Raw genomic sequence first — 141,112 nt, 5'->3', positions numbered from 1 at the left:
CCTCATATTCAAAGCTATTCTCATGGAAGAAATAAAGCACAGTATAATTCTTTGCTTAACCTCTTAAGTCTCCAAAATCATCCATCATATAAAAAACTAAGTACAAAAGAAAAGAAGGGTAAAATAAGAATAAGCATTTTCATTTCATAGAATCAACACTAACATATATCCAAACAAGTTCCTAAGCAAAGATGATTCATCTTTTGTTTGCACTTGTGATGATTGAAATGGCATTCATATTGATTCTATCTTTTGCAAATCCAATAAGAAAATTAGTGATCAAAGGGCTTGATCTCTTGAAACAAGGAAGAGGTCCATTGGTCACAAAAACAGTGGCAACAACAATGTTTGTTGTTTTTGGATCCACCATTTATACCATAACCAAAATCCAAAAGCGTTCAAGTGAGAGTGGTGGATTAATTAATCCAACTGATGAAGTTCTAATGGCACATAGACTCCTTGAAGCATCTCTCATGGGTAAATTAATTTTCCTGAAAAATATTATTTCTTTAATTTAATTTTTTCTAATAATGTTTGTATATGTGTATTGATATCTGTTTAATTAGTTTCTTAAAGGTACACTTGGGAGGTTTAAATCAAATCTCATAAATTTCTCTCATTTTTTTAAAAGAAAATACTATGGTTAAATAGCTTTTTAGACCTTTAAAATTAATAATTTAATGATTTCTGTCCTTATAAAAAAGAAAATATTGGTCATGGATCAAAATGTTTCAAAAGTAGGTAAAAGTTTTATTAGAGATAGGTACTCATGTTTTAAACCGTAAATGTAAGTTATTTAATGGGTTAAGTACGATTTTGGTTCTTAAGATAGGGGTTAAAAATTTTTTTTGTTTATAAAATCGTCCCTAAGATTTAATTTAATTTTTGGTAAAAAAAAAAAGACGATTTTAAAACTAAGTTAAATTTTAAGGATGATTTTATAAGCAAAAAAATGTTAAAAACGAAAAAAATTTTCAACCCCTACCTTATGAACCAAAATCGTATTTAATCCTTATTTAATCTATACACATAATAATGAGATAAGTAGAGATTTAATTTATTTCACTTAATTGTGGAATTTTTTTTCCCTTTTTACCAAAACAGTAAAAAAAAAATACAGGGATCACAACCATATAAATCAATGATTTTATATGTATTAAAAAAAATTTTAACCTAAATTATGCCATAGACATGGTTCTTGGCAAGAAAAAGAATTTTGATATGCCACCAACAGAATAACATTGGATTGTTTGAAGAGGCTTCATATATATTTTATTAAACTTCTCCTTAATTGGTATATTATTATTACATGATAACATAATACATTATGAATATATCATGAAATCATATGTTAAAATGAGGATTATTATTGGCAGGATTCTCTCTATTCCTTGGATTGGTGATAGATAGGCAACACTACTATACAAGAGAGATTTTTTCACTAAGAAAGAATTTGGAAACAGCCAAGAAGCTTAAATAATTAGGAGAAGGGAGAGAAGGCCATAAATTATATATTAAAGTTTATTTGAAGATGTATCATGTGTCCTTGAATGAATGTTCAAAAATTTCATAATTGAATTTCAGTTTGATAAGTGTATATAATTATGTCCTATTGGTGTTTGTAGTTAATAATAATTTGATTTATTTTACTTTTAGAATCTAGTGTATATGAATAAGTTTCAAATTAGAAGATTTAGTTTAGTAATGTATGCGTTTCCATATTCATATTGCTTACTACTTTGAAGAGTCTCAATGTTAAGACACCATTAATAAGAATAAATTATTCTTTGTACCCATAAAAAATACAAACATTGACAAATATATCAATGTAAAAAATAAAATGATAATTATAATCATAGAAAATGGCTTCCGTGTGCCAAGAATAACTAACCGATCAATTACGTAACCTATGTCTGGGTACTCTTGGCACATAAAAGTTATCTTCCGTAGTTACAAATATCATTTTATTCTTATATAGGTACATTTGTTACTGTATGTATTTTTTATAGGTACAAATGTTAATTTATTCCCATTAATTAAGGGTGTTCGCAGTGCGGTTTGAATCGGTTTTGAGTCAAAAACTCATCCGATCCGAACACTAGTTTTGCTGACGGTGCGGTTTAGATTGGATGACTTTTAAAACAAATCCGATGCGATCTGATCCAATTTCAAGCGGTTTGGATTGGATTGGATTGGATTTGCGGTTTTGTAAATTAAACAAATAAATACATATAACAAGTCTTAACATCAAATTTTAAATAATCAGCAATAACATAACAAGTCTCAACAATATCTTTAAAAGCCAACGATAACATAACAATATAAATAAAATTATAGGTTAGTTAAAATAAATAAATAAATAACATTTTAAACTTAAAATATTTATTAAATAATAATAATACTGAATAATATAAAAATACATAACAAATTGAACATGTTATAAGTATAATTGTAAATATAATAATAAAATAATAATATTATTGTACATTGTGCGGTTTGGATTAGATTGGATCGGTTATGAAAAGTAGATCTGAAATCCCATCTAATCCAACGGTTTGTAAAAAATAGAATCCAATCAAATTCAAATTAGTGCGATTTTAATCGATTTTCGATTTGAATTATATTGGATGAACGGTTTAATTTATATTGGTTTGGATTTAAACACCCCTACCATTAATAATTATATATATTAAGTAAACTACATTATAGGCACCAAGATCAAGCTCATATACACTCAATAGTATAACAAATTCAATATTATTTTTCCACCAATATATATAAGCATACAATAGCCAATTAAAAACAATAATATGCTTCATCATGATTCTTGACCAACAAGATTCATAGCACAACACTTCATCAAATCTAAAAACAATAATAGGGAAAATAATTATAGATACCACCCTCATAATATTATTGTAGGTGGCCAAATGAGAATTTTAGGTAGATTTAATTTTTTTTTTTTTGGCTATGGAGAAAATATTGGTGGTTGTGATAGTGGTGAATTTTGCGCTGGAGGCAACACTGGCGGCGGCAATGGCGAAATTATTGGTGTCACCGGCGGCATCAATGGTGGAATACTTAGTGGTGGAGAAGGCAATATTGGTGTCACCGGCGCCGGCGGGAAAATAGGTGTGAGAGGTGTCCCGGGGACCGGTTGTTGAATAGTTGTACACAAACCATTAATGCAAAAAGTTCCAAAAGGACATATGTTACCACATCGACCACAATTAAATGGACTTATATTTGTGTTTAGACACAACCGGTTACAACATTGGTAGTTAAATCTACATCTTATGCCACATAAACCGCAGTTGTCTATGTCGGAACTCACGTCGACACAAGTATTTTGGCAACAAAGAAGTCTCGGAGGAAACTCACCGGCGCTACACACCCACGGCCGTTGTTGGCAGTTGGTGATGGGTGGCAATTGGTTTGGTGTTGATGACATTTTGGTAACTTGTTCATTGTTCACTTCTTTTGGTTTTGTGTTTGCCTCTATTTTGGTTAGTAATAGAAGCATCAATGTGAGAAGGGCTAAAGACTTTGATTTGGGATTCATGTTCAAGAATTTATTGGCATGGAGGTTAGGATTTGGAAGGTGTATTTATAGGTTTATTTCAAAGGTGATGACAACTTAGTTGCTTGTCTAAAAATGTGGGATCACATGTTTTTTCTTGCATGGAAGACTAGCATTGTCTCATGCATTGGGCGGTGGACGGTGTGTCTTGGAGTTACAATGTTACATCAATTGACTAACAAACATGATTTCATCATCAATTCATGTTTGGATTATATTATTACATTTCGGAAAAAAAAAATAAATGTTTAATTACTCTACCGTTCCTTATAGTTTTACCGAATTTTCAATGAGGTCTTTATACTTTTTTTTTTCTTTTCAATTGAATCCTTATAGTATATTAGATTTTGTAATCAAGTTCATACTGTGACAAAAACATTAAAATTAGCGTAATATTCCGTTAAACAAAATAGATATACCTAACACTCAACTGAATATTCTGTATAATTTAGTAGAATATTCCGTTAATTTCAACGTTTTTGTCACGATAGGAACTTAGTTACAAAATTTGATCGATATGATATAGGGACTCAATTGAAAAGATAAAAAAATATGAACTTAATTGAAAATTCGATGAAATTATAAAGACCGGCGGAGTAATTAAATTTAAAATAAATTATAATTGTATTATTTCATTTATTATAATATTCTGCCGTAATTTGATCTATATAACCGTTTTTATTGATCTTACATATTGACATAAAATTTTGTTGTCGAAAAAAATATATAGTACTAACTTTTAAGTAACCAATATTAGCTAATTTTTTTATTTATTGTAACATTATTTTCTTAACCCTCAGTTTTTAGAAATTTAAGATTTAAAAATTAAAATTTAAGGTTTATAATTTAAAATTTAAAAAAGTTAGTTGATGTTGATTGAAAAAATTGATTCATTAATTGAACTATGTTGATAAATAGCTGTTTGACAAAAATATAATACGTACACAAAAAATTAGCTAATATATATTTATACATAAATATGTGTTATTTAACTCATTTTTAATAGTATTTTATATTTTGATATATATTTTATATCGGCACAGTTGATTTTTTTTTTGTATATTTAGAGTATTTACCTCAAATAACACACAAAGGTGTAGAAAGAATGGGTGAAAGAATGAAAATCATGGAGAGGTTAGCTTTATGCAATTCATAACACATTAAGAAAATCGTTGTCCTAACACATCATTTTCATTCTTGTCATATTATTGTTGTATGCTTGGATTGCATTAATTAAAAGCGTGTATAGCAGCTTTAAGACTACTTTTGTGTTGATGGATCCTCAAAATAAGGCATCTTACAAGGGTAGTTAAGGCTTTTTGCATTGGCATGATGCTAAAGCTGTGTCATGAATGTAAATGCATGAACTATAAGCATGGGATGGTTATAGTAACACACATGAAATGGCAATGCATGCCTTAAGATAATGATTTCTAGAACATTCATTATAGTTAGTACCCTATTTGTCATTTGCACAACTATGTTGTCTCATGTGATATTGACTCTATATTTTTGTCCTATCTTACAGAAAGCAAAAGTATGGTTAATCCTGATTTGATTTTAGTGAATATTTTAGAATGAGACCTAAAAAGCTTGCACAAAAATTTTATGTGCAAATCATCTAGAAGTTCTCTTTTTATGTGTAATAGCCAATGAGATTGTGTAGTTGGAAAAAAGAAAAGGCGCTAGTAAATTAGTATTATAGAACTGGTGGATATAGAGCTGAATGACCGTAAATTTACGTGGTTTAGTGTAGTCGAATTGATAGAATGTTGGTGAGGTTAGTTTCCTTGTTATCATTTGGAGCACTTAGTTAAAAAAGAACGACAGAATCTTCAAGAATAAAAAAAAGGTATTGTAGGGTCGATTTATAATTACAAAAAGTGGAGTGATATTTGATCTTTTAGGTGTTGATGACTTTTTTCAAAGATGATTAGGAATTAGTTTATTTTATCTGTTTAGTACTTTTTCATTGATGCTCCACTTTGTTGTACTGAGCTTTTTGTTTAAAAAACAAAAAAGTCTTGCATATTTTAGGTGTAATAAAACGTTTTATACAGTCGTATAATCACATCTGTTAATTGAATGTATGTGTAAAACTACTTTATACTGACAGTACATTAAAATTAAATTCTATTTTATAAATTAAATTCTATTTTATAAAGATGCAAATTTGATTGTAAACCCTAAACTTGAATAATATCAGTGCTTGAGAATCCATAGTTGAAGCATTTTTGTGGATGGACTTCAAAGGATCAGAACTTAATTTACAGAGATCTCAAAAAGGGAAAAAAATCATAATAAATTAATAATATGGATAATTCTCAAAATGTGATCAAATTGATAACTTGATGATAGCACATAAACGGGTTAGAAGGATCATAACTTGATGTTAGAACTTAACAGTAATATCAAATGGCAATAATAGATCAAGAAAAATGAAAAACTGGCATCATCTCAAACCAGATTCTAAAGAAGAACAATCATTAATATGGTCCTAAAAATCCAGCACATACTCGATATATACAAGCTTTATAACTTAATGTGGCAGGTTTCTGGTAAAGAAATGAAGAATTAGGTATATTCATACATCATGTCAAGCAATTTCATTACTCGACGAGCACTTACAAATCAACATTCAGCTCATGAGAGCAGTTATTACAGAAACAACATCGCCTTATCCCACTAGGTAGCCAGAGTCGACTACATGGATCAAACAGCTACATGAGAGTAGTTATTACATATTACGAAGTCAAAAGACGGCGTAAAGCATAACAAAGCAACACAAAGCCACACAAAAGCAAGAACATGCATACATAGCATACTTGCTTATTTGGTTCATTAAGGCACAACATAATGAAACTTGAAAAGTAGCTTCTACCTAGAAGGTAGAAGAATAATTGTAGCAATGTTTGTTGTTGACATGAATAATGAAAACCTTGTTACTGAAGAACAAGGCATTCTTGTGTACCAGCTACCATGGCCTTGGCAGGACGAGCCTTTGATTTCGCTGCATTGACTTCCTCCTCGGTGGTTTCAGCCTTGACTTCCAACTCAAAAGAGGCAATGGCTTCAAAGATAAGAGCATTGACCTCTTCAAACCTCGCCTCAGAAAGCGAGACCTCTGCGAGAAGCCTCCAAGCATTGGCTTCGGATGCCTCTTCGTAATCCTTCTTCCTCTTCAGAACCATGTGGCCGCTAATCTCCCACACGGCAGGGTTCACTTGGGTGTCAAGAAGCTCAGCATCCACTTCTCCAAGAGCTTGTTTCTCTGCATAACACTGTTTGTCTAATCGCATCAATAATCTGAAAATTTTGGATCGGAGAAAAAAAGTATTTCGAAAGATGAGTGATTATTGAGAAAGATTTCTACCTGTGGCAACAGAAAGACTTGTTTTCCACAATCAGCAATGAGAACATTGTAAGGTATGTTGTTGTTCTGAAGGCAAATGCAAGCATCCGAAACAATGTTCGCCAAATCTTCCAGTGTATCACCACCCTCAAAGACGAGACCTCTAACAGGATACTTCAGGAGTTCAGAGATCTTCACGCCAGCGTTCGATTTGGCAATTGTCTTAGTTGGAGCCTTCTCAATTGGAAAGGGTGCAGCCAAGTAATAAGCCTGCACAATTCAAAATAAAAACCAAATTGCAATTCAATACGACAGAATATGTAATCTCCAGTAAATAAATCTACATAACTACTAAGGTGTCATGCTAATCTTACGACGATAAGTAACCGTTACCTGGAAATGAAGATGGTTAATAGTGGCGAAAGCGCCCAAGCTGTTGTAACCCAGACGGAAATATGGATTTCCAGCTTCTGCTGCCATGTGAAGTGCAAGCAAGAAGCTCTCGTGATCAATCCTTTGGGGCAAGCACTCGAAAATCCGGGGAATCAGTAGCACATGCCCATACTCAATAGGACTCACCTGTTAAGAAAGACCATCACATATATAAAGTGTCTATCATATATATATATATATATATATATATATATATATATATATATATATATATATATAGTTTAATTAACCATCAACAACATAAATTGAGCACAAGTTAAGAAAACATACATTGATAGCAACAAGGCTAGGAGAATTGTCAACATCAATTGGAGCATTTGGAAAGAACTGGACTTCCCCATCGTCGCTGGACTCGAATTGGAAGAGGAGCTCTTCCTGGCCAACTTTAGTGAAGTTGAACTTGTTCTGATCAAAAGGCTGCAGGACCTTGTCGACACGGAACTCAGTCGGCCTCTTCTTGAGGTGGCGTCCCTCGTTCAGCTGTGCAATGAAGCCATACTCGCCCGGAATCACCTATACCGAAAAATCACAGAACACATGAAAACCAATCCCATATACATATCTATGCATCTAAAATTCTAAATTCTCAAAGCTCAAAGAGACTAACAAGTAACATCAGATCCGAAAATAAGAGATAAATTAAGAGAAGGAAGGAACAATCTGGACCTTGGTTTCGCAGGCAGTAACATCATACCGGAAAAGCCCTCTCTGCATACGTTCTTCCCACTGCCATCAAATGACTTCCAAATTTCAATGAACAAAAACAAGCTGCTAAATGCTAAGACTTTAAAAATAGGAAAAATCTTAACAAAAACGAAACTTGAAGAACTAAATTACATAAAAAGACTTGTAATTGTAAATAGTTTTTCATGATCTGAAATTCAGAGTTCCACCATTACCTCCCCAAGAATAAGTGAATCCAAGAAGGCCACAGGAGGCTCCCCACATTCTTGGAGTGCCAAGTCCTTCCCTTTAGCTTTCTCAAGCCTTTTGAAGGCATACAAAGGAAGCTTTGCCTCTGCTCAAAACCAGAAAACACAAATCAATCACAAACACAAACATACCCCATAGAAAATTATAAGTTACTTTAAATAAATCACAAGCACTTTTTTTCCCCAAAATTATAAGTTTCTTCAAATACTATTAAGCTGATCCAAACACACAACATAAGTTATGTACTCTAACCAAGTAACCAGTAAATAATATATCATATATATGTACCACAAATCTAAAACAAACAAAAAAAGGCATGATAGAAGAATTCCAAGTTCCAAGTACCTTGAATGCAGCAGCTTTTGAGACAGTTACGACCGCATCCTCCAACAGGGCGAGTAGCCTCTCCACCCTCCTCTTTTTGATAATTAGAAACAACAGTAGGAACCCTCTTAATTCTCAACATCTTCTCTTCTTTCTTTTTTTTTTCTCTCACTCACAAAAAAACCCCAAACAAAGCAAACAAGAACAAGAAGAAGAAGAACACAAAGATCTCACTAAATTTGCAGCTGAAGTTAACTTAGCAGAGGCTTAAGAAAAGAAGAAAAAGTAGCAGAAAAAAAAGAAGCAACTACTCTAAGCTACTAAACTAGAAGAAGGAGGAAGAAGAAGAAGAAGAACCGCCACCAGCGAGGAAGAGGAGGTCGGAGGGGCTACCACCTTCAGAAGGCAGAGCACCACGCCCACCGTGCGGCGAAGGGTTGGATGTGACAACTACGCAACCCTTGCGTCGTACAGTTCGGACATGAAAGAGAACCCGAGATGCTCCGTGAATAGCCGTGATGTCAGCAACTCTTCTACCACAGGGTTAACACCCTCTCCGAGAAATTGTTATGCGAATGAATGAAAGCTGAGAATTTGAGAGATACCCAACATGCAGAGGGATGGAAAGTTTGGAGCTTTGGAGTTTGGTGGATGGAAAGTGTGGTGAGCGGAATCCGTGGTTATATAGAAGAGATAAGAAGGGGAAAGAAATTGTCCAGAATTTGGGGCTGTGAATCAATGAATCAATGGGTTTTGTTTTGTTATGTGTTTGTGTTTTTGTGTTTGCAACCAACTTACTTAACGTGGTGGCTTCAGTACTTCTCAAGGGACAATTGGCAACGACTATTGGTGTGTTTGGCAACCACGTTTGAAAAAAAAAAAAAACGTTACAATTTTATAAGAAGTAATAATTTTTAATTTTTTCGTTGCACTAAAAATTTTTAGTTAAAATCAATTCTATAAAATTATTTTTATTTAAACTCTAATTTGACAAACCACAATTTAAACACACACTATATTTTTAAGTATTTGACTAAATTATTATCTAATATTTTTTGAGTATTTATTGAATAATTATTGTGTTTCTGTTTCTTAGAATTTTTTTTAAATAAATAAAATAAATATCTTATCACACTAGATACGTATTTATTCTTATTTTAATATATTTGTAAAAAGTTGTTGTGATTTTTTATATAATTATGCAATTATATTAATTTTTTAAATAATTATTTATATTAATTAATGTAAAAGATAGTTATTTTTATTAATGTGTGTTACGTAATTAAATATACATATAAAATTAGCATCAAAATTACTTTTCGAACTAATTTGACTTTTGTATAAATACCAAATATATTTATATTTTTAAAAATATATATTTTAAACTAAAAATTTATTATTATTTATTTTTACATAAATATTTATTATTTTATATATTTTTAATATGTATTTTATATAAATAATTAATTTAATAGTTAATTTTAATATATACATAATATAATTAATATTTTTTTACTATCAAAATTGCAATTACTATATATTTAGTTTTTAAGTTGTAAATTTTATTTGGTAAAATTACTAATATAATGCCAGGTTGAAAGTAATTAATATTATTAACTAATTAAATATTTGTGCTTTAATATGTCTGTGCTTTTTATTTTAATTTGTGATTGATATAATGTTTTGTAACTTTCTTTTTATATATATTGGTAGCATAAAGAATTTTATATTATTGTTAATTTAAAAAGTTTATATTGACTTTAGTTTACAATTATTGCTACTACTTCAACAATTATACGAATTAGACAATAATATAAAAATTTTCAGATTTTAAATCTATCAAATTAAATCTTTAAAAATTTATAACTTAAAAATAGAAGAAAATAATTAAAAATGTGAATACAAAATCCCCACATTTATCATTCGTTATTGAAATTATTAACAATTTTGAACTAGTATACAATAATATAATGAGTTGTAGTTAACAATTATACTACATATATATAATCAACTATTAATAGTTGTCATCTATAGAAATATGTATTTAATATTTTATAAAAATATTATATTGTTATAATTTTGTAAATAAATTTGATTATTCTAATTATTACTTATTTAAAAATAATAGATTTTTAGTATATATAAATTGTTTTTCTATAACTAAATAGAGTGTGAAATTTAATTGTGTGATATAATATTTTAGAAAAAATGGAGGAACTGGTCTGGTTCGGTATGGGATGAACTTAGAATCATAGAATCGACTCGATTATCATATTCTAGATTCTAAGTTCATAACCTTAGTCCATTTTCATTTTTATTTCAGTTAGTAAAATAAGCGAAGTCGGATTTGAAAATTGAAGAAGAGTATCCTGAACAATTTCAATAATTGGGTTCATTAATATTTTTGGTATTATAGATGCTATCACACATACAATCATAAAATCATGTATAAATTCTGTTTCCATTCTTTATTAGTTAAAAATTAAAATTTAAAAATCATGCCCAAAAAATCATATACTCAAATAGTCAAATATATGTTAAAATACAAATTTAGTATTTTTTTTATATACATAATAATTTTATTAATTATTAACTTTAATAAATAAATAAATAAATAAATAAAAAGGAAAGTGCGTGGGTTGTTTGGTTTGACCGTATCTATAGCAATTACTTCGGAAAACTACATTTTTTTTCTTAACTCGTGGTTCACGTCTCTATCAATTCATGCTCTTTTTTTTTTTTAGTTTAGGTTTAAATTTCATAACAGAATGATTTTTTGTTTATAAAATTTAATAAAAAGGGATAACAACATGGAAATTTTAAAGTACTAATTATTAAGTTGAATTATTCTTTCTCTCTTTTTCAATTTATTTATTTAAAAAGAATTTTAATTAACATCGTGTCAAAAACTAGTTATTTTATACTCTTAGAAATTGGAAATAAATGTTTAAAAAAGAGCTAAAACTATAATTAAATATCAAACTCACTAATTAGTCTCTTTATTTTTCATTTAATAATAAGAGGTAATATATTTACACCATTTTATTTTTAGAAAATATCTTATAATTATTGAATATTCTAGAAGTATCGTGTTTACTACTTAATATAGAATTTTCTCTCAGCCACCACTGATTAGAGTCTATTAAACGTATTGATCTTACCACCACTAATCTTTTATATACTATTAAAATCGCGTGACATATTTTTTATTTATTTTATTTAATTGATTTAAATACGTTACTTAATTAATAATTTATTTAATTTGATAGAAATAACTATTAAATTATAATATTTTATTTGACTATATTAACTATTAACTAATTAATTACGTTAATTATTTAATTTAATTTAATTAAAATAAATAAATAAATTTTGTTTTATTTTATATGAATTTTTTGTCTTATGTATTTTAATTAATAATTTTTAAAAGAATTATAATTAATTATTTATTTTATTAGATTGAAATAAATATTGAATTATTTAATATTTTGTTCGACTATATTAACTATAATTAATTAATTATATTATTTATATATTTAATTTAACTAGAATGAATGTATTGATTTTGTTTTAATTTAGATTAATTGTTTTTTTATATATTTTGATTAATGATTTTATATGACATATTTTTTATTTATTTAACTTATTTTATTGAGTCAAACAATTATAATTAATTTAATATATCAATTATTTAATTTAATTAATTTAAATATATACTATTTAATTTATTTTATTGTCTTGTTAATGTTTAAGTTGTTATTTTACAAAATAATTTTCTTTTGTAAAAAAAAGTCTATATCAATAATTATTATTTTAGATATGGCCAATTCAAAATTTTAGATACAAATCTTTTACATCATTTCAGAAGAGTTAAGATAAAATATTATGCATTTATTTTATCTTTAGTAGTTTTGGTAGGTATTTTTATTAATAAAAAATATAAAATTATTTTTAGGTATAAAAACAACTATTTTAACTTAAAAACAGATATAATATATTAATAAATTTCAATAGATAACAACATTTGTCATATTATTTTGATATAAGTAATAAATATAATATTAGAATATAAAATAATTTTATGTAGATTTATTACAAAAATAATTTTTTATAATGTTTTTTTTTTTGCTATAATAATAAATAAAGCAATTCGAAAATAAATTTGACCTCATGTTAGATTGTATTTTCTTAAATTGATGTTAACATAAAAATAAGATGATTTAAAAATTTTATTCATGAATTATTAAAAAATATCAATAAATTCAATTGCTAATGTTATTTAAAGAAAAATCTTTAAAAAAATATGAATCTAATATAAATATTTTAATTTAATTATAAATTATATATAATTAATAATGAGTAATTATTATACTTTAAAATTAAGTAAAATTATTACTCATTAATTTTATTATTTTTAATATTAAAAATAATTAAAATTTAAATTTAATTAATTTTTATGAAATTTTTATAACAAAAATTATTGTGTGTGTTTTAATTTAAAAAATAAAAAAAATCTTATATGCTTTTGTATATTATTTCGTGCAGAACATAGGAACACATCTACATATATTAGTTAAATACTTAAATTAAATTTGTGGCTATTTTTGTCCTTCCGTGTTTGAGATAAAGGTGCCAATGATGAGAAAATAAGATGTTATGGGATTGATTTCACACCATAAATTTATAACTCCAAATAATATTACTAACCCATTTACTTAGCTTTCTCCCTTTAAATTACCCTATAATTAAACCGTTTGTACAGATTGATAAGTTACTTTTTTTATTTTTAACTTATAAAAAAAAGTATAGTATTAATGTTTGGTATAATTTTTTAAATTAAATTATAATTTTTTTAAAAATTATTTTAATATTTATAAAAAAATTAAAAAAATGATTTTTTTTAAATAAAAATTTTTTTATCACTTTTTTCTTAAAATAAACGTTTTTAGAACTAAAAATCCAAATACAAAATAACTTATTTATAAATTACTTCTAACATAAATATTTATTGTTTAAGTTATTTTTTTTAAAATAACTTAATTAACGTATTTATTCAAACTGAGGCTAATTGCTTTACTATGAATTTTTTTTTTCATTATTCATTATAATAAGCAATTCAACATCACCATCAAATTATTTTCTACAAGTCCCAAAAACACCCATGTAACTTGGACTTGGAGAAGAAGAAAAGAATAATGCGTTGTGAAAAATACACGTAAATATGTTCAAACTCGCTAATATTATTGTACTAGATAGAGCAATGGTTAATTATTGGTTATTATTCATATAATAAATTTATGTGGACCTAAAATAATGTCGTAGTGATGATAGTGTATGGCCATGTACATGAATTGTGATCACAAATGAGTGGCAACCTATAACTCACGGAAGTACCACCAAATATTAAATAAGAATTTAAATTTAAAATATTTTAGGCAATTTAGTTAACTATATATATTTTTTCTTTTGAATAAGTAAAAAATAAAAAAATTATTTTTATCAATATAATTATATATAATTGAATATACAATATGTGTAATTTTGTATCTATATGAAAATTAAGTCCTAACAATAAGATTAATAAGAAAAACTACAATTTAGTCTTACCCCCTCCCACGCTTTCGAAATTATAGAGATAAAAAATTTGCATACTTTTTACAATCATTTTTCTACCGTATAAATTTTATAATTTTATGCTAACTGAAATTTTTTTACCATTTTTGTCTATTTAAAAATTAAAGAAAGAATAAAAATACAAAAACCAAATTTTATTCTGATTTTTAATATTTTTTGAATAATTGTCCACGTATATTTCAAAAGACTAATTCATAATTATAGAAAAAGTAATACACTTTATCAAATAAAATTAATATTTAAAAAAACTCAATATCCTTGTATTTTTTATTAAATAAAAATACTGTAATTTTTATCAGCTAAATATTTTTTTATTTTCTATATTGCTCGTGAATTATTTAAAATATCAAAATTTATTCTTTTCGATTCAATCTGATCAAGTTAGAATAAACTTTAAAAATAGAATTTTAGAAGTGTATATATCACATATTTGATCTCATTTATATAAATTTGATCATTTTATCTTATTTTTTAATTAATTAGAATATAATTAATATTTAAATTTGAATATTTAACTAATAATTCGATCATTTGGTAGCCCCAAAAATCTTGGGACCGAGAGTGGTGATTCCATTCATCGACCGAATTATTGTGGGACAATTGGGCTGGACTTAAGCTCGCAATATATATTTTATATTAATAATTTATTATTTTTATAATAAAAAAATTAAATAACATAATTTTATCATATTCACTTAAAAATCGTAAATTTAAGTGTTTCTATCTTATAAAAAAAACCCCGGAAATGGAGGGCCTGAAACTTGGTGAAAAAAAATCTGATTAGAAATGGTGATGTGTTTGACCCCACACGAAGCAGAGAGTTGAGTGATCTATCGTCAACTCCACGTGATGTGTGCGTCGTACAATTTGCGTGCTATCAATATCATTGGGCCCAAAATAATAACCAAAAAAATAAGTAAAAAAAAAAGAAATAATTAACATGTGTTAGTTGAGAGATAAATTCATTCGATCCCTTAAGTAAAGATTAGAAGCTTAAATTTTATCTTATATATACAAAAATGAATTAACAATAGACTCTTAAATAAAATATAAATCTATGGTAAATAATATCGTAAACAAAAAAAAAAAAAGAAAAAACAGTAAAAAATATGATAGTAATTAATTTTTTTATTTTACTTTAACACAACACGAAAAAATTTAGTCATCGAACTATAGTTTAAATTGTATAATTTTTTATATTCATCTAAAAATTATTAATTCAAATTTCACTCCTAATTTAAAAAAAAATATGAAAAAATTTAAATTATAGCAGAATAATATCTATAGTTAATTCTTCTAAGTACATAAATACTTTTAATTAACGATATTTTGAGTTTAAATTTCGAAAATGTTAAAAATTTCATTTCTTAATTAATTTTATATAATTTCAATCAAGTCATATTAGTTTAATTAAATATTTTTTAATAATAATAATAATTCAATTGAGACAATAAAATATTTTCGTGAAATGTTAAATTATAATACATTATATTTTTATACATAATAGCTTATAGCTGATTAATATTTTATTTTTTATATACAAGTAACATTATTATATTTAAATATATTAAAAATAAATTGAATATAATTTTACTGTAAATAAATTTAATACTAGTTTATTCAAATTTTGAATGTTTTAAAAATAAATTATTTGATAAAAAAAATATATATATATATATTATCACGAATATTAATAATTAATTTAATGATTATTTTTAATGCATATAAAAAAATTTTATTTAAATATTGCGTTAGTTTATAAGTATATAAATTTGATTAGTCGTGTTTTTTTTTTTTTACTAAAGATAGAAATACTCAAATTCACGATTTTTAAATAAATATAAAAAAGTTATGGTATTTGAGTTATATTTTATTGGTCGATTAATTAATCCTGCTTTGAATAGAATGGGAATGAAAATGGCATGGTCGACAATGATTCATGATGTTTCATGGGGTGGAGAATGAGAAGGAAACAAGAACCATGGAAATTAATTAATTAATTAAATTAAATAAAAAGGATTCAGGATTCGGAATCAACAGAAGGATCATTCCTTTTGTAAGAAACCCACACCTTTGTCTGCTCTCTCACTGATTGCATCTTCTTTATGTCTATTTATTTATTTATTTGTTGCTATCAATCTAAATGCAAGTTGAACTATTTCTAGGATTGGCCAATCAATTCAAGAAAGCTCAAAAAGAAAAATATATAATGATTTAGTCAAAAAAGACGACCTTTCCTTGTATGTAGTGAATCCAAATTTGAATGGAATTACCCAATTAGAATATTAATTAGATGCTCAAGTTCCATCACCAAACTCCACTAAAATAAAATAAAGATTAAAATATATTTTTTACTTTTAAAGTTTATTACAAATTTTAAAAAAAAATTTAAATTATATTTTGTTTTAATTTTATTCTTAAAATTTTTTATTTGTATTAAATATATTTTTGACAGTTAAATTTTAATTTAAGACCAATTTAATAGTAATACGTGACAATTATATCTGATTTATTTATGTTAAATTTTTTTTTTATGAAATTATTGCTGAATTAGTGCTAAATATTTTGAAAAATTGGTAGTCATGGGTATATTTAATTCTATTAAAAAAAATTTAAACAAATTGAAATAAAATAAAATTTAGGAGTATTTTTTAATTTTCTAACAAATTTTAAAAACAAAAAATATATTTTACCTTAAAATAAATAATAGAGACTAGTTTTTAGTATATAAATATAAATATAAATAAATATTTAAGCATATGTTGTGATATAAAAAAAAACAATTTTCGCATTTACTATCTTAATATTTCCAATATAATTTGCTAAATAAAAGAGGAACGTTCATACATAGTAGAAAAATTAAGTGATTAGGTAGGAAATAATAAAAATTAATCAACAATCAGTTAAAAAATATACATTTAAAAACACTATAACATCTAAAATTTAAGCTAGTTAGTTATTAAAATTTTAAATTGTTTTCCTATATTAATCCAAAATTAAATTTTGATGAATATAATGCTTCGTCTAGTTTGTATATATATATATATATATATATATATAACGATAATGTTAGAAAGACAAAAAAATATTTTATTTAGTATTTATTAATTATTAGTTATAATAACTAATGAATACTAATTAAGTAAATTTTAATTATTTTTAGTTAATTTTTTTGTTACTAAATATTTTTATATAAACAATATGTACTATGATTTTTAAATATTTAAAGTTGGAAAAAATTGAGGATTTAATTAATTAATTGGGCCATCTACCATTGTCTAATCTGATTCAATATGCATGTAGCCGTAGTTAATGGGTCCATGCATTTTGATTTAATGGCCGGAAAATGGGAGAAGGAAGTTTAATTGAATTCAACTCCTATTAAAATTAATATTACAATTTTCAATATTTTAAATAAAATAATAACCAAATTATAGAATTGAACTTATTTACAAAATAATACAAAATTAATTTTATATTCCAAACACTCTCTATATTTTACTAATATTCTTCTCTAGCAGCCAAACTCCAACATTTTGCAAATGGCAGCCACCACTTTATATAATTTCCATAAAATTATAATATAGTAATTATTAATAAATAGATTAACCCGAGATGAATTTCTAATTCATATGTGAATTAATATTTAATAAATACCAGTAAGGTGCTACTGTACTCCATAATTAAGCTACTTTTTTAGAGCCAATGAGTTATAGCTCAAATGACATAATCTCTTCATACTCAATTAAAAAGTTGCGGATTCGAGTCTCCTATCTTTTAGTAAAAAAAAAAACTACTTTTTTAGGGATGGTTTATTTTGATATTTTCTAACTACCAAGAAAATGATATTCCACGGTAGAACACTAGAACTAATATTTATTTATTTATTTATTTATTTTTTGGAGAGTTTAAAATATGAAAACAGTTTGTGAAAAATGACAACAGCCAAAGAAGTTTCGTAGCAGTTTCATATATAAGGCCAAGTAATAGTTTCTATACACTAAAGTTAAGGGCAGTGATAATTCCACATTGACCAAAAATAGTTTCTACACTTTTTAGTATTAATAGTCAAAATGATTTTTTAAAAATGATTTATTTGTGAATTTGATTTTCAAAAGATTAAACACTTAATTTTAAGTTATTATAATAGTAAATTAAATTGGTCTTTTTGCTAATTAAATAATAATTTGTCAAAATAATTATATTTCGTACATCATTTAACTAATGAAAAGATTAATCTAATTCAGAGTTGTATCTTTCAAAAATTAATTTTAAATATTTGAGCTTTTAAAAACTAAATTAATTTTTATACATATTTGATATTCTTGATTCTCGATGCATGTAGTTATGAACATAGACTCTGAGTTGAGGTAGCGACATATAGAACCATAATCAGATATTGACTTCTTTGGAATATACCTTAAAGTTTTGAAGTTTAAAAGGTTGTGATAAGAAAATTCTTGGGATATGCAAATGAGAAGTCTAGTCCTTTAGATCATTCTTTACTTAATGACCTAAAACTGAAAAAAAAAAATACTGAAAAATATATTATTATTATTATTATTATTATTTATTTCTCACAGTATTTCCCATTCCAATTCTTGACAGATTTAAGACTAATTTGTCATTGTACTGAACTCTATTTAAGGATTTGTTGCTGACTCGCTGGTAATTAGTTGCTGCATACAGAAGGTGGAATTTAAACTTTCAACATTTGTTTAAACGGACTAGTGAGTTAACCACTAGACCAATCTAACTTGGTTTTATTATTATTATTATTATAATATTATTGTTATTATTATTATTATACACTTATGGGAAATACACTTCAATTTTTTTTGGTCATGACACTTTATTCAAGTTATGGGTTTATTATTATTATTATTATTATTATATTATTGTTATTATTATTATTATACACTTATGGGAAATACACTTCAATTTTTTTTGGTCATGACACTTTATTCAAGTTATGGGTTGGTTTCTTTTTTTTGGACTGGAGTTATGGGTTGGATAGAGCTCTTTGGGCCTTAGATGATTGGGCCTTATTAGGGTTCGGAAAACCCAAATTAAAGACTTAGAATATTAACAAAGATGTAAGTGGGCTGAAAAAGTGGATTGGTGGACTCATAATTGGGCTGGATAGATATTCAATGGGCCCAAAATCAAAAGATGTTAGTCCTACCTTGAACAAAGTTTGAGCAGCATTATACCAAAAACAAGGTTTTGACTTTTGAGCAATGAACCAAAAACCTTTTTCTTAAGAAATTTATTTTATTTATTAAAAAAATGGCATTAACATTTTTTAGGTAGATTAGTGTTCTTGTTACATACTACAATATAAGAGTGCTTATTATTTAATATTATATTTACCAAAAAAAGTATAACAATATTGAATCTTACATAAACTTTGAGAAGTCAATATTTCATCTTTACAAATAAAGGACATACAATTACTTTTTTTTTCTTAAAAAGAAAAAAGAGTTCAAATAGGGTTTACCTTCTTCCCTTTGGATTTTTTCATATGAAGGAGCACCAATAAAGTTAGAAGGCAATGGAGGAATATACATATACTTTCACCGACCTTATCATGCAAGCTCCAATCAATAATAAAATAATAAATATTTCTCATGCGTGTTCAATTGTCCCTTTCTTTTTATCTTATACACCAATAACCAATGTGGCTGATTTCAAAGTTCTTCATATTGCAAAACCTATGATAATGTTTATCTTTTTGTCACAATCTTTTGCCCTAACTTAATATTCCCTAGCTCCTTTCAATGTGGTCCTTATAATAAGATGCAATACTTAACCAGCTCCTAAGCAGAATAAAGTGAACAAAAACAAAATGCATGGCACATATAATGCTTGCGTGATGCATTTTTCTAACACTAAAAAAAACTCTGGTTAAAAAAATAATAGAGAAAACTAGGTTTAATTACCGGACTGTATTGAAAAAATTAGATTTAATTATTTTATTAGTTTTTATAGTTTTACTAAATTTTTAATTAATTTTTTATATTTTTTTCTTTTCAATTAAATTCCCTTTAATTTTGTAATTAGATTTTTTATAGTGTAAAAAATATTAAAATTAACTAAATATTTTTTTGTAAATTAAATATATCTATAATTAAGAACCTAATTAGATTTTTGATCATATATTTTTTTTAAAAAAATATTTTATTAATTTTGATATTTTTAATATAAAAATAACAATTATAAAATAAAAAATAATATAAAAATCTAATTAAAAAAATGCATGGCACATGTAATGCTTGCGTGATTCATTTTTCTAACATTCAAAAAACTTTGGTTAAAAAAATAATAGAGGAAACTAGGTTTAGTTACTGGCCTGTATTAAAATATTAAAAAATTAGGTGTAATTATTTTATTGGTGTTTATAATTTTATTAAATTTTTAATTAGATATTTATATTTTTTTTAATTGAGTCTCATACCGTCTTTAATTTTGTAATTATTCTAATATAAAAAAGTTAAAATTAACAAAATATTTTTTGTAAATTGAAGATATTTATAATTAAGAACTTAATTAAATCTTTAATCATATATTTTTAAAAAAAATATTTTATTAATTTTAATATTTTTAACATAAAAAGATTTATTTATAAAATTAAAAATAATATAAAAATTTAATTAAAAAATATACATAATACCTAATAAATTTGGTTAAATAACTAAACCGAAAACTATCACGTAACAAAAATATGAAAATCTTTCGCAACATAATTATTTAGAGAACAAAAACTTTATTTTGTAGCTTGCAACAATTAGTGATCATAGTGTTAAAGAAATTGCAGCCTTTGATTTTTTTTTCTATTCAAATAAATAATTAACCAGAGATATATTTCATTATTATATTCTCAAGTTCAATAACATGAAACTTGTAACACTGAACTACCTCGCTGCCTATTAATTAGGTTAGAACATGAAAATCAACTTTATTCCATGACCCATGTAAGTAGAAAATTTCTTATGTGCTCATAGAGCAAATAATTATGTTTAATTTGCGCCATTTATTTTGTCGAAATTTAAATTAAAAATAATAATAGTAAAAGACAATTAATTAATTAGAACACGAATATTAGTTTGTTCTCGAAATATTTAAAAATTTAAAAATTTTTAATTTCAATTAAAAGAATAAAGTATAATCTTTAATCCTTCAATATTTTCTCTCTTATATTTTATCTTAGTCTTACCTATCGTCTCAAAAATTACACTTTAATCTCTTTAAGTGAGAAAAAAATGAAGAGGAGTTGCACTGCTAATTAGATAAATAACAAAAATTTAATACGATTAAAAGAAAAAAGTAGCAAAAATTACTAAAACCAGTGGTAATTCACCATCCACATTTTTTTTTTTCAAATGATGTTGTTTGTTGTCAAAATGTCAATTACAAAAAAGATGTGTCAAGAGTTTTCTCAGAATATCCAAACACACCCACAAAGGTGTTTGTTATTTTGTCTCAGTGAACACATATACATATAAGGAATGCAAACGACAACTTCCACCATTTGTGTCTCTTCTTCCTTCCTCACATTCATTCCCACATTCATTCATATATAAATATATGTCCAAAACTCTTCAATTCAATGCTTTTTTCTACCACTTATTCCCTCTAGAACCTTTTATTCTCTGCCACTATTTTCTCACATTCACCAAAACAAATCAAACCATGATCAAAGAGTTTATGAAATCTCAAGTTATGGTTCTCATTGTTCTTGCTCTTCTTCTTGCAATCACACCCTTGTTACCTTCTTCTCTTAGACCTACCTTTTTGTACTTCATCTTCAATGTTCTCATCATTGCACTTGGAGCTGAAGCTGGTCTTCTTTCTGCTTTTTCTAAGCCTATAGAAGACAGAAAGCAGCCACCCCAAGAAGCAGCCATAGCTGAAAAAAGGGAAGCTTCAAGTATTGTTGTTATTAATGGAAGTGATGTCTCAGAACATGAGGAAAAGAAGCATAGTATGGTTGTTGATAAGTGTGTGATTAATAATAATAGTGAAGTAGATAAGGTTAAAGAGTACATAGGAGAAGCTGATGAAGAAGTCATGGTCATGGAGACTGAGGAGGAGGAATTTGAAATGGAAGAAGAGATTGCTGGTGTTAATGGCCAAGAGCTCTTTGCAAAAGCTGAGGCCTTCATTGGAAACTTCTATAAGCAGCTGAAGATGCAAAGAGAAGAATCTTTGGTTTATTAGGCTGTGTTTGGTTATTGTCTTAAAATGTAAATACAGAAGTAATGTCCTTAGTTTTTTTCGGACAAAAAATTGAACAAGTTTTTCGTTTAAGACGGACATATTTTACTTGTTTCTATACATGTTTCTTTCTCTAAATAGATTTGTATCTTTCGATATTTATATATTTCTATTCTAAAACAGTAAGACGATATAATTGTATTATCTTAATAGATTTAGATGATATCATTATCCATGCAACTTTAACTTCTAACCAAAATTATCCAACATTTTGAATCAAATCAACCACTTTTTAACACAAGTTATTCCCACAAAGTTTAAGCAATCAACTCAATCATATAAAGCTAGTTTATGTGTGTGTTAACTTCTTAATTAAACTTCAATATTAATATTAGTCTATTTAACATAAATTTGGTTAAATTTAAGAGTGATTTTGACATCACTAATTGTACTTTAGGACCCCCCTACCAAAATTACATAATATATTACAAAAAGCTTGTTGGAGAAAGCAAATGGATGCATATTATTCAGTGTTATCCAGAAGAATATCTAAAAAGTGTTACTTCAAGCCAAACAATAATGCTTTTATAGACTATAGAGGCAGCTGCATATAAAGTAAAAGAGATGATGGGTTAACTTTGACAGAGAGGTCATGCCTTATCTTGATTATACACCTGTCAAGGATCATTCAGTTCAAATCCATTTTTATCAGTATCAATATTATGATTATGAACACTGTTGTTGACTCAAATTGATGGCATTTCCATTTATGTTAACCTTAAACTAAGAATAATCTGTTGGGGATCCATGTTTTGTCTGAATTTAAGTAGTAAAAACATTAGTTCAAGACATTTTTTCTTGCTTGATTTTTTCCTTCTTTATGTATACATAGACAAGTGAGGATCAAATGACACTGATTAAATTTCAGTAAAGTTATATATTTCATAATTTTTCTTATAGAATATATATTTTATCAATTTAATTATTGAAGCACAATAATATATAATGAAAATTATCTATAACAAATTCAACAAATATAATTTCTCTTTTTCTTTTGGCAAAACTCATATTACACTACATAAAATTAGATTAGAACCACTTAGTAAATTCAGTGGAGATATTATGCACTCTTTTCCTTAAATTCACCTACCCTTTTCTAAGCTGATGTTAATATATAATCTCTTACAAGTAATAAGAATGCAGATTTCATTCTCTCTTAATTAAAATATATAAAGGTATTGCGTACACATCATATTTTGGTGGTGCTTGTTGAAAATTGAAAAATTATATATATGTTGGTGTTTTTTTAGGGATCAGTAGCCTAGAGTGCTCACTCAGAATTTCATTTTATAAGATAATTATTCTTAGTTTTTAAATATTTTTTCTTTCTCATAATTAAGGCTGATGTTGTCTCTTTTAGCTTTTGATTTGTGTGATGGCAAAGTCATCAATCAAAATCAAAATTAAGATATTATTTTGCATTTATTTTGGAACTATGAAATTCCATTATTGTTTTGATATGTGGCCTTCGTGTGAAGTGAGAGGAGAGGGGTCCATACATGAAGAGGATGCTTGTGAAGATCCTTGTGTTATTGTTTTATGGTTTATTCCCACCAATAATATTCAACACCCCCATATGCTAGAGGCTATCAAGGATCTTAGAAATTCAATTGAACTCTTAAAATATTTCGATCTTACGATTTTGAATGACTTAATCGATTTTTAAAAAGTTCTACTAGATCAGATAATTTTACAATTTTATGCTTTTTATGCTTTACATATTTAATTTCCTCTTTCAATTTTACGTAAAATCTAGATTTTCTTTACCTTACTTAGATTTCATAACCTACTCTGGCATGTTATTGTAAGAAGTATTTTCCACCATTCAACTATCCAAACAATATAAACCATTAAATTCCTTTGAGCTCCATTCCAAACCAATGAAAACCATACCATAAACAAGTGAAGGTAAAAGCTTTTATGCCCAAGATTGAAATTTTGATCCTTCCAATCAAACATGTATAACTGTGCAGTTCAAATACTCAATCTGTGTTTGCAGAGTAATCAGTAGTAGGAGTCTACAGACAGTGAGATAGAATGACAAAAATGAGTGTAGTGTGCAGGCAAAAAGAACAGGTACTTGCGTGTAAAGAGAGAATTCTTGTTTGCAAGCAAAGTTCACTGAGTAATCTTGTATTCTAGTAAGCACAATGAACAAAATTTCTGTCACAAAAATATGCATGGAATTGCTTATCATTAAACTAAGAAAACCTTCAGTTACGGTCAATTAGTTCTCATTTAGTTAAATGTACAAAATTGCTGTAACATAATGTGCATGAAGAGAAGGGCATCATACAACCCTTCAATTTATAATGAATTTTAGGTTAACACTTTACACATTTCATATTGTGATCTAGATTCAAAGATGATTACATTCTTGTAAGGCTTGAATCATTAGAGAAGCTGCAGAGTTTTCTGCGTCCCTCACTCGCGTCCTTCTCTCGCCTGTCATCTGGAATGTACCTTCTGTTGTTGTTACCTGAACGGAGCAGACAAATATCCTTTGATGTGGTTGACCTTCAGTGTTTGTGATGCTGTGAACCATTGCAGAGTATCAAGAAGTTAGTTTACAAGGAAGAAGCAAAGTTTGACATATACAACTCCATTGATAGAACAAAATAAAATTAACAAGACCGAAATCAGAAGAAAAGATAATGCATCCTTATGATCTTACATACCTAAAAACTGGTTTTGACCATTTTTTCTTCCCACAAAGTTCGTTTAACTCATGTTTTGCAAATTCAATCTCAAAGGAACCATCCACTCCAGCAGAAAATTCAAGCATACTAGTATTTGCCGGGAATGAATTTGCTATCTTATCCAAGGCAAGCTTGGCAGCATCAAGCTTTGCAATGTCCTTCTGATCGGATGAAGCCGATGTCACAAATTGTCCATCGACATAGACACTTGCAATGGTTTTGCCATCATTCCTCCAGTACTTGATGTCGACCTGTTTCCCGTTCTTTTGGCAGAGTTCATAGAGCATTGTAACTGGTTGGGGTTGTTGTGAGACGATGTCTGGTGTGACTAATGGCTCCAGAAGACCTCTAATTATCTTCAAACAATAACAATTAATTCTCCACAGAATAACCACAAAAACAATGATTATGTCAAATATACAAACAAATGTATCAGCCAAAACAAAGCAGTTCCTTAATATGGCTTCCTGACCTACATGAAAGATCGTAAATTCAAACAGCTTGTAGTAACTAACTTATAAATGTAACAATAAAATCCCGAAAACCAATGCAGCTACTCATCTGTCCAATGGAATGAAATAATAAGAGTAGACTCCCATTTTCGACCATGAAAGATTTGAGCACAGACAATTCTAACCATAGATGTAAATTAACTTGATATGCATCAAAGTTTGGATTAGTATGACAAAACTACTCAAAACATTCGACAAAACTCCCTAATAAACTACTAATTTTGGATAATTTTGTTGAACTAACCCAATCTTTGACAAGTATTAAGTTAGTTTAAATCTTTCATGGTTAGAAATGATAGTTTATTTAGTAATAGAAACTAAATTTCTTCCATTGTAAAGTGTAAATTAATCACACATTGATTGTAAATTAATGCAGATATTCAATGGTTAGATTGATGAAATGAATCAAATCATAAGAAGTTATTCAACAGTACAAGTCAGCAATGCGCAATTTGTTCCAAGATCTATATATAAACCATAAAACCAAGGTCAAAGGGGAATCCCTAGCAACATGTTTGTTCTATCCAAAAAGATCCAAGGTAGATTGAATAGGAACGTTTCTATTCTATTATATCCTATTCGAACCAAACAAAATGCGGAACAGAATTGCTACTGCAGAACAACTACATAGTAATTTGTGATTTAAACAGCTTGTACAGTGATTCATACCAGCCAAAATTTTTGAATGTCGAAATCAACGTCCACATACACCGCACCAGCCACAGACTCCAAAATATCAGCAAGAACCTTAGGAGCTTTCACTGATCCACCATGAGCAACCAAATCGCCTTCTTCAGCTACAGCTTCCGCAAACTCTTGAATCTACATTATACAAGAAACCACTAACCACATCAAAATCATTACAACACAGTAAGATATGTATATAACATGAAGCTAGTGCATGCAATGCGCTGGATCGGACCTTAGGAAGGAGAGTGGGAGAGCGGTGCCGGAGGAAGCTTTGGAGGCGGTGGCGGACGCAGAGGCGGGCGAGGCGGTCGGTGGAGACGTTGGCGGCGCGGAGGAGGGAGAGGTGGTAGGGTTGGAGGGAGGGGTAAGTGAGGAAGAGGTGGTTGGAGAGTGAGAGTGACAAAGCGATGTCGCCGAGGAACTCAAGGCGTTCGAAATTTTGGTATTGGTGGAATGAAGAGTGGGTTAGGGCGTCTTCTAGAAGCTTCTTGTTTCGGAAAGTGTGGCCTATTATGGTTTCTACTGCTTCCACGTTCACTTCCACATTCATCTTTAACAATTAACACACTCTTTGCTTCACTTGCCTCTCAGGGAGAAGAAGGAGAAGAAGAAGCAGAAACGGAAACGGAAACGGAAACTACGGATGATGAGTTATTAATCTCTCTGCCCCGTTTAAGAACCACGTGTCAGTTGGCGTTATTCTCAGATTGACGCCATTGTGTCATTTAAAATTGGTAAAAATTCAGGTGACGTTGACTTCAATCTTATATTCGATATAATTTGATTAATTTGACTAAATTTTTATTTAATAGTTCTCAAATATTAACTTTATGTGAAGTCGACTTCACCTGAGTTTTTATTTTTACACTATGTTTATTTGAAGAGAAAATAGAAGGAAAGAAAAGGGAGAAAAGAAAAGAGGAAGGAAAATGATTATTTTCCATTATTTGGTTATGAAAAAAATTGGAGAAGAAAGAAAAGGAGTGGAAAAAAACTGGTGGGACCCATTAATTTTTTTTCTTTCCAATGTTAGAAAGAAAAAGAAGAAAAAATTTCTCTCACAACTTTCAATATTACTCCTTCACTTTTTTTAATGTATTTTATAATATAAAGATAAAATTATCTTTTTATAACATTTCTTTCTTTCTTATTTTCTTTTCATCTAAACACATCTAAAAAAAATAAAAATTTACTCAATTTTTTTTCTTTCTTTTCTTTCTTTTCTATTTCTTTCTTTTCTATTTCTTTCCTTCCAACAGAATATAATTTCATATACATTAAAGATGTTATTAAAAGTTTCACAGATTTAGAGTTAAGACTCCCAAGTTGATAATAAAAATTATTAAATAATTTAAAAAATTTAATTAAATTTTTAATATTAATTTTCCCTGAAAACATTTCACCAAAATTTAATGTTGGGTTGACATTTATTGCTTATGAGCAGATCAAAGCCATCAACTATGACCCTTGTTACACCGAGGTAAGAAAAATAATTGCGAGTCTTGGATTAGTCTTAACTATTTTTAAAATTTTTTACTTAAAAAAATAATGACAAAGATAAATTTAAAATTATTTATTTGGTTATTAACTACAAAGCTCGTATATGAAATACATTGGCATGTTAATTTTAAATTTTTGTTAGATCTATAAATAAAGAATTTGAAGAAAAATTATAATAATATATTAATATTTATTGATAATTAATGATACATACTATTTTAAATTTCATTTTACAAATATATGTCAAGAATTCAAAAATAAAATTAGATATGGTGTTACTTGATCATATTTGGATATATCTAAATATATTGGAAGACACTTTAGACATAATGATATGCATGTTGAACAAATGTCATGTTCTAAATATGTTCGATGCATAGACAACAATTCAACGAAATATTATGGATTCATAGAATATAATGGTTCGCAAAAACAAAAAGAGACAGAAGAAACGTTTAAGAGTATATACCCAAATAGATTCCTAAATAATTTCGCATAAGATATTTTCGCCCCCATCTTTAATTTTATTAAGTTAAGGTCCCTAAATTTTATATAAGACATAAAAATCTTAGTTAAATCCCACAAATAGATTTTCAAAAGTGTGATAGAAAAGACTTATATATCTTAAGTTTATAAAGTTTAGGAACTCAAACGTAGTAAATTTTTTTGGAAACGAAAATATCCGACACAAAATTCCTTAGCAACCTATACTCAGTTTAAACTCTCCCTTCCTATCTTCCCTTCAAAAACCTCAAGTTGCAACCACACCAGCTCTTAAACTGGAAAAAAAAAATCATCTCCTTCAAGAATAATGCTCAATTTTTCAAAAAAAGCATCTGATATTTTATTGGAAAAAATCTTACTGGATAATAATGTCAGCAGGAAATCTCACAGGATGCTGAATTGTACAACTCAAAACAACTCTGTAAGAAATCATCATTGTGGAGTATAGAAAGAAACCACCACCTAAAAAAGTCTACTAAAATATTACCACTACTACAACCTTTCCAAACCAAAAGAACCACCATATGACTAGATACAAAATCATCACTGATTGCAAAACTTATCTCTCAAGTTTCATAAATGGGCCATAAAGGGTGATATCGAAGATCCGTGATGAAGCGAGAACTCGTCCTCACGCCACCATCATATTATGATCGAATCCTGCTCCGGCTTGTAGTGGAGGAACCCTATTCACTCCAACATTGTGAAGCAACTGCTGTAGCCACCTCCTAGTTGTTTGGTCTTCCTGAGTACATGAAACCAGGAACACATCATGAAAACATACTATAAGGTCCAATGAAAAAATCATTAGCTTTGGAACTGAGAATCCCATGAAGAGAGTTTTTTCGTACACCAAGTCAACTCACCCTCCCAAGCTACAACCAGTAGTGAAAGAGAGCGAGTCACGAGTCGGCGCAATGTACCTATGAGTGAGTACATGTACATAACTCTAACTTTTACTAGTTACTACTCTTTCTCTTCAAGGGTTCAATCTATGACTAAATTGATCAAGCAACCCAAACACATTTTACTAAATCATATGCATATTAATTCCATAAGTAGTACTTACGCGAAGGCAGGTATTAAAAGTAGCATCTCTTAACATCTCCGGAAGACAGCTTCTTAGTGCATCACAAGCCCTGCTTTAATGGAAAGCCAGTTTTGTTAGAAACTTTGAACGAATAAAACCAGCCACAACAGGGAAATTAGAGATAGGAAGGTTGAGAACAGCAACACTAAAAGATCATGGAAGTTGCAGTCTACTTATCCAACCTCCGATTATCGGAGAGACGAAGATAGCAACGAATGATGTGCTTCAAGAGGCGAGATGAGGGTTGCTCAGCCAGAGCTGCCACCATGTTCCCCAGAACTCGACCTACTGCAAAAAAGCGTTCCGCTGTGGTACAAACATAATCCAAACCCACATCATCCAAAAGAATTTTCTGAACTATAAAGGTTGCAACCTACAATACAAGAGCTTTTATTAGACAACCAAATATAAGATATTATATTATATTATAGTATTATTTTGCATCCTACAATACAAGGATGCAACATTAACTAGCATGTAATATTCATGTATATTCACATTGGTCTATTAGTTCCAAAGAGGGAAAAAAGGAACAAGACAATAAGGTTCTTGAGAGAAAAGCTTATTCAAGTATTATAAGTATTCATTTACCATTTTATATCATGCCAAGACCACTCTATCAATGGAAATCTCATAGAACACATAAGTTGCAAAGTATAGTGAAACACTTCTTGAATAGCATTCTATTGGAACAAGATAAAAAATGAAGCAGCAAATATCAACCAAATCAAAATTCATCCAAACAAAGTACTCTATTAAAACAAATTGGCTAAAAACCAAGAAACAAGTAAACTCAACTGTTTTTGACAATTCACTTCCCAGTTCCATAGTGCGAAGGCACAACGGAATTATTTCTGTTGAAAGAAGGAAACTTATAACTTCCGTATCATCAACCTGTGAATATCAACAGGAAAGTAATTATCACAATTGATAACAAAGAGGTACAATCTTATACATGTGACCGATGGCAGGAAAAAAATTCAACAATCATGCAAAGAGCTTAAAATAGTAGGGGAAATTTTATTCCCTAATTGATGAACTCATCCAAAGAAGTTGGATTTGTATGTCTCCATTAGGATATACCGAATTTTCAGATGCTGAACTTTGAAAATTAATAGATTTAATTGTAAATCTAACATAAGAAGCCACTGAAATAATCAACAAGTAGCTACTATTATTACTACCTTGTTCTGTGTCACTTGTTAACTTCCATATGATTATCTATGACAAAGTGTTTTGTGGCAATACTTTTAGTACTTTAAAATTGTTCTCTTGTCAACATGAATGTTCCAATAAAAAAATTATTATACTTGCAATCAAGTATATATGCGTCCAACAACATTATCAGAAAGAATGCAGTACCTTCACTAAAGCACCAATGACACCAAGGCTAGTAAGCCTCAAATATTCAAATGGTCTTGACTTGCTTGTTGTATTAAGGAAGGGATACAAATATAGAGGTATATGAGCTGCCCATGAGAAAACACAAGTTCAAAAAAATGAACAATTTTTTTTAGTTTGATCTGTTAGTGAGCCAAAAAATGCCAAGATGGATATGGGAATGTCAAAGCAAGCAAGAAATAATTTATTGAGGGTGTGTGAGTTGCATTTGAAATTTACTAACATGATTCTTTTGTATAGATAGAAACTGATTATTGGACCAAAGACTTTCCAAGCAAAGCATCTTAAACCATTTTCTTTTATGCATAAAAATGAATGAATTTTATTGGAGAGAACAAGAGGCAAAAGTACAACTCATTGAGGAGAAGATATCCTCCAAAACTAAACGTTTTATCTTATATTTGATTGAAAATAGACTAGTAATTACAACAAACACACTAAATAGTGAAAAATGATAAAATAATAAGAGACATTACCATTGAGGAATAGCATCCTTGTATCAGGGTGAGATGCCACACACTGCATCAAAAACACCAAAAAAAGGAAAAGAAAACCTTAACAACATGGCATGAAAACAAGAAACATGGCAGAGAAAATATCCATGATACAAAATTTCACAGTACATTATTATAATCTCATCTCACCTGAAGAAGAGCAAGAGCATTGCACACTCTATTTGATTGAGCTGGAGTAAGATTTGGGGGCGAAAGAACAGGGTATATAGAAACTATTTCCTGGAAGCAAAAATCAAAGAAATTAGAATTTTCAAATTCTAGTAAATCACCACTTATTGAGAAAAACAAATTGGAAAACCAGGCGCAAAGAACAAACATTACAATCTTGAATTCTTGATAGAAAACAATTCAATGCAAATAACATAATATACCTGTAAAAGCGCTGCAATGGTGCCAAAGGAATTCCACAGTAACAGAGCGAGATCTTGATATAACTCTCTCTTCTAAAATTCAATAAATTACTTGTGTCAGTGCAACAACAGTGTAAATTAATTACCAGAACAAAAAAAAAAAAGCTTAATCTGTTAATCATAACACAAACATAACATCAAGAAATAATTTAAAAGGAAAAAACTTTATGGAAATGAAAATTAACCCATTTGCTGAAAAGTCAAAATCAAAACAATGCAGCTTTTTTGGTTAAGGATTTAATCCTTGTAATCCAAAAGAAAGGACAAAAACCGATACTTTATTTTGTACCTTGGAGAGTTCGAGAAGAGCATTTTCTCGGAGATCGGGGTTGCTGAGTTCGAGAACAAGCTGCTCAGCAGCGATTTGGGAAACCTCGATCATCTTCATTGTGGATTGCGATGTTTATGAAATGTTGTTGCTACTGATTCTCACTTTTATACTAAGCTTTCTGCGTTTGTTTCGAAACATGCTTATTTGCTTACTCCCTCCAGGGTAGAATACGAGGGTATTATAGTCATTTCAATAATAACTAAAAGTCTAAATTCTAAAACATTTAAAAACAATAATTTATAATTGATTATGAAATTATCTTTTTTTTTTTAGTTCTTATAAAAAAATTGGTTTTTTATTGGTCATATACAATTTAAAATTCTTTATAATGGTATGACAAGTAAACATTTTTTTAATTTTAATATGAGGCTAGCTTTGGTGTATTCTATAGTTATTGGGGTCTGGCGTGCATTACATGGGTGTGGGGGCTGTGTAGCTGAAATCGGACGGTCCGATTTAGGGGGCATGTAATCGGATGGTCCGATTACTGGCGTGGATGGTAAATAAATCGGACCGTCCGATTTGCGTACCATTGCCACACGTCGCACATGCACCAACCATCAGTGGACCCCTTTTCATATTCGAGTAAAATCCCAGCCTTCTATCCAGTGCCCCACTTCGTTCCTCTCTCACTCTCAGACCCTTCTATCTCTTTCAAAACCCATTTTCTTTCTTCCATTGAAGCTCTGATACATTCACACCAGAAATTGTGTACTCTAATTAATAACTATAAATTGGTCATATAAATATAAATAAGTAATTAAATACATAAGAAATAAAAAAGCAACCAGGTCATCAACCAGGTCAAATGACCGGATTATTGGTTTATCCGATTGAAGCGGTCATAATTAAATCAAATTATTAAATTATAAGAATAACATTAAATTGAACAACAAAAATAAATAATAACACAATCAATATCAATATACCAATATACCAATGTCCGGTCCGGTTTGGTTCGAACGGGTCGGGTCCAGTCGAATCGGTCCGGTCCATTCGAACCGGTCCGGTCCGGTCGCACCTTCCGATCCGAACCTATTTTGACAACTACGCTAGTTACCAGATAAAAAACCTCGCACAATCAACTACCATTTCTACTGATCACATGTTCGTCATGCTAACTAATCAATCTGTCATATTAATCTATCAAACATTGTATCAAAACTACATACCTGCATTCATATACTCAGAAAATTTTGGTGTATGCATGGCCTCCAAATCTAGCGAGCGCATGAAAGTAGGCTCCACAAACGGATGCTGGTTTCCTAGTGCATTTGCCACATCTGCCTGCATAGTATCGTCGGCCTGATCTCCATCTCCACCCGGATCAAGGCATTCATAATTACTTTCGAACTCCTCCTCACTATCACTATTATAATTTTCCAGCTCAATATTCCGGTCTGTTTCCGACTGCTCAAACTCAATATACAGCTCGATGAATGATATCTTTGAGCGAGTTTCCATGTACACTGAAAACATATCTTGCATGCTCGCTTCATCGGTTACATATTTGGTTTGAAACTGAATGAACCCACCAAATACAGATACTGGGTTCCTGTACAAAATGCACGATATTCTCCTACATATTTGAGAATCCATCTTCTCACAAAGTACACCTTTTAATTCTTCAAACGACAACGTAAATGGAATAACAATATCCAATGGATTTTCACACACAAATTTTACACCTTCAGCTGTTTGTAATAAAATCTGCCCATGATAATAAATCTTTAACAATACTCTATCATCCATTGTGATATACTCACAGGAAACACTCTCAAACTTGTTGCAAATAGGATCTTCAAACAATAAATATGAAAGCTGGTGCTGAAACAATGAAGAAGAAGAATGAAAGCTGGTGCCGAAACAATGAAGAAGAAGAAGAAAGAACTAAAGGGGTTTCAGAAGAGAGATTTCAAAGACTAACAAAAAATGGAAACTTCGGGTAATGTTGAGGTATATATAAAACCATAAATCGGACGGTCCGACCGCATGTCAACAGTTAAATTTTATTATGCTCTGAAATCGGACCGTCCGATTTTGATCACCTTAAAATTCAAAATTTTAATGCAGCAAATCGGACTATCCGATTTAAGTGAACTAAACCAAAAATATCTCAGCCTCATGTAATCGGACGGTCCGATTACTATGCTCGATTTTTTCCCTCACTCACAAATCGGACCGTCCGATTTGTGCACCCTCTTCTCCAATAAAGAAATCGGACGATCCAATTTCTAGTCCCTATTCAGCTATCTAACGCCGTCACATTACTGTATTATCTCCTCAAACCATCATAACGTTGAGTTACACACGTTACTTTGTCATATGAAAATTAATGAGCCACAAGTAAATGCTAACATAACAAAATATAATCTTTTACAGAAAAAAAGGAGGTATTCTAATTTATTAACTAAATTATTATTAATTTTTCAATCTTTAATTATTTTTTTTAAGTTTAGCGTTTCACCACCAAAAATTTTCTATTCATGTATTATATCTAACAAAAACACACACCAAAACTAAAAAGGCTATGTTTTACAATATTACATTTCAATTTACCTTTTTAGGATTTTACTAAAAAAAATTTGATATACAAAAGTTTGGATGGGTCGATTGTTCAAACATACATCAATCTATTAAATTTAATGCATATTTCCAAATTTATTTAAGTAGTTTGTTTAGTATAACTTTTTTTACTTAATTTCCCAATAAATTCAATACAAAAATTTATTGATATATAAGATTAAAAAAATTTATTATTGTCACATACAAATATCAAATCAATGCTTCCTTATTTTTCACAAAACCCAAAAATAATAAGAAAAAAAAAACTACTTTTAATTTCAATTGTAAAATCGGCAAAAAGAGAAAAAGAACACATTATTGAAACAAGATTTTTGCAGCCTCTTGCTACTATTTGTTTGTGTGGGATTATTATTAGTCTTGTTTTCTTTTGGTGGAATTGAGATTGCTGGTAGCTTCAACATGAAACTTAGCCATATGACAATCTCAAAAGTGGGTATAATGGCACCCAAAAATCTCCAAAGTCATGTTTTTGGATAATTAGGTATATATATTTCATTGAGGTTCCAGTGGAGCTTGTTATAGATCACTCAATTCAGGTTGATGCACTACAAGCAAATAGGGAATGTAAGTTCCATACGAGGAATTGAAGCAGAGGCAGAAATGCTTGGCCAAGTAAAGTATATTTAATAAAAGTTGTTTGTTTCTAGACATAAATCATGATAAAAGAGTATATACATTTGAATTGCACTTAGACTTGGGAGATGTTGAGTCCTGTGTTTCAGGGCCAAAGAGGTAAATACATAGCTTACAAATATTTCTATACTTGTAGAATGGCAGATTGGCATGCATGTCTTGGTAACAAAGTTGGATTCAAGGTGGCCAGAGCTTTCATATGACTTTGTATCCATCACTTCTTTCTTTGCCTACTTGTCATTCATGGACAAATTCTAATTCCTAATATCCACCACACCTCCATACTAAACTACAGTCTTCTCTTTATTGCCTTCATCTCCAACAGCAAACCTGTCCACAGAGTTAAACAAGTAAATATCAAAGCTCAATCAATGGATAGGGTGAAACAAGTTTAAAGAGAAGCGCACACTCACATATAGCATTTGTAATGAGGACCAACTCTAAGATAACCCTTGGATTCAATCTTGGCAGAAAAGGGTTTGAGTTGGAGCCTGACTCTGGCATAAGGAACAAGCTGAGGAAGATTTGACCCTTCCTCGAAAGCCCTTTCATCAAATTCCATGAATACATAGATCAACCTTTCTTTGCTACTGTGGTGGCAACAAAAAATATTTGATACCATCCCACTGTTGTCCAAATCATCTATGGGCACTACTGCCACAAGCTTCTTCTTGGACAAGTCATAAATATACCACTTCCACCCCATTTCACCGAAGTCAACAATCAGAAGATAATGGCTGCATCCCAACCAAAATACTTTTCGAGAACAAGCTTCAGGAACTGACGGAAAATTGCATTCAACTGCTTCCCAGCTGTTAGCCTTGACGTCATATGACATGAGCCACTGACGGTTATACTTATAATCAACAGAATACAATACAATGCGGGTCTTCTTGTGACTCTTGTTGCTATCCTCCCAAAAAAAGTAAGAGCTAGGAGGGCACGTGAGATCTGGCAAGAGAGCAAAATTGGGCACTTCCCTTTTTTCCCAAAGACCTGATTTTAGGCTATAGATCTCAACCCAATGAGCACCTACTTCATGACCCCCAAAGATGTACAATTTGCCATGGTGTGGGACTATTAAGGGATTTGATCGGTGGCAGAACATGCTTCCACATATACTCCAAACCCAAGTAGAATCCTTAAACTTGAGGCACCACAGGTTTGATGGGAAATGATCGTCCAGACTCAAGTTCCATTCTGGTAAAATAGTAGACAAAAAACCACCAGCAAAGAAAAAGCAGTGACCAACAGAACAAAATCCTTGAGAAGTTGGTAACCGACTGTTGTCGACGAATAGATCATCTTTAAGTGGCCATTCAGGAGTTACACCACCTACTTCATCAAGTTTAATAGTGCCATCTTTCATAAAGTTGTCGTCATTGATAGTTAACATCCTGTGCTTGATGATATTAGTGAAGCTCCAACCAGTCTCGGTTTCCTCTGTTATGCAATCCCCATTTTCCACCAACATATATAAACGCTTTGGATCAGAAGAACCAGCATCCTTGAATTAGGGAAACAATTAACTATTAAATAGGAAAACAATCGTATTAGGTGGAATCTCAGGTGCACTCGACTTCATGTGAAGAAGTTGATAGTTGAAATTTGTTAGATGATTTGACTAAATTTTCATTTACCGGCTCTCAACTATCAATTTCACGCGAAGTCGACTGTATTTGAATTTCCACTGTCATATTATCTACGACAGAATTAAGTCACCATAGGTTTAGTGCAAGTAACTATTAAATAGAAAGCTCTGCAGTGTGATGATAATAAATAGAAACGCCATAGTTATCCAGTTAAGAGGATGCAGAAACGGACCTCAAGTTCAGATTTCTCGCATATTCCGTCAGCAACATCTCCCAAAACAGCACCTTGTAAAACCGCAACAACACTTCCCCACCAGCTGTCAAAATCGGCGTTCGATTCAGCAGTGTGCCCCAAAACCCTAATCTCATTAGCGGCCTTAGCCATCAAATTCTTGCCACCTTCAGTAACCTGTCTGCCCACCACAAAGGCACTGAAGCTGCAAGCATTCACAACAAACGCTCCAACCTTAAAGGCCTTCGCTTTTTCCTCGATCCAATTGACGAAGAACCTTGCTCCCCAAGCTAGATCGTAATTGGAGGAGAAATCCCGTGCGGAATATAGGTTCCAAACTTTCGAAGTTGAAGCAACGAGGACGACGAGGTTCTCCTTGGGTAGGGCTTCGGGCTCGTAATTCCGGGCATCTACGACGTCCAAAACGACGCCTTTCGACTCTAACAAATCGCAGAGGCACGTCGCTAGGGCTTTTGAAGTTCCGATTTGAGAAACGAATAGTATCTTGCCACGTGGATCGCGTTTGGGTTGTTCGGGATTGCGTTTGGGTTGTTGGTGATGGTGTGTTGTGAGATTCTTTTCGTAGGGGCTGACGCGCATGAGACGAGACTTGCAGATTAAGAACAAGGTTATGGCAGTTGCCGTGGCGGCGCTCACGGTGGAGAAGAGTGCGGGTGCCGACATGATTGGCATGTTGCTTTCTGTTTTAGCTTTTAGGTCACAACACTATCTTCGCCAATCGCCATGCAATCAATGCATGAAATTCAAATTATACAAAGTTTCTTAACAAAATACTTTATTTTTGTTCAGGTCATAGGGTTCTTAGTGACTGGGCCAGTCTACTTACTTGGTTTTTAGGTCACCAAACACTTTTTTCGCCACACCATGCCGAAAAAGGTAAATTTCGACGAGGAGAAATGGCAAAACTATGAATCAACTCTTTTTTTTTTTTTTTACAACTTATGAACTGATCTAACCCATGCAAATGAAATTTTAAAGAGTTTCTTATCAAAATACTCCTTTTTCATGGTGGTCTGTTACTGAATGCTTGTTCGCATTTTTCGATCTACTGGAGTTGTTTTTCTTCAGCATGGAGAATAGTGGTAGAGATTTTACAGCGGATCTTGGTAGAAATCGGAAGAGGGAGGCTAGTTTAATATTTAGTTGTTGAATCTTCTTCGCATAGGTCGAATTCTCATATTTATTATTGTAATGCAATTTTTTGGGTTGACTTTTATTTCGAGCTGTGTGAGCATGAATTCGAGGGATTTTCCTGCTTTCTCATCTCTTTTTTTACATTTCAAATTCGACATAAAACTCAATTTATGGTTGTCTTGAGTTTTTCGGTAAATATAGAACAAAAATATTCTTACTTGGTCAATAATTGATATTTTTATACTACAAAAAATTATAACAAAATTCTGATATAGAATATTGCTCACTCTTTTTGAATATATCTTTTTCATGTTTTGACAGAAACAGTTTTAAAACTCTGTGAACATCATAGTGCTTAGAATTACAAACGAAAACGAATTTTCATACATATAATTCACTCCCTCGTAAGTATTCTGTATAATTTCACCATTATGATACATCACTAAATTTATGGTACCCTCTACCACATCAAAAACACACTCAAACAACTCTTCTCTTCACAATAAAATTGTATTGAACTTTGCCTTATATAGGAAGAACACTTAGCACGTCCCCCACGTATTGCATCTCCAAGCAATTAGATTCAGACACGTGTTACCACGGCCCCACGTGTTGCATCTCCAAACAACCAGTTTGAGACACATGTCATCACGCCCCTTATGTGTTGAATCAACACACTCCCTCGCATGTTGGCAGCACGCTCCCCATGTGTTGAACCTGCCCTTTTGACATATCCACCAATTTACAAATACACCAAATACATTCATTTCCAACTAAAACACCAATAATGTTTTCATATTATAAAAAATGAGCATATGAAATCCTTTTTTTTAGTTTTTATAAAGAAAATAGTTTTTTATTAGTCAAATACAATCATAGTTATTAAAATCGGATTGAATCGACTAATTTGATAAAAAAAAAACCAATGAATCAAATTCTGTAAAGATCGATTCGACCGAACTACTTGAAATTAAAAATTTGTTAGACAAAGTTCAAATCCCTATCCTCATAGACAGAAGTATCCTTCACATCCACTAGGCTGTTATGATATTTGTTAATATATATATATATATATATATATATATATATATATATATAATTAAATAATTTATTTTTATTTAATTTATTTTAATTTTAGTTATAAAATCACTTATTCTTAAATTAATTCTATTTTTATTTAACAATAATTATAAACTCACTTATTTTTTCTTTTCATAATTATATAATATCTATTAATATTATTTTTCAATAAATACTTGTTGAGTTAATACTCAATTTGATTCCTGAATTTACACGTGAGTCTCAATTTAGTCCCTTAAATTTCAATTGTCTCTATTTAGTCCCCAAAGTTTATAAAAGTGCCTCGTATTAGTCCCTGAGACGATTTTTAGTATAAAAACGTTAACAGAGCGCTGTTATAGACTATCAAATGTCACGTTAAAACTTGTAAAATGATGCAGTTTTGGTTTTGGCATTTAAATAGCTCAAAAACGGCATCGTATCACTTGTTTTGTTAGGTAAAATTTTAATAAACACCATTTACGATGTTGTTTTTTGATTATTTAAGTGCCAAAACTAAAACGACATCATTTTACAAAGTTCAGTGTGACATCCGACTGTTCACGACAGTGTTCTGTTAAGGTTTATACGTTGAAAATTGTTTAAAAAACTAATATGAGTTTTGTTAATAAAATTTAGGGACTAAATAAAGGTAATTGAAACTTTAGGGACTAAATTAAGGCTTGTATGTAAGTTCAGGGACCAAATTAAATATTATCTCATACTTGTAGTATATAATAGTATAATAGATATAAACTAATTAATAAATTATTAAAATTTAAAAATAATAGTTATTTTAATATAAAAATAAAATAAAAATATTTATGATAGAGTAAAAATAACAAAATATTTATTGTTTCTATTCTATATTATTTTAAAATAGCTTGATATTCTTAAAATGTTAGTGAAAACATGTACTTTAAATTTTAATTTTAAATTTTTAACTATTTTTTATTTTTTATTTACATAGGACCGGATCAACCGGTTCAACCAATAACTCATTGGTTGAACCAATAACTCAGTGACCTAATAATCTAACCAGTTTGATCACCGGTTCGATTTTGACAATTATGGATAAAATTTAAGAGTCTTTTATAATGTTATGAAAGTAAATGTTAACATAACAAAATATAATAGATGTCCTTTACAGAAAAGAAAAATGAGGTAGTCTAATTTATTAACTAAATTATTATTAATTTCAAATTTTCAATATTTAATTTGTTTTTTCTAGTTTAGCGTTTCACCAGCCAAAATTTTCTATTCATGTATTATATCTAACAAAAGCACACAGCAAAACTAAAAGGTTATGTTTTACAATATTACATTTCAATTTACCTTTTCTAGGATTTTACTCAAAAGAAGTATTACACAATAAAAAAAAAAATCTGATATACAAAAGTTTGGATGGGTGGATTGTTCAACATAAATCAATCTATTAAATTTAATGCACATTTCCAAAATCATTTAAGTAGTTTGTTTAGTATAGTTTTTTTTTTTACTTAATTTCCCATTAAATTCAATACAAAAATTTATTGATATATAACATTAAAAAAATTATATTATTGTCTTAGACAAATATCAAAGCAATGCTTCCTTATTTTCCACAAAACCCAAAAATAATAAGAAAAAAAAATCAACTTCTAATTTCAATTGTAAAATGGGCAAAAAGAAAAAAAGAACACATTATTGAAGCAAGATTTTTGCAGCCTCTTGTGTACATGCATGGCTACTGTTTGTTTTGTGTGGGATTATTACTAGTCTTGTTTTCTTTTGGTGGAATTGAGATTGCTGGTTGCTTCAACATGAAACGTAGCCATGTGACAATCTCAAAAAAGAGTATAATGGCACCCAAAAACGCAATGATTCCAATGTATGCCCATTTCCATCCAACTCCTCCTTTCAACATTGAAATCCCTTTGAATATGTTTATGACTATGATTGCAAGTAGTCCATAGCCAAGAAAATGATGGTACATATTCCAGTATTTCCTATAATCATCAGTAATCTTCGGCTTTAACCGAAATGCCAACATCTGAAAATGCACAAAATTCACTACACTACATTAGTATGCATGCTTCAATACAAAAATACAGGGTTGAGACAAAGACAAAGGGTAACTGACCAACTGTATGTGTGTGTGTGCCTAGATGTGGCTAAAAATGAGCCAAATTTGTCAGGCCGGTCCGCTAAGCCCGTCAAAAGGCAGATATTTTAGGCCTACCAAACTCGTACTGCCAAATTCGGGGAGGGGGTGGTTTGGTAGTACTTAACAGCTTGCCAGACCAGATTATTTATTTATTTATTTTATAAAAGAAGAGTGAATACTGCAAAAATATATATAAAGAAAATTACAAATTAGAATTTTCATACACACCACTTTCACCTTTTACCTTTTTTATTCTTTTTTTTTTCATCTTTTCTGTTATTTTTCCTTTTCCAAACACAGTGTGTCTAACTCAGTTTATCATAATTAAACTAGTTTTTGTATCAAATGTCTCTATATTTTTGTATAATAACAATATCTAAGCAGATAAAACAGAGACAATAAGAACAATTTAAATCGTTTTTCTTAATATTTCATTTTATTGTCTGTAAATCGAAGCCTCAAATCACCCTAAATAATTAACTACTAATGTCATAACTATTTACTATAATATATCATTATCCTGAAATTTTATTGGTTAAATCTGCATAAAAATTAGCTTCATCTTACATCCAACTATATATGTGCATGCATGGCTTTATTAAGATATAAATTGTAGAAATCAAACTATAGACAAAAAAGAGAGAGAAGAAGAATATTACTTGGATTGTGCTAAATGTGAAAATGAGAATGCCAAAGGTTCGATGCGTGTGGAAGGTATAATACTCTGAAGATCTTCCAAGACTAAGACCAATAGCCCAACCAGCAGTGCCAATTAGAAAACCAGTTAATTGGAAACCAACGTGGATATTGAACCAAACTTTGTCCCAAATAAATGGAAACACTCTAAAGTAGCGAGCTATTATTACTCCAATTGGTAGTAGTGTTCCCCACCCTATGATGTTTAGAACTCCATGCACCTGATTAATTCATTCAATTCCAACCACAAAAAACATTACTTATGTATATATGTATTGTATGTCTCTACAAAGCACACAAGCAAAGAATTTATTCTCAATATATAATACCCATTACTATTGTTTATTGATGATGCATGCTTACTGGGTATAAATATACAAATAATGAGGTATATGAAATAAAAAAGTAAGGTTCATGATATGAATACACTTGTAGGTCTTAAGAAGAAAAAAAAAAGCAACATTAACTATAAATTTGAAGAATCCATCATGCAAAGATAGGTATGTAAATTTAGAAGGGAAAAAAAATAGTTATAAATCAAATCATATTAAACGTTATATCAATTGTATTATTTGAACATATACGGAGATGTCTTTATGTAAAGATAACAGCTGAGAATCATTAGATGATTTGATATGTCTAACTAAATTATCTAACATAATACAATGCAACATCTTGGTTATGATTTTCACATGAAGACATCAGTAGCCACCTCGGAATATAAAGGTGATAAAAAGCTTACTGATCTAAGGAAACTCCGGTTCTGACCGTAGCTTTGGCCATCGGGAGAAGTGATGTTAATTGTCTCAGTGCTATCCACATTCTGAAGGGTGACTCTGTGCTGCAATGGTTGGTCACCATTAACATTATCTCCAACTTGCCACACATGGTTCAGCCTCGTTATGTTATACTCTGGAAAAGGAAGGATCAACTTTGCATACAGAGTAGTGCATTGCTTAGTGCTATTGCTCCATGCTTGCATATCCAACACATTTAGCCCAAACTCTGATGCAGACGTCGGCCAAAGCCTGCAACCCTTTCTTGTCTCTTTGGTTACATCATACGTGTGCACATCCGTCGTCCCCTTGTTGTGTTTGATGGCTATGATGGCTTTGGTTCCCACCATCTGTGGCTTCTTTCCTGGGTTCACACCCCATGCTACCCACCTATTTGCATAAATACAAGTTTTGAATCCGATATGTTCTTATAATAAATAAGAAAAAAAGATTAAAGACAAATGTTAGGTGAGTAAATTTTTCTTATATCATTTGCATTATATTTGAGCCAACATTAACATTTTTCTTTATAGAAAATGAAATTTAACATTAGGGATGAAATAGACCAGACAAAATCTAAGTTTTGACCCGACCTATCTTTTCAAAAGCCTGATTAACTTGTGAGCATATATAATGATAGCCACCATAGACTCCAACATATATAAATAGTTATGTTATAATTAAAAAATGCAATGAATAAGGTTTAAACTTTTAATCATCAATGAACAAAAAAAAGTTATAACTAATGAACTACTTATTTTAATGATAAAAATGAATAAATTTGATTGCATTCATAAGATAATAATATAAAACAACTGTATGTTAATGACTTGGTACATTGGAATTAAACACTGATATGCATATCAGACTAGAAGTATTCATGCATCATATAATAATAATTACCCACCCTTCATAGTTTCTGAGCTTTGCCCGGAAAAAGATCTCAATGAGTGTACCATTGACGGTGGTGGTGTTGGTGCTGTTGTTGGTGGTGGTCAAATTGCTGTAGTTCCAGGCAAACTCGGCGTCTAGAGTGCGCAATTTCTTGCAGCCTGATACATTGAATTTCCTTGCTTGAAGTTGATCAGCAAAGTCATCGCTGCAGTATAATAGAGGATTTGTTGGACCATAATTGTTATCACCAAATGCAACTATGGAGAGAAAACCCAAAACCAAAATGGTTATTAGTAGTGGTAAGGTAGTTTTAGAAGAAGATGCCATGCTTTGTTGGCCTTTGTTCATCATCTTTGTTTCTTTTTCTTTTGGTTTTTTATGGTAAGAGGGAATATATATATAGATAGAAAAATCAGTACTTTAAGTCTTTCTTTGGTGTAACAAAGAGTTTTATAACAGCTATGTTCTTTCCTTTTTGCTTTTTCTCTTTTTCTCCAAAGAGATTGGCAAGATACTTCCCCATCCAAGAGGATAAGAATTTATACACCTAATATAATTCACCAATATATGTTAGGTACAAAAGTCATTTTTAATTACCAAAATTAGAGTGTTGTTTGTTGTCAAATTAATTAATATTAATTCACCAATATATATATATATACTTTGAACACATGATTATAACTATCATCATGTATCATTTAATCTGCAAACACTTATGTTATTCTTAGATTTTAATATAATCTTTGTTCTATTATCAAACTAACTCTTTTTTGTTTTATCTTCCAATTAAGTGATAATAAATATAGCAACCACGTTTAAGGTTGCATTGAGTTAGCATCCATAGATACCATAGAACATAAATATGTTTGATTACATTGAAACAAAAACATAAAAAATAAGACATAAGTATTATATCTTAATGTGTCATGTCTTCAAAATGATAAATGAAGCAAGCTAGGTCGTGTATCACATTGAATCGTTCTCTCAGAACACTTTCTGAAAAGAGAAACTAAAGAATACAGGAATATGGAGATTATTATGCTTACGTGATAGGTAGGAAACTCTCTCAAACATGTCCTGAGATCCTGAAACAGTAAGTTGCTGATACATAAATGTATTCATTCCTTTAAGAGGCAGCCACCTACGTTTCATTTCATGCAAATCTTGTATTGGATAATTGGAATACGAGACAAAGTGGCTGCTCATCTTTAACCATAATTCCATATATACCAACTTACCAAAATATTCAGCTACCTAAACCCATAAGAGAAAAATAAGAAAGAAATGATTCAGCTAACAAATAGTTTATAAAAAATTATACCTTTCTTTATAATTGCAGTAAGCACTAAGTAAGGAGAATATCTACAAGATAAAAGGTTCTTCTTGCTCTTCTTCTTCTCATACATCAGATAAAAGGTACAATTCAGTATCTAACAAATAAATTTATATTTGTAGAAATTAATTCCTATACAGTAAAAGTGACTCTGAGGAGGCACTGCAGTGAAATGCAGTTCACATTTTTTTGTAAAAGAAGAGAGAAAGGAACAAACAATAATATGGTTTCAAAGATTAGAAACTTATGATTTTATTAAAGAATTTATCTGACTTCGGAAATAAGATAAAAGGTTGAAGAATATAACTTCATTTTGTTTTTTAACATGTCCTGAAGTTTCCAGATGATTCTTGCAACTAACATCTCTTGGGCCTCATCTCCATATTCAATTCTTGTTAGAAATCAACATTTATCACCTTCACACTTTTTGATGCAAGAGCTTGAACCATTTTCCACCTTAATTACCCTTTGAGGGGCAGATGCAGAAGGCCAAGAAAAACTGACTTTAACTTGCAATAGGGACATCTTCCAGAAGAACATTGCAACAGATAAATTGAAATGCTAATAAGTTACCACTTTTACATGGAGTTAAATACAGAACCCACAAATAACCCTGCCTTGCTGTATATACGTAATTCATAAATGAATAATACTCCTGCGACATATACTCTCCTAAATCCCTCTCTTTATCAATAGGTGATCCTGTACAGCATAATTCCATCATTTATTGAACACTTCATGCCTCGTTGCAATGTGGCATCTGAAAATTTTGCTTGATAGAGGTACCCTCTTAAACGATAGGGATAGAGGAAAAGATGATTGTCAATGCAATCCTCCAAGGCTGCTTTCTGGCAAAATCATATATTGAAGATGTCATTACACTCATGCTTAGCACGACGTTACCAATAGTCTTGGCATGAGCAGCTTCCATCCTCAAAATAATGAAATCTATTTGAATCTCTCACTATTATTTTTCTTTGAACAATCTTTGATATATATTTCATGGCGGTGTGACAATCTACGCAAGTTCTTAAATTTTTATAAACCTTGATAGGAGTTCCTGGAGGGGTTGAAATGATTCCAAAGGCAACGGCAAGCTTCTCACTGTGGTAAACAAGGTTTTGCTCTTTCTGCTCCTCCTCCACATCACGTAGCACAAAGTTTGTGTCCGGAATATAGCCTTTTTCCTTCATTTTCTTTGAGATTTCTCCTAGGAATGCATGAATATCACATATTTTGGAGTGGGATGTATCTCCTACCAGGAAGACATGCACCTGTCTCTTGATCTCAGTCCAGCTCTTACCCGGCTTCTTCACTATTCCCCTACTTTCCATAGCCTTTCTAACCTTGGCTTCCTCAGTCCACAGACCGGCATTAGCGTAAATATTAGCTAAAGTGATGTACGTAGCTGGGTCCTCTGGCTCTATCTCGAATAATGCATTTGCTGCCCTTTCAGCCAATTCAAGGTTTCCATGTATTCTACATCCTCCAAGTAAGGCTGCCCAAAGGAACTTATCAGGTTTTATTGGCATTTTATCAATGATATCCTCTGCCTCTTTAAACCGTCCAGATCGTGCCAATAAATCAATAACACATGCATAATGATCTGCAGTATGCATCAACCCATGCTTCTCCTTTATTGAATGGAAATATTCTAAACCCTTGTCCACTAACCCAGCATGAGTACAAGCAGAAAGAACCCCAACAAAGACAACTTGATCGGGCTTAGTACCTGATCGAAGCAATAATTCAAATAACCGAAGAGCTTCGTCTGGTTGACCATTCTGAGCATAACCAGCAATAAGAGAAGTCCATGATACCAAACCTGGCCGAGGCATTTGGTTGAACACCCTTCTGGCATTTTCAATATTCCCACACTTTGAGTACAAATGAACAAGTGCACTCACGGCATACGAACACGGGTCACACCCTATTCGGACCATGTAACTGTGAACCTCCTTTCCTAAGTGTTCAACAGCATGGCCAGCACATGCATTTAAAACTCCAGCAAATGTATACTCATTTGGCCTAATGCCTGACCCCATCAACTCTCTGAATAAGGAAAATCCCTCTTCCTTTCTTCCATCTTCAAAACATCTATGAATCATGGTAGTCCATGAAACTACATCTTTGTTTGCAATCTTATAAAAGATACCCCTAGCTTCATTCAAGCTCCCACATTTGCCATACAAATCCAAAAGTGCACTCCAAACTACCTCGTCCGAGTCCAAACCAGTTCGTGTCAAGTAGCCATGAATCTCCTTCCCAAGACGCAAACACAGAATCGCAGCTGAAGCAGCCAGAGCACTGGACAAGGTGAACTTATTCGTCGAACTCTCGTGATTCTGCATGCTTCTAAACAACTCCAGAGCTTCCCAAGGACAACCATGCCTGACATAACCAGATATTACAGCATTCCAGGAGAAGGTATCTCTTTGGGGCATTTCATCAAACAGTTTTCTAGCTTGTTGAAGGCGTCCAATTTTGGCATACCCAGCAATCATGGTGTTCCAAGAGCACAAATCCCTGTGAATCATTTCATCAAACAGCTTCTGGGCATCACCGAGGCTGCCACATTTGGAATACAAATCAAGCAAACGATTTGAGATAGAGATCCCAGGAACAAACTGGGAAGCTTTGGTGTGAGCATGGACCATTTTACCCTCTTGGAGAGCTCGATGGCGAACGCAAGCGGCGATGAGGGTGGAGTAAATGCGAGGGGAGGGTCGATGAATTTGGTGGAGCAACTCAATGGCTTCGTTGAGACGGTTTTGTTGACACAAAACATCGATGGCCTCTTCGAGTTTGTTACCATCGCAACGTTCATTGAATCGAGACTGAGTAAGACTCTGACTTTTCAGGAATGAAAAGCTCCTCTTGAAATTTCTGAACTTGTGCATCCCTCTTTCCTCAACACCATAACAAATTGATCTTACCAATTTCTTCAGTAGTTTAGTTAGTAGCTTGCAGCGCTTTCAACAGAGACGAAGTAGACAAACCGTGCAGTAGCAAGGAGAGGGACGCGGGTGAGGTGACCGAGAGAAGAAGCACTGAAGAAGCATTGAAGATTGAAGAATAAATCATTAAAATTTTTAAAAATAAAACTCACGAAGCACTGATGCAAGCAAGCAGTGGCTAGTGAGGGAGGAGCCGAGGAGTGCTTACCGTAGAGGTGAGCAACGGCGACGTGAGCAGAGGCCGGAGACCGAAGAGGCCAGCCGACAAGATGAGCGACGGCGATGTGTCCGACCAGAGATTCCACGGCGAGGAGAAGAGGGTGAGTGGCAGCTGGTGGTGGCTGGCTGATGAGTGTGACAAGTTTGAATCGTGGGGAGGTTCGTTTACGGTCAAGAGAAGCTGATCTGTTTCTTTTTTAAATTAAAACGACGTAGTTTAGGGGATTTAATCCTGAACCATGTAACCATCAAAAACCGGACCGGTTTATGCAGTTCACTGTTCACCTATTATTCTATTAATTGCCAGTTCAACCAGATAACCCTAAAAAACCGGACTGATTTATACAGTTCAACCGATTAAGTGCCGATTAAACAGATTTTTGTTGTGATAAGGGATGAGTTGGATGTCCATTTCCAAATAACATCTCTTTACCAAGGAAGACTTAATTAAATGAAGGTTGAAAATGAATACATTTTACATGTATAAATAGAAGGCATCATCTGATGCATTTCACAGAACACACAATCAATAATAACAACTTTCTCTCTCTCTTTTATATTCTCTCTCCTTACAAGTATTTTAAGTACTCTTTTCTCTTATTTTTATATTTAATATTAGTAAATATATTAATCATCTCTATTATATTGAGATAGTAATTCTAGTAAATATTACTACTTGGGTTATCTAATTATATTTCCATATTTTATTTGTTACTTCTTCCTTATTTATTTAGTTATTTTATAACACGTTATCAGCACGAGACTCTGATCAAATTTTTAGGAAGACTTCAGGTAACAAATTTTTTATTATGTCAAAATTCTTTCATCTTGAATATAATGCTTTTGATATATTTGGAAATAATTATTTATCATGGATATAGATGTTGAAATCCATCTTGATTCAATAGATCTTGAAAATACCATTGAGGCTGAAAATAATACATCCAAGAAGGATAAAGCCAAAGCCATAATTTTCTTTCGTCGTCATCTTGATGTATGATTGAAAAATAAATATCCAACATTAATAGATCCTGCAGATCTGTGGAAAGACTTTGAAGAAATGTACAATCATGTGATACTTCCTCAAGCCCAATATGTTAGGGAAAACTTTCTTGACCTTCCATGTCTCGAATGTGCTCCTGCAGCAGCAGTATTAAGAAAAAGAATTTAAAAATATTCTGATTTAATTTATTGCTTTCTTGTTGCTGAACGCAACAATGAGTTACTTTTAAGGAATCATGAAGCACGCCCAGTTGGTGCCGCCCCATTTCCTGAAGTAAATGCGGCAATTAACCCCAGAAGAGGTAAATAGTAAGATTTTGATAATAAGAAAAATTATGGAAGGAAAAAGAAATTATGTTCACAAGAAAGATCTCACCAGAAGTGGGATAAATAAAGAAATAATGGGCAAAGTATATCAATTGAGGATAAATGCTTTCGTTGTGGTGGAAAGGGCCATTGGTCACGTATCTGTCGTACCCCAAGGCACCTAGTTGATCTTTATCAAGCATCCTTAAAAAAAGATGACAAAGGAAAGGAAACAAATTTTGTTTCAAATGATGAAAATTCCACCACTCATTATGATGTATCTAATTTCTTTAAGGATTCTGAAGGAAATATTGACTATTTGATCAATGATGGAATAGTTTGATATATATATGTGTGTTTGCTAAATATTCATATGAATAATTTTAATGTGCATGTACTTTTACTCATTTTATTATTATTATCATTTGTTTTTGAAGAAAAATGGCAAGGACATATTCTGAAGATATTTGCCTTGCGGATAGTGCAAGTTCGCACACTATTCTTAAAAGTGATATATATTTTACCCATCTTGTGCCAAAAAAAGGAATATGTTAATACTGTTATTGGCTCAGGCAATGTGATAGAAGGCTCCGGAAGAGCTATAATTTTGTTTCCTGGAGGAACAAAATTTATAATGAATAATGCACTATTATCTACTAAGTCTATGAGAAACTTGTTGAGTTTCAAAGATATTCGCCGAAATGGATATCATATTGAAATAATGAATGAGGAAAATCATGAGTATTTATGTATCACAACTCATGATTTAAATAAAAAGATTATATTAGAAAAGTTACCCCCACTTTTATCTGGGTTGTATTATACCAAGATTAGTGCAATTGAATCACATGCCATTGTAAACCAGAAGTTTACCAGCCCAAATGAATTCATAACTTGGCATGATAGATTGGGTCATCTGGGAACAACCATGATGAGGAGAATTATTGAAAACTCTCATGGACATTCACTAAAGAACCAGAAGATTCTTAAATCTAGTGAATTTTGTTGTGCTGCATGTTTTCAAGGGAAATTAATTTTAAAGTCATCACCAGTAAAGATTGGATTTGAGTCCCCTGAATTCCTAGAAAGGATTCAAGGTGATATATGTGGACCTATTTATCCACCATGTGGATCTTTTAGATATTTTATGGTGTTGATAGACGCATCTTCGAGATGGTCACATGTGTGCTTATTATCTTCTCGCAACCTGGCGTTTGCGAGATTAATGGCTCAAATTATTCGATTAAAAGCACAATTTCCAGAAAATCCAATCAAAGCAATTCGCCTTGATAATGCTGATGAATTTACTTCCCAAGCTTTTGATGCTTATTGTATGGCTAATGGAATAAGTGTTAAACATCAAGTAGCTTATGTTCACACACAAAATGAGTTAGCAGAATCACTTATTAAGCGCCTCCAATTAATTGCTAGACCCTTACTTATGAGAACAAATTTTCCAACTTCGGTTTGGGGGCATGCTGTTTTACATGCCGCAGCACTTATTCGTTTGAGGCCAACGAGTTACCATCAGTTCTCTCCTATGCAATTAGCTTTTGGCCAGTAGCCAAATGTTTCCCATTTAAGAATATTTGGGTGCGCGATATATGTTCCCATTGCACCACCTAATCGCACCAAAATGGGACCCCAAAGAAAATTGGGGATATATGTTGGATATAATTCTCCCTCTATAGTGAGGTATCTTGAGATACAAACTGGAGATGTATTTAAAGCCCGGTTTGCGGATTGTCATTTTGATGAATCAAAATTTCCAACATTAGGGGGAGAGAATAAGATTTCTGAAAAGGAACTTAATTGGAATGCATCATCGTTGATGCATTTAGATCCTCGATCAGGGCAATATGAACTAGAAGTTCAAAAGATTATACATTTGCAAAGAATAGCAAATGAATTGCCTGACGTATTTTCCGATACGAAGAGGATAACCAAATCTTATATACCAGTGGAAAATGCCCCAATTCGAATTGATGTCCTAGTAGGACAAGTAGCCATTGAGGCAAATTCACGCCAGAAGTGTGGCAGGGTAGAAAATGCCCCAATTCAAATTGATGTCCCAGTAGGACAAGTAGCCACTGAAGCAAATTCACGCCAGAAGCGTGGCAGGCCTGTCAGTTCCAAAGATAAAAATCCTCGAAAGCGAAAAGAGGTAAATACTATTCCTGTTGAAAAAGACATAGTAGAGACACCTGCAGTTGTCCAAAATTCTGATATAATGTTAACGCCAGAAGACGTTCAGGTACCTGAAAATTGTGAAAATGACGAGATCTCGATAAATTATGTCTTTACAGGAGAGAAATGGGACCGAAATAAGACAATTGTCAATGAAATATTTGCATATAATGTGGCATTAAATATCATGCATGAAAGTAAGGATCTTGAGCCAAGATCAGTTGAAGAATGTCGACAAAGGAATGATTGGCCAAAATAGAAAGAAGCCATGAAGGCTGAATTAGACTCACTTGCAAAACGTGAAGTCTTTGGACCTGTAGTCCGTACACCTGAAGATGTAAAACCTGTTGGATACCGATGGGTATTTGTGAGAAAACGAAATGAGAAAAATGAAGTTGTGCGTTATAAAGCCCGACTTGTGGCATAAGATTTTTCACAAAGGTCCGATATAGATTATGAAGAAACGTATTCCCCTATAGTGGATGCGATAACATTGCGTTATTTGGTCAGTTTATCTGCATATCATAAACTACATATGCATTTAATGGATGTGGTAACAGCCTATTTATACGGCTCATTAGATAGGGATATCTATATGAAAGTCCCTGAAGGATTAAAGATATCTAAACCATCCAATGAATATTCGCAAGGATTATACTCAGTCAAATTGCAAAGATCTTTATATGGTCTAAAGCAATCTGGACGAATGTGGTATAATCGTCTTACTGAGTATCTAGCCAAAAATGGATTCAAGAATGATGATATCTGTCCATGTGTTTTCATAAAGAAAACTGCATCTGGATTCATTATAATTGCTGTGTATGTTGATGATTTAAATATCATTGGGACTCCTGAAGAGATTCCAACAATTATAAAAACTCTGAAAGAAGAGTTTGAGATGAAAGATCTTGGAAGGACTAAATTTTGTCTCGGCCTGCAGATCGAGCATACAAAAAATGGGATCTTTATTCATCAATCGACATACACAGAGAAGATCTTGAAAAGATTTTATATGGATAAATCACATCCATTAAGTACCCCAATGATCGTAAGATCTTTGGATGTGGAGAAGGATCAATTCCGTCCTAAAGAAGAGAATGAAGATATCCTTGGTCCTGAAGTACCATATCTTAGTGCAATTGGAGCGCTAATGTATCTTGCTAATAATACGCGACCTGACATATCATTCGCGGTGAATTTACTAGCAAGGTATAGTTCCTCTCCAACCAGAAGACATTGGAGTGGAATCAAGCAAATCTTTCGATATCTTCATGGAACGGTTGATATGGGATTGCTTTATTCCTATAGATCCAAGTCACAACTAGTTGGCTATGCAGATGCTGGCTATTTGTCTGATCCACATAAAGGGAGATCTCAAACAGGATATCTGTTTACATATGGTGGAACAGCTATATCATGGAGGTCCACGAAACAAACGATAGCAGCAACCTCCTCCAATCATGCTGAAATACTGGCGATTCATGAAGCTAGTCGCGAGTGTTTTTGGCTGAGGAGTCTGATTCAATATATTTTGTCATCATGTGGACCGATTGATCATAAGATAGCTCCAACTGTCCTGTTTGAAGATAATACAGCATGCATTGCTCAACTTAAAGGTGTATATATCAAAGGTGATAGAACAAAGCATATTTCTCCCAAATTCTTCTTCACTCATGATCTTCAAAATCAAGGGACAATTGATGTCCAACAGATCCGCTCAAGTGATAATCTGGCAGATTTATTCACAAAGTCACTCCCAAAATCTTCTTTTGAAAGATTGGTACATCAGATTGGGATGCGCCGATTTCGAGATATAAAATAATGTCGGCAAGAGGGAGAGACTGTACTCTTTTTTCCTTGGTCAGGTTTTTTCCCATTGGGTTTTTCTTGACAAGGTTTTTAATGAGACAGTCCCCATCACTAAAAGATATTGTACTCTTTTTCCTTCACTAAGGTTTTTTCCCACTGGATTTTTCTTTAGGAAGGTTTTAACGAGGCAATAATCCTAAATGGTCATCCAAGGGGGAATGTTGTGATAAGGGATGAGTTGGATGCCCATTTCCAAAGAACCTCTCTTTACCAAGGATGACTTAATTAAATAAAGGTTGAAAATGAATACATTTTACATGTATAAATAGAAGGCATCATCTGATGCATTTCACAGAACACACAATCAATAATAACAACGTTCTCTCTCTCTTTTATATTCTCTCTCCTTACAAGTATTTTAAGTACTCTTTTCTCTTACTTTTATATTTAATATTTGTAAATATATTAATCATCTCATTATATTGAGATAGTAATTCTAGTAAATATTACTACTTGGGTTATCTAATTACATTTCCATATTTTATTTGTTACTTCTTCCTTATTTATTTAGTTATTTTATAACACGTTATCAGCACGAGACTCTGATCAAATTTTTAGGAAGATTTCAGGTAACAAATTTTTTATTATGTCGAAATTCTTTCATCTTGAATATAATGCTTTTGATATATTTGGAAATAATTATTTATCATGGATATAGATGTTGAAATCCATCTTGATTCAATAGATCTTGAAAATACCATTGAGGCTGAAAATAATACATCCCAGAAATAATACCTTGATGTCAAGGCTGATCAAGTTGTAAGTTTGCATAATGATACTTTCATATTTATTAGTTACTTTAATCTTTTTTGGAATTATATTTTTTTTTTGCAATATATCCCGTATCAATTTGTTAAGTTACTACTTGAGTCAGGAGGATAAAAAAATTTGAAGTTTGTTGTTGAGGAATCAAAATTACTATAAGCTTTAAAACAAATATTTTGAAAAGTAAAAGCAAAGAATGAGAATACAAAATTGGTCCTAAACGAAAAGATTTTGTGAAAATATACAAACTTAAAACCAGAGATTCATGTGTGTTTGAGATGGTTTCGAAAGAGAATAAGTTGATTCGAGATGGTTTCAAAAGAGGATAAGTTGATTCGAGTTTTTGTAACTAAGAAGTAGTACATTAACTTATTTAAAACTTTTTTATGTTATTTTGGGATATGTATTATATTTTGAAGTTTAGACTTTTCATGCTCTAAAAGTTAAAATATGTGTAGTGAGTGAATTTGTGACTTAATCTATATAATCTTTTGTTATATAGTATGAATAATTGCTCTAAACAAAAATGTAGTATTTGACTTTGTTTTTTCTTTTCTTACAATGACAATCAAATTATTGTGATTTTTTTAAACTATAATATTGAAATCATGTATGATTTTTTGTCCAAAATATTTTAGATATATTGAATAGTTTATTATTCAATATGTTCATAAAACTGTAATCCCGTACAACTGCACGAATTCTCATGCTAGTAATAATAAAACTTGAGATAGATAAGAAGATAAAAATAAAGAATTATTTAATTGTGTATATTTTTTATACATTATATAAAGAATAATGCTACTAATTTATACAAAATTGACTCTAAATACAAAATAGCTAAAACAATAAAATCTTTTAAGTAATTTTATTAACTGTTAGAAGATAAGTTAGCATAATTAACTTTGGCTTTAGAAGAAATGTGAATAAGTTGTGAACGTAACAAAATGAAAAAAAAGGTGTGACAAAGAAATTGATTCTATTTATTGAGTTGAATTTGTTTTCGTATATACTGGTGTAATTTTTTTTTTTGGTGTTATCATGGGTAAGAGAAAAAGGATAGTTTAATATGCTCCGGCAAATTGAAGAATGAAAAGATCAAGAACATCAAACTTGAAAAGATTAAAGTAAAAGGATTGAGGAGATAAAAGACTTGGTAAATATGTCTGTTAATTATGTCGGTCCAAAAAAATCATAAGAAAAAATTTTATCACTTTAATTTAAGTTTTTAGGCGAACTAAATTATTTTAGATAATAAATTCATAAAGTTTTATTTTTAAAAATTAAAGTTAGTAAATATTATATTATATTTATAGTGAAATAAATTATTTTAAAATAAAAATAATACTCTATAATATAAAAATTATTAATTCAAGTATAAAAATATAATATTTTATTATTAATTTCATTCTAAAATATTTATTTTAATTATAAACAAATTCGAATTAAATTAGATTATCTTAAACATAACCTAAATTCAACCCAAAAATAATACTAGATAAAAATGATAAATTTAAATTTGATAAAATATGTCTCGAGTCTAAATCAAATTTTGGATTGAGTTGAGTCTTGATTTGAATGATTCTTTACATAAAACATAGATAAATTAACTCACAATTTTAACATTATACATCAGTAATTATCATTTATCATTCTAAAAAAAACTTATAAAAAGACTAATTAATCTAACAGGAAAAAATAATTTATTTTTTTTATTAATAAGAAATTAATGGTCTAATTTTTAAGTGATTAAGAACCAAATATAGTATTTACTTTTGCAAAATTAGCTCTTAACTTTTAGACTTTTATTTTCATTTGGACTTTTCAAAATGATTATTTTGAAAAATGGAGAATACATTTTTGAAACTTAAATTATATTTTTTATGTCAAAATTAATTTTAAAATAGTTATAATAGAAAATTAAATTCTCTACTATTATGTTATTAAAATGGCTTATATACAATTCTTAGTTATTAAATTATGATTAATTTTATATTAATTTCATCTGATATAATAGATCTTTTGTATATGAGAGAACACTAATATGTACAATAAACTTCAACTAATTATTAATACTAATTTTTTTTTTATAGTCAACAGGATTTGTGCTAAAAAAACGAAACTAAACACAATTGTTTTTAAAAAATAAACTTTTTTCATATCAGCTGAAAATAAAATAGAAATCTCATTAATAAAAGACTTATACAAAACAAAATGAGCGATAGGAGAGTGTCTTAAATTGACTATTCTACTGCGTATTGTTATCTTCTCTGAACACATACTTTAAAACCACAGTCTAGTTTTAGGCTATCAAAATTTAAAAGACCGTTATAATAAATGCAACAACATAAGAATCCTGAGTCCCATCCTAACAAAACTCTAAGCAATTCTATAAACGCTTGTTCACAAAATCTATTGCCATCTGATATTCCTTTGCAAAACAAAAACTCCCATGGAAACAAATAGGGATGGCAATATCACTCGAATTTGCGGGATATCCACCCCATTTTTATCCGTTCAGAACGGAATTTTAGTAGAGCGGGAAAAATGCCAGATTTAGGTAATATCTGTCCCGCTATATATATAATATGTATAATATATGTAAAATAATTAGTAAATGATTAATAATATTGTGTCATATTTAAATTTTTACTTTAATTTATGTTATGCATGTGATGCTGGTTATATAAATTTTGAAATTTAATTTTATTTATTAGATTTTAATAATTATAGGGACGGGACGGGTACCCACAGGGACGGATTATGGTTCAACATTTTACTACCTGCGAGTAAAAATAGAACGAATTCTACGCGAATTGTTGTACGACGGAGCGAGATCGAATAGAATAAAAATCTGTCCTACATGCCCCGTTGCTACCCCTAAAAACAAATATTGGGCCTTCTTGACTATTCTAAAAAATTCGACCATTGTTCTGAGCCTATAAATTACAATAAGATAACACAAAAAGAAGGGACAAGATTCTCTATTATAACAGCGAGCAACCTTCTAAAAACTTGAGCATTCTAAAAAAATAGTGAAGATTATTAATTTCAGTACTAATCCAAAGACTCTTCACAACTGAAAAATTGCGAAAGACATGAAGTACTTATTCCTTTTCACCAGCACACACCTCACAAGCAAGATCCATAGTTAAATGTTTTTTTCACCCTTTCATAGTTCATTAAGAGGACCTCATTACATGCCAGCCAAAAAAGATCGTTGTGGACATTGAAGCTTCCCTATTATTGTTTATTTTTTTTAATGATATTTTACAATTTAACAAGTGAAAAAAAAATATTATTTGTATTCAAGTTCATCCAAATTGGCCCAACACTAAAAAAATCGCTCTTATTCAACTGATTTGAAGTTGAGTCATTCATTGTTTCGATTTAAAAGTGCATATCAATAAGGAAGAGTGAGCAGAGAATAAGAAAAATGAGGTTTACGGTTTACTTTGAGCAAAGCTTTTAGGTTGTAACATACGTATGACAAACGAGTGAGGAAAAAGGAAAACATGCGCTGACCAATATTGCTTGAATAACTTAGATGCATTTTTTTTTATGGATGTAGAATATTATTGAAAAAAATTATTACGAATTAAAATTTTATTAAACAAATTGACCTACACTTTAAATCTCTTATATGAGTGAGTTTATTATCCGATTAATTCAAATTAATTAATTTTGAGATTCACGAAAAATCAAATTTTTAACCTTTCAGATCTAGCACTTTAATACTATGTCATGATACCACTCATCCCAAAAGTTTCAACTAATAGAAAAAGATAACACTAATGGTTATATATTTAATACTCCATAAATCTTCATTGTACATATTATACAAATATTCTATTGGCTCCTCATACTTTTCCTATCTCTTATTATTATTAAAAATTGATAAACATGTTATATCGTTATTGTTATTGCATATTAATTGTTTATTAATAATAATAGATAATTAACAGTGACTAATTTTAGTTACTAATATTGATATACAAATAATATTTTTGAATAACAATGAAAAAAAAAGGACTTAACCAACCGTGGAAGCAACGCCGGAAAGAAAGTGCCGATATTTGGTGGCGACTTCAGTCTTCGCTGTGAAACCTCTCAGTTCAGTTCTTGTTTCTTCGTTCGATGGAATTCAGGCCCCGCAACTACACCGCCGAGCGTGAATCTCACGCTCTACCTCGCCTACGCGCCGATGCTCACCCTCTCTCAGCTACACCCTCTCCGCCACTCCCTCAGGTTCAATTATTCTCTCTCTCTCTTTTGATCTTTCACTAGCACTTCACTGTTTCGGATATACCACGAATCACGCTGATAGATTTGATTTTGTTGAGTCGTAAGCAAATTATTATGTCTTAGTATTTCAGTTTAAGCTAGTTATTTTCTGTTAGCTTCTGTTTAGTGTAGGTTAATGATTTCAATGTTGTTGAGCTGTGATATGATCCTAGTGAGTTTCATAACAAAATCTGGCGAGAGAAAGTGTTCTATAGATAGAGATTTTTGTTATGTTTAACTACACAGCAAAATGCAGGGAGGATTTGGTTAAGTAACTTCATTTGAGGACTTGTTAATATTTGTTGAAATGCTTAGTGAATTTTTATTTCTGAATAGTAGCTGTCTATGTTATGATTTTCAGTTTGATTCGATTTTTTTATTGTGTTTGGAATTTCCGTTACTTGCATTGGTCTCGGTACTTAGTTGTTGTGTTGATGTTCTTGATTTCTTGTTTTTAGGGTGATGTTGTGGAAAGTGGTAACAGTGATTTCTTTGATCCACTGAGAGGAACTGATAACAAGGCAAAGGTCGAATCTCCTGATCCTGACAACCTCAGCAATGCGGTTGATCATCATCCAACGAAGGAGTGGACCTCTTTCAGGAGATTACTAATGCAGAGGTTTCCTGTCACCAAAATGGTTTCAATGTCTTCGGTAAGCTTTTCAAAATGGTTTCCTTTTTGTTCTGTAACCCTTTATTTTTTTTAGTTAATCATAATGGCTAATTATTTATCTTTTAATTACAGATGCCTGATCTTCTAATGAGAAGTGCAAAATGTATGCTCATATCTATTACATTGTTTATCCTTCTTTTATTTACTTATTTATTTTTAAAAAAATTGTATTTGTCTCTATTTATTTATGTGATGTCATGATTTTCAGCACATGAGAAATCTTCAACAATTATGCATTTGGAGGAACTGGACGATCCACAAAAATTTGCTGATGAGGGTGTCAAGGTGATTACTTGGCAAGAGTATGTGTCTCGGTTACATGAGCTCAAAGATGAAATTAACCGTTCTTGGCTAGCTGAAGATCGTGTAACATCCTTAAAGTTATCTATAAAGGTAGATGTTGATACATTTAACAGTTTCTGGGTTGTTATTATAGAATGTATAAAAATTACCTTCAATGCTTGTTTTTGGGTTTGTGCATTGCATAGAAGGATTTTTTCAAAAATTCATATACTTACTGTTTTTATGTTTTATTTTTTCCTTTATAGACCTAGTAGTATTTTGTTTACATATAAGAAGGAAATTCTTGTTTAATTTTGTTGAACCATATGTTAAATAAATAGAAGAGGCTCAGACAGAGATGAGCTACCTAATTAAAATCCAAATCATGTATAATAGTAAGTTTGCTTGGGTGAGAAGGGACCGCTGGGGGAAGAGGGGATTTGAAATAATTTCTCTTATTTTGGGATGAAATAATATTTTTCTTTATTTCTTATCCTGATATGGGTTGTTTATATGAACTTGAAAGTTGAAACTGATTGTTCTGTTTGCAGGCAGCTAAGCTTCTGATGGATACGTCCGTTTCTGAGTTTTATCCTACACTTTTTGTCCTTGTCACAGATATCATGGACATGCTTGGCGAATTGGTTTGGCAACGCATTAAGCGGAAAGCCGAGTTTACTGAAGATGGAGCCTTACTCTGCAACTTAGCAGGTCTCTTCTTAATTTGAGTCTCTCTCTCACACAATTTAGTTTTACCCAGAGTGTTTCCTTAGGCATTTCCAATATCAATAGTGGTTGAGAATCTTCAATCTGGAATCTGTCCCTCTTTTGTACCCCTCAAATGGGTAGCTTATGGTGAACCACAGTGAAGGCAAATAAAAATTGTTGCTACAAGATTGTTGCTTATAGGAGAAACCCCTATATAAAAATTGTTTGCCAAAAGTTCACTCAAATGTGCCATAAGTTCTCCATGTATTATCGATAACTTGATAAATGGGTTGTTACAGTAACTGCCCTCAGAAGTCTCCAAATGTTAAAATTATTTTCTCGTTGCAGCTAATTTATACATCATATAAGCTTGATGGTGTTTGATAATTGATAGTTGCTTCAAAACTTGTATTGGCATCCGATCATTTATCCAAATCTGTTGACTGATGGTGCAGAAAACTTTAAGGCAAGCGATATTTGTAGTGATGCTAAAGAAACTTGCAATAACTGGTTCAACAAAATTGGTGTTGTGCAAGAGCTTCTTCCACGCATGTAAAGTCCTTATCCTTTTCTCTGTATTTAATGTATTCTATGTTTCTTTTCGTGATTTTTTTTTGTAGGTCTTGTTGATGTATGTTTCTGAATGTTTTATTCCATCTATTCATTCTAATGTCTTCATCATCACACTTGGAAGCTAGATCAAAGCCAGTTTCAAAAAAAAAAAAAAAAAAAGTAGTCATGCTTCTTTTTCAGTTTTTCTTGTAGGACCTACATGTTTTCTTTTTCTTGTGAAGAAACCTTATTCTCTTTCTATGCACTATTTCTTTGCATTAATAAATTTCTGTATTCAACATTTTGGCTTAAAGTTTCCTCCTCAATTTTGTTGAGTGCTTACCGTGTTTTGGGAATTTTACTTTAGTTACCTGGAGTTGGCAATATTGCCTTGCTGGCGATTTCTGCTTGACCAACCTGAAGACAGTCTTTGGCGCTTGGTAATGATGATAAGAGGATTGGGGGATCCTGTAGCATCTGCATATTGTCGTTTATATATGGCTCACTGTGCTCAGAAGCTTATTTCACATGATATAGGTATTTTGGTTAATATGTTTGCTGGTGCATATTTTTACGTATATCATATACACTGTTACCCTAGCAACCTATGACCCCCCAAAACCTCAGTGTCAAACACCTTTTGCTTATTGCTTCTAGTATACCAATGGTTTTGTTCTTAAAGTTCTTGTGTTCTTCTGTAATTTGCACATTCAAAATGCTGTAGAGAATGTGAACAGTTTGGTGGTAAAAACATCATTTTCATAGTTATTTCTAGAGTAAGTTAACAAATTATTCCTCTACTGCTGTGCACCAATTTCTACTTTACAATCTGTACTGTTGTTTGTATTCTATGCTCTATCTGGTTGGTTTCTTGAGATTTATTTTCTGTCTTATACGTTATTCTCAGTGGGATGCATGGATCATTTTGTTTACTCATTTTGCTGTTTAATCTATAATGCTGTTATATAATTTTTTCTTGTGATTATCTTCAAAAAACTTAATTCTTTATTTCTCCAACTGGGACAGGTTATCTTATAACATGTGTGAATGACATCAGAGTCATTTTGATGAAAATTTTATCAGCAAATGAAAGCACTCATGGAAATGTTAAACACAACAAAAAATTGCAAGTTAGTCTGATGGAACCAACCATTGAGTATATTATGAAGTATATATTTAATGGGTTATCTCAGGTATGTATGTAGTTTCTTTCCATTAGTGTACTTATTTTCTACAATATTATATGTGATCATGGTCCCATAATGGTTGTGCTGGTTGGAACTTCTTGAAACCGAAATTACCTATGCTAATAAAATTAACTACATTATTAGGGTTCTTCTCATTATTATAATGGAAAATAAAAAATTGCTGATTGTTTGCCCTGCTTTTTTCCCTTCTTCAACCTGTGTTTTATGGTGATCTAAATATATCTTTACTCTGCCAAAGGGACAAGTCAGTGAAGTTCTTGCAGAGCTGGGATTGATGAAGAATCAACAGGATTTCGGGAGTGTTTCATGTGTTTCAGTTGTTCTGCATCATTTACTGAAGGAACTCCCTATTGAAATAGTTAGTTCAAACGCTCTACAGATGCTTCATCTAATTGAATTTAGCAAGGATTATTCCTTTGATCAGGTATGACATATTTTGCAGTGTTTATCATGCCTTGAGTACTTTTGATACACATCAAAATGTAATTTGCTATATTATAGCTGTCTTCTTTGATTTGCTTTTTCCAAAATGCAGTTTTATTGTTCTTCTTTTTGGTGATACAGCATATGAATTACAGATTGCTTGGGTTCAGGTTAAATGAAAGGAAAACCTCAGTTGACCTTGTCAATGCTGTGTTAGATAAAATCATTCAGGTATTACAGATTTCTAGTCCATCTTCCATTATTTGGAGTTGCATTGTTACTTTCTTTGCAATTGTATGTATTCCATTTTTATATCTCCATCTCTTCATTCAAGATCCTTAATTCCTTATCCCATCAACAGGCTACTTGGCTGGCAAGTTATTTTCTTCTGTTTCCCAACTATTGTAAATTGTGTTTTTGCTTAGATGTTATTGTATTTTGAGAACATATTGCTAAGGACCTCTGATAATTCAGGAATTGACCCCAAAAGTTAGGGTCATCAGTTGGGGCGATGCTAGGTGGCAGATTGAAAGCTAAACAATAACGTATTCTTACCTACCATTCATGTGCTACTATAACCTGGATTTTTCAATTCTTGACTTGTTTCTGATATTTACATAAATCTGATCAATTTTGAACTTTTTGTCATACCATCATAAACCTTATTTTTATTTTTAATCTAGACAAAATGAGCAATTGCATCAGATCTCTGGGGAGGTTGAAGTAGCTTATACCATGGAACAACTAACCTTGTACTCTATAAACATTAGGCTTCTTAGCGTTGAATTCTTTGGTCAATATGGCATTGCTTCCAACTCCAAGTTTTCTAATTTTATCTATTTTGGCTGCAATGTCAGGTTGTTGCTCAGTATGATAGCCTCGATGAGTACCTAAAGGTTGTAGATGCTTATGCTGATCTTATTCTTCAGAATCACTTGGTAAGTTTGTGTGTATACAGTCTGACGGATGTTCATTCTCTATATAATGTGGTAAATGGATTCTTTGTAAGGATGCCTTATCCTCCTTTGCACTCTTCTCTTCTTTTCTAACAAAACCTCTTTTTCTTATAAAAGAAAAGAGGTTTCTTTGAGTTAGTGACTTACTGAGAAGATGATACTTCTAATAATAAGTCGATATAGCAATATTATTTGGTATCCTAATGTCAATCTTTAGTCAACTTGCGTCTCAAAATTAATATATTATCAATAGAATCAGCATGCTAGTAGTTATTGCTTCAAAAATGGAGCAAGTCTTCCTCAACAGTATCTATAGAAGTATTAACAAATATTTCAGTTGAATAGATTATTAGAATTTGATTTAAAAAATGATATGTAACGATAAAATAAACAATGACACTTAATTCCATTTTCAAGGGACTGAACATGCTCCTTGAGATGAAGCTTGTTGTCGCATGTTCAAACAGATGAGTAGCTAAATGCTTTGATCTTTGATGGATTAAATTGTGGTTCAATAACAGTTTATTCTGATCCTTGATATACTTTCCAGTCTCTAATAACTGAGAAGAACGTTAATGCTTTCATCTAAAATAAATTCCTTAATATCAGGGTGATCTTCTGAATACCATTTTGGAAGGCATTTCGCAGCGTGCTCGGAATAAAGGAGTGACAGAAGCTGAAATGCCAAGCTTGCAATCTCTCTTGGGGAAGATTCTGTCTCATTTTAAGTGTCTTGAGGATGTATTGTGTCTGGTAAATTCCTACTCATATGTTGTTTGTCTTATCATCCTTTTTTTTTTGTCTTTGTATGTTAATCTATGCTATTCTTCAAGACATTAGGAGCAAAAAGAAATGTGATGATGTTTACTATTTTGTAGAATTACTTTCCAGAGATCTTAGATTTAATGTTTGGGAGCTCACAAGATGCTGTCTTTCTGCACATCCTTAATCTGGCAACAAGGTACGTACCATTTCTATGCGTATTAGACAAAGATACCACCTGAGATTGTTGGCCTCACTCTAAAGGGGTCAAGAAGTCAACTCTCTCCCATAATTTTTAGTTCCATGGGATATTAGATCTTAGAGTTTTCTTTTGCTTGTTCAAATATTTTCTCTCTTGACATCCTTGCTGCTGCTGCAGCATTATCTTACTGGATTCTGTCTACTGTTTAGGAGTGTAATGTTTTAAGACTTCATTTTGCTTGGGAATTATATATCATTATCTGTTAAGCAGGAACGGTCATATTAGGGATCCATTGTGCATACAGCTACTTTTTGAAATTTCTCGAACTTTACATGATAACATTGAAGCAAAGAATGTGAAAGATGGTGATAGCCAAGTGGCACATTCGATATCCCGCTTTGTGCACATGGTAACTTTTTTCGTTTACTTATCAATTGCCTATATGCTAATTTAGTTGTGATAATGGCATTGTCATGATTATGAATTGTTGGCAATTGTTTTCTACCACTAGGTAGATTATGGGGCAGAGATGGAGCACCAGTTAGCTTTTCTAGTTGATTGCCGAGGAGCTTTTGGTAGATTTAATGAACTAAAGGTTTCCTGTTTTTGTCTCAGTTGTTTGATTAAACCGATACTTTTTAATTAAAAAGATTACACATGTCATAGGATAATCGAGCACTCCATTCCTCTATCCGTTCATGTTAATCTTTGTAATGACATAGCAATTATTCTTACTTGCAGGAAACCCTTGTTCATTCCAGCAATTCCTTAGCAATTCAAGCTTTGAAATGTGCTAAGAAACACTTGAGTTTGGTCAAAGCCTGCATTACATTTAGTGAAATCACAATACCTTCTATTTCTGCTCAAAGAAAGCAATTTGATCTTTTCCTAGAGACTGCCGAGGTTGATATTCAGCTTTTGGCACATCAATATTGTGTGTTTTTTTCTGCTACATCCATACATGTCATGGATTCATCCTATTAATATGTCAGGTTGCATTCTTAGTTGGCTTGGTTTCTCATTCTGATGGATTGATTGATTCGGCAGTTGGCTGTTTGCAGACCTTAAATACCACGGATGGTTAGTTTATTTGTAAACCATGTAGAGTAGTACAATGTTCTATTCATTTATTACTTGTCCCAGTTATCAATAATTATCAGTTATTTTACTTGAGAGTTAATCAGTACATAAACTGAAATGGAAAGCAAATATAGCCATTCCTTGGTTATGGTTGTATTTTGGGGTCATTGTCCTTATTGTATATAATGGTGGATGTTACTGCTTAAAACTTGTATAAGGAAGAAAACTCATTCAACAAATGCTTCTTCTTGCATATAATTTCCTAAGCAATAGCTCTTGGGAATAATTAATATAACATTGACTCTTACAATTTTACAAATCACAATATGCTATCAATGAAGACCAAGTCATCATTGTTTTCTGAGATCGGTAGATTTAAGAATCTGTATCTTACGTTTGGCTGCTTAGTTTTTAAGTGAAGCGGTGAATTTGCATTGCTTGTGCCACTAACTGTACCTTCTCTCTATAAGATTTATTTTCTGTACTCCCAACACCACAATAAATACATCTGGTTGTTAATTTGCTTGATTTTTAGGCTTGCAAACCCCAGCTGAAGTTGAAGGACTAGTCTCATCAATTAGAAAGCTCTGTGGCTTCTTAGTTATGGTTCCAGGTTGTTGATATTATTATTTTTCAGTGTTTTACCTGGAAACTTAGCCGACCCCACTTAGTGGGACAAGGCTTTGTTGTTGTTGTTTTACCTGGAAACTTCAAAATTCTTTATATCCCTTCCTCATATATTTGTTTTGAAAAATGATTTTCTTAACTTCATTGAAGGTAATCTTAGCAAAGCAGGCACCTACTTCCCAAATAACTTATTTTCATTGATCAGCTCACACTCATGGTAAGTTTTCTTTTGGAATTTATCATTATTGGAACCTCTATCCCCTTTTTTTTTTCATTTTGGAATATAACATCTATCTTTCCTTGATGGATTATTTGAAATATCCTGGCAGGTTTGAACCAAAAATGAAGACACAAATTTTTTCTTCAATCTTATTGTTGTTGACGTCTTTATCACAGAAGTCTCTACCATATCATGTAGATACACAGGTATGGCATTCCGTTCAATCCAGTACATGTGTTTTTATGACTAAAAGAAACTTTTGTATTTTTACATTTATTCTGTAAAAGGTGACAGAACATCATACCCTCCTTATATATTTATTTATACTGGACATATCCATTGCAAAGATCAATTGTTTCATAGACTGGAGTCTGGAGTCTTCTTGACCAGTTTGTAGCGTTTTTGCTCTGTATCTTAATTCCAAATGCAAAAGTGAATCCATTTTTATATTGTTTCCAGATTCCAGGCAATGACCTGTTATTCTATGGGGATTCCTCTTATAAGCAAGAACTTGTTTCTTTGACTAAGCTTGTTCTTGAGAACCTGCTTCGTGCCATTCAACAAGAACCTTCACGGGTATACCATTTTTACTTAATTGATATTTGTTCTGATTTATAGACTAATGTTAATTGGTAGTGATTTACTATGCTGAAAATGAAGGCCGTACGTGGAGCAATGGCACTTGAAGCTTGCAATTGCATTGTATCATCTTTCATGGTAGGCCGTGTTGTAATTTTAACTCAACTTCATGTTTAAAGTTCTATTGGATCTCATCATTATTCATTTGTAAAACTGAAAATTAAGAAGGAAAAGGGAGGATTGCATTATAAACTCTTAACAAACTATATCCTAATTTGGAATAACTAACCAGGCAAAATTCACACAAATCCTCCAGCTCTGTTAAGCCAAATATTATTTGCTTGTTCTTTTAAAAAATACCTCCTTTAGAAAATGGAATGTCCTTGTCCCTGCATGTTTGTTACACGGCTCAGAAGTTCAGTTTCTCTGTCCCAGTCATGGATTGTGGTTGGTTGGATTACTGATAATGGTTGCTTTCTTCGTCATTGGCAGGTAAATGATGAATTATTGTCCGTTTGCCTTAACCTGATTGAAACTGCCAAGTCAGGTTTGAGTGATCAAGATAAATACCTCCGATCGACCATTGAACTTGTAAATAAGAAATCCCAAACTCCTTCAACGGCCACGGTTTCTGTTTCTGTATGACTTGTCTTCATCCTCACCTAGGTTGATATGTCACACTTGATATGTATAATAGGCAGCTTAAGGTTTAAGAAACACCCAAAGATGGAACACAAGGATGTCGCAACCACTGTAACCGGTCAAATGTATATGAGAGACTATCAGACAGGATGAACAAGAAGAGAGGGAGCTTTCAAGGAGGAAGAGTACAACAAATTCCCCTTTCAATAACAAGCATTGTCTTTCACCAGTTGGTTTGGGAAACTGATGTTGCTCCTACATTTTGTGATGTCCTTGCTTTCTGCACCATTTTTTCGGCAATGGATCTATCAACTTATTCAACTTCAGTGGTGATCAGCAGTCATCAGATTATTTGGTCATTCATTCCTTACATTATAGTTTGATTTCTTTCGCATATTGTAACCCTCATTCTTTTTCTTTTTCCCTCCAAATTATGGGCGACGGAATTATTTGTTGTTAGTTATCATTCACCTGGCTTAGTCCATAAAAAAAAGGGCGTGTATAAAGAAAAGCTATCATTCACCCAATTATTTTTATTTGTTTTTATTCGAGTTTGTTCCTAATTTATACATTCAATAATATCTATTATTCACACATATAATTTAATTGGAAATGTTTGGTAGACAAAAAAAAAAAAGTAAAAATAGCTTAAATTTGTCTTATTTAGTATTTATTAATTGTAATTATAATTAATAAATACTAAATAAGACAAATTTAAACTGTTTTTTTTATCTCCTTAGTATTACCGAAGTATTTCTAGTAACGTCTGTAGCTGCTGATCAACGTGATGATGCATATCAAATTGGAGTGCTGCTTTCCTTAAGAAATTTTAGCCAGAACTAAATTACAGTAATACTATACTATATAGACATAAAAAATAGTTCAAATCCTATAACAATCCTTTAAAAGAAGGTTCATTCAGTACTGAACTTTCCACGCGTCAACTACTAGGCTCATTCCCCTTTTAGCTGTGTGCCTTATTACACGAACATCCTTGCTGCATCTCATTCTCTTATCATATTATTTTTAACTTGCTGTATATTATACACACCAGTATATATTGTCTGACTTGCTATCACATATATACATCGAGACAAACAATGTTCTGACATACCCATTATAATTTACGTGTGGTCATTTCAAGTTCAAAAATCTGAGTCTGCATCATATATTACGTGAGTCTTTATCATATTATAGTATATGATATATGATATATGATATGATATGATATATGATATGATAATATATGATGTTATATGATGATAAAATCTATATATTTATTTTATTTCTTTTTTAAATATCCGGTATACTTTATATAATAGATATAATAAAGTGGAATTAGAATTAGATTAGATACTATATTATATAATATTATAGGTAATAGGAAATTTGTTACATATATTATATGATTATATGGTATGATATGATAGTCATAATAATAATAATATAATAATAATAAAAACATTAGGCTTCATGCAGAGTTAGTAGGTAATTAGGCTTTTCAAGCTTCTAATTAAAAGTTCCTTTTATGCCGGTGTGTGCAATGAGAATTATGTAAAAAGAATAATAAAAATAACAAGTTAGCAGTGCTTTATGATACGGCGTCATTAATTAATAATATTAGTTACTATTCATTTATATAAAGCATGGCCATGTAACTTTTCATTGTAGCATCAGCATCAGTACAATTCATCATGATATATATAGCATCGAACCATATCTCAAAAGAAGCTATAAGTAGCTACATATACAACATAATAGAGATCAGACATCACTTCTAAAATATGACTCGAGAGGGCTTTGTTTCTGGATTAAGGGCTTTCAATAAGGTTTTCTTCTTCGGTCTTCCTTCTTCAGGTAATTATTAACATTGATGATAACATAACTTTTTTTCTCGGAGATTTCTTATATTCTTTTGAGAAAATTTATATTCATTGTTTTTTTTAATTCATAAACTCTTCTTTTATTGTTGTGACAACCAATCAATTATGCAAATTTAATTTGTTGACCATGCCATATTTTGAGTTTCAGGCAACATGGATAGCCTTAACTCTTACTATCAAGGAAGATACTTCTATATGGAGGTCAACCCCGATTTAGTATGTAGCTAACTCACTGAATATACAAAATATTCATTTTTTGTATCAACCTTAATTTGATTAGCGTTATATTATATCATACATTTAATGCTTGATACCTTCTACTTTGAAGGAGATGGGTGAAATTCCTTCGACATTCTATAGGAGATTTAAAGATGCACTACCAAAGTTGATGACATTTTATGATTCTGTTGGCAATGAAGTTGATGTGGTCATTGAGAAGTGCCATCGAACTGCTATAATTATTATCGGCTACAATAACCTTGCTGCGATTTATGGCCTCAAAGATGGAGGTTGGTTGAGTGTCTATTACGTTGGCCGAGACAGATTTCTCATTGTTGAAGTCAAGGATCACAACATGCGGACCAAAGATCTGTGCTACCCACCGTTAAAGCTGGGTGTGGACATCAAACCATCAATACCTCTTCCAGGAATCATAGAACTATCTGAAGATGAGTCTAATGCAACTCCGCCGCTTGAAACTACTGAACCTGTCCAAGTTTCAAAAATAGTGTATCAACAACCTGATGAAGCTGTGAATAATTCCAACTGGGATGATGCCACTGACCAACTCCAACATCTCCCAGAATCTGTGTTCAATCTGTTGGCCTGCATTGACCCTCCCACATTTTATGGTCTTGAACCTTACTTTAATCAGCTGGAACCCAGTGTCAATAATGAGGATCAACACGACCAACTGGATCCAATAGAACCAATAATTTCACTTTCTCCATTCCGGGCGTCTCCTTTTTTAGATGTCCCACAGACAAAAAAAAAAAAACTCTGTTGTGGCCGAGGAAACAGGTGATAATTGTAACATTAGTACTGAGGTTGTTTCAACTGAGAATGCAGGGTTTCCAAATGGTCAGAGCCCTCCACCCCCGAGTCCTAACATTGGGCTTTCCCCACCGCATTCTCCAATCATGCAAGACTTTTATTCGGTTGTGAGGGTGATATCTGAGTACCAGTCAAAACACTATTCTATGGTATGTCTCTGCAATTCATAAATATTATCATTCTTCATATTGAATGAAGTTAATTTCCTTGCATCTAAGTATCTAATAGCCCACCATTTTATGCCACTTTCATTTGGTAGCTACTTCCGTCTGCTTTCTCTTCGCTTGCGTTTCCTTCGAGGCCTGATTTCGTTCGCGTTAGAGAGTTACACAAGCCACCGATCATCATGAAGCTTCGATGGAGGAGCCTCAGGTCATCAGAAGCCTTTCTTACCAGGGGTTGGAGAAAATTTTCAGTCGACCATGGCCTAAAATGTGGAAGTGTAGTTCGTTTCTGCGTCCCTATTAATGATGAAACTACTATAATTGTTTCTATATTACGTATCTAAGATGTTTATTTGGTAATGGTTTTTATTTTAGCAATGCCTCTAGAGTATGATGCAGTATTGGAGTGTCTCAACCATGTGTAATATGGTATTAATGTCTTTAGTTGTACTAAGTTCCATCTATCTGTAACTTAAATGAATTAGAATGTTTCTGGTTCGACTTATCATTAGTTTATGTTTGAAGCCAATTGAGACACGGGCCGATCTACAACAATTATTATTATATTAATATATTATAATCGAGAACTGGACTGGGCCGGTTTGAAAGCAACGCCATCGTTTTATGTTTGTATAAGAAAAAACCAAAAAGCAATCACATTCGTTAGTCCCATGTTCCCCTAGCCCCTTTCTCTTTTTCCCTTCCGAATGGAATCAAAGCCCTAGATAGCCTTCATGACCACCACCGCCGTTTTGGTGCCCATCGTATGTGCGTTTAACCCCATTCAGTTTTATGCTTTCCCCGTATTTCTCCGTTACACAGGTGCTCAATTTTTCTTGGTTTTTTTATACTCTGTTCACAAATTCTTCAATGAGTATCACATGTTTTGTGTTCTTATTGAATTTTCTTTTGGTTATTTTTTATTAATTGATGGTAGGCAAATTTGGATTGTGAATGCTCTGCTATATTTTCTGTACTATTTTTGTCATTGTTGATTTATTGTTATTATTATTATTATTATTATTATTATTATTATTATTATTATGGAAGTAGTGATGCGGTTCGATCACCGCCAATACTGCTATCATGTTATGTAGATTAAATTATTAAATTATTAAATTATTATATACATGTACATGTAAATGTACATAGATGTAGAGGTATGTAGCTACTATTACTATATTATTAACGGATAACTACTAAAGATAATAATAATTAATATTTTAATTATTATATTATATATTACATATTATAGATTTAATTATTTTATTGGTCTATATAATTTTGTAAAATTTTTAATTAGGTCTTTATACTTTTTTTTTTAATTATGTTTTTACACCAATTTTTTTTCCCATCTAAGTCTGTCTTGGTAGTCATTGGCTTAAATTTATAGTGATTCAAGTTAAAATAAATTGGTGAGGGACATAAATAAAAAAAATTGTTGACACCCAATTAAAAAAAAATTGGTACAAAGACTCAATTAAAAGAAAACAAAAGTACAGAAAGCTAACATAAAAATTTTACGAAACTATAAAGACCAATAGAATAATTAAACCTATATTATATTATACGATATTACTATATGTATAATTACAATATAAATACTTGACTGTAACTACGGATATTGTATAGATTTAGATTAGCTTAGCTCAATTATATATAATGTACAATATTACAAAAAAAAATACAGTTATAATAATAATTAAAATTCTAATAATTATGTCTATAATTACAAATGAGTTAATTTACTGCAACAACAGAAATTATGTAGCTTTAGATATTAGATATAGATATAGATTTAGATTTACATTAGATTAGTTATATATACTGTATATACAATATATACAATATACATGCTATGTATTTAGTATATTTGTTTATTTGTTTATAGAAATGATGATCAGGTATATATCTTACTGCAACTATTGATTTTATGTTCATAATTTTTTAAATTAATAGTTAATAACACTTTTTATAATGTGGTAAGTCTGAACCATGTCATGTCTCCAATATGTTTTGGGCTATCAGAATGGTGTTCTGAAAATGTAATTGAGGAGATTGTACTGTTGTTCATGGCCTCATGTACTGTGGTGAATGTAGTTACTTTCTACAAGATTGCTACTTTGCGTGTACATGACCAATGACCATGTCACTAGCATGTACAACATCAGGCACCTCCCACCACCACCATGGGCTACGTGTTACTATAAATTCATCACCCATATGAATACTCCAGCATCGCTCCAGTGAGACTTCAAGTAAAAACTCTTTACAGCTCCACATATATTGATTACAAATGGCAAGCACGTACAACAACCTCAAGGATATTGAGGCATCTTCAGACCACTTAATATTGAGGATTAAAGTGAGAGTCGTGAAAATATGGTCATTGTCTCCTGCTGAGCAAAAATACGTGAAGCCAACTTTAGAGTTGGTGGTCATGGATCACATGGTGAGCTAACAACTACAACCTAGCACTTGATTTAACAAACTTTACTGATCAGTTTGTTAGGCATATCATTTTTTTTCATGTACGAGTTTGATACCAATTTAATACCAAGCTTTGTTTTCAGGGCGATCGAATCCAGTGCACTATTAGGAATGCTCAGAGGAGGCTCTTTGAAGATGAGTTATCGGAGGGAAAAATCTATATCGTTTGTAACTTCTCAACTTCCTTGAATGACCAGAAATACAAGGCCGCTAACCATGCATGTAGGATATACTTCAAGAGGGATACTCAACTTCAGATGGTCCATGATCCATCCTTTCCGGAGAATGTGTTTCGTTTTGTTCCTAACGATCTAATACTGAACCACACAAATGCTCAGTCGCATCTTATAGGTATGACGAAAATCATTCCTAACCTTCCAATTAGCTTAATCAAACATAAAACATATATTCATTAATGTCTATTAATTAGTGATTAGCCGTTATATATTATTTTGTTTCAGATGTTATTGGTCTACTTACTGGCAAGGGTGACATAATTGAATTTACTAAGAATGGCAAGAAGTGCAGCTACATTGTTCTCGAGCTCGATGACATGCAGTTAGTGTTATATATTTTCTTAGTAAAATTGTTACTCACATCATTACCCACGCACTAAGTGCATCTCACGTGGAGTTGTTTTATTCATGTGTGTTTTACGTTTCTTCCCGTCGTACTTTTATAACAGGGGAAAAGGCAAGATTAGGTGTACACTTTGGGAGGATTTTGCAACTATGTTGGTCAAGCACATTGAACAGCAGCCAACATCAGAGTACATCATCATTGTACAGTTCGCTAAGTTCAACCTCTTTAAAGGTTTGCAATTATATGGCTCTTATTAGTGTACCACATTTGCACTTCATGTAATTGCTTTCGAAGCTAGACAATGAGCATGCTTTGATTCCGTCATTGTGTAGTTATTTCTATATACCTTAATTGACACAGGTGCAATGGGCATATCAAATACCAATCATAATTCAATTCTCTACATCAATGCGGACTTCCAAGAGGTTAAGGATTTTCGCAAGAGGTAATAAATCTAACCGTGTCGTCTGTATCAAATTGACACTCATACAGTAGAACAGATTAATAAAATTCATGTACAATGTCAAAAATTTAAGCGTCCTCATGGCGGGGGTTCCACGTGCAAACCAACTATCCCAAATTGCTGTGGAGCCAGCGTACTCTATGGAGGATGATCTCATCAATGTCTCCATTTACAAACCCATTTCTGAACTCAAGGCATCCATTGAGGTCTGTGATCAAGTTTTATTGACTGAGCAACGTAATCTCTTTACTTCAAAATATAATCTACTATTTGCTCCTTCAATTTGGTAAAACTTAAATTTATTATAACGGGAAGTATATCTAAAATGGATGAGGTCTTCACTTATTTAAAATAAAATATTAATTCACAAACTTTCATAATTAAGACTTCATTAATTAATTATTTTGTCAATACTGTTTCGACTCAAAATAATATCTAACTGCATCGTATAATTTCATGATTTAAGTTTATGTGATAAGAGTAAAAGTTTCACTGAAAAACTTGCCTGAGAAAGAAAAACAAAACCACAATAACGTAACAAATTTCTCCTGATAAACTACTACGCTATTTATTTTGCGAATCCAACTATGCGATGAGTTTGAATGTTGTTTATTCTTAAGAATGGTAGCTTCGTGACAATTGGAACTGTTATTGCAATTGACCCCAAGAACGGGTGGTGGTACAAAAGTTGTAAACATTGCTTTCATTCACTAAAGGAGGCTGAGGATTCCTACTATTGTGCCAAGTGTGCCACCTATCCAACGACTCACACACCCAGGTATACAAGTCAACCCTTTGTTCAAGCTCTTATTCAGCAACTTCATGCAGTGTCCATGTATCTTTGGTAACGCCTTATCCTTTGTAGGTATAGCATTAATATAAAGGTTGCTGATGATACCGATACGGCTTCATTCCTGCTTTATGACAAGGAAGCGGCCAAATATCTTGGAATCTCTGCCTCTGACCTCAGGCTTGCACAACTAACTAGGGTAATGTTTAAAATATGCATACAGAGTTATGTATATGTAAAGACATGTTATTCCTTTTACAAATATTGTTACACAATTATTTAATTAACCTATAAACCAAAATCAGGGTGGAGTAAATGAGGAATACCCAATAGAGCTCAATTCCTTTAGGGGTAAGAAATTCCTTTTCAAGGTTTCTGTCAAGATGGAAGATCTAAATTCTTTCCAGCCTTGCAAGGTCATTGTGATGAAGATGACTGATGAGATATCGCTTATAACAAAATTTTTAGGAAAGCATGATATATACCAGGTGACTTATTTGATGACTTATTTGATTATGGTAAACCTTTGTGATATTCCTATTTATACGTCTGACTTGGTGCAGCAAAACCTTGCACTGGAACACTCAGAACTGTTGAACATGCAAACTGCTTCCACCGACACGCCAAAGGTAACTATCAAACGCTGAAAATCGTTAAGTTGAGCATTAAGTAGTGATATTTAGTTAAAAATGCAGGGCACGGGTTCTCCTTCTGTTGAGTCGTTGGTGGACAACTCTAACGATGCTTTCTCAACCCCCAAGAGAAACATTATTAGTGGTGGATGCTCTAAGCGACTCATTGATCTTTATCCAGACTCTGCTAATGGATCATCATCGAAGTGTAGAAAGCTCGAAGATGGCATTCCCGGAGTTGATAGAGTCTACCAAGATTAGTCTGGATAGATTCTCAAGCAAAATATATGTTGGACGAATGATCAAGCTCAAGTACCATACTATATTTCCCAGTATCAATGTTGCGTATAATCATGGTTTCGTGTTGTGTCCTTTAGTGAAGTGATGATGTTGGTTTTTTTTTTCCCTATGGCTATGTCATCCAATAACGCATGGTCTAATGCTACCAAACCATGCGAGTCATTGTGTGCATGTAATGCTTATTATGTATGTCGAGCAAAAGCAATATCTATGATATGTGCTTGCTTCTTATGTTTGGTTCCTTTAATCCAATCGTAGTGTGTTTGTTTAATAATTGCATCCTACTATCTAAATTGAAATTAGTATCTAACTTAATACTTATGATAGATAATCTGGATAATGATTCACTGCCTGGAAGATGTGCCCAAGCATTTTCTAATCATTTTCAGATCCATTAATAAAGATGTTACCTTTTTTATCATTTTATAATATACATTCCTTATGCGGTTGTCTTTAGAATTGTATAGTTTATCCCTTTATACCAATTAGCGTAACAGTTAATATAGCATCTATATGAGACAAACTTTATGCGTGTCAACAAATGAACTAGCACTCTAGACAGGAGACCTAAGGACAGGATATGAGCTCTTATATACCCATATATACATTTTTTCGTTTTCAAATTTTTAATTTCTAAATCAATATAAAAGCTATCATTTATTGTTTACTAAGATTACACATATTTACTTTTCTTGCTACTGGCTTCAGGGCATGATGTGTGGCACCTCCTTTATTTGATTTATTTGATTATTTGATTTTTTTGAAATCATTACTTCCCTATATCCCTATTGAATATTTCTTCCCCCATCAGAGCACAGCTGTCCTTTGTGCATGATCTCTCATTCCTATAAGCGGTACTTTATGTACATCTGTTCACACTATTCCAAGATAAAATATGTAAACTGGCTTCATGTACCTGTCTTCTTCTTTGGAAAGTTAATATATATTTACAACTATCCTATTCAAACATCAGACCTGCATTTTTTAAGCCTGGACAGACATTGCTGGTTACTTTGTAAGCGCCAATAAAATAGTCATAAGCTATCACAACACTTCCATACATATTTCTACCTCCACTATTACAAACCATGGAGGAGAGTAGGCTCATTCCTGCGGACTTTGATGAGGATCGTATATTTTATCTTCATGTTGATCCCCAAGCTGTAAGTCTTATTTATTCACCCCTTGAGCCATAAATAGTTTCCAAAATATTCATATATATTTTCTCTTCGTTTTTTGAAAAACAAGATACTTATGATTATGTTAATCTATATTTTCAGGTTACACATGAGTTACCCTCCCTATTTTATAGGAAGTATAGGGAACTTCTTCGAGATAGGATGATTGTAATAGACATGAATGACAATCAAATTGAGCTATCATTGAGCAGAGGGTTTTCTACGGGCTACATACTCCATGGATTTCATAATTTGGTCACATGTTATGGACTCAGCCATGGTGGCTGGATGAAGTTACTGTACGTTGGGGAGGACATATTTGTTGTTATGAAGGTGAAGGACAGCTTCATGATGCAGAGAGATTTCTCATATCCAACTTCTAATGTTTTGCACAAAAACAAACCACCAGCGAATCCCCTTTCTGCCCAACAAATGCCACGAGTTTCGACTCCTTCAGATTTGGTTCGCTCGAACTATGCAGATATGCCAGTTCTAGAAGTTAATTTGCAAAATAGCTTTGTACAACAAACTCTACATAATCCCATTGCCACAATACCTTCCCCTGCTTCTAACGGGAACACCTCCGAGGTGAGAACTGCCTATAAGAAAGATCTTCAGCTCACAGGCTTCCAGGGACAGGATGGTATCCTTAGTGCTTCTCCGCTGTCTAAGACTTTTCTTCAGAAAGACCTGGACCGCTCCGCTGCGAGCGCGTCACATACCATGCCTAACAAATGCAACAAATTTGGCCTGGATCCAACCCAAGTTTCCCCACAGGCATCCCCATACTGCAATGGTACCATCAATCATGTTTGTTCCATTACTAAAGTACAAACTCACGTCCCCAAAAAAGCTGAACCGAACCAATCCACTACACCGTTAACCACTGCTGGCCCCGACTCAAACATTCAAGGACCTCATGTCTATCGTTTCCTCAAGCTTCTCACTTCCAACCAAGTTAACAATAGTTCCGTGGTAATCATCCTAAACTTTTTTACTTTTGTGCATTGCTATACCTCATCCAACAATTTCTAACAAGTTGTTTATTTTTTTTCATTTTCCGTGGTCCTCAATTGCAAGATCATTCCCCTTAGATTTGCTGAGAGTGCATTTCCTAGCAGACACAACCATGTCAAGGTGATTATGGACAATGGCTCTTGCTACCGCATGGGGTTGAGGTGGAGCAAAAAAAAGAAAGCTGGGTTGTATCTTACGCGTGGTTGGAAGCTATTTGCTAAATACAATGGGTTGAAATCCGGTACTGTTTTGCAGTTTTCCGTTTTTACAAATGACGAGACGACGATGCATGTAAAGATCCTTAAGATGTGAAAAATGGTAAGATGTGAAAAATGGTAACATTAGTTTGGGTTTCAACCAGTGAGTAGTCATCTATTTCAGTTAGCTTTAATTTTGTCATTTATATTTAATTCCAGGGCCAATGTTATAGCTAAGCTGTGATTTCAGTACTTTGTTTCATTAGAATGCAAGTTTTTTTTGGTTCATGTTCTTGGTTATGCACCCGTGTTGAATTCCATCTAATCTAATATCTAAGTCATGTTGAACTTTATTTACTTCATTGTTCCAACATAAGTGTCGGCTTTTCCTTAAAGGCTAACTAATTCAATGTTGCTGATCTATGGAATGAATGTTTTGCTGCATAAATAACAACTTTGTATACAAAAAATACCAATCTGGCTCAATCTGTGACAATTCACACCTATTATGGAACAAATATGCAAATGCGTCGACAGTGTTTCGCACTATAAACAGTCTAAATTTTATATTTGCTTCCATATTCGAAGACTGCAACTTAACGTTGTTATGCTTATCATGCGGATGAGAAATAAAAACAGGATCCTTTGTTTGATTCTCCTTATAATAATAATAGTGAATCATTACAATGGATCAACGGCTTAAGTTCTTTTAATTAAATGCTGTGGTCACAATTGCATAAGGAATTATCACATGCCCTTGCAAGGAGTGTTACTTTTCAATATATAATTCCAAAAGTTAATAACTTATAGCCCAAGAGGAAATCCATTCATATGCAGGGTAGTTAACCAATGATTCATATATATTAAAATATACTTCTCTACATACACCGTGTGGGTCCTCCCAATTACTATATGAGATCAAACCCATTGAAAAAATTTGAACCCAAAAGTATAGTACATAATAGATAATCTGCTTAAAATAATTGTGTGGCAAAATGTTAATTAATAATGGCATTGTAGTCTATGAACCTAATCGTAACACAAGATTGATTAAGTGGCTTCGTGGGGCTCTATTCATTCCCATCATAGTTATTCTGATACAATGTATTTACTCAAACCATGAAACCAATGAGAGTATGCAAGCCTTTACTCTATCATAATCCATTATTTTTATTATAATTCAGAACCCGCCGCTTGATACCTCTTAGCAGGTTGTCAACCAGTTGTCACGATTTGTCTTCGACTACACCCATCACCTGCTGTAACATCAGTTTCGTAACCACAGTAACACACTTCATTTACAAAATCAATCCTTTATAAGATCATGTTCAGACGCAGCTTGAACACTGAACCGCTAAATTAGGATTGAGTCATTACCAAGGCCTTAGGGATGGTCATTCTGGCACAAATTCCAAGTTGACTTTTATAGAGTTGCCCATACTTCACAGTTTGAGTAGTGACAACTTATCAACAGAGTAGACTAATGATGATATCTAAAACTATCTATCCCTATTTTGGCCACATGTCCCTATAATGAGTTTTTAAACAACCTAAATTCCCTTATTACTTATTACTTAATTACTTAATTAGCATATAAAATAAGTAGAAAGAACTTTTCCAGATTACCTAAGTTGAAATATCTCTCATCATCTGTAAATCACTTATAAAAAGTATAATAACTACATACATACGTAAGGATAACTAAATATACATTGCACTCAATACACCTTTTTCTCATTCCTGTTGCATTCTATATTACGGTGGGGTCTCTCTATTAATTCACAGAGATGCTATTCAGTATGAAGCAAGGTATTTTTACTCCTTCTATATACTACTTTAACTCTCCCAAAACACATGTATGAAAGTACCTCATTTACTTCTCTAGGTTCGATTCATTACTGAAGAAAGTTCTTTTTAGTTCTTACAATGAGCAACGATCACAAAGCCTCTGACATTGATGAAGAATGTCGTGTCTTTTACCTCACAGTTGATCCTTTTGCGGTATGAAATGCATCTATTATTGTTGAAATTTTTTTATGTCTCCAATGCATCTATTATTTTTTAAAACTTGCCTGAGACTTAGCTGCTGACACTAATGCCATACATCGTGCCATTCTTTTCCATTTTTTATTAATCAATCTTCATCTATGTTCATTTGCCGTAGAAAATGCATTCTATCCCTAGCCTATTCTATAGAAAATACAACCATTTCTTGGACGACAAGCTGCGAGTTGTAGACACCAATCGGAACGAAATTACCCTCAGGATAGCTAAGGGATACAACACTGCCTATATTATGGAAGGCTTAAACTTCTTGGTCTAACTTTATGGCCTCAAACAAGGGGGAACCATCAAGCTCCGCTACCTTTTCAGGGACATCTTTTATGTTATTAAGGTTAGGGATGATAAGATGGCAAGCCTCCCAATTCTGTACCACTATATGAAGGGTCGTTTAGATGACAATTTCTCACATAAGGGCAAACAGGTTATTCAAACTGACCCTTTATTTGATGAGATTGAGCGATTCCACTATGGATCGTACAAAGTAAACAAGAAGAAGAAGAAGAACTCTGCTAAAGTCACCAACAGGCAGACGAACAACAAGGACCGTTACGGTGAGCATGCAGTGCCTGTTAAAGGAAAAACTTTCTTTAAAAGGACAAGCAATACTAAAGCTCATGATGTTGCTTTAGAGATTCCAAAATACAAGCTAATTGCAAAGCATTTAGATATTGATCTGAATGTTGTCCCACCCGTTGATGAAGAGGACGTCAATATGCAGGAACCAAGTATGGGAAATAACAACCATCTCGATCACCACATTGACAAACCCACTGATCTGAGCAGAGCTCTCACAACCGTGCCCGCTAAATTTCATGAATTCATGCCATCTGATCCAGTTGGACAGTTAGTGGATTGCCATGGATGTCCTTTTGATTTTCCTGGCTTCAATACTGGACCATTCGGCTTATACTTTCCAAACAACTTCAGCATCAACGCACCTTATTATTCTTTTGTACGCGAGTTAACCAAGCAGGACATACAGTGCTCCTACCTGGTAATTACATTATACACAGATTAAATATATAAAATCACTCAAGTTCTAGATGATTATATTATTTGACATAGCTATGCTAACATTTGGCTTTTTGTTTGTGCAGAATGTTCCTACTAATTTTGCAATGCATGCCTTTCCATCTAGATTTTATCATGTTTGTTTACTCCAGCACGGCGGGTTTCAATACCACATGGGACTCCGCTGGAAGATGACACCTGTGTTCATCCAAGTGGATCTTAATACAGGGTGGAGAGGTTTCGTAAGGAATAACTTATTAAGGATTGGCAGTGTTCTGAGATTTACTGCATGTCCCTTGAATGAATCTTTCATGTATGTTGAAATCTGGAAATGTTGATGCAGTAGGTACCACATTAGTTTTGGTTAGTTATTACCCCTTTTGGTCTTATACCTATATCACCTATGATTTCCTTTTGGGTTGAGTCACTCTTTGAACCATTATTGATAGATGTTCTCATATAGTTGGACCGGCACACTATCAACAGTCAACAATTAGGTGAAATGAGAACTATGAAGTGGTTCATGTAGTTACTTTTCATGATCATGTTCTGGCTCCATGTGATGTAGTTATTATGTATCAAGTTTATGTGCCTTTCAATGTAAAGGAACAAGCAATATTTTTAGCTTGAAAACGCTAATTGCATCAATCGTTTCTGTTTCTAATATTTGTTCTTTGTATTTACTTCTCTTGATGATGCATTACATCATTTATCATGATACAAAAAAGACAAGCACATGCATTGCATATGATGTATATAATATAAATTCAATAGATGACACTACATGTGCTAAGTGCACATTAACTCATAACAAGATCATAGCATTTATCATTTACGATTCAAGCGAGCATTGGTTTTTACATTATTTTTAAATTTTTAAATAATAATAATAATAATAATAATAATACTAATAATAATAATAAGTAAATGTAAAGATTCTAATTTTAATAGGCTATAAAATTCATTAAACCCTTTTAAATGTAATTTGAATAATCTGATTATCAATTTATGATTTGTTAGAATTCAGATGTTACCATTTTTTTTCCATAGAATTCAATCCAAAAATGTAATTTTGTCTTTAACAAATTTTTGTACTTTTATTGTAGCATTAAGAATTGTAATAAATTCAATAAATGACATTACATGTGTTAAAGTGCACATTAACTCATGACAAGTTCCTACCATTTGTCATTTATAATTCACGCGAGTATTGCTTTTTAAATTTTTTATAAATTATTATGAATAATAATAATAATTAGAATAATAAGAATAATAACAATAATTACAATAAATAAAAAAAATGCTCCAGCTTTAAGTGATAATAAGTATATGAAATAGAAAATTTAAACTATAGACATATTAAACTGGAAAGATTGTAATTTAAATAACCTATAGAATTAATTAAAAACATTTAAATGTCATTTCAATTTTTTTAATAAAGTACTTATCAATTTAAGGTTTATTATAATCCAAATACTACAATTTTTTTTTCTTTCTTTGTTAGAATTCAACCCAAGAATGTAATTTTGTGTTCATCAAATTTTCGTTCCTTTTTTTTTTAAGCAATAAGAATTGTAATCATATTATAGAATCACATGATAGGTCAACATACTCATTTTTAATATGAGCCTGCCACAGGCATAAGCCCAATAACAAAGACCGTGACCCATAAAAAGGGATTAAAAACCATGCTACAATTATAGATTTTTTGATCAATATAAGGAAATTGATAACATAGATATCTCAACATATGTCTGCATATATGAATATAAATATAAAGAAAAGCCTATATGAGTCACGCTATACATAATCATACACACACACACACACACACACACACATATATATATATATATATATATATATATATATATATATATATATATATATATATATTCAACATGTAGCATTGTACATGGATTTTCAAAATAGCATAGAAATAGAAATATAGAAGATGATAAGATGATCAACCCATGCAAATTGACCTTCTGTTAAGTTACAGTATCAACTTTACATGATGCACTCTAGATTTCCACCTAGATTTCTTACTCATTTAACTCCTTCTTAATCTGTGCCATTCTTTATTTATTCCAAGCATGTGGCTTCACATCGACCTTGCTATTCTTCCACACATTTAATTTTGGTTTGCTTGAAACTATATGTACTAAACATTGTCGTCGTTCAAACCTTGAGTCTTTTATTCAAAGATTTACATATATTTCGTGCTTTAGTGTACGATGGATTATAATGAAAATATGCTGAGTCCCAAATTAGCCAGGTTAAGGAGGAGCTTAATATTGCACGACCAGAGAAGACAAAGACAACAACATTCACTTGAACAAGATTCAACGACGGGTTTGTATCTTGCTTCTCTATAGTTAGGCTAAATTGATTCCTGAACTATGTTTATTAAGGTTCTCATTTTTATTGTTTCCAACGTGTGATTTAAATGTTTTAGGTTCAAGCAGGACACCAATACTTCCCCTTAAGAGAAACTCAGCCGTGCTTATGCGCGAATCGTCTTCATCACGGCAATCGGACACGTCAATCGATCTATCCTCATTAACAAATTTGGTTGATCATTCTCAACTGCATGGGACTAGAAATGACATTACTGCATCCATAGAAAAAAACTACCCCACCTTTTCCCACCCGAGGCGTACTCCTCTTGCAGACATATCTAACGGTATTACGCACTTTCGTAGCCTGTTTAATTGGTTCAACGAGCAAATTTGGTCCATCAAGTGTTCTGTGAGAATAAAATTCTGACCATTTACTTTGCAGTTCACCAAAGTAGCCACCAAGCTTATGATTCCAGCGTTGGAACGATTCAGGAAATATATCCCGATCGCTCAAACGGTTGTATGGAAAATCTTCCCAAGAGCTATAATACCAACAATAGACCACCCATTGAAGTTGACATTGGGACTAATAACTGGATCCAATGGTGGGCACAATGACTCAGTTTTCTTTATTATCTGAGGTATATGCATTACTTATAGGTTATTTGAAATTCGTTATGGCACTAATGAAACATTTCTATTGCATTCCCGTTTCTATATTTGCATCAGCGCAAGTCAAAATGCAACCAACCATGTAAGGAGGCATGTATGTGAAAAATCTAATGCAAAGCATACCTACAAGCGCTCCACCAAACTCCATCATCATATTCACGGTTACCCTTTTCGCAACGTGCTCTTTCCTTTAGAATTTTCTACCATAGGGATCATGTACCAAACAGCGGATGGATCATAATAATTAAGTATTAAACTTGCAGGGAATGTTCAAACTGTATCACTATCACAGAAGACACACCTTCCTTATGTAGTCCCTGAGGCATCAGCTATAATAGATTGTACCCAAAATACTAATTATTTAATGACAGAGGATCAAGGTAGGACCTCTAACTGATAAGTCCTTTAAATTGTATTTTACCTTTATATTCCGTCAACAAAAGGTTAGCATGGTGGCCACAAGATACCCTTACTAAGCTAAATGAATAAATAATTATAGATATTTTAGTTTCAAATTATAAATATTTTTGTGGTTCCTATAATATAAATATATCAATGTTCAACAAAATGTATTTTCATATATTTTGTCCCATTGAAAATTTTTTTCAACAGATCGAGACCATCAACAGTTGGTGCACAATGTGGCAGCTTTTCACGAGGAAGGTTTGACGATATAGTTACTATTCATGCAGATATTATTAGCGTACAATTCACTTATATTGAAACATGATACTCAGATGTGGAATTCATCATCATGTGACATGCCATTTCAAATTTCAGATGCTTGGGATGCAGGTGATCCAGTGCACCGTTGTTTGTACTGCAATGCATCAATGTGGGAAGACGAGAAACTATCAAAAAGTAGGAGAAATACTATACCGAAATTTGGACTATGTTGCATGGATGGTAAAGTAGAACTTCCAATACTAAAAATGGTACCACAAACACTGCAGGACCTACATAGTATGAATAACGACAGAGCAAGGTACTTCCAAAAAAATATAAGAAAATTTAACTCGATGTTTTCATTTACATCAATGGCTGGAAAAGTCAATCATGCTATCAATAACGGGTCAGCACCACCAACTTTTTCTTTGAGTGGTCAAAACTACCATTCCATTGGAAGCTTAATTCCTTCTGACAATAATAGGCCAAGGTTTGCTCAACTGTATATATATGACACTGAGAATGAAGTGCAAAATCGGGTAACAGCCGTGAGGTAATTCCTATTTATTGTTGTAAATCTAGATCTAAAATAATTTATTATCCACACAACTTAAAATGCACTGTAATTGTTCATCTTTGAGTCTAACACATTGTACAACATCTTTGTTCTAATTTCAGCTCTATGGAAGCATCAAATATTGTTGACTATCAGATTGTGACTGATCTTAAAGAGATGTTAGATGTGCACAATCCTCTTGCAAAGACCTTTCGGTTTGCCAGAGATAGATTTGCAGAGGGTTCAAACCCAAAAATCAAATTGAAGCTAATCAGAAAGCGGGATAAGGATGGAAGAGTATATAACTTACCAACTGTGTCTGAGGTTGCAATTTTAGTTGTAGGGGACATTGACGACTCAATTCTTGAGAGGGATATTATAGTACAATTCATGTCAAACAAGTTGCAAAGGATTGATGTTCTACATCCGTTGTACTTGGCTCTTCAATATCCTTTATTATTCCCTTACGGAGAAGATGGTTTTAGGGTTGGCATCCAAACATCCGTTCGTTATGGACTTGATGCTAATAAGAAACGGAAGACTATCAGCATGAGGGAGTTTTTTTCATACCGAATACAAATGCGATGCAATGAATCACCAATACTTTTACAATCAAGGAGATTATTTCAGCAATTTTCAGTTGATGCATATACTATGATCGAGGCAGAACGACTTAGCTTTATTAGGCACAATCAACCAATGCTAAGGGTTGACAAGTATAATGCACTACATGAGTCTTTGGTTCGGGGAGAGGCGAATGCTGTGTCAACTGGGCAGAGGATAATCCTTCCTAGCAGCTTCACTGGAGGACCTAGATACATGTTTAATAACTGTAAAGATGCCTTTGCAATTTGCAAGTATGCGGGTTACCCAAGTTACTTTATCACCATTACATGCAACCCTGAGTGGGATGAGATTAAGCGTCTTTTGAAAGATACCGGATTCAAAGCAGAAGATCGGCCTGACATAGTTTCAAGGATTTTTAATATCAAGCTGAGTCAATTGATTGCAGACTTCAAGCAAGGAAAGTTCTTTGGCAAAATATCTGGCTGTAAGTATAGATAATGTTATGTTTGGTTACATGTCGCCTCATTTTTTTAATTAGTCGCGTTATTTGCAGACGTGTGCACAGTTGAATTCCAGAAGCGTGGTTTACCGCACGCTCATATACTGTTGTTCATGAATCCTCTATTTAAACCAAAAACACCTGACGATATAGACAAGCATATATCAGCAGAGATCCCTGACAAGCATAGCAGGCCTAAGCTATATGCAGCCGTTGAGAAGTTCATGGTCCATGGTCCATGTGGCAGGCATAACAATTCCAGCCCATGCATGTCCAACGGTCGTTGCTCTAAGTTTTTTCCAAAACAATTTAGATCAAGGACTGTAATTGATGAGGCAGGATTTCCCAAGTATAGAAGAAGAGACAATGGCAGAACAATCATGAAGAAAAACATAGTTCTCGATAACTCATACATAGTCCCGTACAACCGATCGTTGTTGCTAAAGTACTGTTGCCACATCAACGTTGAGCATACATGTCAAACATCGGCAATAAAATATCTTTTTAAGTATGTTCACAAAGGAAATGATCGTGTCACTGCTTCTTTCTATCAGAGCAACGAAGAAGGGCAACTTGAAAAGGTTATTGATGAGATCAGGAATTATTACGATTGCAGGTACATATCAGCCTGCGAAGCTGTTTGGAGAATATTTGGATACGACATACAACAAAAAGAACCTTCAGTCATTAGATTACCTTTTCACTTGCCGGACGAACATCCGGTGGTTTTTAGAGACTATGAAAACATAGTTGACGTCATTGACAGGGTTGATGGCAGGCCTACAAAGATGCTAGCATGGATGCTTGCAAATAGGTTGTTTCCGTTTGGTCGTACTCTTACATATAGCCAGTTTCCAAATAAGTTCGTTTGGAAGGAAGACATTTCTTTGTGGATGCCAAGGAAACAAGGATTCTCAATCGGCAGACTTACTCATGTTCCACGAGGAAGTGGTGAAGATTATTACTTAAGACTTTTGCTCAACATTCAAAAGGGGTGTGTAAGTTTAGTTGACATACGTACAGTTGCAGGAGTTGTGTACAGCACATTCAAGGAAGCATGTTACGCATTGGGCCTTCTGCAAGATGACAAAGAATTTGTTGATGCCATCTTAGAAGCAGGTAATTGGGCTTCTGCAAACTACATCCGTGACCTTTTCGTGGTGCTCTTATTGTCAAACAATATGGGCAGGCCTGAAAATGTGTGGCAACAATGTTACAATGTTTTGTCTGAAGACATTCTTTATTTTCAGAGAAAATCCATACAGTCTATAGGTAAGTTGAATTGTTACATCTTTGTTCGTGGTGCTAATTTATATTAAATTCAAGTAATTTATGTCTAATTAATATGTGCGTCGTTGTGTATCCTTGATAGAACTGCAACTATCCGAAGATCAGATAATGAATCTGACACTTTCAAAGATAGAGGAAAAACTACAGGCTAATGGCAGATCACTCAGAGAGTTTGATGGGATGCCTTTTCCAAGCTTTGGCACTATTGAAGGGTTAGATGATCGGTTAATCATGGATGAATTAAACTTTGACGTCGATGGTCTGCGCAATCAGTTGGATACGAACTTAACAAACATGAACGTAGATCAAAGGAAAGCATTCGATGTGATTATCAATGCAGTAAATGAAAATCAAGGTGGCTTTTTTTTCGTCTATGGGTATGGTGGAACCGGTAAGACATTTCTCTACAACACTCTCTCAGCAGCTATAAGGAGCAAAGGGGAAATTGTTCTGAATGTGGCATCTAGCGGTATTGCTTCTTTGTTGCTTCCAAATGGACGCACTGCACATTCAAGGTTTAAGATACCCTTGGACTTGAACGAGGACTCGATTTGTTGCATTAAGCAAGGCACCTCATTGTCTAAGCTGGTTTGCAGAGCAAAACTTATTATATGGGATGAGGCACCAATGTTGAATAAACTGTGCTATGAAGCTCTCGACAGATGCCTAAGGGACATTGTTAGGTTTGAGCCTTACTATAATTCAGAACTACCATTTGGAGGAAAGGTTGTGGTTTTAGGTGGTGACTTCAGGCAAATTCTACCTGTAATTCCAATGGGATCTCGCCAAGATATTGTCCAAGCTACCATAAACTCATCTTACCTATGGGAACACTGTAACGTATTAAGGCTAACAATTAACATGCGTTTAACTGTTAGGGCAACTTATACGTCACTCAGTGATGTTTCTCAGTTTGCTTCATGGTTGCTAGACATAGGTGATGGTATTGCTGGAGATTCCACTGATGGTGAGTCTATTGTGGTAATTCCGGATGAAATTATAATTCAAGATTTTGACCAATTGGTTGACTTTGTTTATCCCGACCTGTTGGTTAATATCAACAACACATCATTCTTCAAAGATCGTTCAATTTTGGCCCCAACGCTAGAAGTTGTCAACGATGTAAACTCATTTATAATGCAACGTGTGGATGCCAATGCGAAAACTTATTTAAGCTCAGATACTTTGTGTCTCGAAGAAGGAAACATGGAATCTGAATTGGATACGCTTACACCAGATGTCCTTAATGCAATTAATTGCTCTGGTTTGCCGCCCCATGAGTTGACTCTGAAAGTGGGTCTTCCGGTCATGCTACTACGTAACATTGACCAGTCAAACGGATTATGTAATGGAACAAGATTACAGGTAAGGAGATTAGGTAACCATGTAATTGAATGCATTACGCTAACAGGAGGCAAAATGGGCCAAGTCGTCCTGATACCGCGGATGAATATGATTCCCAATAACCAGTCTTTGCCATTTAGATTCCAACGGAGACAGTTCCCGATCATTGTTTCATTCGCTATGACCATTAACAAATCTCAAGGACAGACCTTAAGCACAGTTGGATTGTATTTACCAAGACCGGTATTTACGCACGGTCAACTATACGTTGCATTATCGAGAGTAACGTCAAAGAGTGGCTTGCGAGTGCTAATTCAGAATACTAGATCATCGTCGACAAACTCGACAATAAATGTTGTGTATAGAGAAGTATTCCAAAATATTACATGATGATGTCAATGCAATATATATTCTCTTTAGCATTTTCCAAATTTATTAACCAGTGATGTATTCTAAGTATTTTGAGCTCAAATTAACAACGTTGTGTTTGTATTTCTATATCATATGCAACGTAATTTCATTTTTTGGTGGCATACCCGTGCATGGCACGGGGGAATTCACTAGTTTATCCTATTTGACACTTATTTAATTATAATTTTGTCTGATTTTTTTGTCTTTCTATTTGAAGAAACAAGACACAACTATATATGTATCAACCATTATATACTTTTGCTCATTTACGTTTTATAAACAATGAAAGATAATTTGAAAAATCACATAAATACAAGTCAAACACATTTTAAGGTGTATTTACAATAAAAGTGCGTCCCACTTTAATTATGAAGATACATGAGAGTTATTTTCAGTATATTTTTACCAACTATTATAGTATACTATTGGTTTCAAGGATATATAACATGATAGACTTGTGTTTTTTTATTTTTTCCCCTCTTGATGCCTATATAAAATCTCTCTGTTTTTTAAAATGTTTTCCTTCCATAATGAAAATTGTTTTCTTTTGTGTGTATTGATAGAAATAGATTTTGAATCGGTAAAGGCCCAAAATGATCATACTCGAATTGGGCTTGGCCCATAAAGGTTAGGGCACTACTAGGACAAAAAGGAAAATTGATCCCCTGATCATTCTTTACTTCATTTACCTTTTCCCTTCTCACAAAATAAAACACACCAAAATTAATTGAAAGGATTCATTCATTCATCATCGCATTCGCAATCCCAAACTCAAAATTCGAATCCAATTCAATCTCCATTATTCTGAGTTCATCATTAAACCCAATCGTACGGTGTAGAATCGATGGATCTGGAAGTAGTTGGCCGCCACGCCATGTTCTTCGACGACGACGCCATGGCGGCGTTTGCCAACTCGCCGGAGGCTCTGGTTGACTGGAACTCTCTCTCCATCGATCGCTACGACGTCCGCCACCTCCTCTCCGGTCCTCTTCCGCCGCGCCCCAAGCGCCGCCCTCCTCCGCCGTCTCTCGAAGCTGACCTCGATTACGAACGCTACCTCGATCTCCCTTCGTCTTCCTCCGAAGATCAAGATCAAGCGCCAGGTATATACATACACACATATAATAATGCCTCTGTTTGATTTATTTATTTAAGTTTTTTCTCTCTTAATTTCATGATTCAGTTCTGTTTATTAATGATGATTTTATTCTCTGAGCTGAAATTGCTTGAATGGGATGTGCCACCTATGAGTTTCTGATCTTATATGTTTTTTTCCCTCTTCATTTTAAAACCGTGATTTTCGTGTTGGTGTTTGGAGAGAAACTGGAATTTTCTTTTTGTGCGAGTTGAATATAAAATATAGTGGAAGGTTTTAATGAATCGTGAATAGTTTTCTGTTATTACACTCCGACATAAACTTGAAGCTAATAAGGTTAACGAAGTTTGTTCAATTTGTTCTTATGTTTTGGACAGATTGATATATTTGGGTTTCTCATACATGCATGACATTTAGTTCACGCAAATAGGGGATGGTGGGTTGTTGTTTTGTGCAACTTCCACCTTTAGGCTTTGTACAGTGTTTCTTGTTTGTGCAACAACAGTCTCCATATTTGCAGGATGGAATGTTATTTGCTACGGTTCCTGTGTCCGAATACAAGTAAGGATGTTTTCACCTGGCTTCCATTTACCCTCAGCTTCTTCGGTGTTAGTGCCGTTACTCTTGGAGGTGGATGACTTTGTTGTAATTGAGAATCATATTAGTTCTGATTATGGATTTCATCTTTCTTTATTTGTTCAGATGCTGATTTAGAAGCTGGGAATTCAGCTGGCTTTCATGCTGTTGCATTTTCATATGAGAATCCCAACGAGTCCGCTGTGATAAAGGACGATGACACTGAGACTGGTTTTCATCCTCAATTCCCAGTGCCAGAGAACTTGCTCAATAACCTGGTGAGTGACCTTCGTCATAAAAATTTTCTTCATGTGATTTTCAAATGTTTAACATTTAATTGACCTTTCTTGTTTCTTTTTTTTAACCAATGTGATTAGGTGATAACTGTCTAGGGTACATATGTTATTCTAAGGCTTACAATGTCTAAGTTTCAGATGCTCGGAGCATAAATGGAGTTCTTTTGACTCAAGGTAGCCATTCACAGGCACCTTGATTCCTTTTGATGTCATGACAAGGGGTCGTGCAGGTGGGATTAGGATGATATAAATACGTTGGTTCTTTACCTGTTGAGAGCAATGGGATGAAAACATTTCTACATAAAGTTGTGTTTCTTGATCTTTATGATTATCCAAGTATATGTGAGGTTATCTTGTGTCTGTTTACTCAGATCTTTATAAATATTCCTGCTTGGCATGACCCTTTTAAATCCAGAGTTATACTAATCTGTAATTAAAATTTATTGATGAATATTCTTTTTTTCTCTTCTTTTTTCCCCCAGCCTCCAAATGAGAAGGTCCATCAGATTATTTCAAGGACTGCAATGTTTGTCAGCAAACATGGAAGCCAGTCAGAGATTGTTCTTCGAGTGAAACAAGGAGATAATCCTACATTTGGGTTCCTCATGCCTGATCATCGTCTTCATTCATACTTTAGGTATCTTGTTGATCATCAAGAACTTCTGACAATTGACAATAATGGAAATTCATCTATGGACAAGAATAGAAGTCAGGGTCTTGATCAAACAGGTGGTGCATTATCCTTGCTTGGATCTGTATATGGATCTGGAGAGGATGAGGAGGGTACAAACGAGAATACTCAGGAAGTAGAGAGAAAGGTGTGTGAGGATTCTGTTGGTGCTGCTAATAATGCTTCCATGGAAACAGAGCAAGCAGAATCTTCTTCAGATGCAGCAAAGAAGGATGGAAGCATCTCTAAAAATCCAGTATCCTCTTTGAAAGAAAAAGTTCCCGTCATAAAGCGCAATCATTCTATCAGCAATGTCAAGGCAGTAGCTGCATCTAAGGAAAAGACAAGTGATGCCTCAGATTCAGTGACTAATGCAGCGGACAAGTCACATACTCCTGTTCCTAATACAACTAAGATTAGTCTCCCTATCGTGGAACCACCATCTGACTTAAAGAGAGCTATTGAGAAGATAGCTGAGTTCATCGTAAATAATGGCAAACAGTTTGAGGCCGTTCTTGCTGAACAGGACCGTGCTCATGGAAGGTTCCCATTCCTTGTGCCGTCAAATCGATATCATACATACTATTTGAAAGTTCTTCAAACTACTGAAGAGGTGTGTTTCTCAGATCCATTAGTTTTTCCTCTAATTTATCTGTTTTATGTTAAAAGCCCTCCTGCATCCTACTGAAATAAAAATAAAAAAAATAAGAACAAAAGATCATCAGCATTGCCCTAACATTGGTTATTCTGATTATTCTTTTTATACTATATAAATATATGCCTTTTACTTGGACTTATTTGCATGTTTATGACATGAATGAGCAAGGCTCATCTAATGACATGGCATGTCATTGTGATACGAATCTCCGAGACAGTCATGGTTTCTTTTCTGTTTGTAATTTGTGAGTTTCCGTTGGGCACTAAATTCAAAATTTTTCAGTAATGGGTTTCAGAAGAAACTCAGGCAGTGAGTACATTCCTTTAATTTTTTTGGATGCTTCCATTTAGTTTATTTTATTATGTTTTTAATTTGAATTTTGACCTTCAACTTACTGGGCTTTCTAATTGTTTGCAGTCTAAGTTATCAGGCAAGGTCTCCCAAAAGCAGAATTCAGCAGGTCGTGCAGGTGAAAGAAACACTGTACGCGAAGAAAGTGATAAACATTCATGTGGATCCCTGGGTTCTGATCTACCATGTGATAAGGACCGGAAGGAGAAGTTCAAGATGATTGTTGGCAGCAAGTCAAAGAAGGATGATCAAGATCAGATTCCTCAAGACAATCAGTCTCAAAATGTAGTAAGCGTGAATGCAACAGCAGCAGCAGCTATTCTTCAGGCTGCCACTAGGGGTATTAAAAAACCAAATTTAGAACTCTTCAGCAAGACATCAAGCGGTAATGGCCAAGGTCTTGGAAGTGATGGTGGCCATTTGTCCAGCACTGGGAGCTTGTATTCATCTCAACTCCAGCGATTGGTTGAAAGTTCAAATCTGAAGGTAGACATAAGTGGTTCTGCCCGGGCTATTGCTGAAACAGTAGCTATTGCAGCAGCGCGGGAGGCGGACTCCTCTGAAGCACATATGACCAAAGAGGAGAAGCTGAAGGCTGATAGATTGAAACGAGCAAAAATGTTTGCAGCCATGTTAAAAAATGGAGTTGCTCCAGTTAAAAGTGAGACCACTCGGGGGTTATCAGTTGATCCCCCAGGCTCTGGACTTTCAGGTTCTGATGCTGAGGCTGGGAGTCTTGTGGGTAAAGAAAGGGAAGGAAGTTCTGTTCCATTTGATGTTGATAATTCAGATAGAAGTCAAAAGTCTGAGGAGAAGCATTCTGTTGATAATTCTGATACAAGTCACAAGTCCAAGGAAAAACTCGCCGTTGATAATAACGAGCAGCAGAAATCCAAACGGAAGTACCGGTCAAGATCTGGAAAACAGGAAGTGGAGGAGGAGGAGGAGGAGGAGGAAGAAAACACAGAAGACAAAAGGGATCACAAACAATCGAGAAAAAAGCATCGATCTCATCGATCTTCACACAGCAGCCACGACAGGCACAAGCACAAGCACAAGAGAAAACATTCCTCCTCCAAAGACAGGTATTCCCACAAAAGGCATAAGGATGACAGCTCCTCCGACGAAGAGGATCACCACTCGAGGCATCATAAAAAAGATAGCTCTGATGATGATAAGTATCGTTCGTCCCGGCAACGGCATAAAGAGAATAACACATCAGACAACGAACATAGACGTACCCGGCATCGGAATAAGCATTACAGTTCATCAGACGATGATGAACAAAGTCATAGAAGCAGAAATGTAAAGCACAGGAGCAGATATCATGCAGAAAAGGAAAGGGACCTTGAGGAAGGGGAGATAGTAGCGAAATCAGACAAGTCAAAAGCCAAAGAGGTTGGAAGTGATAGCAGGGAGGCTTCTGTTGCAAGGGTACCATCCCAATCTCCAGAAACAACTGAGGTCTCTGATGAGCTTAGAGCCAAAATAAGAGCCATGTTGATGGCCAACTTGTAAAATTCGCCTCCTAACGATTTATATTGTATCATATTATTCGTACTTAACAATCAGTCCATCATATTTGTGTTGTTTCATGCTGAAATCATTCGGTTATTACTTTTTAATCATTCCGTTGTTAGTAGTAACTTGTGGATTATTGAACAACAAAATTGCGCTTAGGGTAATTGTTTTACTTCACACATTTCCATGGCTCGTTGTTCATTTAATAGAATCGTGACAATTGTGAACCCTAAAAAACGTCCAATCTAATATGTAAATAAGGAATTCTTGGTTGAGCAGATTTATGTGAAGATACCATCACATTCTTCGTTGAACATCAAATAATTAATGGGATCATATATGATCTGCAAAGCCAACTAAAAACTAAGCCAATAAATTCAAGTATTGTTTGTAGTCCATGATGTATGCATACTGTTTTCCTAATGGTGGACATGGATCTATCAATCTCAGATTAGTCAATTCAACACACCCATTATAAAATTATAAAAGATAGAAGAAAATATTATAAAAGATGTGAAAAAGAAGAAAAATGGGAAATTTCTTCAAATCTTATTGTGTGTGAATGTGTGGTGGATACTAATCTAGTAATCTTATTTGACTTGCTCAAACAACTGTCTTCAATTTTCTAATTATTACACACATTATTAGTTTTATTATTAATTCATCATTATCATTATTATTTTCCCTATGTAAGCCTATAGAAAAGTGCCATTTGGACACTTACGCACGATCTTACCTCAACTTCTCAAATCTGAAAAAAAAAGTAATACAATTAAGTTTAGATCAAATAACAAATTGGTCTTAGTCAAAACCCTTTTTGTTGCCGAGTCCATTGCAAAACTCTCTGTCTCTGACTTGTACTTATCACACCCTTCTCTCTCTAATGTTTCTCCATTCTCTCTTCTTTTGTTAGAAATAACAAAAAAAAAACAAAAACAAACTAACTACATGACTCTTCTTTGATACTCATCCAACCACTGTCTTTGTCCACAAAACCATACTCAAAATCATTTGACACCAAATCTCTCTTCTTTCATCTCTTCTATGATCTTCTTTTACACATAGATTATTGATTCATCAAAATTCAATAAAAGGGTCTAAGCCTATTTATATGATCAACATGGAAACCGCATGGAATAATGAAAATGATGATGGCATTGACATGATGGATAAGTCTAGTCATCATCATCATTATCATCATCATGATCATGATCATCCACATTCTTCCTTCACTGACCTACATCATCATCATCACCATCATCAGGTCATTGATGAGATGGATTTCTTCGCTGAGAACAAGAACAAAAATGATAACAACAACATCCATGACAATATCCAAGATGATAATGATAATAATGATCATGATCATGATGAAATGGTGCAAAGTTCTATGGAGCTTCATGTAGATGTAAGAAAATTAATTTTTTTTCCCCTCTATTAATTATCTATATATTGTTTTAATATTTTTTATATATAATTGTGTAGACTAGCTTAGATCTTCGTATGAAGAACACGGATAGCAATAGCTCATCAATGGAACCATCAGAAACTATGGATGACAAGAAGAGTAATGATGTACGTTTATTAGTTATTTGTGTGTGTTCTTAATTATATATTAATAACATAATTTGTAAGACTAATTTTAATTTATTGTTATTTTCTTGTAGTTAGGATTGCTAGCAGAATTGCAACACGTGAATGCTGAAAATCAAAGATTGAGAGATCTTATTGAAGAACTTAACAATAACTATAATACCTTACACATGCAACTTATCAACCTCATGCAGCAAAGGGATCAAAATCATGCGGTAATTACTAATTTCTCTAATACTTTTTAGTTTTTACTTAAACTAAAATCAAATAAAAAGAAATATCAATATATACTAGTGCAATTAGGATATTATCAAGCACAAAATGAAAGTGCCACAACTAGTGCATAAATAATTAAAGGATTAATTACTCTGTTGGTCCTATAGTTTCGCGAAATTTTCAGTTCGGTCCCTATACTTTTTTTCTTTTAATTGAGTCCTTGCGCCAAATTTTTTTTTAATTGGGTCCCTACACTTTTTTTTTCCTTTTATTTAGGTCCCTATACCAATTTTTTTTTAGTTGGGTCCTTATAAAATTAAGTCAATTACTACTAAGAGGGACTTAATTGAAAAAAAAATTAGTGCAGGGACCAATTAAAAAAAAAATATAGAGACCTAATTGAAAATTTTACGAAACTATAAGACCAACAGAATAATTAAACCATAATTAAACTCTCACAAATTTTATTTAACGAATGTAATTAGAATATATATATATATAAAGTCAAACGTTAATTTTCTTTTTAATAATTGTTTTATAAAAGTACTATGTACATACTAAAAATTAGTTACGAAATCAATTATTATATATTATATATAAATTCATGTATTATATAATTTATTTTTAATTTATATTTAATATATATTTTGTGTAGATAACTCATTTGGTAGTTTTTTTTTTCTGTAATGTAATATAATTGTTGATTAATACTTTTTCAATGAATTTTTTTATGTTTAAGCAATTTATTTATAAAAAGAAAAAGATTATTATCTTTTGAATTTAAACTTGTGATTTTAGTTAAGTAAAGAGAACTTCACATGAATTTTAAAGTAGTTGAAAGTTTTAAAATAGAAAAGCAAATTAATTGGAAAAAAAAAAAACTAAAACATGTGGTTTTATTTGATTGTGTTATAGATGAAGCAAGACATAGAGGAGAAAACTAAGAAGGAAGATATGGTGGCAAGAACATTCCTAGACATGGGTGTTGCTGGCTTTGGTGAAAAGGATCATGATCCTTCTCAACAATCTTCAGATATCAAACTTGGAGGAGGAGAAAGCAAAAGCATGGTTGAATTGATGGAACACTGCAATAATAATAATAATAATAATAATAATAATAATATTGTTTTGGAGAAAGACAATAATAGTAATAATTATAATAATAAAGTTGATGGTGGAAACCGAGAAAGAAACACAACAATGGTTACTGATGAAGGATTATCCGGTTGGCTCTCTAACAAGGTTTCAACGAGGTTGAATTCTTTCAGGGATGTTGATCAAGCTTCTGAAACCATGTCTATGATCAAGAAGGCACGTGTATCAGTTCGAGCAAGATCAGAATCTTCCATGGTAACCAACCATATATAATAATTCTTAGATTTAATATTTTATTTTGCATGTCTTGAAATCGAAACTATTTTAATAAATACTTAATAATACTATTCATCTACACACTTTTGATAAACTCAGTTGCACAATTAATGAAATTGATAACTAAGAATTATTAAATAATTTGACACATTTAATTAAAAGGTGAAATATACCTTTTGTCTTTAAAATTTGGCAAAAATTTTAAAAATACTCATAAATTTTATTTTATTTCAATTTTGTCCTAAAAATTTTCGATTTGCATCAAATATAATTCTCGACGGCTAAATTTTTAAAAAATTTAAAACCAATATAAGAATAATATATAAAGATTATATTTGATTTGTTTGTGTTGAGAATTGTTCTTATGAAATTGTTATTGAATTGATCTTAATCTTTTTAAAAAATTAATCGTTAGGGGTATATTTGATACAAATCGAAAAATTTTGAGACAAAATTAAAACAAAATAAAATTTAAAGGTATTTTTAAAACTTTTATCAAACTTCAAGAACAAAAAATATACTTTATCCTTTAACTAAATTATAATTTAACGACTCTCAACTATCAACTTCACATGAAATTAACTATTAACAGCACCTGAGTTTCCATCAAAATTCAAATTGTTCTTAATTAATTATGTATTTACAGTATTTTTTTTGTTTATGCAGATTGCCGATGGATGCCAATGGCGAAAGTATGGACAGAAAATGGCAAAAGGAAATCCATGTCCGCGAGCTTATTATCGTTGCACTATGAGTACTGGTTGTCCTGTTCGCAAACAAGTACTATACACTCTCAAATATTTCAAAAGTTTTCTACTTTTAGTTTGCATTTTTTTAAATCATTTTTAATGTCTTTTACTTTTAGATTTTGTGAAAGAAAAAAATTAAAATTGTTTTCTCTTTTTGCTTCCCTATTTTCGTTTCTTTCTTAACAAAATCTTGAAAGAAATAGAAAATAAAAACACAAATCAAATGTTATATTTAAAAATGGTTTATATTTTTGTTTTTATTTTTTATATTTTTAAAATTTTATGAAAAAAATAGAAAATAATAATAAAATAAATTATATTTTTTGTTCAGAAAATTTGGTAAAAATTTTAAAAATATTCCTAAGTTTTATTTTGTTTTAATTTTGTCCCAAAAATTTTAGATTTGTATCAAATATATTTTCGATAGCTAAATTTTAAAAAGATTTAAAACCAATCCAATAATAATGCATGATAATTATATTTGATTTACTTGTGTTGAAGGTTGTTTTTATGTAATTATTATTAAATTGGTTCTAAATTTTTTTACAAGTTAATCGTCATAAATATATTTAATACAAATAAAAATTTATTTAAAAAATTATAATAAAATAAAATTTAAAAATATTTTCAAAATTTTTATAAAATTTTAGGAACAAAAAATATACTTTATCGTAATAAAAACTAGAGGTATATAATCAAAAGTAGTGTTGCTTAAAGTATTAAGTATAGTAGAAATTAAGTATGATTTGATGATAGGTACAAAGGTGTGCTGAAGATAGAAGTGTGTTGATAACAACATATGAAGGCCAACACAACCATCCACTCCCTCCAACTGCCAAGGCAATGGCCTCAACCACCTCTGCCGCAGCCTCCATGCTCCTCTCCGGTTCGATGCCAAGCGCCGACGGCCTAATCAACCCCACCATACTCGAAAGCGCCACCCTTCCTTGCTCTCAAAACATGGCTACACTCTCAGCTTCAGCTCCATTTCCAACCATAACTTTGGACCTAACTCAAACCGCCACAAATAATAATAACAATAATAATAACAACAACTATAACCCAAATTCTTTAAGGGATTTGCCTAATAATCAAAGCCAACAACTTAGTCTCTTAACACCCCTTTTGGCTCAGAAATTTATGTCAGCTCCAAACATGTTTGGACATGTTCTTAATGGTGATCAAAGCAAGATTATTTCAGGATTACAAGGATCAACTGACACAACAACAGGTTCATCTTTTGCTGATACAATAAATGCTGCCACTGCTGCTATCACTGCTGACCCTAATTTCACTTCAGCTCTTGTTGCTGCCATATCTTCCATCATTGGAAATTCAACACATCATCATCAAAGCAGTAACAATAATGATGCATGAGATGACATTGAGAAGATCATCATCATCACAAAGTTAATTCAATTTTGTTAGTGTTTCATTTAATTAATTTAATGTTATTATTATAGCTAGCTAGCTAGCTAGGCTCATCACATCATCAAATTCTAGATAGGTAGAGACAAATTTAATTAAGAGCAATGCTAGGGGGCAGCAATTTTTGTGATTGTTAGCCATCAACTAGCCATCAATGATGATTTGATGGTGTGAGATTGGTGTGAAATTTCATCCAATGGCTCACCTTCCTCTGCTGGTTACATGCTGGCCAAAATTCAATAAAACTGCTGCCCCCTAGACTTTTTCTTTAATTAATTAGTGAAGTTCATAAAATTGATGATGAGTCATTAGTAGTGAGTAGTAGTAGTAGCAGTATGTAGTATCAATCCATATTATTTTTTTGGTAATAACTAGTGATGAGTTAGCATGACCAGTCATAGTTATAGAATCCACAAAATAAGCATATATGCCCTTAAATGCATTCTCTTTTTCAACTTATTATTGTATTTGAAATATTTTTTCTCTTATATTACATAATATTAAACTTAAGAATATTTGTTAATAAATTATAACTCAAATGATATAGTCTCCTTATATTTAACTAGAAGTTGCAGATTCGATTCTCTTTCAAAAGAAAAACAGTAATAGTTAATGTTATTAATAATATACTTATGAATAATATCAACAATAATGAATATTAAGTCACCAAAAAAAAACTAAAAACATTTGTGTGTGTTGGTAGTGACGATAACAAAAGTTTCTACTCACATAAAGATATAAGATAAGTAAGATGTAGATACTTTTTATATCATAATATCAATAAATTTAGTTAAATATGCTATATTATTTAATAATTATTAATTATTAATTTTACATAAAATATTTTTATGTGAGTAATCTTTTAAAATTAAATTATTTTTATATTTTTTACGGTATTTTTTAAGACAAATTAAAAATTAATCCATGTGAATATTAATTTTATTTAAAATTTTGTCACTTACCAATAAATTAAATGATTGTATATAAAAAAATAATATTTAAATCTTCGATTTTTATTTAAAGGAACGGTGAAACTCTAATCACAATTAAAAAAAGAATATGAAAATTGGAATGGCCCAAAAGAAAGAGAAAAGACATAACAAAATTTGGCCCATTAATAAAGTTTCTTTTTGTGTAAGTGCCCACTATATATATACACATATATTTACACACTACATTTCATGGAAGATGCAGACACTGCTGCTCTTCGTAGCCGTTATCTTCCTTACTAACACTCAAACCAACTTCTAAGTATCTACTCTTACTCCTCTGTTTCATTCTCAATGCTTTTTCTTGTTATCTCCCCAATATCTATGTTTAATTGACCACACTTCCTCTGTTTTTGTTTTCAGCTTCTAGTATTCAATAATCTTTCGGTTCTGTATTCTGCCGTCTCCACAAAAGCGTAGTTTGTAAGCATATACCTTTATTACACTAAGGTGATTCCTCTTTTATCTCACTTTTTGCATTAAAAAAAGGTTCTTTTTGTTCACTTTTGCTTTTGCTTCTGTTTTTTTTAATGAACTTCATGTTGCTTTCATGACCCTTTTTTCTAGCTATACTAACAAGAATACAATAAGGAATTTGGAAACTTTTTCGTGTTCTATTAATTGTTTTGTGTTATTGTCTTTGTCTTTGTGTTCTGATTGTATAAAGATCTATAGTTCATTGAAGAAACTTTCTATAGAGCAAAAATGGCTGCTACTTCATTGTTATCCTCATGCTGCATGCATATGGGAATGGCTCCTCCCAAAATGGCTGCAAATTATTTGAGCTCTCAGCCATTTGATCATCTGAAGTTAAGGTCATTTGGGGGTCCGGAATCATCGGAAAAATTAAAACTTTTGCACAAAGGTGATGAGTTACTGTGCCGGGTTGCTCAAGTTGAAAGAGTGCCTTCCTTCTCTGTGGGGCAAAAGTTTCAGCTTGATGATGTGATTGAAGCTCAGCAATTTGATAGAGATACACTTGGTGCCATATTTGAAGTTGCAAGGAACATGGAGAATATTGAAAGGAGCCAAATTCTAAAGGGATATCTCATGGCTACCTTGTTCTATGAGCCATCAACAAGAACTAGGCTTTCATTTGAATCTGCAATGAAAAGGTTAGGTGGGGAAGTTCTCACAACTGAAAATGCAAGGGAGTTTTCCTCCGCGGCTAAGGGAGAGACGCTTGAAGGCGAGTCTGCCTTTAAATTAACAATGTTGAGTTGCTTTATGTGTTCATCATTCTATCTAAATTTTGATTTTTAATGTCACTCTACATCTTGAACAGATACGATAAGAACAGTTGAAGGTTACTCTGATATAATCGTGATGCGCCATTTTGAAAGCGGAGCTGCCAAAAGAGCAGCAGTAACTGCTGGCATTCCTGTAATCAATGCTGGGGATGGACCAGGAGAGCATCCCACACAGGTATATTATATAGATATGGACTCTTCAGCAACATGCTATGATGCATTGTTTGTTAGATAGGAAGATGATACATTGTTCCAAGATCCTAGTCTCTGGCTTCACCATATAATTTCATCTTCATTTGTGGCATGTGTTTTAATCCATGAAAAAGTATTTCTGTATAATAGATAAGCTTTTGCTGCTGAGAAATTCTGTGAAAGCACAACTATGAGATTCAATGAACAAGTTTATTATTGGCCAGACTTTGTTTGGTGGAAATCAAATTTCTTGAGGAACAAAACCACTTGAATATGTTACTTTTGCCACATAAACATTTAGATAACTATTTTGTTGACAATGGGATATTAACAGAAAAAGTTTGCCAAACCTTTTTTCTTTTACTATATTCTCTAACAATTTGAATGATAGAAGAATGATATATACCATTTTGCATTCGTAACTATTTTGATTTTCAAAAACTGGTCCTTGATTAGGCACTGCTGGATGTTTATACCATTGAAAGAGAGATTGGAAAACTTGATGGTATTAAAGTTGGACTCGTCGGAGACCTTGCTAATGGAAGGACGGTTCGGTCACTAGCATACTTACTTGCCAAGTATAAGGATGTGAAAATTTATTTTGTCTCTCCTGAGGTGGTTAAAATGAAGGTAACTGTTGCAAATGGTGGATATGGCATTCTTCTTTTAAATGCACTAGATTGAACTCAGAACATCATGCACTAAGATAATTCAATGGTTCAAATATGGTGCATAATGCGCCCAGTTCAATTTGGTGTATCATAGTGTTGTCCATAGTTAAAATGATGAGTTATGGTGTTTCTTTTATAGGATGACATAAAATACTATTTGACATCAAAGGGTGTGGAGTGGGAGGAAAGTGGTGACTTGATGGAAGTGGCTTCAAAGTGTGATGTGGTTTACCAAACTCGCATTCAGAAAGAGAGATTTGGAGAGAGATTTGACCTTTATGAAGAAGCAAGAGGCAAGTACATTGTGAATCAAGATGTTCTGAATGTGATGCAAAAACATGCTGTGGTTATGCATCCTCTTCCTAGACTTGATGAGGTAAGCATATTTATATGCAATGTACTTTGTTTATGAACATAAGCTTAGAGTTGAATTGATATGCCTGACATTGAAAGAGTTTTGCACTCCTTAGAGTTGTATACCGAACAATTTCTTTTTAGGTGACTGACTACCCACGTAAAAATATCTTCATATGAAAATAATAGTTGCAAATCATTAAATAGTTTGACATGTTTAACTAAACTACTTAACATCTTAATTATCATCTTCACATGAGAGTAGTCACCTTTCGCAATACTATATGAACTAAATTGGTCCTGTAAATACTATATGAACTAAATTGGTCCTGTAAATTCAATGCAGATTACTGTGGATGTTGATGATGATCCAAGAGCTGCTTACTTTAGGCAAGCGAAGAATGGTCTATATATTAGGATGGCCCTTTTAAAGGTTTTGCTTCTTGGTTGGTAAAATATTGCATTTACTTTCCAAATGCTGTTCCAACCTCAAGTTGTTTCGGGTGTAATTGGTACATTTTATGCTGTTGTCTCCCTTCATGGGAATATTTATAGTAGTAGTAATAAAAATATAAAATACTAGTTTTGGTAGACATTAGTAAAATAACTTGTGAAATGCAACCCATGTTTTCTTTTTCCTAGCCAAAATAGAAAAAGCACTATCAATAGCAAGAGTAATTATCAAGGGCTCATTTCAATCAATCCTCACTTCTAATGCTAATTATATATTAAGTAATATCTTCTATAATATGAATGTTTCAACACTAAACAGTAGGACTGGCTCACAAAAATTGAGTTTGGCTCACGGTTCAACTCATTAACAATCGAGCCTATTTCTTAAGTTCAAATTTATCTCACCAAAAGTTCATGAACCAACTCAAATTCACGAACTGACTTAAATAATAGGAACATTACCTATAATTTTATATCAATAAATTATAACTAATATATATTAAAAAATATTAATTTTATATATTGTGTATCTATTAATTATGAATTTTTTATTTATATCCTACATCAAAATTATATAAAAAATAATTATAAAATTTTAAATAAGAACATTAATATATATAAAATTATATATTATTATTTTATATATATAGAATTTGTGAATTAATAATTTTACATATATATATAATTGAGTCAACTCACTATCTAATAAGCTGAGTTTATCCAAACTCAAACTTGACTCATTTAATTTATGAGCTCAATTCCAGACTCAAGCTTAGCTCATCAGCTCACGAGTTCAGCTTATCGAACTATTAACGAATCGAATTCGAACTGACTCATAAGTTAGCTTGACTCACTTCCAGTCCTACTAAACAGTTATAATATATTAAAAACCACCCAAATTTAAACAAACTCTACAAAAGAGGTAACATGGATACACAATAAGCCAAGGAAAAATTAAAAGGGCATCCTTAATAGAGAATAGTACATAACTGCCTACAGAGAAGGCTATCTGGATCAAAAGTGTAATTTTGATGAAAGTATACATTGCCCATAAGGGTAAGCTAATATGTAGGGAAGCTTGGGTCCACATTATGGGCCCAAGACTCTAATCCCCCAACAATATCTTTGGCAGAAGTGTAACCCATTTTCTGAAGATACTGAACAGCCCTTTGAGAATCATTTCCCCTTCTGCATATAACATACAATTGTGCACTTGAGCCAGAAGCTACACCTTTCTCTTCTTCCTCTTTCTTCAGAGCTGTTGATATTTCAAGCAACCTAGTCTCTAGAGTTGACAGAGGAATGTTGAGGGATTTGGTGAGTGATACAATCTTGAAATGGTGAGCTGGTCTAACGTCGAGTAGCACGTGCGGTTCCTTGTTATGGACTATGTCGCTGTACTCCTTGCTACTGATCCTTGATTCAGTGGCAAGTAGGTTTAGCCTCAAAGGACCCTGTGTATATACACAACTGAGTTGGAAAAGATCTAATGTAAATATAAAGGATGTGGAAGCATAAGCTCAGCATCAACGAAGTCATACCACAGACAAGGGAGTTTGAGTGAAATTCTCATAGTCAAATTCTTGGAATTGCTGTTGCTTAAAGGTTGTGTTTTCTGCGCAAGCTTCGCATTGCATGGATCTTCCTCTAATTTTGACCTGTTAAATAACCATAATCAGTAACCATAAGCTCTTGTTGAAGTATCATGTCAACCAAAATGTACCCAAAAAGAAAAGATTTATTATTTATGGCCTATATAGGTTCCATCTTGCAGGAACACACAGAATAGTAAATATGTACATAATAAGCAGAGTGGTGTAGTTATTTAACATACTATTCGAATCCTTGCAGACAATGCATCAAAGAGAAGCATCCTTCCTGAGAGAGTTTCACCAACAGATGCTGCAATCTTGATTGCCTCAAGAGCTTGGAGACAACCAATTATACCAGGAACTAAAAAAATAATAAAATAAAATAATAAATTGTCAAAAAATAATGGAAGACTAAACTAAAGTAGATTCAACCTTTTGCTATCATAAAAGAAAGAGTACTAAAACTGATTTGGCTCATGAATACACGGGTAAATTTACCTACTCCTAGAACTCCACTATCAGCACATCTTTGGCACGCTGTTGTAGGTGGTGGAGTTGGAAAGAGACATCGATAGCAAGGACCACCATTATAATTGTAAACAGTGAGCTGCAGCACAAGTTTTCATTAACCAACTCTGAAATTATCAAAAACTTTGGTGCAATACTCCTCGAAACGCTAAAAAGTGCTAATAAAGACATATACCTGCCCTTCCAATCCCAGCGCAGCACCAGATACAAGAGGCTGCATGTAACACACAAAAGCAATAAATACAAAAAAGTAAGTTGAAGAAACATAGGCTTTCCTTTAAACCATTTATATATGTATGCACCCAAAGCACATGAATATGTGAAACCTTAAAACATGTAGAACTCGTCAAAATATTTAAATGTCGTATCATTTTATAATGAGTTCTAAAATTTTAAAGCCCAGTGAGATAAATCACACGGATTTCAAAGGCAACAACTCATAATATCATATATACTTCTTGAAAAGGTTTAGAAATTCCCCAGAATCTATAGCATAAATAATCCAACTCAAACTCTAAATATTGTTCATGGATAAATATGAAGGTTCACATTTTGAAGTTTGACCACGACTTCTTTGCTGAATTGACACAGGTAATTGCACAAAGTAACAAACCAAACAACAATAACCATATGGACATGCAATGGACATTTGTTGGGGGAAATACAAAAATTTAAAGTATCAACACAAAAGCACAGATAACACCAAATTCAAATGAAGTCACTCGGTACAAACCATTAGGATTTACCTTTCCTAGTACCACACAGCAATCGTTGATCATGTACCGGCTAGGAGCATTATCTGTAGCATCTACTATTATATCATATCTAACAAAATGCTCAGAGTCATGGAAACCACCAGAATTCACCGACATAAAAAATTAAAAGAAAATATTCAAATGAAATGAAAGGTAATCACAGAGGGATGAGAAGCCCCAAGCAAGTAAAAAACTAATCCCATTATAGCAAGGATACTGGCTTAGTATTTCCAAAGCATTGGAGGTCCGCAAAGCTTCTTGATGCTCCACAATCTGAATAGTGGAATTGATACTGATATTCCATACACAAAATAAATAAACAAATAAATCAGTTCCAAGAACAGTGATGCAACTATTACAAGCAATTCGAGTAAACTTGATATGGGGATTTCGCCTCAGTTTCTCCTTGAAAATCAATGCAATGAATTTTAGGTAAGAGAGTATCATACGAGCGACAAGCAGCGGCAGCAGATTTCACTTTCGGCTGGCCAATATATGCTTCTGTGTGAATAATCTGAAATACAGCATGAACAAGCCAAATTCACCAATAGCAGCAGGGGTATAAACAAATTCAGCAAATGAACTTGGAACACACAAAAAACACAATACAGATTAACGGTTAGTTCTGGCAAAAGTGCAAACATGTACCTGCCTATGCATATTATTCAGCTCAACCACATCATGATCTACAATACCCAACCGACCTGAGAATAATTTTTGAAACATAAGCTCTCAAAAGAGAATATACACAATCCTACATATTATTGGAAAAAGTTTGAACTTTGAAGTATAAAATGAACTAAAACAAAAACTATAAGGTAACACTTATTGAAGCATGATCACAAGAACTTACCAACACCACAAGCTGCAAGGTATAGCAATGCAGGGGAACCCAATCCTCCAGCTCCCACAACCAAAATTGATGCATTCAACAGATTTGCCTGACCTGCAATACAACTCAATTGTAATATGATGATGATGATGATAAAATCAAATATATATGTAAGTGAAAGTGAAAGTGAGAAAAATGAGAACTTTGAGGACCTTGAACACCAAAGGAAGGAAGCAGAAGGTGACGACTGTATCTGTAGATCATGTGAGGCTCCAAAGCGTTTGATGAGTGCGACGAAGAACCACCATTGGATACGACACCGTTTTTGAGATGAAGATGGTTCAGTTGAGATTGAAGCTCAGATATTTTGGCGTCGATTGTGTCCCTTTCTTGCTTGTGCTCATTGATCTGCCGCCGAATCCGAGAGGCCTCTGCTTCCTGCGTCTCCGACGACATTTCAGGACTAAGGTGACCTTCAATTCAAGGTTCTTTCTGCTTAATCGCTCAAAACCCTAAACCCAACTAACAATTAGGGTTTTCTATTTTTTTTTTAAATATTAAATTATGTCACTAACTTGGTTAAGTTATTATATACAAATACAATTATGGTCAATAAGTTCAGTGTTATTTTTAATATATATTTTTTACATGAGCTTAAAATAATATATAGAGTTAAACTCCAAAATGGTCTTTGAGATTGGCGAAATTGTCCCTGAGATTTCAATTGCACTAATTACGTCCCTGAGATTGAAAAAAATGCACCATAGTAGTCCCTGACCCCTTTTCTATTAACGACGTGATGACATGGCATGATGACGTGGACTGTAAGTGACACGTGTCACTTTATGATTTGGCCACGTGTAATGGTAGGATGATGTGGTGACCAGTGACACGTGGCATGCTGACATGGATAGTTGTGCCACGTGTCACAATGTTATTTGGCCACGTGTCCAATTGTGCCACGTGTCGCAACAGTATTCGTCTACGTGTCATGCATTATGCCATCGTTGTATATGCACCAAATTAGTCCATCACTTTGCATTAAGTGACTCATTTTAGTCCCTGAAATTGAATGTCGTGCACAAAACTAGTCCCTTCATCAATTTTTTCTCATTTTTTCTATAAATTCAAAATTCTCAATATTTTTGAATGCATTAATTTCAATTATATTTTTTCACACGTTCTTCAAATAAAAGTGTTTTTACAAAATATGTTTTTTCTTGCAAATACCCTATTCGCCGACTTGGAGTTAAAGTGAAGGCTTTTCAAGCACCTTCACTACCATCTCTAACCTCTTTCAGTACTTTTATAAAATATTTTTTTTTCTTGCGAATACCTCTAATAGTCACCGTCTTGGAGTTGACGTGAAGGCATTTCATAAGAAAAAAATATTTATTTTAATTATTAATTTCTTGTTAAAAACACATATTTTTTTATGAAAAAAATGTGTCTAATCAATCATATAATTATTTTTTATAATAACATACTTATATATTACAAAATTTACCAATATTAAATTATTAAAAAAATTATATAATTAAAACTAAAATCTTAAAATTTTTTATAAAAGCTCTTGTATTTAAACGATATATGAAAAAATAGAATTAAAATTAGTGTATCCAAGATATTAAAATTTTAAATTTAAAAAAAATGAGAAAAAATTGGTGAAGGGACTAGTTTGGTGCACGACATTCAATTTCAGGGACTAAAATGAGGCACTTAATGCAAAGTGAGGGACTAATTTGGTGCATATACAACGATGGCATAATGCATGACACGTTGACGAATACTGTTGCGACACGTGGCACAACCGGACACGTGGCCAAATAACATTGTGACACGTGGCACAACTATCCACGTCAGCATGCCACGTGTCACTGGTCACCACATCATCCTACCATTACACGTGGCCAAATCATAAAATGACACGTGTCACTTACAGTCCACGTCATCATACCATGTCATCACGTCGTTAATGGAAAATGGGTCCGGGACTACTATGGTGCATTTTTTTCAATCTCAGGGACATAATTGGTGCAATTGGAATCTCAGGGACAATTTCAGTGCAAAACGCCAATTTCATGGACCATTTTGGGGTTTAACTCATAATATATATCATTAATATTAATGTAAAAGTTATTAAAAATGATTTACATAATGGAAAATATTAGAGATTTTAATTTGTACATTAATATGGATAAAATATTGATATATTATTAAAACTTAATCTATTTTTTTATATTTTATAGATATGTCGTGTATTTTACAAATTAATATGTGTCTGTATGGATATTTGATACATTATATATATATATATATATATATATATATATAGGGGTGTTTATGGTTTAAGTAAAAATCAGGTTTATTCTTATCCAAATTCGATTCTAAATATATATCGAGTTTATTTTTTAGATTGTAACTCAATTCTAGATTCGATGAAACTTAAATATTTTCGGATCACAATTATATTGGGCCAAATCGGGTGAAAAACCGGGTCTTTAAACTTTTAAAAATAATTTATAAAGAAACTTATTTATGATGCACATATTCATAAAAAAGAAATTTATTACCAAAAAGTTGATATTCATATTTGAATTTGAATTTGTCCATAAATTTTAATTTGATGCTTCTTTGATTTATTTTCTAATTCAACAAGTATGATTAAAAATAAAATAATAAGTTTATAAATAATTAATAGAGAAAATACTCAGTTTGGTCCCGAAGTTATACTCGAGCCTCAATTTAATCCTTAAAGTTTCAATTGTTTCAATTTAGTCCCTAAATTTTTCAATTGACTATGTGATGGAAGGGAGGAATTAACGTGATTAAAATTTGAAAAGTTTAGGGATTAAATTAAAGCAATTGAAAAATTTTAAGGACTAAATTGAGACTTGAGTGTAACTTAAGGGATCAAACTGAGTATTTTTTCTAATTAATATAATATAATATTAAAATTAATTTAAAACATATATATCTTTTTTAGTTTTCTTAAGATGCACATAAGTTGGGTAAAGTCGAATTTACATTAATTCGGATTCGACCCGAAAATAATAATGGGGTCTATTTTTTGAGACCCATATTCAATTTTAAATCCGATAAAATCACATCAAATTAATCTGGACCGGATCTTTAAGCCGGTCATTTGCACCCCTGGCCTTATAGATAATAACGAATAAATGAGTAAACTAATTACCTTTAAAAGATTAAGATGTTAAAAAATTTATCATAAATAAAATTAATCTTGTATCTAAAAAATAAATAAATTAATATTTTTATTCATAAAAATTTAAAATGCTAATAAATATATATCCAAAGAAAATTAACATTTAAATTAATTTAATTTAACAAAATAGATGAATTTAACTTGACAGGTATATTGAAATAAAGAAAGCATTTTTCAATCATTTTCCCTTTCTTGATTATATTTTAGCATTTGATAGTCAAGCTTTATCTAGAGAATGGAAAAGTCAAAAATCATTCTTTTCAAAATAGTGATTATATCTATCAAGTATTCAATTTGTTTTTTTCCTTATGCCGCCTTATATGAAAAATTAATATTATAAAATGACTTAATTGAGATAAGTACATCACTTTCAATTCCGAAATATATGTAACACTTACTTTTACATTTTTTAATGAATATCTAAAACTTTTCAATAATTTGCATACACCATTAGTTCATCTCATGACACGTTCTAGAAATCATTAATCAACTGTTTATCTACCCTTAATCACAGAATCCTTGGTTTGATTATAAATAGATTTATTTATAATATAATATAAAAAGAAATTAAATTATATTTAAACTGACCTAGAAATCAATAAAAAAATTAATTGTCTTATATACTAATAGGATGTCTAAAAATTAATAAATTATAATTTAAATGACATAATCTTTTCATACTTATTTAATAAATTATAAATTTAAATTTTCTTATCTTCAGTAAAAAAAATGTATAAAAATCAATAAAAAAATATTCATCATATTCAAAACTTGTTTAAAATCTTTGTTATATAATATTGTTTAAAAATATGAAAAACAAAGTAATTTCATTTTAGTAAAAAAATTATAATTTAAATATAATCCCCTCTTTTTTAAATAGATATTTCGAGTTTACTCTCATGTCTAACTTTAGAAAAAAAAAAAAAGCTTCATTTTATATAAGTAAGGAATCGTTTGGAGTGAGAATAAATCATAAGATTTTAAAGTTTGGTGTTGTTCCATTTGTTAATTTTAATAAACCCTTCATTTATTTCAACGGTTAAAGGTGTAAGCAAAGTAGATGTCAATTACATTCATACAAAGAAAAGCAAAATATTTCTTTTTCTTTAACATCTTTATCAGTGTATTGTGTTGATACCTGTCTTGTTGTTTTTTAAATTTTAGTATTTAATTTGAATTTTTTTATATGTATATTATCTTAGAATGTTAATGTGATCCTACACTAAACCCACAAAAGTTTTTTTCTATTTGTGGTTTAATGTCATAAAAAATATTACACATACACTAAAAAAAATTAGTTATTATGTATTTTTTATATTTATATATATTAATTTATATATTTTTAATTAAATAATTAATTATTAAAATAATTAAATATATCATAATAAAATAATTAAATATATAGTAAATAAATAATCAAATTTATTTATAACAATAAAATAAAAAATATTTATAAAATATTAAGTATATATGTATATGTTTAATAATTAATTGATGATTAATGATTGTAATTTCATTAGGGTAACGTAAACACCTTTAAAAATATAATTTTTCTTTGAGATAAGGGAAAACCAAAAAAAGTAATTATTTATTGTATTGATTTATGAATTTATGACCATAAAATACTCAAACATACATAATAAAAAAAAGTAGTATATATTATTAAAACAATTTTTGTAATGATTTTTTTTTTTTAGTTTCTCTATAAAATCGGATAGAATATCTGATAGTTAAATAGATGATGACTCAATTAGAAGTGGATTAGCATATAAAAGAAGAGGGAACAAATGGCAAAGCATGGATATGTGTATGGAGGTAATGTGCAATTTTGTCCTTTTGCTTTTTGGGTTTGCATGAAGTGGCATATTTATACAGCACCCAACACCACATCACTTTAGAGTCTCCACCTTATTCTTCATTACAATTATAAAATTACCAAATAGTCTCCATCAAACTCAAACCATCATCATCCATGGCTGGTTCTCATTTCCTTACCATTCTCAATTCCACTTCAAAATCCTCCTTGGTTAAGCCTAATACTACTAGGCCATTCTTCAACAATTCCACTAAGGTATACCTTTTATTTTATTTTGTGAATTTCACCTTTAATTTAATTTTTGTACCTAGATATAATTATGTTTGTTTATTTGTTGTTGAATTACTTGCCTGCTTGGTAATTTACATGACCTACTATAGCTTTGAATTTTGTTTTATTTTTTCATTGATGGGTAAGAATGATCCTAGAAGAAAAATGAAATTGGAGTAACCAATGTAAGATATAAGGCAAAAATTTGCCGTGAAGTTGACAGATAAGAGTCGTGATTTAATAAATTTTTGACTAAAGGGTTATCAACTATCAACTTCACGAGGTTTACTGTGCTACTGAGTTTCCACCAAGATATAAATTTTTTTTGATTTTGATTTTTCATATGTAGGAGTTTAAGTACTAGATTTGTCATGTGTGTTCATTTGAGGAAGTAATGGGTAAGAATGATCCTAGAAGGAAAATGAAATTGGAGTAACCAATGTAAGATATAAGGTGAAAATTTAGTTGATTTTTCGTGAAGTTGATAGTTAAGAGTCGAGAAATGATTTGATAAATTTGACTAATTCAACTACCACCGAGGTTAACTGTGCTACTGAGTTTCCGCCAAGATATAAACTTTCTTTGATTTTGATTTATCATATGAATGAATGAATTGGGTGATGCATGTTTCAGAATTATGGACAAACAAGCAGTGCTAACCGCGGCCGATTGACGGAAGAAAGGGCACCATCAACAGCTGAAGAATTCGAGAGAGTTGCTGAAGAGAAGAGCAAGAAAATCCATGAAGGTGAAGCTAGAAATGATGGTGATAATGGTGGTGCAAAACATGCCACAAATGGTGATTCTAAGGTTGATTCCTCTAAGAAAAGGTAGATTCTGTGTCACAAAGGTTGCAGCACATGGGGTTCTTAGGAACATGCTTTGTCAATTCTCAGATATGTTTCTGTTGTATATGAAGCCAGAATAAGGTTGTCTTGTTTTTCAATGGCTTCATTGTTAACATTTGAAAGCTTCTTAAGTCTTTGTTATCAATAATATGATTATGTTGGTCTATGCATATGCAACTAATTTTAAACTCCACATTGATGTTGGTTGATACATATATTCATTCAATGTGTTAAAAACAATCAAAAAAAGTGTATTAAAAAAAACAGGGGAATATGTAACAAGTGGAGTATTGAGATTTCAGACTCTTCTTTTCGTAAACTTCTTGTGCTTATGTTGTATTGTTGGTAGACATTAAGTAAACAACAATCACACATGAAAAATAATTAAATTTGCAACAAGAAATATTTTGGACATAGAAAATCGAAATAATACTCAATTTGGTCTTGAAGTTACACTCGAGTTTTAATTTAGTCCTTAAAGTTTCAATTGCTTCAATTTAGTTCCTAAATTTTTTAATTGACTGTGCAACAAAAATCACCACAGAGACTAATGTGATTAGAATTTTAAAAGTTCAGGGACTAAATTGAGCCAATTGAAATTTTAAAAACTAAATTAAAACTCGAGGGTAACTTCAAAGATCAAACTGAATATTTTTTCTAAAATGCTATATGAAATAGGTCTCAAATCCTATCCAATATAGAATAAAATAAAAATATGATTTTACAACAAAAGTAATCAATTTCTAAATTTATTCTTTCAAAAAATTATCTAAATACATAAATCTAATTGAATGATCCTATTGAATGATCATGTAAAAAAATACATAAATCTAATTGAATGATCGTATAAAATTTTTTTATATCGAAATTAAACTCTATTAATGAATAATAATAACCTTGCATTAAAATTTGGTAAGCTTTTTCTTTGAATGCAAAGGGAGGAGAATTTGTGGCCATTTAAGCAATTCTTCCTCATCCACAAAACTTTTTGCTATGAAAGAAATTTGGGCGTGAAAGGGTCCCTCCATCCAATGAAAGATTTGTTCTTATCCAACTCCTTTGTAGTTGGGAGGTAGCATCTATTTTAGAAATTGATTGATATGACCCTTAGAACTTGGGTTTAGGGTTTACTAAGTACTACTTCAATTTATTAATTAAGACATTATATTCATATACTGATATACATACATATATTCTCTTTATTAGAAAATAATAATAATTAATAAGATAATGTCTTGAGCAATTCCTATTGATTCTACCTTTTGAGGATGTTTTGCAACACAAACAATAAAGAAGTGGACCAAAAAGCCAGCCAGACATTTGAGCACTCAAATTCAAAGGGGGGAATAAAGCTATAATATTTGAATATTTCATTACTAGAAAAGGAAATAATTGGTTATATATAAGAAAGTTTGGTAGGAGGATATAGATTGCAAAAATGGTAGGTGAAAATAATGAAAATAATATAATGTGAATTTAATGTAGGATTTTGTACTTCACTACTATTTTGTGTGGTGTGTGTGCTTTGATAGATGATGGAGCAACTAACAAAATTCTTAGTTATCAACATAGAACTAAGAAAATTGATTTTTGATTATCCAAAGCATTGAACCGGTCAAAAACCGATGAACCAATTGAACCGGCATTAATTTTTACGAAAAATTAATTAAAATAAAATAAAATTACATTTTATATATCAATATATTATTTTACTATATCTTATTTAATTTCAGTTGAACTGATAATTTTACTATTGATCTAATTTTCCAAAACTTTGGATATAAGTTTAATATAGCTGATGGGAGGAATAAAGCTTCCATGGAACTTGGTGAGTAATACTATGCAATGCAACAACACTCCTTGCTTCCATAGTTGTTCATTTCCAAAAGCTTAAAAAGCCTCCCCAATATTTTGATGCTACATGTGTCATAAAATGCACAAATCATCAAGTGCCACATGCCAATTGATGAATCTTTTTTTTATGGTATCTCCTAATTCGGTAGGTCAATAACTTATTTATTGTGGATCGAAATTCTATTTAATGATTTATCGTTGATTAATGAGTTGCTTTATACTAAAGGTAAGATTTGAATCTCTAATACTTGCTTAAATAAACAAGTAAGCTGACCACTCAACTAACTAAACTAAATATTTTTTTGTTTCCTATGGTATTCCTAGTTTGGCATACTAAAGACTAATCCGTCATAGATTTGAACTTTATTTAAAGATTTGTCGCTAGTCAATGAGTTACTGTATGCATAAGATGAGATTCGTCAGACACTTGCTGAGCAACTTATATTAGTTACCAAAGTAACCATTTTAATAATTTTTTTTTCTTTGGGACAGGGTCTCACGCCTCAAAAAACGAGTTTTTGTGTTGTCTTTTATTTTGAGACATTTTTAAAGATCACTTACGTAAATTGATCCATCCTCAACTACTGTTGAGTACGAGCCCAAAACAGTTGGATTTAGCTTTCTCTTTTTCATCAGAAAGGAACTTTTTCTTTTATTTTTGGTAGATAAAAGAATTTATCATTGGGCTTGGGCTCACCAACTTTTTTTTGCCAAAACTTGTATGAAGTTTTCTTTCAAAAAAAAAGACTAAGGTTTATTCTGGTTGCTTTACACCTTTTCCCCTCTCCCCTCTGGTTTTTTCTGTTATTTTAATGCTAATTTTGGGCATTGAGTAATTATTTTACCAATTTCACTATTGTCTCTAACCTAGTCCCTTGTTTCTAGCTGAATTTACCTTATGAGTTCTGTCACACACTCTACCTTATACTATAGTACATTAGTACTTGAGTTCTGTGGTTTTGATAACATGTTTTTTCAGAATTTCTTGAGTGTCATGACTTTCTTGCGGGATCATTTATTTTGCTTCATTCAATACAATATTTAAGAGTCACTCCCTTGTGCCATGAGAAACCACATACCCCATTAGTTGAACTAGGTTATATCTTTCTTTTTTTTTTTCCTTTTTATTGATTATTAAATGGTAGCTAGAGAAAAAATGCATCAACATTTCTCTAAACTCAAACCATAAATTTCCTATTGAATATTTTTTTTTTTGTTTTGGTACACTAATAATAAGCAAATTAGACTTGTTCTAGTATCCTAACACATCCTTGTCTATTTCGTTACGACTTATTTATCATCTCAAGTTCACTTCTAGAGCGACATGAATATCTGTAAAAAAAAACACTTTAATAGATAAATTAACGTAAATCTCAAACAGTATTTTTTATAATATTCAGGTTTAAAAAAATAATACATCCATGTATTTTTTTATAATCATGTTTCATTAACTTGGATTTATTAGGAAAATTAACATACATTCTATAATCGATTTTTAATTATAGAGATATTCTTGTTTAATTGCTTTATTTTTTGGAAATTACTAAAAAGATACAGATTTGTAGAATGTAATTACTTACATAATGACTAACAATTATTGGATAATATTACACATTCAATTAAATTACTTAACATAATACGTATTCATATCTTGATTATCGTATTTGTCTGGAACATTTTCACCTCAATAGCCAATAGAAAATACATTTTGTAAAATATATTATCTGCATACACTAGTGTTTTACTGTAGCAAAAGCCAAAATGAACACACACTTAGTCCAGTTTGGTAACCAACTTAATTAAGTTCATTTTGATAAAATAACTTAAATAATAAATGACTTTGTTAAAAATAACTTATAAATAAGTTATTTTGTGTTTGGATTTTTAACTCTAAAAATACTTATTTTATAGAAATGTGATGAAAAGTAGAAGTATGATGAGAGAAGTCATTTTTTTAACTTCTCTATAAACTCTTAAATAGCTTCTTAGAAAATTGTAATTTGATTTTGAAAATTACACCAGACATTAATATTACTACTTTTCATAAGTTAAAAGTAAAAAAAAGTTACTTATAAAATTTCCAAACGGACCGTACCTATTTCCTTTTGGTTGTTGTATTTTTCTTATAGGCTAAAGACTAATATAATTTGTCGCGGATCTAAGTTATATTTAAAGATTTGTCATTGGTCAATAGATTATTGTATGCATAATTTAAGATTCGAACCCACGACATTTATTTAAGTGGACTAGTCAACTGACCACCCGACAAATCTAAATTGGTTACATACTTAACCTATTTAGCACTGCCACGCGCCATCAACGCGAGTTCCTTCAAAGTACTATAAGAAAAAAAAAAGGTAACATGGCATTGGTCTGACGTGCAGTGTTAATTCAACTCTGAACATTGTTTGTGAATTGTGATTGTGACCAATGCTTGAATTTTTAGGACACAAAACGAGCAAAGCATGTTGCCACTAAATTTTGCTTGATTTTCGTTCTGCTACCTTATTCCATTCAATTCAAAGCCATTCCCCATTAACCCCCGCTAATTTAGTTGCACATAAAAGAAAATTAAAAATAGATTGCTTTTTAGGCCTTTGAGGTTTGAATCCTTTTTTGTTTTTTCATTATGTTACAACCGCAATTAAAGGGACCAAGAAATGGATCATATAATCACCAGCATTGTTGTGGAGACAAACCCATGAATCCCGTGAAACATTATATGATCTTCCATCTTTAATTCTTTTTCCAAGTGTTGCAAATTAGACTCACCTTTTTGTCTTGGTAGGTGTTATTTTTTCTATTGATTTGATTAGATCTTCCATTTTCATTATTGCATTCACATTGGTTGCAACATTTTTATTAATTTATTAGTAATTGATAATATTTTTTCAGGCCAAAAGTGGATGTCTAAATAAATACTCTAAAATTTTTTAATTCAAACAAATATTATTGACATATTAATAGCATGAATCAAAATTTTCTAAAATAAAAAAATATTTAATAAATTAGTGATGTTTATACATAATAAAATCACAAATTTAATAATAATTAATTCTTATTTTATTACTTCACAAATCTCTTAACTTTAAAAAAATATGATTTTGGTGGTTTAGAACATTGTATAAACTTTTAAAATATAAACAAAGAAAAGGAAAATAAAAAATGAATTTAATTTTGTTAAACAGAGTAAAACCATTTTACACGTACATTCAATCACATAATGTCACATTAGTAAAATTATCTATCTTTTATATTAACTACTGAATGATCATTCAAAAAATGATTATAATTAGGAAAAGTATAGGGTACTAATATATCAACTTATTGCCAACAATAATTAATTATTATGTTTTAAACACGTGTATAAATAAACACATCCAAAAAATATATTTATAAAGACACTTCTATTAGACACAGTCATAAAAAAGACATTTTTATTAGACACATCTACAAAAACACTTTAGTTGACAAAAATACTGTTAATAACATAACATAATTGTTATAATTATAAAATATTTTAACTGTTAGTGCATCAAAATTAAACTCATATAAAATTAAAGTATAAATTGTCCAAATCCAAAGGAGAAACAAAATACCCTCACTATTGAGCAACATTTTTTAATTGCCAAACTAAGTATAATGTAAAAATTTACACTTTCACCTAGACTCATTTGGTAGAATAAGTTGATCTAGTATACGATATAAAATGGGTATAACAATAACTAATTTTAACTAGAAGCTACCAGAAAGGTATCATTGTAATTGTGATGAAAATGAGTTTGTGATCCATGGAACCTTGCAAAAACCCCTACTAGTGGTGCAGTGTTATAGGTACATGCCTCAGTTTGCATGTAATTGGATCTCTCATCTTTGAAATTGTCTTTGATATCTGGGCCCCCAACAAGGGCCCCAACAAGAATGTTAGGGTTAGGATCATGCCTTCCATACCAATTATCATACCCTTGAGTGCACCCTATAAAACCCTTGTTCCCTCTATATGATTCAATGGATGCACCCCTATGGTGCACCCTCATTGGAAAACTTGTACCGTATCCTACCAAGTAGCTCATACCCGTTGGATTCAAACCCAAGATGTAATCAACTTGTGACTTTGCAAATGTTAAGAGATTGTTGGGACCCACTACTCCTTTTGGACACGTCAGCTTTTGATCTACGGCTAGAAGATGATCAGAGTAAACCGTTAGAAGAAATGTGGCCGTCGATACGTATTGCATGTTGTTCCATTGGCGGACGTATAGTAGACCCCCTGGGGTGCGGTCTACGTTAGTGTTGTTGTCTTGGTTGAGGCCAAGACATGCACAAAGGTAGTGCTCTGCCTTTGATCGATACTCTTTGAGTATCAATTCATGTTTCTTATGCTTTTCTTCCATTAAAAGCTGCCAAATTTGTTAAAAAAAAATGTTAGTATGATAAAGGAAAAAAAAAATACTAAGACCGTGTTTGTTTTTGAAAATAAGGCAAGACAAAGACACTGATAACAAGACATAAAAAATAAAGACATAAAATTTTGTATTTTTGTATTCTGTTTGATAGTAATAAATTAGAACAAATTATGAAAATTTAATTTATTTTATTTTTTTCGTTTAAAAACTTTGAGACGAAAAATATAATAATAAAAAATATAATTATAAAAAAATTAACAAGAATAATAAAAAAATAAAAAAATCAATTGTGTCCCTGTCAGGATGAACACAAAATACACTAATTCATGTCTTTGGACATATTATTTTTGTCCATGTCCCTGTCAAACATGATTTTGTGTCTTTTTATCCCTATTTCAGTGTCCTGTCTCTGTAAACAAATGCAGTCTAAGAGTACGTTTTACTTTATGTTTTTATTTTAAAATTTTATTAAAAAAAATATAATTATTTAAGATAGCAAATGACTTGTTTTATTAAACTGAACATTTGAAGAGATGTTTGTTAGTTAGCAGTTACCATGGAAGCAATGGCTTGAAGAGCAGCATACTTAACGTCCCAGCTGAATTCAGTGATGAACCAAGTGGTCCCACCAAAGTGTTTGGCATTCTCCAAGAAATACATCAAATATTGTTCCTTTTGTGTGGCCCTATATAGCCAAATTGCTGCCCAAAGTAACTCATCCATGTACCCACTAACTGAAGCATAATACCTTTTTGCCACTCCAACACTCTCATCATATTTCCCCTTGTACTTCTCACCAAACTCAAACAACTGCAACACACAATCCATTCAATAAGTACAAAAATATTTCTTTCACTAACTTTTTGTACTTACTCTTTGATTTTCATTTTGGATAAGTTTACATTTTATTTTATAAATTTAATTTTAATTCTTTACACACAATCAATCCTATATTTCCAATAGAATAAAGTGACAAATAAATTTATGAGAATTTACATGTTGGATAGATTAGTCTTTAAAAAAAATAAATAATAAAATTATTTAAGATAACAAATGTAGATACTTTATCTTTAAATTAGTTTATATAATTAGAGTAAAAAATCTTAATTTAAATTACTACTCTGTCTGAATTGTAAATTTTTTGGAGTTTATTTGTCATTCTATTTTTTCTAATAAAACAAAGTCATCTAAATGTATAAATTTAGGTGGATGATTGTAAAATTATTTAAATATATAAATTTAGTTGGATGATCGTGTAAAATTATTTTCTAGGTAAATAATAGTTTTTGTAAACAATGTAAACAATCGGTTCTAAAATGAGGTCAATAAAATAAAAACACACTACACCTCCAAATTATTCATCTAAATCTTAATATTAGAATAACTATCTGCACACCTAATAAATTAAATATCCGATATATCAATTATTCACATTGTTTAGTATTTTCATTGTCTACCTATACTTTTCATATTTTATATACAGTGATGTATCTTAAATTCTTAATGAATATATTTATCATTATGCATCATAATAATGTGTGTGTGTCTGTGTGACATGTTAAAACCAACTAACCATGATTAGATTTTTAAAATAACTTTTGTATTAGCTAATCCATCTATGGGATTTGAATAGTAGTACTATCTAATAATTGTAACTTGGTATAGCTAACTAACATACCTGTTTTGCATGATGCAAAAGTAGTTGAGAATAGTGTGGGTTTGTTCTCCTAAACACAATGGAAGCCGCCGCCAATGCCGCCGCCGTTTCGCCGACAACATCCGAGCCGGGGTTGTTTGCATCAACCTTATAAGCTCGCCGAGATGTTGTCATGTCCTCCGGCCGCTGCCAACAATAGTGATCCGTGTCTCCATCACCCACCTGAAAAATTGAAACTTTATAATTCACAGCAGCAATTAAATATAGCTTCACACCTTAGCTACATGAAACTCAAAATTAACGGCGGTTATTATCATATTAATATTAATGAAGAAAAAAAAAAGGAAAAGAAAAGCAATTTAATCACACGCGCCAGTCACGCGAGTAGGAGTACACTGCAGACAAGCTCATGATGAAACCGTTGATTCTTCCGATATTTGAATCTATTTTCCACTGTGAACTTGGAAGAATTATCCCACTCTCAACGACGGCGCGTGTGATGACCAATTTTGATTACAATAGAAAAAATTAGGATACTTTTTTATTTTCTGTTTTTATTCTCGGTATTTTTTGTTTTTTGAATTTTGTAAAAAAAAAAACAATAAAGATGATAAAATTTTGGTGAAAACTTAGTTACAGTCGACTTTAGGTAAAGTTGATAGTTGAGAATCGTTAGATAATTTGACTAATTTGACTAAATTTTCATTCAAAGACTCTCAACTATCAACTTTACATAAAGTCGACTGCACCTAAATTTTTAACTATTTTTTTTTTGTGACTGTTTTTTCACAAAATCCAAAAATTAAAAAACACTCCTAATGGAAACAGAAAATAAAAATACAAACCAAAATCGCCCTTAGTTTCAATGGAATCATGTGAATTGAGATTGATGAAGATTCATATTACCTCAACCCAGAGCACATTTGGGTGAGTATGAGCCTTGATGAAATAATCAGTCCCCCACTTGATGGCTTCAAGCGCGTGAACATACTCGCCGGCACCGGCGAGCTGTTCTCCGTATTCAATGGCACCCCATGAGAGCATTGTGACGGTGAAAGCCATGGGTAACCCAAATTTAACATTGTCCCCAGCATCATAGTATCCTCCAACTAAGTCCACCTACAAAATCAAAAACATAAGAACATGTCGGAGAATGAGAATTGAATGTGATGTTTAATATGCATACCCCTTGTTCAAGACCATCGGTGAGACCAGAGTGGTGGCGCCAAGTGACCCTTTGGTTGTAAGGTAAGCGACCTGAACGCTGTGACTCGAAGTAGAGAAGGCTCTTTGACAAGGCTTCGCCATAGTTGAATGCCTCACAAGGGAAGAAGAATGTTGTCTTCATTAATATTATTAGGAACGAAGCAATGCATTCTTTTCTTAGAAAGCATCTTTTCTTCTTCATGTTTTTTTCTTCTTCTTTTCTCTGTCTCTATGTATCTCCCTGTTTTGTGTTACTACTCTTTTATATGGGATATATACGGTGTGTTTGGTATGGGCGATTGTAAACGGTAAAGTCTTAAGTAAATTTTATGTATTTATTGGGGAGAGATTTTTTTTTTAGTTTACCCAAACGGTATCCCTCAACTCAATAGGATAAGGACTAATCCGTCGCGAATCTAAGCTCCATTTAAGAGTCTGTCGCGGGGAGAGAATTTTTTGAACAAGGTTGAGGGGGTCATGGGGCTGTTGTGATTGCCCATGCATATATATGAAATTGAAATATGGATTGGTTGTTTGAATGAGACTTCTTCAGCTTTCTAAGGTAATTATGACCTATATAACTACTCTTTTTTCCATACAAAAAAAATTATTTTGATGGACTGTCAATATAATTTATAAAACAATTTTATACTTGCGTCCAATTATATATCATCGCATTAGCAAAAATAATCACTCTTTATTTTGACTACATGGTTATCTATAAAAATAGATATAATTAGACAATGTGATAAAATATTTTAGACTGTTAATACATTAAAGTTAAACTCAAAAACAGTGTATTAATCTAACCCTTTATACATTTCGAGAGAGTTTAGAGATTAATTTGCAATATCTGAATATTTAGGCGACCGAATATAATTTTTCCTAAAATATAATGAGAGAAAATTTGTTTATTATTGAGTGCTCGCTTGTAGACTCTGAACCTTGACTAGTCAAGTTTTTTTAACAGGATACGATGTTGAGTTTTTAATATTCGTCCATAATAGTCTTCAAAAAGTACTATATTATATTAAGAAAAAGTCTAGTAGCCAGCAACTTTTGTATTTTCTGGCCAACACTTAATTATTAAAATAAAAGTGAATGATCTCCTACCATTAGATGTAATCTCAAATCATTAAAAACATTATTGATGGCCAATTGATAGTTACAAAACACTAAAATTACTGCTCTCCTAGTATTCCTCTTATATTAATGCTATCAGAGAACCAACATGCTTGTAAGCTACATGTTTTAGATAAGAAAGCCCTTATAGTTGAATGCGAAAAAAAAAGAAAAAAAAAACTAGCTCAATGTGCACATAATCTATACTAATTATCAACATCCTTTGTTTAAAATGAAAGAATTACTCATCTTTCTAAGTAATTTTTATTTTTCATACACAATCCAAAGCAAACCATACCATTTCAAAGCCACATAAATTAATCGATTTTCATAAGAGCCCCCATCCACGTTGTTTTCTTCTCTCAGACTTACGCTCACACTCACAATCAAAGATACAGATTCCTCCCCTCAGTTAAAGAAACTTCCTCTCAACTTCACGGAGTGTGAAATGGAAGGTAGTTGTGATCCATGTCAATGTCATGGTGATCAGAGGAAGTGATGCTGCTGAGGTCATGGCAGCAGAACTTAGCTTTCCTCCGTCTTCATTCCCCAACACCAGTCGCCTGCCGCGCAAGGCATTTCTCGGTCTAAGCTGTATATCAGCAGGTGGCGGCACAGGGCATTTCTAGGTCTAAGCTGAATAACGGCGGGCGGCGCACAGGGCATTTCTAGGTCTAAGCTGAATATTGTCATGTAAGAAGTTGTCATCCCTTATTTTCTTTTAATTTTAATCACGCTATCATTGACATGGTCATCAAGTCATTCACATATCCATCTGGGTTCCCTTTGAGATCACTTTCTTGAGGATATGGGAAGCAAGCAAACCAGCCACAATATCATAAAATAATACATGGTATCATAGATTATTTAAGATAGTGAATTTAAAACACTCGTATATTGGTTATAAGCTTTCTTAATAAGTAAAGGGCAATACTCTCACTCTTGTGAACAAAAGCAAACGATTAGCATATCAAGTCAGCCAGAAACTGCAGTATAATAAGTAGCTGATATAGAAGATGCTTCTCAGGCATCACTACTAGTTAATTAACCTAATTCTACTCCCGAGGATGTCGAAAACACGACTGCCGTGCACGCTGCATCATTCAGACAGCTGCACCTCCTGTCTGATGAAGCATGGCATCTATTTCGTCCCCATCCTCCATTTCGAGCTGCGGTAGAAACATTCATGTAGAGCCATAAGTGATTGATCCAATTAAACACATATCAGAACCTAAGCTGAATTCATATAACATATAATAGCAAATACATACCTCGTCTGGAGTCTGATCAGATCGGAGGCGACGGCCATCGAACAGGAAAGCAATGGAGTTGAAATCCACCGACTGTCTGTCACAGTATGCATTCATCAGCTTTTTCAGTTGAGTGCTTCTCTTGATCCTGAAGAACACTTCATTCCCATCCTACAACATCCAAGAACATCTCAATGTTATTCAAGCTGTTTCACATCTCTAATTTTATTATCTCATCACATAGTGAAAACATTTTGACAAGCCTAGATAATAAGATATCAGAATCTGGATATAGATAAACCTTATGAGCCATGGGTATAAAATTTAGCTACTATGCATATTATCAAAATATGCAATTAACAGAGGCTTGGCAATCGAGCACCTAGATTCTGAAGACCACAACAAAAACATACAAAAAGAAGTACACAAGATCCACACTGATATTCACAATTTGCACCAAACAAAGAGGTTTAAATGAATCTTTTTCAAAGTTAAAACAATGTTATTAACAACCCTAGCCCTTGATGCAGCTTAGCAAAGTTTCCATTTGAGAATTCTTATCTTAACTATCTGTAACTTTCCATTATCTACCTTAACATGTTTGGATTTTCTGTTTGCAACTCCAAAACTAGGGTTTGGGAAAAAGCAATAGGGAAAAGCTTTGGCCACAACCATGATCCAGAGCTTTTCTACACAGAAATTCAAACATGCAGTTACTTAGAAAAGTTAACCACCCATAGAAACAACTATTTAGTTGAAGTTGCATAAAAAAGCACACAAATTCAAACATTTTCTATTTAAAAATAAAAAACTTAAATTTAAAACCTGATCAGTTCATAAACATTGTATACGAATTTTTAAATTTTAAATTCATCAGCTTCTACTTTCACTTGCATGTTAAAAAATCTCAAATTTACAACAATAAAACAAAACATCAGCACAAATTTGATCACGTAACAGCTCATCAGCCGCCATAAACTTCAAACAAATCCAGAAAATTTAAACAAATTTTAAATTAAACCATGAGCTCAAAACCCTAAAACAATGTTTCAACAAAAAAAAAAACCCGAAACTAAACTTTGAAATAATGCAAAAGAAAAAGCAACAGCAACAACAACAAATGGATCTGGAATCGAAGAGGAGAATGAAAATTACGAACCTGACCCTTGACCTTGAGGTTGATGTGAGCTCCACCTTGCTCCGTTGGCTTCTTGTCTTCCTCGTTCGTCACGCCCGACATCTTCTTCTCAATTTCTCGAACCGAAAACAGAAACTCACTCTTTTGAATTTTTCTCCGCCGTGAACTACCACTCAAAACCACCGTGTGCGACTGTGAAGGAAAACAGAGAATAAGAACCAAAAACTATTCTAGAGTGAAAGTAAATATAAATAGTGTTATAATAAAGTGGCGTCAGAGTCACAAGAGAGAAGAAAATGGACGGTTCTGATTTTGATTGGTACACTTGGATCTGACGGACCAAAATATCTCTCTGTCTTTCTCTATTTCCTTGTCATACTTGAACTCTTCTTTTTTTTTTTTTTGTCAATAATGGATTTTGTATTTGCAACACGTCACCTTTTTTAGTGTTATGGCTTAATTGGGCCAGCTCAACCACTTTCTCGTTCTTGCTTTGAAAGATCTTTTTCATATTGGGCCTATAAGCCCAATAACTGTTGGGCCAACCTCAGATTGTTCCAATCCATAACTAGCTCGACCAAAAATAATGTAGGCAGTAAACCGAAAAAAAAATTAATGTAGGCAAACATCTAATTCTATATAATAGAAACAATTCTTATGCAATGTATATATTGATATCACTTATCATGAATTTGTATATAAATATATATATTTTTTAATATAGTTTTAATTTTTATTTTATATTTTATAATTTTAATATATATCTTATATTAATAACTGATATTAATGATTAATTTTAATGTACATAGTTTCTAATAATAGAATCAGAATATCATAGTTTAATCAAAGACAAAAATAAACAAAAAAACTAACAAAGATAAAAAGAATGTAAATATAAAATATATTTTTTATCTGTAATATTTTTTAAAAATTTTAGAAACATCTTAATGTTTAAAACTTTAATTTATTTTAATTTTGTCTCTAATATTTTAAAAACATTCCAATCCTAACCCAAAAACACAAAAATAACAAACATAATTTTACACATTTTTGTGGCATAGCAATTAGTTAAACACATAAAGGCTCTGTAAGGTTAACTCTCTTATCCTTACTTCTCAGGTAACGTTACTTTAGTAGGGTTTAATTTATTCTAAAGCATATAACTACCACATATGATGTTCTTGTTTTAGTATATTTATAAGATTGTGTATTCTCCTTCTAATTTGACATATATAGGTGAACAATGCAATATGTTGTGATTTCATTCTTTAAGAAACAACCTTGTGGTGTTAGTTTCATTCTTGTCATGTTTCCACATTTATGTTGAGCTTGTAGTTTGGCATTATTGCAGATATAACGAACTACAAGTCTATAAGCTTAGTTGGAAGAAGAAGAGAGAAAATGAAATATAACACGTCAACTTGCTATAATCACTTCCACCCAATTTGGGCACTAGAGATATATCCAAAATAAGATATCTCTTTTGTCAAAATCTTTGGAAAATCAGGGATTCATCAACTTTTTTTGTTTACGGTTTTTCGAGTCTGACAGACTAAAGATCAATTCGTCGTAGATTTAAGCTCTAATTAAGGGGATTGTCACTAACTAATGAATTATTGTATGTACAACACGGAATTCAAACTCTATCAGACACTATCTTAAATAGATAAGTGAGCTAATTATTCAATCAACTTCAAAGATGCATTAGCTATATTATGTTATTTTTGTTTAAAAAATCAGTAATTAAATAAGTTATTCTTATAAAATATATTAAAATACTAAATATATATTTTTTGGCTTAATACTAAATATATATTAAATATGTTAGTGTTGCAAGTGTGAGGAGTGCATGAAGTTAGTCCCACATTAAAGAAAATAAAGAAGAATGAGGAGTTTATAAAATTAGAGACCTATTAACTTAACAACTTAAGGTTTTGAGTTGGATGTAGTGTCTTTTCATCTTATGTCATCTTCCTTTATTCCTTTCCGAAGTCTTCCCAGTGGTCGAGAGCTCTTTATGGCCGAACAAAATATACACAAATATGTATGATAAATAATTTAATGACTAATCTTTTTTATATATAATTTTGAGAGGTATATATTATAGCTAGGTAGACCTACCCAATTGGCACTCTATGACCCAAATTAATACTAAAAATAAAGAAACAAACTTGAGCCACATTTTCCACTTCAACTACAACTACAAATACGTAAAGTAAAATGTTTGTGATGTACACGAGAACCTACATGTGATAGATTTGTAATTTACAAGAACCTTATATTTACTTGAAGATACTTTGAACTTTACAACTCTATGAGGCTGATATTTGTTCGGAAATAACCTTGAAAAAGAAAAAAAAAAGTCAATACTCTAACGTTATATCGAAGTTAATTCTATGAAAACAAAAGTTGAAATATTTAGGTGACAAATAACGTTAGGAGTAGATGATTTTCTATCAAAATCCTACCAGTATTCACCGTTTAACAAAAACACGGTAGCGTGTTCCTATCATCCTATGAATTGAAAGGAGTGTACCAAACCCACTATTATTATTATTATCAAACTTAATTGTGCTTGGGTTCCCCAATATCAATGACTTCACGGGTCTAATTAAAATTTGGAAAATATAGTTCTTAAATAGTTTCACAAATAGTATAGTAAGTTTTTGGGTAAAGTACTAAATCCGTCCTTATGTTTAGGTGTAATTCTATTTTGATCCTTAAGGAATAAAGTGTCCTATTTGAATCCAAAAAAGTTTTATTTAGCATCAATTTAGTTCTACAGGAAGGTCAAAGTTAAATAATTAACGAAATGTCTTACATAACAACAGTACAAGAACAAAATCGATAATCTGGATAATAAGTACAAACTCTAGAGGCACAAAATCAACCGTTGATGCATTAATATATTTATTTATTATTTTTCTTATAATATTTATAGAACTAAAGAGAATAATAAATAAATGTATTGATGCATCAACGGTTGATTTTGTGCCTCTGGAGCTTGTACTTATTCTACAGATTATCGATTTTGTTCTTGTACTGTTGTTATGTAGGACATTCCGTTAATTATTTAACTTTGACTTCCCTGTGGGACTAAATTGATGCTAAATGAAACTTTTTTGGATTCAAATAGGACATTTTAAACATTAAGAATTAAAATAAAATTACACCCAAACATAGGGGACCAATTTAATACTTTACCTTAAGCTTTTATATCTAAATATTAAAAAATATTATTTATGCATTAAAATCAACAACTAAAATTAGTTATTATGTATTTATATATAAATATATGTATTGTTTAATTTATTTTTAATATATATTTTATATTTTAGTTAATGGTTAATTTTAATGTATACCTAATATGATTGTTACATATTATTAAATAAATTGAAAGTGTTTAAAAAATATTCTTAAGAAAAGTTTGTTATGTTTTGAAAAAAATTTGGGTGTACACTTCTTTGTGTTTACCTTATTGTATAAAGAAAAATAAATTTTTATTATATAAAAAAACAAAAAATATGTATCTATTTAATATGTTAGTTCTACTTATTACTTTTAGCGGTCTTATTACATATCTATTAAGCCTAGAAAAATAATCACCACTACTAATCTAACACTACTCGTTTTTTTTGTTAATGAGTCAAATTAATTTTACAATTAAATTTAATTATTAATAAATTAAATATAGTAAACTTCACTACTGAATCAAATTCAACTTTTATAAATCGAATTTTAACATTCAGAAAGGTTAGAGGATTAATATTTTTATTAATATTAATTAAGATTTTAAATTAACATCTTAATTTTATATTATTAGAATTTATAATTTAAAATGTATTAAATATTAGTAGAAAATAATAAATGATGACATAACATTGATATTACCTAATTGGAGTAAGTCTAGCTCTCTAGCTCACTTCTATAGTTCTGCTCCTGCTTATTAAACTTAGATGAGTAAATAGATAAAAATACATATAAAATAAATTTATTATGACTAAAAATACACACTAAAATTTATAAATACTAAAAATATAATTTAAAAATTGATTTTAATAGATAAAAATATCATGTTAGTAGTAAATATATAAAACCTGAGATGTATTTTTATTCAAAAAAAAAATTAAATATATTTTAATGTATATTTTTATTCATTTTAGACTTTTTTATGTGTATTTTTATTTATTTATTCTAAAAAATTAAATTCCTACTACTAGCTAGTAGTCCAACACTATTCAATAAGCGCAGCTTTAACAATAACAAATCTATTGAAATGGTAGTACGTGTATGGTGATAAAAACTTTGCCGACCAATGCATTGAGATTTTCATTATTTGTGGCGTTGAAATTGAAATCAGATGAAGTCCAAACAAATAAAACCAAAGAAAATGATTCCCAACCAACCCACTTCTTTACTTAATTCAAACCCATTGGTTACCATTGTTGTTTTCTTTCACAATACACTAGATTAAATATCTTGAAATTTGACAGGCTTCAAAAGACAAGTAGTAGTAAAAGTAGTACATTTTTATATAAATAATTAATTACTATCTTCATCCTCAAGTATTTTTAATTAGCCAAAGGACCCCCCTTCTATTTAATAAATAAATAAACTAGTATAAATACTCTTTCTCATGCACATGAATGATTGCATTGTTAGTGGTAATAATGTTGGTTGGTTGTATTTCAAGTAAGATTTTAATTTCATCACTTTGTGTGGCATACAAGAATGTCATGCACTTTGTCATGATGTGAGGCCTAATGAGTTTAACTTTTTGTGGAGCAGGAAGTGTAACATTTAGTTTTTAAACAATTTGGTGGAAACTCAGATGCAATCGACTTCACGTGAAGTTGATACCTGAGAGCCGTTAGATGAGTTGATTGATTTGACTAAATTTTTATCTAACGACTCTTAGATATCAACTTCATGTGAAGTCGACTTCACCTGAATTTTCACCAAACAATTTTGTGTGTAAGTAAGTTTAATTTAACATATTTTTTAAAATAATCACATGAAATAAAGTTTCATAAAGTTATAAATTAAACATTTTTTATATATCTTAAATAAAATTATATTAATAAGATCCATTTTTATTAATGTGTTCTTAAAAATAATAGTAACTAATTGAACACTACATAAACTTGTAATTAGACCTGCTATATTTTTTTGTGAATAAGGTATATTTTGGCGATCAATAATATAGAATATAATATTTGCAAAATTAATTTAAGTGAATATTTTACCCTAAAACAACTTTTTTGATACGGTTATTTTTATTGTTTAGCGATGATATTTTTTTACGGCGATTAAAAAAGCGCTGCTAATTTAAATATCATCAATAAATTTAGTGACAATTTTAGACGACCGTTGACAAATTCATCACTAAATTATTTACAATAATATTTAAACTATAAAACCGTCGTTAATTTATAATAATATCATTAAATAAAGTCGGTTTTATTCGAAGTGATCTTTGATTGAAATTGAATTATAGTGACTAAATTAGATAATATTTAACCCTAATTTAATCTGCTTGGCTGATGTGAACCTTTACATGATATATTAATATTAAAAGAAAAAGAACAAAAAGAAATAATTTAGAAACACAAATAGGACCAACTTGGGTTTTCAGTCTTATATCATCATGTGTAATAAGACATACGTCTCTTATAGTGGAAAAATTAAATCTCCCCATCATTGAATAATTTTCAACTTGAGCGATAAATAAATAAAATAGTTCTTCTCTAATGTCCAAAGTTTAATATATAAACAATTTCGAAGTAAACCACTATATATCGTGATTTCTTTATTGCTTTGCTTCTAGATGATGAATTATCCATTATCTAAATAAATATTAGCCTAATTTTTTGGATAGGATCAAATAATTTGGTGTAAGGAAGGGGAATTACCACCATGATCACGAGACAAAAAAGTGATTTTCACCATGCTTTGTTTCACCACATTTGGAAAAACCTAACTAATGTAAATAGTTTCATTTTATCTAACTGAGAGATATTAGTCTAAAGTAGTGATCATTTTCTTCTTATATAGACAATATGCATATGCATGAGATCCATTAAAAATTTCTTTTTTATCCTAGAAAAACTTTTACCTTGCCCTAATTCAATTAATAAACTTTCTTTTTTTAACTAACAATAATTAGAATTTTAAAATTTTAAATTTAACATTAAAATTAAACTCCTATGTTCTAACCCTAGACTCTGAATTTTTCAAAAAATATGATTAAAAAATAAAAATAATTTTATAATAAAAAATAATTAATATTAATGTTCTTTATACTTCTTTAACACATGTATGAAAAAACAAAAGGAGAAAAATGAAAATTGAACCAACCTATTTTGAAAATCTAGTGCATCAACATGACACACACATATATATATGGTAAAAATTGAATTGCAGTCGACTTCACATGAAGTTGATAATAATTAAGAGTCGTTAGATGATTTGACTGATTTGACTAAATTTTTATCTAACGACTCTCAACTATCAACTTCACGTAAAGTCGACTGCAGCTGAATTTTTAATATATATATATATATATAATGATTGGTGATCCATTCCATCATCTTGCATATGCATCCCTCACTCCCACGTCTTCATCATGGTTAACTAATCAGCCAATTGATAAAACTATACTATAAGTTAAGTCTTATGCGGCTACCTTTGGTTTCAGATTATTAAGGTTTTCATATTTGACTTATCCACCATCCAATAATAATTCATAAAAACTAAGGAAACGTACTTAAATTATTTTCCTCGTTTATTAATTTATTATTATTTTTGGATAATAATGCATGAACATTTGCAGGAGAGATCCTATATCATTGAATTTCCCTTTCTTAAGACTTATAGATTGCTAGTAGCTTTCATATCCGTTTAAAAATCTTTATATCGTATAATAATAATAATAATAATAATAATAATAATAATAATAATAATAATAATAATAAGTTAAGAGAATATTAAAAACCTTAATAATGGTAAAATATTTGATTGAGATATAATTAATTGAGTATATTAATTTTATATCCTAAGTGTTGTAAAAAATTTTTGATATATTCTGATTTTCAGTAAATAAATATTAAATAAATAAGTATTTATTGTATATATATTCTTATCAAAATAAGAAGACAATAAAAAATTTTTCAAGAGATCAAATAAAATAAATCAAGAAAAATAAATCAAGATAGATTTTTCTAGTGATAGCCAACCGTCACAAATCAAGAAAAGTAAATCAAGATGGATTTTTCCAGTGATAGCCAACCGTCACAGCACTATTATTGCAACAGTTTGGAGAATAGAATAGAAAAAAAAAAAGGTAAGTTTATCAAAATTGGTATTCGTAGTTGTTACGGTGGGTAATCGGAGATGGATGGATTGGACTAGTTAAGTTGGCTCAATCGTCTAACGGAAGAAGCCTTCACTCCTAGGAGCCTCCTTCCGACTTGTGTATTGGAGAGAATGGGGGTGGTACCTGCAAAGATACTCCGATGTCTAAGTCAGCAAGGGTCTAAGTAAGTTTTTAGAGTATGGGGACTTCGAAATATCTGAGGGGTATCAGTGTATTTATAGTGGTGAATCCATAACTACCGTTGAAGTAGTTCCATCTTTTTAGGAGGATAACCGTCCTTTTATCTTAGGGAGGTTGAGGTTTGACTTGTAGAAGGAGGTTGACAGATTTTATGGGCAATTACTTATTTGAATGAATGTTATCTGCCAGTTAATCTTCGTCCTCGACTTTTTACTGGCGAAACCTATGTCAAATCTGACCTCTTACGAGGAGGTCAGTTGTAGGGAAAGGCCAATTTCGTGGATTGGACCTTTACGTATTTTTTGGATCTGGGCCTTGTAATTGGACCAGAATATGAACAGTAATCAATTTTTATTATAGTGAAAATTCTACTAAAATTTTGTGGTAAAGAATAGATGTAGGTACATTACATCGTATTTGTGATCGAACAAGAATATATTACTATATCATCTACTTTTTAATCTTTGTTACTGTATTTTTGATACTCGATAAAAGAAAAAGATCAAAATAATATCTTGATTTATCAGTTTTATTGCATAAAGTATAAAAATGATTAACTGATTATTACTTGTATTTCTTTGATTCAATCCCTTTCTCAAGTCAGTCTATATCTTTCAAATAATAATAATAATAATAATAATAATCAAGTCCGATTATAGTAAAGTATATTTACCATGCTCGCCAAATCATTATATAATTTTAGGAGAGTACAAAAACAAAATTGGGTGAAAAGAAAAAGAAATGTGTGGTGAGTAAACATTAAGCTAATTTAACTTTATTTCAAAGAGTTCTTAAAACATTTGATCGATGAAGAAAAAAAAATTGGTTAATTAAGTAAGTGGTTGCACTTTAGGCTACCTAATAATGCTAGAATTTAGGATTTATAGATTAAAGAATAAAATGGGCGCAAGCTTGATTTTTCTTAAAGGCTATTTCCTTTTTCAGATATGGAACACATGTATGTTTTGATCTGATCTAGTAATGTGTGTATATATGTATGAAGTAACACAGCAAACTTCTAAGAATAAATGATAAATGTTTCTTAGTTACGTACATGGCTTTCTATTTTCTCTAACAGAAGAGAAATTGAATTTAGAAACTTCCAACAAGAAACTTAGAGAAATAACAAATTAAAGGGACATACAAATTTATGATGCACGAACATTGACACGGACACGAAACATAATACGATACGGGATACATTGATATACAAATTTTAAAATTTTATAAGACACGGGAACACCTACACATATAAAATATAAAATATTTTTTAGATAAATCGTAATGATATTTTGATATTTTACTGATATTAAAATGTAAATTAATTTTTTTAATTATTTTTAATGTCTTATTTTAATTATATCAAGTATTTAAAATATTTTTTACTATAATAAATAATAATATATACTATATTTAAATTTATTTTAAAAATATATTTTAAAAATAAGATTGACACATGATGATATTTAGGTGTATTCAAATATGTTCGAAAAAATTTTTTTACTTTTTTATTAAGACACGGTTTGGACACAGCAGACACCTGTATCGGACGAATGTGTCGATGAATATTATGTACAAAAATGTGTTCGACACATGAACACGATAATTTAGCGAAGTGTCCGTACTTGATAGATACAAACATATACTAATTAATTAAGCATGTTATTGGCAAGCTAATATGTACTTTGGTTTCTAACTTGTTCAACGAATTAAATAGTTGATGAACTAATTCGATTATTGGCAAACACATACATGAACTAAGGTCTAAACCCTAAAGTAACTGTCATTTGACAAAAACAACAGTATATATGGTGGTGCCGACTATATATATTCGTTTTCAAGAAAATAATCATTTTTTATTTTATTTTTTATTAAGAAAGAAGAAAACAAAGAAAGTCTAGCGTTCAGATTTGGTGATGAGTACAATTATTGTTGAAACCACAGGCCTTATTGGGTCTACAATATCATCATTGTTTCTTTGTCAAGCCAACCAACATACCAGTATTTCTTTATTACTATTCATATTCATATTTTAATGTATTCCATTATCGGTTAATTTGTTATATAAAATAATCGTATTGAAAAATATCATGATAAAATAAATACAAAATAAACTTAAATATTATATGAATATATTAGATATTAACATATATTTTAGCACTTTTAATTGGTGTGGTGTAGGATGTATTTGACAAATGCGTTCAAGAAGAAAGAAGTACGAGTTTTTTTAAAGTTTTACTTTTATATTTGACAATTTTTATCCTTCTGGACATAGAAGTAATTGTGCTTTTAAACGCACGTTTAGGAGAAGCTAAAATTTGTAGTTTTTGGGTTTCATGTTCATGGTAATTGATTATCTTAGAAAATTAGGTAAAAAATTTATTTCTTTTTTACTAATCCTATTCTTTCTTTTTTATTAATTCTATCCTTCACAATAGTTCTATGTAGTTCTTCCTACATGGTTCTTAGTTCCAATATTTTTTTTATCAAAATGGTTTAAATTTGTTTCAATTACTAGCAAAGTGAATATTTTAATTTTTTTATTATTTTTAATACTCACTTTCATATTTTAATTTTTATATTTTTATTATATTTTGTATTTATAGAATAAATATTTTTATATTATTTGTGTAGTGTTCTAATTTCTCATATTATGTTTTTATATGAGTTTTTTTATCATTTATTATACTTTTTTATATGTATATTTTTTATAAAAATTTTTTATTATTGTTTGGCTTTATTCATATGATTTTTTATTTATTTTATTATATTTTTTTTATTCATATGACAAATGTTGTTGATTTTTTTTATGGTGTTCTAATTTTTAGATATTTTATTAATTTTTATGATTTTTTATAATTTTTTATTCATATAAATTCTTTTGTTTTAATTCTTTACTGCATTGTATTTATGTTGTATATGATTTTTTTTATTTTTTTATTTGATTTTATTTATATGAATTTTATTTACCTTTTATTATATTTTTGTTGTTCATATGATATATGTTGTTGGTTTTATGAAATTTTTATTATTTTTTATCTGTATCATTTTTTTATTCTTTAGTATACTCTATTTTTGTTTTGTGTTAATCTTTTTATTTTTTAGTTGACTTTATAAAATTTGTAATTGTAATTATTATATACTATATTTATTATCAAATTTTTATAATATAAATTATTATCCTATAAAAAAAACAAAATAAATAAAAAAATTAATTATAAGTAACAATAGAGATATAAATAATAAAAAATAGTTGATACAATAAAAAAATGAATTATAATTTAAAATAATATTAAATTAAAATACTAAAAAATTATAGAATATTTTTGTTTTATTTTATAATCTAAAATTTATAATACTCTTTTTTATATTTTTATTTTTTATTGTATTTATTTTATTTATATGATAAATATTTTTTATATTATTTTTGTTTGCATTTTAATTTTGTATGTATATAAAAAAAATTATTTAAATTAATATTTTTTTTCTAATTTTTTATTTAAAGGTAATTTTAAATAATATAATTTAAATAATATTTATTTTATTATAATCAATTTTAATATAAAAATAACTAAACATAAATCACATTATCATAAATTTACTTTTTATCAAAATTAATTTTATAAAATCAATTTTATGCGTCTCCACGAAGTTCTTCCATGAAGAGCGACCTATGAGCCACGATGAGACTAGTGCCCCGTAAAAGACGCTCCACGTGTCCCTCAAAGCGTAAAGTGAAATGTCTTTTTTCTCCTCGTCTCTCTATAAATTCACACACGCTTCTCTCACATTACGAAATAATAACTTCCGCTACTCTCACACTCTTCTTTTTTGTTAGTTACAAATTACAATGGCACATTCTCTTTCATTCTTTTTTTTATTATTAATCTTCACTCTTTCAATCACTTCGGAAGCTGCACCTTCCATCGGAATCAACTATGGCAGGGTGGCTAACGATCTACCACCGCCTTCCAAGGTCGTGCAGCTTCTCAAGTCACAGGGAATAACACGTGTCAAGCTCTACGACACCGACGCCACGGTCCTCTCGGCCCTCTCCAACACCGGAATCAAGGTGGTTGTAGCCATGCCTAACGAGCTTCTCTCCTCCACCGCCGGAGACCAGTCCTTCGCCGATAACTGGGTGAAGGCCAACATCTCAGCCTACCACCCTGCCACACAAATCGAAGCCATTGCCGTCGGAAACGAAGTCTTCGTGGACCCTAACAACACCACCAACTACCTCGTTCCCGCCATGAACAACGTCTACAACTCCCTCAAGAAACTCAACCTCCACAACGACATCAAAATCTCATCCCCGATCGCACTCTCCGCTCTCTCCTCCTCATACCCTACCTCCTCCGGTTCGTTCAAATCAGACCTGGTCGAACCGGTCATCAAGCCAATGCTCGAGTTTCTCAGAAAAACCGGATCCTACTTAATGGTGAACGCGTACCCTTTCTTCGCGTACGCTGCTAACAGCGATAAAATCAATCTCAGTTACGCGCTCTTCGAGAACAATCCAGGGGTGGTTGATTCCGGTAACGGTTTCAAGTATAACAGTTTGTTCGACGCGCAAGTCGATGCGGTGAATGCTGCCACGTCAGCACTCCAATACGGCGACGTAAAGATTGTCGTTTCAGAAACGGGTTGGCCTTCCAAAGGGGATTCCAATGAGATTGGAGCGAGTGAAGCCAATGCGGCGTCGTATAATGGAAATCTCGTTAAGCGTGTTTTGAATGGGAGTGGGACCCCCTTAAGGCCCAATGACCCACTTACCGTTTTTCTATTCGCGCTTTTTAACGAGAACCAGAAGCCCGGGCCTACTTCCGAGAGGAATTACGGCCTTTTTTATCCAACCGAGCAGAAGGTTTATGATATTCCTCTTACCGTGGCGGAGGTGGCGGCGGCGCCGTCGTCTGAGGTCGGGAAGAGTCTGGTGCCGACGAAGGGAGGCACGTGGTGTGTGGCGAACGGTGGTGCTGGGGCGGAGAAGCTTCAGGCGGCGCTTGATTATGCTTGTGGAGAGGGTGGTGCTGATTGCGCTCCGATTCAGAAGGGTGCCACGTGTTACGATCCTAACACGTTGGAGGCGCACGCTTCGTATGCTTTTAACAGTTACTATCAGAAGATGTCACGTGGCTCTGGCACGTGCGATTTTGGCGGTGCTGCTTATGTTGTTACGCAACCTCCTAGTAAGTGCTAAATTACCATGATCTTTGTTACGGCATGCATGTACTTGCTTCATTTTTCACGTGTTCTAGTTAGAAAATAACCGAAATTGTTCATTGTGCATGTTTTTCGTTTTGTACTAAGAAAATTGATTTTAGAATGTAGCTATGAATTGTGTTTATTTGAGTAATTCTTATTGAAAATGTGTCTGTTTTGAATGTGTTTCAGGATTTGGGAAGTGTGAATTCCCCACTGGATACTGAAGACGAAGAATGGAGTTGGATTATTAGGTTAAGATGATTAGATTTATTATTATTAGGCATTTATTTTTGTAGGTCACTTGTTCTTTTCCACGGTAGCGTTGGGTTTTGGTGGCTGAGAAACTTGCGTTACTACTTTGATAGCTTTGTTATTTTTTCTTTGTATTTATGAATAAATATTCATGAGTAGTTCGGAGGATTATCTGTTTCGTTGACTCCATTATCATTTGTTTGTAATTATCTGCTATCTAAATTTATTATTTAATTAATGGGATATCATAGAATACATTTCATTCAGTTTTTGTTCCTTCTACTTGTCCTACTCTTTTTTTATTAGAAGACGTTTACATTTTGTTGCAACTTGAAGTATAAGGCCTAATAGCCACACGTTAATATGAACATCAAAACATAATCATGAATGATGTTTGATATTCGGAATTCAAAGACCCACTTGGTGGTTGATGCAATTTGAACATCCTTCATGTCTTTTTCCTTGTCCGTTTCCTAGAAAATAAGAACGATCCAATCAAGGCAAAAACTGGAAAACCCTTTACCCCTATGATATCTTCGGGTGATTGAATAATAACAGGAATGTGCAGGGTTAGAATAGTTGATATGACAGGTTTTCATCCCATATATTTAAAATTTGATTAATTAAAAGATTGAAAGGTCATGTGGTGCTTTATACAGATATGAATTAATTCATCATGAACATGGCAAAAGGAAATTATAAAGCTGAAAATCTATGAACCTCTATGCATTGTGGTTAATCCCATCGCCTTAATGTTGGCTACTTCCTACTTCTCAGATTTATCACAGATTTGTGTGACGCCGAGGGATGGATTTTACCATTTTGGTATTAAAAAATGTTATGGTGAAACAGAATATTAATCACTTAATCAGTTAATATGTATTTGTATATTAATATGTGTATTTTAATTTATAATATATATTTTATATTTAATTGTGTATTTTATACTGATACAAATTTAATATTATATCCAATATAGTTGATTTATATTTAATATTTTTTTCAGTCATATGGGATTTAAGATTGAATAGCAAATCTTAAGTTTTTTAGGATACAATTACATTAAGTGTATACTAAAATTAACTAAAATTAGCTATTAGTATATCAAACATAAAATATATATTGAAAATAAATTAAATAACACATATATTTATATACAAATATATATATATATGATTACTA

At 31.6% G+C, this 141,112-nt stretch overlaps 17 protein-coding genes across 37 annotated transcripts; 9 read left to right on the top strand and 8 right to left on the bottom strand.

Annotated features, from left to right (window-relative positions):
* Positions 1-6,147: 6,147 nt before the first annotated feature.
* On the bottom strand, positions 6,148-9,403 carry LOC130940307 (GDP-L-galactose phosphorylase 1-like). Its single transcript, XM_057868412.1, has 7 exons — positions 8,664-9,403; positions 8,285-8,403; positions 8,052-8,111; positions 7,656-7,898; positions 7,326-7,511; positions 6,954-7,202; positions 6,148-6,861 (listed from the first exon to the last, which is right to left on the bottom strand). The coding sequence occupies exons 1-7, from the start codon at positions 8,782-8,784 to the stop codon at positions 6,523-6,525; spliced, it is 1,317 nt and encodes a 438-aa protein (XP_057724395.1). The 5' UTR covers positions 8,785-9,403; the 3' UTR covers positions 6,148-6,522.
* A 12,325-nt stretch (positions 9,404-21,728) lies between these two features.
* On the top strand, positions 21,729-22,629 carry LOC130941985 (uncharacterized). Its single transcript, XM_057870646.1, has one exon. It carries the CDS (start codon positions 21,864-21,866, stop codon positions 22,494-22,496), a length of 633 nt encoding a protein of 210 aa, XP_057726629.1. The 5' UTR covers positions 21,729-21,863; the 3' UTR covers positions 22,497-22,629.
* Positions 22,630-24,724: 2,095 nt separating this feature from the next.
* LOC130941708 (ribonuclease 3-like protein 2) lies at positions 24,725-27,082 on the bottom strand. Its single transcript, XM_057870285.1, has 4 exons — positions 26,687-27,082; positions 26,434-26,586; positions 25,232-25,608; positions 24,725-25,087 (listed from the first exon to the last, which is right to left on the bottom strand). Exons 1-4 carry the CDS (start codon positions 27,002-27,004, stop codon positions 24,913-24,915), a joined length of 1,023 nt encoding a protein of 340 aa, XP_057726268.1. The 5' UTR covers positions 27,005-27,082; the 3' UTR covers positions 24,725-24,912.
* Positions 27,083-28,792: 1,710 nt separating this feature from the next.
* LOC130941467 (uncharacterized) lies at positions 28,793-32,338 on the bottom strand. Of its 4 annotated transcripts, none has more exons than XM_057869985.1 (9): positions 32,164-32,338; positions 31,836-31,904; positions 31,594-31,683; positions 31,426-31,468; positions 30,911-31,017; positions 30,347-30,442; positions 29,722-29,921; positions 29,528-29,600; positions 28,793-29,203 (listed from the first exon to the last, which is right to left on the bottom strand). In XM_057869985.1, the coding sequence occupies exons 1-9, from the start codon at positions 32,260-32,262 to the stop codon at positions 29,090-29,092; spliced, it is 891 nt and encodes a 296-aa protein (XP_057725968.1). In that variant the 5' UTR covers positions 32,263-32,338; the 3' UTR covers positions 28,793-29,089. The 4 variants fall into 4 exon arrangements, with proteins under 4 accessions (XP_057725968.1, XP_057725967.1, XP_057725969.1 ...); XM_057869984.1 differs by having other exon boundaries at positions 31,836-31,907; positions 32,164-32,337; XM_057869986.1 differs by having other exon boundaries at positions 29,731-29,921; positions 31,836-31,907; positions 32,164-32,336.
* Positions 32,339-35,400: 3,062 nt separating this feature from the next.
* On the bottom strand, positions 35,401-38,086 carry LOC130941659 (uncharacterized). The gene is made up of 3 exons (XM_057870216.1): positions 37,249-38,086; positions 35,838-36,931; positions 35,401-35,754 (listed from the first exon to the last, which is right to left on the bottom strand). Exons 1-3 carry the CDS (start codon positions 37,939-37,941, stop codon positions 35,709-35,711), a joined length of 1,833 nt encoding a protein of 610 aa, XP_057726199.1. The 5' UTR covers positions 37,942-38,086; the 3' UTR covers positions 35,401-35,708.
* Positions 38,087-41,034: 2,948 nt separating this feature from the next.
* LOC130940445 (pentatricopeptide repeat-containing protein At4g37170-like) lies at positions 41,035-48,640 on the bottom strand. 3 transcript variants are annotated; one of them, XM_057868573.1, is made up of 5 exons: positions 48,473-48,640; positions 45,296-48,357; positions 45,021-45,059; positions 43,988-44,179; positions 43,433-43,470 (listed from the first exon to the last, which is right to left on the bottom strand). In XM_057868573.1, the coding sequence occupies exon 2, from the start codon at positions 48,205-48,207 to the stop codon at positions 46,207-46,209; it is 2,001 nt and encodes a 666-aa protein (XP_057724556.1). In that variant the 5' UTR covers positions 48,208-48,357; positions 48,473-48,640; the 3' UTR covers positions 43,433-43,470; positions 43,988-44,179; positions 45,021-45,059; positions 45,296-46,206. The 3 variants fall into 3 exon arrangements, with proteins under 3 accessions (XP_057724557.1, XP_057724556.1, XP_057724555.1); XM_057868574.1 differs by lacking the exons at positions 45,021-45,059; positions 45,296-48,357; positions 48,473-48,640 and adding exons at positions 41,035-41,494; positions 42,268-42,525 and having other exon boundaries at positions 43,047-43,470; positions 43,988-44,434; XM_057868572.1 differs by having other exon boundaries at positions 45,021-48,357.
* Positions 48,641-58,630: 9,990 nt separating this feature from the next.
* On the top strand, positions 58,631-68,356 carry LOC130941340 (uncharacterized). The gene is made up of 23 exons (XM_057869812.1): positions 58,631-58,860; positions 59,355-59,549; positions 59,642-59,672; positions 59,778-59,962; positions 60,403-60,562; positions 61,015-61,111; positions 61,479-61,648; positions 62,138-62,304; positions 62,558-62,743; positions 62,884-62,973; positions 63,600-63,680; positions 64,308-64,451; positions 64,577-64,659; positions 64,933-65,071; positions 65,174-65,257; positions 65,404-65,565; positions 65,655-65,742; positions 66,278-66,355; positions 66,520-66,586; positions 66,699-66,795; positions 67,049-67,165; positions 67,250-67,306; positions 67,661-68,356. Exons 1-23 carry the CDS (start codon positions 58,750-58,752, stop codon positions 67,811-67,813), a joined length of 2,742 nt encoding a protein of 913 aa, XP_057725795.1. The 5' UTR covers positions 58,631-58,749; the 3' UTR covers positions 67,814-68,356.
* A 4,850-nt stretch (positions 68,357-73,206) lies between these two features.
* On the top strand, positions 73,207-76,128 carry LOC130941199 (uncharacterized). The gene is made up of 11 exons (XM_057869616.1): positions 73,207-73,362; positions 73,484-73,751; positions 73,862-73,958; positions 74,086-74,213; positions 74,343-74,427; positions 74,519-74,651; positions 75,066-75,223; positions 75,311-75,434; positions 75,541-75,723; positions 75,799-75,864; positions 75,931-76,128. Exons 1-11 carry the CDS (start codon positions 73,207-73,209, stop codon positions 76,126-76,128), a joined length of 1,596 nt encoding a protein of 531 aa, XP_057725599.1.
* Positions 76,129-85,685: 9,557 nt separating this feature from the next.
* LOC130941198 (uncharacterized) lies at positions 85,686-89,960 on the top strand. The gene is made up of 4 exons (XM_057869614.1): positions 85,686-85,867; positions 85,993-86,921; positions 86,976-88,208; positions 88,309-89,960. Exons 1-4 carry the CDS (start codon positions 85,686-85,688, stop codon positions 89,958-89,960), a joined length of 3,996 nt encoding a protein of 1,331 aa, XP_057725597.1.
* Positions 89,961-90,676: 716 nt separating this feature from the next.
* On the top strand, positions 90,677-95,231 carry LOC130939188 (uncharacterized). 14 transcript variants are annotated; one of them, XM_057867297.1, is made up of 5 exons: positions 90,860-91,084; positions 91,455-91,638; positions 91,780-91,931; positions 92,432-93,232; positions 93,695-95,231. In XM_057867297.1, exons 2-5 carry the CDS (start codon positions 91,599-91,601, stop codon positions 95,144-95,146), a joined length of 2,445 nt encoding a protein of 814 aa, XP_057723280.1. In that variant the 5' UTR covers positions 90,860-91,084; positions 91,455-91,598; the 3' UTR covers positions 95,147-95,231. The 14 variants fall into 14 exon arrangements, with proteins under 14 accessions (XP_057723278.1, XP_057723280.1, XP_057723281.1 ...); XM_057867298.1 differs by having other exon boundaries at positions 90,863-91,084; positions 91,598-91,638; XM_057867303.1 differs by having other exon boundaries at positions 90,919-91,084; positions 91,598-91,685; positions 91,780-92,296.
* Positions 95,232-96,180: 949 nt separating this feature from the next.
* Positions 96,181-100,886, top strand: LOC130941918 (probable WRKY transcription factor 31). Its single transcript, XM_057870559.1, has 6 exons — positions 96,181-96,557; positions 96,635-96,724; positions 96,817-96,957; positions 97,874-98,308; positions 98,996-99,109; positions 99,835-100,886. The coding sequence occupies exons 1-6, from the start codon at positions 96,261-96,263 to the stop codon at positions 100,453-100,455; spliced, it is 1,698 nt and encodes a 565-aa protein (XP_057726542.1). The 5' UTR covers positions 96,181-96,260; the 3' UTR covers positions 100,456-100,886.
* Positions 100,887-101,678: 792 nt separating this feature from the next.
* On the top strand, positions 101,679-104,546 carry LOC130941838 (aspartate carbamoyltransferase 1, chloroplastic-like). 3 transcript variants are annotated; one of them, XM_057870452.1, is made up of 7 exons: positions 101,679-101,757; positions 101,859-101,945; positions 102,171-102,684; positions 102,781-102,920; positions 103,394-103,567; positions 103,748-103,984; positions 104,309-104,546. In XM_057870452.1, exons 3-7 carry the CDS (start codon positions 102,201-102,203, stop codon positions 104,414-104,416), a joined length of 1,143 nt encoding a protein of 380 aa, XP_057726435.1. In that variant the 5' UTR covers positions 101,679-101,757; positions 101,859-101,945; positions 102,171-102,200; the 3' UTR covers positions 104,417-104,546. The 3 variants fall into 3 exon arrangements, with proteins under 3 accessions (XP_057726435.1, XP_057726436.1, XP_057726434.1); XM_057870453.1 differs by having other exon boundaries at positions 101,696-101,757; positions 102,194-102,684; XM_057870451.1 differs by having other exon boundaries at positions 101,696-101,757; positions 102,163-102,684.
* A 750-nt stretch (positions 104,547-105,296) lies between these two features.
* Positions 105,297-108,658, bottom strand: LOC130942121 (adenylyltransferase and sulfurtransferase MOCS3). The gene is made up of 11 exons (XM_057870818.1): positions 108,335-108,658; positions 108,144-108,236; positions 107,939-107,994; positions 107,740-107,804; positions 107,508-107,582; positions 107,282-107,360; positions 106,711-106,749; positions 106,506-106,614; positions 106,250-106,368; positions 105,957-106,073; positions 105,297-105,869 (listed from the first exon to the last, which is right to left on the bottom strand). The coding sequence occupies exons 1-11, from the start codon at positions 108,576-108,578 to the stop codon at positions 105,477-105,479; spliced, it is 1,389 nt and encodes a 462-aa protein (XP_057726801.1). The 5' UTR covers positions 108,579-108,658; the 3' UTR covers positions 105,297-105,476.
* Positions 108,659-113,181: 4,523 nt separating this feature from the next.
* LOC130941504 (uncharacterized) lies at positions 113,182-114,452 on the top strand. The gene is made up of 2 exons (XM_057870037.1): positions 113,182-113,419; positions 114,068-114,452. Exons 1-2 carry the CDS (start codon positions 113,321-113,323, stop codon positions 114,266-114,268), a joined length of 300 nt encoding a protein of 99 aa, XP_057726020.1. The 5' UTR covers positions 113,182-113,320; the 3' UTR covers positions 114,269-114,452.
* A 5,301-nt stretch (positions 114,453-119,753) lies between these two features.
* Positions 119,754-123,609, bottom strand: LOC130941939 (endoglucanase 11-like). Its single transcript, XM_057870582.1, has 5 exons — positions 123,386-123,609; positions 123,106-123,318; positions 122,221-122,421; positions 121,098-121,352; positions 119,754-120,536 (listed from the first exon to the last, which is right to left on the bottom strand). The coding sequence occupies exons 1-5, from the start codon at positions 123,605-123,607 to the stop codon at positions 119,868-119,870; spliced, it is 1,560 nt and encodes a 519-aa protein (XP_057726565.1). The 5' UTR covers positions 123,608-123,609; the 3' UTR covers positions 119,754-119,867.
* A 1,757-nt stretch (positions 123,610-125,366) lies between these two features.
* LOC130940188 (small ubiquitin-related modifier 2-like) lies at positions 125,367-127,181 on the bottom strand. The gene is made up of 3 exons (XM_057868258.1): positions 126,937-127,181; positions 125,799-125,948; positions 125,367-125,696 (listed from the first exon to the last, which is right to left on the bottom strand). Exons 1-3 carry the CDS (start codon positions 127,015-127,017, stop codon positions 125,631-125,633), a joined length of 297 nt encoding a protein of 98 aa, XP_057724241.1. The 5' UTR covers positions 127,018-127,181; the 3' UTR covers positions 125,367-125,630.
* Positions 127,182-138,279: 11,098 nt separating this feature from the next.
* LOC130941709 (glucan endo-1,3-beta-glucosidase 7-like) lies at positions 138,280-140,196 on the top strand. Its single transcript, XM_057870286.1, has 2 exons — positions 138,280-139,662; positions 139,868-140,196. The coding sequence occupies exons 1-2, from the start codon at positions 138,321-138,323 to the stop codon at positions 139,900-139,902; spliced, it is 1,377 nt and encodes a 458-aa protein (XP_057726269.1). The 5' UTR covers positions 138,280-138,320; the 3' UTR covers positions 139,903-140,196.
* The last annotated feature ends 916 nt before the right edge of the window (positions 140,197-141,112 follow it).

Source organism: Arachis stenosperma, chromosome 7, assembly GCF_014773155.1.
Source record: "Arachis stenosperma cultivar V10309 chromosome 7, arast.V10309.gnm1.PFL2, whole genome shotgun sequence".
NCBI classification, from domain to species: domain Eukaryota; kingdom Viridiplantae; phylum Streptophyta; class Magnoliopsida; order Fabales; family Fabaceae; genus Arachis; species Arachis stenosperma.
The sequence above is the reverse complement of the archived record's forward strand: the minus strand, read 5'-3'. Positions and strand labels throughout refer to the sequence as shown.

What these genes read in the sequence shown, in the direction of transcription:
- LOC130940188 (XM_057868258.1), bottom strand. Translation starts at nt 127,017, where the DNA reads ATGTCGGGCGTGACGAACGAGGAAGACAAGAAGCCAACGGAGCAAGGT. An exon ending in ACCTCAAGGTCAAGGGTCAG is followed by an intron (nt 125,949 to 126,936) that starts GTTCGTAATTTT and finishes TGGATGTTGTAG; the next exon opens with GATGGGAATGAAGTGTTCTT. An exon ending in CTGATCAGACTCCAGACGAG is followed by an intron (nt 125,697 to 125,798) that starts GTATGTATTTGC and finishes TTTCTACCGCAG; the next exon opens with CTCGAAATGGAGGATGGGGA.
- LOC130939188 (XM_057867295.1), top strand. Translation starts at nt 90,826, where the DNA reads ATGGATCTGGAAGTAGTTGGCCGCCACGCCATGTTCTTCGACGACGAC. An exon ending in AGAACTTGCTCAATAACCTG is followed by an intron (nt 91,932 to 92,431) that starts GTGAGTGACCTT and finishes TTTTTCCCCCAG; the next exon opens with CCTCCAAATGAGAAGGTCCA. An exon ending in TTCTTCAAACTACTGAAGAG is followed by an intron (nt 93,233 to 93,694) that starts GTGTGTTTCTCA and finishes AATTGTTTGCAG; the next exon opens with TCTAAGTTATCAGGCAAGGT.
- LOC130942121 (XM_057870818.1), bottom strand. Translation starts at nt 108,578, where the DNA reads ATGTCGTCGGAGACGCAGGAAGCAGAGGCCTCTCGGATTCGGCGGCAG. An exon ending in CGCTGGGATTGGAAGGGCAG is followed by an intron (nt 106,615 to 106,710) that starts GTATATGTCTTT and finishes CTTGTGCTGCAG; the next exon opens with CTCACTGTTTACAATTATAA. An exon ending in CTCAAACTCCCTTGTCTGTG is followed by an intron (nt 105,870 to 105,956) that starts GTATGACTTCGT and finishes GTATATACACAG; the next exon opens with GGTCCTTTGAGGCTAAACCT.
- LOC130941985 (XM_057870646.1), top strand. Translation starts at nt 21,864, where the DNA reads ATGTCCAAAACTCTTCAATTCAATGCTTTTTTCTACCACTTATTCCCT.
- LOC130941504 (XM_057870037.1), top strand. Translation starts at nt 113,321, where the DNA reads ATGGCTGGTTCTCATTTCCTTACCATTCTCAATTCCACTTCAAAATCC. An exon ending in TCTTCAACAATTCCACTAAG is followed by an intron (nt 113,420 to 114,067) that starts GTATACCTTTTA and finishes TGCATGTTTCAG; the next exon opens with AATTATGGACAAACAAGCAG.
- LOC130941708 (XM_057870285.1), bottom strand. Translation starts at nt 27,004, where the DNA reads ATGAATGTGGAAGTGAACGTGGAAGCAGTAGAAACCATAATAGGCCAC. An exon ending in CTCCCACTCTCCTTCCTAAG is followed by an intron (nt 26,587 to 26,686) that starts GTCCGATCCAGC and finishes TGTATAATGTAG; the next exon opens with ATTCAAGAGTTTGCGGAAGC. An exon ending in ACATTCAAAAATTTTGGCTG is followed by an intron (nt 25,609 to 26,433) that starts GTATGAATCACT and finishes TATTGTTTGAAG; the next exon opens with ATAATTAGAGGTCTTCTGGA.
- LOC130940307 (XM_057868412.1), bottom strand. Translation starts at nt 8,784, where the DNA reads ATGTTGAGAATTAAGAGGGTTCCTACTGTTGTTTCTAATTATCAAAAA. An exon ending in CAAAAGCTGCTGCATTCAAG is followed by an intron (nt 8,404 to 8,663) that starts GTACTTGGAACT and finishes GGTTTTGAGCAG; the next exon opens with AGGCAAAGCTTCCTTTGTAT. An exon ending in TTACTGCCTGCGAAACCAAG is followed by an intron (nt 7,899 to 8,051) that starts GTCCAGATTGTT and finishes TTTTCGGTATAG; the next exon opens with GTGATTCCGGGCGAGTATGG.
- LOC130941659 (XM_057870216.1), bottom strand. Translation starts at nt 37,941, where the DNA reads ATGCCAATCATGTCGGCACCCGCACTCTTCTCCACCGTGAGCGCCGCC. An exon ending in GCGAGAAATCTGAACTTGAG is followed by an intron (nt 36,932 to 37,248) that starts GTCCGTTTCTGC and finishes CCCTAATTCAAG; the next exon opens with GATGCTGGTTCTTCTGATCC. An exon ending in CCTCATTACAAATGCTATAT is followed by an intron (nt 35,755 to 35,837) that starts GTGAGTGTGCGC and finishes CTCTGTGGACAG; the next exon opens with GTTTGCTGTTGGAGATGAAG.
- LOC130941340 (XM_057869812.1), top strand. Translation starts at nt 58,750, where the DNA reads ATGGAATTCAGGCCCCGCAACTACACCGCCGAGCGTGAATCTCACGCT. An exon ending in GTAGATTTAATGAACTAAAG is followed by an intron (nt 65,258 to 65,403) that starts GTTTCCTGTTTT and finishes TCTTACTTGCAG; the next exon opens with GAAACCCTTGTTCATTCCAG. An exon ending in TTGATCAGCTCACACTCATG is followed by an intron (nt 66,587 to 66,698) that starts GTAAGTTTTCTT and finishes ATATCCTGGCAG; the next exon opens with GTTTGAACCAAAAATGAAGA.
- LOC130941467 (XM_057869984.1), bottom strand. Translation starts at nt 32,262, where the DNA reads ATGAAGATGATCGAGGTTTCCCAAATCGCTGCTGAGCAGCTTGTTCTC. An exon ending in GAAGTGAATTGTCAAAAACA is followed by an intron (nt 29,922 to 30,346) that starts GTTGAGTTTACT and finishes CTTGTATTGTAG; the next exon opens with GTTGCAACCTTTATAGTTCA. An exon ending in CTTTTAATACCTGCCTTCGC is followed by an intron (nt 29,204 to 29,527) that starts GTAAGTACTACT and finishes TCATGTACTCAG; the next exon opens with GAAGACCAAACAACTAGGAG.
- LOC130941838 (XM_057870452.1), top strand. Translation starts at nt 102,201, where the DNA reads ATGGCTGCTACTTCATTGTTATCCTCATGCTGCATGCATATGGGAATG. An exon ending in CAGGAGAGCATCCCACACAG is followed by an intron (nt 102,921 to 103,393) that starts GTATATTATATA and finishes GTCCTTGATTAG; the next exon opens with GCACTGCTGGATGTTTATAC. An exon ending in CTCTTCCTAGACTTGATGAG is followed by an intron (nt 103,985 to 104,308) that starts GTAAGCATATTT and finishes AATTCAATGCAG; the next exon opens with ATTACTGTGGATGTTGATGA.
- LOC130941939 (XM_057870582.1), bottom strand. Translation starts at nt 123,607, where the DNA reads ATGAAGAAGAAAAGATGCTTTCTAAGAAAAGAATGCATTGCTTCGTTC. An exon ending in CCGATGGTCTTGAACAAGGG is followed by an intron (nt 123,319 to 123,385) that starts GTATGCATATTA and finishes TTGATTTTGTAG; the next exon opens with GTGGACTTAGTTGGAGGATA. An exon ending in CAAATGTGCTCTGGGTTGAG is followed by an intron (nt 122,422 to 123,105) that starts GTAATATGAATC and finishes TCAATTTTTCAG; the next exon opens with GTGGGTGATGGAGACACGGA.
- LOC130941198 (XM_057869614.1), top strand. Translation starts at nt 85,686, where the DNA reads ATGGCTGGAAAAGTCAATCATGCTATCAATAACGGGTCAGCACCACCA. An exon ending in CTTTGGCAAAATATCTGGCT is followed by an intron (nt 86,922 to 86,975) that starts GTAAGTATAGAT and finishes TTTTTTAATTAG; the next exon opens with TCGCGTTATTTGCAGACGTG. An exon ending in AAAATCCATACAGTCTATAG is followed by an intron (nt 88,209 to 88,308) that starts GTAAGTTGAATT and finishes TATCCTTGATAG; the next exon opens with AACTGCAACTATCCGAAGAT.
- LOC130940445 (XM_057868572.1), bottom strand. Translation starts at nt 48,207, where the DNA reads ATGCACAAGTTCAGAAATTTCAAGAGGAGCTTTTCATTCCTGAAAAGT.
- LOC130941709 (XM_057870286.1), top strand. Translation starts at nt 138,321, where the DNA reads ATGGCACATTCTCTTTCATTCTTTTTTTTATTATTAATCTTCACTCTT. An exon ending in TGTTGTTACGCAACCTCCTA is followed by an intron (nt 139,663 to 139,867) that starts GTAAGTGCTAAA and finishes AATGTGTTTCAG; the next exon opens with GATTTGGGAAGTGTGAATTC.
- LOC130941199 (XM_057869616.1), top strand. Translation starts at nt 73,207, where the DNA reads ATGGCAAGCACGTACAACAACCTCAAGGATATTGAGGCATCTTCAGAC. An exon ending in CTCGAGCTCGATGACATGCA is followed by an intron (nt 73,959 to 74,085) that starts GTTAGTGTTATA and finishes CTTTTATAACAG; the next exon opens with GGGAAAAGGCAAGATTAGGT. An exon ending in AACTCAAGGCATCCATTGAG is followed by an intron (nt 74,652 to 75,065) that starts GTCTGTGATCAA and finishes TTTATTCTTAAG; the next exon opens with AATGGTAGCTTCGTGACAAT.
- LOC130941918 (XM_057870559.1), top strand. Translation starts at nt 96,261, where the DNA reads ATGATCAACATGGAAACCGCATGGAATAATGAAAATGATGATGGCATT. An exon ending in CAAGATCAGAATCTTCCATG is followed by an intron (nt 98,309 to 98,995) that starts GTAACCAACCAT and finishes TTGTTTATGCAG; the next exon opens with ATTGCCGATGGATGCCAATG. An exon ending in GTTGTCCTGTTCGCAAACAA is followed by an intron (nt 99,110 to 99,834) that starts GTACTATACACT and finishes ATTTGATGATAG; the next exon opens with GTACAAAGGTGTGCTGAAGA.